This window comes from Marmota monax, unplaced genomic scaffold, assembly GCF_021218885.2.
Source record: "Marmota monax isolate L192 unplaced genomic scaffold, Marmota_monax_Labrador192_F-V1.1 WCK01_AAM20220418_F8-fsc00061, whole genome shotgun sequence".
Classification (NCBI taxonomy): domain Eukaryota; kingdom Metazoa; phylum Chordata; class Mammalia; order Rodentia; family Sciuridae; genus Marmota; species Marmota monax.
The window spans coordinates 12,353,803-12,497,981 of NW_026695230.1; the positions used below are offsets into that span (position 1 = coordinate 12,353,803).

At 36.7% G+C, this 144,179-nt stretch overlaps 1 protein-coding gene across 3 annotated transcripts; it reads right to left on the bottom strand.

Moving 5' to 3' along the window:
• Positions 1-26,319: 26,319 nt before the first annotated feature.
• On the bottom strand, positions 26,320-85,067 carry Far1 (fatty acyl-CoA reductase 1). 3 transcript variants are annotated; one of them, XM_046438143.2, is made up of 12 exons: positions 84,919-85,067; positions 56,298-56,493; positions 54,001-54,176; positions 48,176-48,355; positions 46,329-46,506; positions 45,354-45,398; positions 45,119-45,237; positions 44,294-44,361; positions 42,622-42,793; positions 34,633-34,762; positions 30,672-30,799; positions 26,320-29,164 (listed from the first exon to the last, which is right to left on the bottom strand). In XM_046438143.2, exons 2-12 carry the CDS (start codon positions 56,484-56,486, stop codon positions 29,002-29,004), a joined length of 1,548 nt encoding a protein of 515 aa, XP_046294099.1. In that variant the 5' UTR covers positions 56,487-56,493; positions 84,919-85,067; the 3' UTR covers positions 26,320-29,001. The 3 variants fall into 3 exon arrangements, with proteins under 3 accessions (XP_046294099.1, XP_046294098.2, XP_058432862.1); XM_046438142.2 differs by lacking the exons at positions 42,622-42,793; positions 84,919-85,067 and adding an exon at positions 42,150-42,321; XM_058576879.1 differs by lacking the exons at positions 48,176-48,355; positions 84,919-85,067.
• Between the last annotated feature and the right edge of the window lie 59,112 nt (positions 85,068-144,179).

Genomic DNA, 144,179 nt, shown 5'->3' on the forward strand with positions numbered 1-144,179 from the left:
CAGCAATTTTTTCTTCCACTGACCAGCACCCTATTTCTTGGTTATAAACACCCTTTGTCTGGTCTGTGTTTGGAGTTGAGCCCAGGTTCTCCCCACATCGCAGCAAACTGTTACAGTGGTCCCTGTACCTATCATGACGGTCCTGACTGAAGTCTACCTTACCACAGATCTGTGCTTCAGCTGGTATGATTGAACAATTTTTTTTTTCTTTAAAGGTGGGCATTAAACTGAAGCCTCAACCTTCTGCATATTAATAAATATAAAATTTCATAAACACCTTGCATGTATGTTTTAAATGTGTATTCTTAAAACTTTGTACACTTATATATGTATACATGCAATTAATTTGTTCATTCATTTATTCAACAGATATGTATCAAAACCCTGTGTCTGACACCATGTTGAGTCACTAACAGCAAAAAGCAGACCCAGCCCTGTCTTCGAAGAGAGGAAAAATCTCACAAATATGACAGCTGAGCTATTTCACCCCATCCCACCTCAGTGGCAATTACTAAGTACTTCCACCCAGTCCTCTGTGGACAGGGTGAGCACTCTCCTTTTTGTCCTGGCCCCCTTCAGATGCAACACACCCCCACCCTGCACACACACCACCCCTCACCCTACACTCTAGAGAGACTGAGCTGCTGGGTCACAGAAAGGGGGTGTGTCCACAAGCACACTGGGTTTTCCATCTGTCCCTGCTTTTGTTTTCTCCCCAGGGAGGAACTTGGCCTCTTTTTAACTAATGTCTTGAAGAGGAAGAAAAAAAAAAAAAGAAAAAAGAAAAACCCTCGCTCTGCAAGTTTGTACTGGAATATTCTGTCTTGTGCTTACAACAGCAACATTTTCTTCTTTGCTTGCAGTTGAATGTGTGCAGTTTTGTTCTGGTTTCACAGTGGGGGATTTCTGTTCTAGCAGTTCAGACCAGGCCAGGCAGAGGCCCTCACAGTACAGCAAAGAAGTCAGAGAGCCCTGGGTAGAGGGTTCACTGAATATTCACCCTCATGAATATTCTGAAATGTGATCAACAAACTTAAGGGAGGCCAGCATGGTGTGTGACACCCAATAATAGGGGATTTGTTTTTATGAGAAATTAAGTAAAAAAGGTCTTAGCCTGGCAGCATGGAGACCCCTGAGAGGTCACTGATGGTAGACCAAGAGAGAGATGACACTGGTAAAGACTAGGGAGGGGACAGTGGTGTCGTGGTGGGCTGATGGATCTGTGTTATATTTTGTAAGTAGCAGGACAGCACTTGCTGACGGGTGAGGGAAAGGAGGGACTGGAGACTGGTTCACAGATTCTACCCTGAGCAAGCTGAGCAGGTGGTGGTGGCGCAGTTCACAGAGATAAGAAACATAGAGATAGGGAAGAGCACATTTGGGAAGAAAAGGAGAACTGAAAAGCTGTGACTTGAAATAGCCAATTTCTGTATTTGATTTTTATCTTAAAAGGGTTAGAAGTAGCTTTGCAACAGCAGTGTGTGCTCTGGGGAGAACGGGCAAAGGCAGGAAGGCAGGCTCTATCCGCCCCCCCCCACCCCCCACAATATTTGTTTGGCCTTGGACAATGGTAGTGACCAGTTGGTATAAGAACTGCTTAATTAATTTTCAGGGTTAAATGGAACCTTGAAAGTGAACAGGATTGCTTGGCGGGATCCACAGATGTGAGTACAGTAGTGAAATTAACACTCTGCGGAATATTCATTTGCTGGAGTGAATTACCTGAGAGGATGTGAGCTTGTGGATGGGACACTAAGTCCTCTGGTGGGGAAAAAGGGAAGTAAGGACCAAGGTGGGGAGAAGAAAATGCTGGCAGATCTCTGGCCCATTTCAAAGTTCCAACTGTGAGTCATCCCAATTGTGGGAATAAGGGTGGAGTATGCCGCAAGTGGGAAAGGGAGGGATGAGAAGTAGGGAGAGGGGGGGAGAAGGCAGGAGGGGGGTGGGAGGAAGGGCAGTGTCAGAAGCTGAGGACACCCTGTCAAGGAAGGCCTGTGTCCTGCTTCAGGAGCCAGCTGACTCAGTGTGACTTGGAGTGGAAGAGGGAATGTGCATACCACAATGGGCCCCATTCCCTGCCCAGAGCACAGACAACTCACTAGACAGCAGCATAATAAAGCAAAGGCACCTTAGCAGGGACAGGGTTGTTTGTAAGAGGAGTGGAAAAGCATCGGTGGACTCATTTGAGCACAGGTAGGCAGGAATACCTGGGAACAACTTTGAGAGCACCTGGAACTTTTTTGCGAGCAGATGGGAGTCATTGCTCTTAAGATGCAAGTCAATCGCTTTTTTTACTCAGGCTGGCAAAGCTGGGGTGATACGAGGTTATATAGGTGAGGTTAAAAATGGCCAGCAAGTAGCAGGTGTAGCCTTTTATTGTAGAAGGCCCTTCTGAGGCAGATTCCACTGTGTTTCAATAAGAACCCTTGTGGGGCTGGGGTTGTGGCTCAGCAGTAGAGCACTCACCTAGCACATGTGAGGCCCTGGGTTCGATCCTCAGCACCACATAAAAAATAATAATAAAATAAAGATATTGTGTCCAACTAAAACATAATTTTTTTTAAAAAAACTTTGTAATTTCACTTTTTTTGGTATCAACTGATAAATACTTGGCTCCTCCATATCAACTATGCATAAAGCAAATATATTCTCTGATGCCTGGCAACATGACAATAAAGCTGATATATGAGGCTAAGTGAATAAAGGAGATGATATTCATTCATTCAATAAACTTTTAGTCTAATATGTCCTACGCATTGTGTTGACTCCAAAACTAATTGATATTTACTTCAAAATAAACAAACTACCACCACACATGTAGAAGATACATTTTTCCTTTTTTTTTTTTGAGAGAGAGAGAATTTTTAATATTTTTATTTTTTACTTTTCAGCAGACACAACATCTTTGTTTGTATGCAATGCTGAGGATCAAACCCCGGGCCGCACGCATGCCAGGCAAGTGCGCTACCGCTTGAGCCACATCCCCAGCCCCTACATTTTTCCTTTTATATTAATCTTTTTAACCTCTTGTATAGACTTGACTATGGGGAGAACTAGTGTTTACCACTAACATTAAAATACACATACACTGGTATAGCTCAGTGGGTGGCTCCCCAGCACTGCAACACATGGGGACACACACACACACACACACACACAGCAACTGCTGGCTAGAGCAAGCATCACACAGTACAGGTTCCTGCCTCCATATGCTATGTTCTTAAAATCAGAGCTGGACCAGCTGCCCCTCAAGTGGGCAATTACATGATCTGGGTCTAGATATATGCTATTAAAAAAAAAAGTGCAAAAAGTCTTTGCCCCAAGAGAACTGATAACGTAGCTGGAAAAATGAGAGACATCTGAAACCACTCGTTTTCCCACAAGGGGCAAGTACCTCTCAGACACTCCTTAGACTGCCTTCCCAGCCCTCTATGGGAGGATAGGCCCATGGGAAATGTTTGATGTCACTTTCAGGTCAAGTCTTTAATTGTCCATGAAAGACCCTCCAGAACAACCTCCCTTGAGCACAGAGATCAGCACCGTTTGAGTTGTATTTAGCCCCATCATTTTGCGTTCCTGTGTGTTCACCATGAGCAGACCCCTGCCAACCCCTGGTGGATGCATAGCAAGAATGATAGATAAACCTGCCTTTCTTTGAAATCATTGAGTGTTGGACATTATTTGCTACCACAGCATAATCTGGGCTATTCTGACGGAAACTCTAAAGGGAGGAAATGACCAAAGCCCCAGGATGCATTAGAGAATAGAGGATCTTGAAAAATAGAGAACAGAAAATATGGAGATCAATGGTGTGTGCGTGTGTGTGTTTAAGTTTGTTACAAGAATTACAGGCTGGCAAGTTAGATTATTACTCTCTACAAGGGTACAGAAGGAATTAGTGAAAGAGAAGAATGGTTTGTGAGCCCTTAGAGGAGCAAGCAGCAATCATATGCTCTCCAGCGACAGTCTTGGCTAACTCATTTCCAGTCATTTTGCAGACATGTTTTATGTCAGGGTCTTGTTTGGTGTACTCAAATTAGGGTGCCTTTCAAGAAGAGTTTTATAAAGAGACTATACCCAAGATGAGCAGGATGTAGGAAAGACACAAGGAGCACTACAGTATCCTGGGTGGCTAGCAATGCAATTTACTACCCTGAGTCTGACCCTGAAAACAGGAAAGCTGGAGACACAGGGACTGTATGCAGAGCCACTCCACCTTCACCTCCTGCCTGAAATGAAGTGACCCTGTAGCAAGGCAGCTGGGAGAATAAATAGCCTAACTCACCATTCTCTATCCTCCCAATCTCTGGTGCCCACTGGTTAAACTCTCCTGGAAATCCAATGGAGGGCGAAGGAGCCCTTGCTGTGGTCCATCCTGTCAGCCTCTGAGGGCACAGAGCAGGGTGGAAAGGGTGGAGAGCAGCTATGAGAGCTAATAAAAGCGACTGAGGACTCCAGAGCAACGAACGATTTCAAACATTTCTGGCCACAAGTGAGGTATCTGATAAGGGCTATTAGAAAGTTCTTGAGAAGCCTGGCGCAGTGGCACACTCTGTAATCCCAGTGGCTCAGGAGGCTGAGGCAGGAGGATTGCCAGTTCAAAGCCAGCCTCAGGAATGGAGAGTTGCTTAGCAACTCAATGAGACCCTGTCTCTAAATAAAATACAAAATAGGGCTGGGGATGTGGCTCAGGGATGAGTGCCCCTGAGTTCAATCTCCAGTACCAAAAAAAAAAAAAAAGTTCTTGAGTAAAAGGCAGAGAACACATGGTGGATAAATTTATATCTGGTAGAACAAAGTACAGGTAGTTGGTGGGATTTACATATAGAAGAGTACTTTAAAGAAAGTGAAGTACTGGGCTGTGGTTGTGGCTCAGTGGTAGAGTGCTCGCCTACCATGCATGAGGCACTGGGTTCGATCCTCAGCACCACATAAAAATAAAATAAAGATATTGTGTCCACCTACAACTAAAGAATAAATATTAGAAGAAAGTGAAGTACTGACTTAAGGATGTATTGTCATTGGTCTTATTATTGTACAATGACTAACATGATAAATGAGGAGGCAATATTGGTCACGCCCTATTCTGTGCTCCCACCTTGCACTTGTCCTCGGGGTGCACAATGGAAGGTGTAGTTTTATCTCCTCAGCATGCTCCTTCATTTCACTTCTGGCAAAAGCACTGTCATATTTTCCAAGGACTATTCCAATCTTTCTGCATTGGATGTGGTCACTTGCCATACTGTGTGTTCCCCTAGTCCTCTATGCTAAAAGGTGGGTGCCCAAACCACTCAAGCCAATTAGAGTCCTAGGAACATTTCTGCTGAAACTAACCAGAAAGATGTTATCTACCTTTGGGTTACCATGTCAGAAAGATTCAAGTCTGGAGCAATGGACAACCATGGTCCCAGCTCAGCAGAAGAGGCTATTGACAGTAGAGTTTGTGATCCTCCCATGGAGAAGCAGGGATAAAAATATCTAAAAGATAAAGAAAGACAATTCTAATAATATTGTCTGAGTTTCCAGATCAAACGGTTCCTGAAGTCAATCACTTCTAAGTTTCTTAGTTATATGAGTCCCTCCATTACTTTTACTATTGCTAGTTTGAGCTGGATTTCTTGTGTTTACAGTGAAGATGGCTGATGAATCTACCTGTATTATAGGTCTTCAAACATTAACCTCATCATGTTTTCAACATTTGTTATCATAATTTTTAATCCAAATAATAAAGACAGCTAGAGCAGCAACTACTGTTGTTGGGTGCTCAATAATGTTTATGGGATGAATGAAATGAAAGCTTGTGTCTGTGTAGGTCCCCCCACATAGTCACTGTCCTATGGGCCTCTCCAGGAATTTCAGTTCTTCTTTCCCCCAGTCCTTGGTACAATGTCTGCCACTATTAAAGAAATCACAGAAGAAAAGGAACAGGAAGTTGGTTTCTTCACTTCCTTGATTCTACTTTCTCCTCATTCAAACTGCCTTTTGGGGCCTTCTGCCCAGTCACATGAAGGGAGGAACAGGAGATTTGAGGAAAATGGGAAGGCCTTTCATAGAAAAGATCATAATCCAGCTTTAGTGGTCTTGGGGTAGCAGGTGCCGAATTATGGGCTCTTTCCTTCGTGAAATATGTTTGTGGTTTCCCCTTCCCTGGGGGGTCCCCCACTGTACCCATCTCTGTTGTGAGTGGGATAAGTTCTAGCTGACTGCTCACAAGTGCCCTGAAGGCCCTGGTTTTCTGGTATATTCATTCCTTGCAGCTTCTTTTTAACTGCATGAAGTGCTCTGCATTGGATTCTTCAGTTACTAATGTCCCATGAAGGACACGGCCTGTTATAGTTTGGATGAGAGGTTTCCCCCAATAAGCTCATGTTGGACAATGCAGGAATGTTCAGATATTAAATGATTAGATTGTGAGAGCTGTAACTTAATCAGTGGATCAAGCCATTTGATGTATTAATAATTTGAATGGATTAACTGGGTGGTAACTGTAGGCAGGTAGAGTGTAACTGGATAAAATTAGGTCACTGGGGACATGCCCTAGGGGATTATATCCTTTTCTTGCTTTGTGCTGCGAAGCCATTAGCAGCTTTCCTCCACCACAATTTTCCAACATGATATTCTACCTCTTCTTAGGCCCAGAACAATGGAGTTAGTCAACAATGGACTGAACTTCTGAAGTCATGAGCACAAAGTAAATTTTCTTCCCCTAAGTTCTGGTTAGATGGTTTGGTCACAGCAATGAAAAGCTGACCAACACATGGCCCTTGCCCTGCCCTCAGCACAATCTACCTTATCCTCTTTCTTTGTTCTGAGGTCAGGGTCACCCCATGTCTTCTTTTCCAGACATGAGTTAGAAATCAGCTTTTGTACAAAACCCTGAAACCTCCCCTTCCCTTCCTTGGCTCAAATTGGAGAAAGGGCTCTACCCTTTTAATGTCCAGGATTTGGCAAGGAAATCATAAAGACACTCTGTTCAAAGAAATTTCCACTCCCTAACTCTCTTCCTCCAGCCCCTACTATCTTATAAATGTCCTGAATGGTGGAATAAAGGCTCATAAGCTGGTGGAGCTTCCAGTTAGCAAGACCTTCCTAGATGACCAGTTTCAATTGCACCATTTAATTTGGTGGCCACAGTCACATTTAGCTATTGAGCACTTGAAGTGTGGCTGGTCCAAACTGGAATAGCACTAGAAGAGTAGCAGATTCAATAGCTTTCAAAGTCTTGGTACAAATAAAAGAATGTTAAACATTTCATTAATATTATTTATAATGGTTAGGTGTTGAAATAATACTGTTGACATATTGGGTAAATGAAATATCTCATTAATATTGATTTCATCTCTTTCTTTTATTCTTAATATGGCTGCTAGAAAATTTTAAGCCACATATGTTGTTTACATTATATTTCTATTGGGCAGTATTGCTTTAAAATGGCACATGGCTTTAGGGCCTGCCTGAACTCAAACTCCAAAAGAGGAAAAAATCTAATTTGGTGATATTTGTAAATCCCTTAGGCTGCTGCCTGGCACACATTAAACATGAAATAATTAGGATAAGGGAGGTGGAAGAGGGGATAAGATGATGTTGTCATTTTTTTGTAGTAGTAGGTGATATTGCTACTGATATTATTCATCTCTGTTTACCTGTCTGTAAAATAAGAATAATTGCTGCTCTGATGACTTGCAATATGGTTTGAGTTAAATAAAAGCTCTTTAAACTGTAAATAGCTGCAAAAATAATCATGGTACTAATAATCACGGCAGCTGCTATAATAACCTGGCATGCCACCCTGTATGTAGCTGGGCCTCATTAGACCAGCTGTTATGGCAGCTTGGCCTGGGGCCCAGCAGCTCTTTCCATTGGATCAAAATCTATGCACTGTTTCTGCCACCAGGTGGCAGTGAAAGCCACATTGTGGATGTTGAAAGGGCCCCTGAAGCTCAGTTCTCCCTGCAGAGGAAAATATGTTGGGTCCCTGGGGACACCTGAGTTAAATACCTTTGTATCTCAAGCTTGCTGCTAGGCACCATGAGGAACACAAAACAGCACAGAAGACATGGTCCAGCTCTTTAGAAGCTGTGTTAAAAAAAAAATTATGGAAGGCCATTCTTTTGGACTGAGGTCCTACCCTAGGCCCCAACAGACCAGACCAAACCAAAATGGAGTCATGCTAAATGTCCAGTAATTAAACTGAAATTTTAAGTGGGTAGATTCCCAAAACAGTTCACATTTTCCCCAAAGCAGGAGATTTCAGTCTGAGTCAGCATAAGGAAGTCCACTCTGCTTTAACCTTTCCTTAAAAGTAACCTGAAGTGCCCTGACATTAACCAATCAACTTTTTTTTTCCCTATGGTTCTGTTTCCTTGTCCCTACCTTACAAAACCCCACTGTTCTTCCATTATCCAGTGGGAACTCTTGTTCTATTTTATACAATGAAGGCTACCCCAATTCATGAAGCATGAATAAAACCCACTCATATTTATCCCAAAATTTGTTGTAATTTTGTCTTTCAACAAGTATAATAAGGACATTGACCCCCAAACAGTCCGTCCAATAGAGGAGATCCCTGCTAAGACAGAGGGAGGAGCAGCAGCTGTGGGCACCCTTGGGAGGCCCGCAGGGGAAACTGGAGGAACATCCTGTGGCTTCTGACATGGGACATTTGAGCTGGGTTTTCATGAGGAGTACCCTGGCTTGTTAAAGAAGGGTGGAGGATGTTCCAGGAAGAGGAACAAGCAAGTGCAAAGAGTGCCCAGCACACTTGGAAAGGGTGGAGGCTTTCAGAACTGAATGGTTAGGGCGTGGGTGCTGTAGGCCTTTACTGAGTGCAGGCCTGTGAAGCCACATTTCCAGAAGCAAGCAGGACAGTCCTGTGCAATGAAGAAATGTCCTGCCTGAAATGGCAATAAAAGTCCTACTGAGAAACTTAATTGTAGATGGGAAAGTGTGAGTTTTTATGTGGAAAAATAAACTAGGCCAATCTGAGAAGGATATCATGAGCAGACTATGAACTCTGGACTCTCTTGAAGGGGACATAGGGCCACTAAATTCCTTTCCATCTGTTGAGAAACCCAGCAGGCATCTGCAGGGCTCTGAAGGGAGACTTGGGCTGCAGATATACTCAGAGCCCAGCTCTACTCCATGGAGTTGCAACAAGATTCTCCGTAGTCCTATCTCTGGCCACAGAATGATGTCCACCTTCCCTTTAAACATCCAGACTATATGTGGACACAAATAAGCACTTCAACATTTGCTAAACTTTTAGTGAAAGTAAATGAACCCCTGATCCAGGTTGCTCATCTTTACATTGAGTAAAGCTGCCACCCTTGGATTGTGTGAAGCTTTGTTCTGAGCCTGCTTAAGGGTCTTCATTCCAGTAAGAGACCAAAGAACTCACTCTGGCAGATTTGCCTGTTCTCATCAAAAGAGCTGGCATTTATTAAGCAGCCACTTTGAGTTGGGTAGTGTTCAGGGTACTTTACATGCATGATCATATTTCATCTTCATGGCAACTCAGTTTACATATGAGAAAACTGAGACTCAGAGGGGTTAAATAGGTTGCCTAAGGTACCCAAGTGGCAGAGCCAGACTTTGAATGTAAGTTTGTCTTCCTTTAAGGCCTCTTCCCTTTCCTACACTGTTTGCCACTGTTTGAGTAAGTGTCCCCCAATGGACCATGTGCTAAAGACTTGGTTGTGATTGTGAGGTGGTGGAAAATTTTGGAGGTGGGGCCTGCTGGAAAGAAGTTAGATCACTGGGATGTGCCTGGCTCCTTTCTGTCTCTTTGCTTCCTGGCCACCATAAGGTGCCATCACATGCTGACACAGGCCCCAAATCAATAGAACCAACTGATCATAGATTGAAACCATGAGTCAAAATCAACCTTTCCTCCATACAAGTTGTTCATCTCAGGTATTTTGTTTCCATTACAGAAAGCTGACTAATGCATGGGGAAATGGTGGTTTCTTAAAAGAAAGAAATGGAATCCAAGCCAAGTGACTCCCAGAAAATGAAGAAATTTATTCTCCTTCACTCCCTCAGCAGGACATGATCTGCAAGGGCTGTGGTAGGTTCCCTGAAAAAAGGTACTGTAGTCTCCAGCCTACCATTCTCTGGGTCCTCAATTCAGAAAGACTGGGAGGGTCATGCTATGGAAGCAGGAAAAGGAGCAGAGATTGGACAGGGTGCCATCTTACAGGGGAACCCAAAGTGACTTTGAGTTGGCACCATGGTTACCCAAGTATATGTTGACTTAGAGGTCCTTCAATGGGAGAAGAAGAGCCTCTGATTTTGGTAGCAATGTCTCTAGAGACACTCCTTTTTCTTAGGGAACAACAAAGGACTACAATTCACAGCCATCAGAGCCACTGTATAAGCCAGATCTGCCAGTGGTTGTTTCTCTTAGCATTTTCCTGTGTGAGAGTCAAATATCGTACTATCAGAGCGCTACTATCCTGCATGAAGAAACAAGAGAGACTGGCCTATCCAGTACTGCTGTGGCCTCCCCACATCCCTTGGACTTCAGGCAAAGAATCAAGAGAATAATAGTCTTTCTATCCATCTATTCATCTATCCATCCAATTATCTGGTATGTGTAGACACTGTTCTAGGGAGCAAAATGTGAATAAGAATAGTCCCAATGTTCAGAACATGGGGTTTGGTTTTGGAAAGACTGAAAATATAAACCCAATGTCCTTAGTCCTCACCAACCTATGAATACAAATAAAGGTCCACTAATTCATGTAACTCCTTCAGAACTTTTTAACTTCCTGCAATGTGTCCTTCATGTAGTGTTAACAAGGAATGTTTGACGTATGATCATGACTTAACCCATCAGTTTTAACCCATACTTGGCCCTCACCTTTCCCTTGCCCTGGCTTTCCCTTGTCAGTGTCCTCTGTTCTCATAGCTGCACACAAGAGTCTCCACACACTCAGAAATGACAGTTCCTTTTCTAAAAGCAATGGTTATTCCAGGCTGCACGTGAACATAAAGGGCTCTATACATGTCTTCTTGCTTTGGTGGACTTGAGGCCCATTCCCATCCCCTTGTCTGGTACCCATGTGAGAGAAAAACCTGTGCAATCAAGCATGGTAAGACTGAGTTCCAAGGATTCTCCTCAAACCTCTAGGCCTCAGGCTGCCAGAGTTTTACTGGGTTCCAGCTTCTCAAATCTGCTTTGGACTTTTGTCTCTTGAGGACCCCAAAGAAGTGCTGCTTGAGCCCAGAGTCTCAAAATGTCTGTGATTCATCTCTTCAACAAAACTCATACATTTCAAGGGGCTTGGCAGAAAATATACACCTCCAATGTCCTCCTATTGCTAATCTTTCTCCTTCTCATTATTCCAATCCTACATTTACTGCTTCCCTCAAAATCATCCTCATGCAAAGAGAATCCAAGGGTGCACCCACTCCACTGGTCCTGGTCCAGCCTGGGCTCAGAACACTCTTGCCTAGATTATTACAATGTGGTTGTAACGAAAGTATCATGGTTACAAGAACAGAAAAAAGGGACATGCAAATCTGATGCACGTCTGAATTGAGCCTTAAGCAACAAATAGGGAAAATTAAAGGGAAACAAAGGATGGCATTCAGAACAGAAGGAAGTGTGAGCAAAGGTATAGAAGTGTCTGCTTGGTATTGCTGGAGCATAAATCAAGGGAGCAAGGGGGAAATTGAAGGAGCCAGATAAAGACAGTTTTATAGACCATGTTGAGACTGTACTTTACCTGAAGGCAATGGGAAGCCTTTGAGGGTTATCTAACAGAGGAGAAAGATGATCAGTTGTGTTCTTTAGGAAGACTGTTCTGGATGGGCATGGTGGCACATGCCAGCAATCCCAGTGACTCAGGAGGCTGAGGCAGGAGGATTGCAAGTTCAAGGCCAGCCTCAGCAACTTAGCAAGAACTTGTGTCAAAATATAAAATAAAAAGGACTGGGGATGGAGCTCAGTGGTATAGAGCACCCCTGGGTTCAATTCCCAGAACCTAAAACAAGACTGTTCCAGCAACAGAATGAATTTGAGGAGTGCCAGAGAAGAAGTTGTTGATTTACTAGGGGGTGCTGTTGGAGTGAGAGGTTATGAGGACTGGAGATGAACAGTGGTAGAAGGAGGGTGCAGAGGAGAAGGATTAAAGAGCTTTCATAAGTAGAGGGGAGCAAGAATGACTCTGGATTGGTCAACCAAATGAATTGAAGCCACTGACTAAGACAAATGACATAGGAGAGGGGAGAATTGAAAGGTGGGAAATTCTTTGAAGGTGTTTACGATATATTTTGGGGGGATGACAGGCAGAACTGTGGAAGAATGGATCTGAGGCCCAAGGGAAGTGTTCACGCTGAGGATATACACTGAAGACCATCAGAGAGGAACTCATGCTTGTGGGAGAAAAAGAGTGCTGTGGGCAGAACTTTGTAGGACATGTAAAGAGCTGGCACACGACAAAGGTAATGAAGGAGAGGATATATCAGGTTATGACTGCTAGGGAAAGCCAGGGGAGAGGAGAGGCTCAGGAATGGCATGGTCAACAGTGCCAAACAGGGCAGAGGTTAGATGAAATAAGGACTTGCTGAAGAGTAGCCGTTGGATGGGACTTGCCAGATCACAACGTGCTAAAGTGTGGGTGGCAAGGGAAGGAGGTGAGATAGAGAAAAGACACTATTATTTCAAGATTGAGGTTGAAAGGAGAGAAAAAGGGCTGGGGATGTGGCTCAAGTGGTAGCACGCTCGCCTGGTATGTGTGCGGCCCAGGTTCGATCCTCAGCACCACATACAAACAAAGATGTTGTGTCCGCTGAAAACTAAAAAATAAATATTAAAAAATTCATTCTCTCTTTCTCTCTCTCTTTAAAAAAAATAAATAAAAATAAAAAATTTTAAAAATTTAAAAAAAAAGAAAGGAGAGAAAAAGGCAGGCATCAGTGTGAGGAGGAAGGAGTGGAAAGAGCAGCTGTTTCTCAGTGGAGTGCCCTTGAGCAAGCTCCTAGGTTGCAAGGAAGGAAGAGGGGACAGAAAGAGATTAGAAGGAATAATTGACAGGTAGATGTTTTGGAGCAGCCAAGGGGAGAAAGGCACTGAGCATAGGTGGGGACCTGACCTTGAGGAAGGATGCAGCTTCTGAGACCCAGGAATTTATAAGTTGGGGGGCTTCATGCTTGAGGGTCTCTATTATGTAGGAGGAAGGATCTGGACTGATCTTTTTCTTTTCACTCTTCTCCAAAAGTCAATTGTCTTGGGAAACCTTTAGCCTCATACTCAGCAAGCACCAGCACTCTGACGGAAGGTCTGCAAATGCCCAGAGGCTTCTGAAAGGCCTCCTGAGGCTTTCTTCAGTTGGCCTCCTTAGGTCCCTGGAAGGCAATACCTGTGGAAGACTGTGTGGGCACCATAAATTTCAAAGCCCGCCTTTCGTGACAGCCTGTCTGGACCTGGGTGAGGTTCTGGCAAAAGCAGGTATATTCTAGAAATGGGATCTGTGTCTCTTGTAGCAGTCAGAGAAGCATTTCAAGACTGAAGAGCAGAAACCAAAAAAGTTGTTAGGCTTGCCATAAGACTCCCAAAGCACCTGGAACCTACAAAACAGTGGTAGACTGAGGCAAACCCAGGGTAGTTCTGTCCCTGCAAAGGTCAGTCTATGTTCCCCTCTAGTGGCCAGACCCCTCTGCAGAGGGTCACAGTTAGTCAAGGGAAAGCTTCACATTCTGGTACTTTTTCAGAACTAATCTTTCTCATTCACTGTGACCTTGGCTTGAAAATCCTAGTGGGCAAGTCCCCTGGTCAACACCTTAATCCTCCAAGGTCAGGGAAAGTATAAGGAATCACCAAGCCCACCTGAGGAAGAACATTTAGAAATGGCGGTCCTCCACCCCATGAGGAAGTGGACTCTCTCCACTGCCTGAATCTGTGTTCCTCCCACCTGTGACAGGCACCACTGTGTCCCCAGACTCCACTCCTGCGTCTGCCTGGCCTCTGCTTCTTTATCTCTCATTTCTGAATTCATTGCACCTTCCTCAGTCTCTCAAAGCTCAGCTGTATCATGTGCACAAAGACTGCAGTCTCTGGACCACCAGGACTCCTCTGGATCTCAAGGACTAGCTCTGCTTTGTCTACTCCTATAGCCTGAGTCCAGGCCCAAGCCTTTCCAGGTAGTAACATCTGCCTTACCCTGCTCACAAGACTCCTGTCTAGTCCTTTACCTCCTGGAAAAAGTCATTTTTTAGTCTCTCCCCTCCTTAGCTTTCCCAATGACTTCTGCTTGTTTGACACGTTTCTGAGCTCAGACACAGTGGGAACAAGTGACTGAGATCTTCTTGCTGTGGGTCCAATCACCTGTGTGAGCCACAGTGAAGGCTGCTTTGCTCGCAGTGTCATCACCCCCACCAAATGAGTACCTTGAGGATGGAGAGGGTATTGGAACCACAGTTATTTCCCTAGCACCTGACCAAGAGCCTGGCTCATGTAGAGATAGACAAATGCATGGTTATAACTGCCTGCTGGAGTCTTCCAGGTGATCCCTGCCCAACTCCATCCAGGGAGGCTCCATGATAGTCTTGTCCTCATTACCACCTGGTATTTTGAAAAGACGAGCCTAGTTGGTTCTAAAGTTTTGATACTGGCGGAATTTAGGAATGGCAATCAGGTTGAGAAAGTCAGTAGGGGGGCTGGTCTTAAAGTTGCATTTTCACAATAAGCACCTTTATTAGAATTACCAGACAACTAGACACAGAATATGCACACCTTCAAATACAACCTACAACTAGAGGGGAACACAGTAGGTAAAGAGGAAGACGTGTTACCACAGAAGAAAGTACTGCAGAACACAGAGACAGCAGTCAGCAGATAGTCTTCAGTGTCAGCTCCCTCGGGATGTGCCTCAGCTGCAGAGTTGCTATGACCAAAGTCATGCCCTAACTAGGGGAGTCCTTATCCGGTGTATCTGGTGATCAGTGGGATGGCATATCAAGTGGCCATTTCAGCTCAACACAAGACACTTTAACAGGCAATTTTGATGCCTGGGGACTGAGGTTTTCTCAGGTGTACAACAGCATGGTTTCTTCCTCTGCCCAATCTAGCTCCTACCTCCTACTTTCCACAAATATTGGCTATAAAAAGTAAAAAAAACATATATATATATATATATATATATATATATATATATTACTAGCATATTAGCATATTGCATTTGGAGAAGAAAAAATAACAAGGGTGGTGTAATGAAAAGAATAGGCAGGAGATAAATGAAAATATGTGATTGCAAGACTCCTTTATGTTAAGTGGCATAACATTAATTCAGAGTAGACTGTGCCAATGTTTGTTTACCCAATAGACCATGTAAATATTAGCAAACTGAATTTAGTAGTGTATATAAAAGACAACATACCATGACTAAGTTAGGTTTAATTCTAGAAATGTAAGGTTGTTTTAGCATCTACAAGGACATAATTCATCACGTGAATATTAATGAGTAATTCATTCACAAATTAAAGGAGGTAAAACAAATAATCATGTTTTTCTTATTCTACAACTGTCCTTTTGCATTCTGACAAGCTGTGAACTGTTTTAACACAAGGCCATGTTAGAGATGAAAAAATCTGACAAAAGATGGCAGATACATGCCACATAATGTCATGCTTCTATTTTCTGTACCCATGACAGACATCACTAAATAATCATGCCTTTCATTCTCTTCTGCTGAGCTTTAAATTTTATCTCAACACCGGTATCAACTAAGAACTAATTTGCAATACTACGGATGAAACTTGGTTGTGATATCTGGTTTAGACCAGAAGAATGAGTACGCAGAATCAAGTTTTATCAGAATTATGAAAGTAAGAGTTTAGAATAATAATCTTACTTTTACAAAGAAATAATAATTACTATTATAAATGACACTATTGTAATAGCAATGACAACACAATAATAAGGAATCAATGCTAGCAATTGCCTATTTCCAGGCTTCTTACAGAAGAAATTGTTTTTTTAACCACAACCTTTTCTTTTTTTAATATTTGCAGTTGAAAGCACTGAAACATGAAAAATGGGTGAGAGTAGACAAAACTTTCAGATAGAGGGACATCATGATCAAGGCAAGAGATAAAATAAAATTTAGGTAGAGCAAGGAGTGCTTTAGGCAAAAGGAGTAAGGACAAAGATGAGAAGCTGCTGTTCAGATCGTAATGAGCTTTAGAAATTGTATTATAGATTTGATCCTGTAGGCAGTGTACAAACAAATCTGGGATTCAGAAACCATATCCTGGCTGCTGAAGAGAGAGGGCTTTGGAGTGGAACCGGACTAGGGGCACAGAGCCCATTTAGGAAGGTAATGTCGAAACCTACGTAGAAGTAGGTCTTTCCACCAGAGTGGTAGCAGCAAAAACAGAAGGAAATTAATATATCCCAGTGTTAAGAGAATGGAAAGCACCTGGTGACTGATATATTTAGCATGAGGAGAGGGATCATTCAAGAATGATTCTCAAGTGCCTAGCTCACCTAGATGGGTGATGGGGTTTTTACAATGGTACAGAGAATTCTGAGGAAGAGAAAGAGGAGTACAGATATGAGAGAATTTCTACTTTGAGTAGCACTGAGCAGTCTTCCAGAGCTGATCTTACCTTAGGGAATGAATGGAGGACCCTGTACTGAAGCACTATGACTTTCAACCTGAGTAGAAAGACAGAAAAATTTTTGCAAACAATTTACCTTCTGCATGTTGGTGGGCTAAGCAACTGGTGGATTCAAAAAACTGCTGTCTGGTGATATATATGAAAGACTAGGAATGATTCTCATGTAATGATGGCATCCCTATATTGAGTAATGACAAGTCAAATAGTAGCCAACTTGAAAATGAGAAAAAAGCAGTGAGAAACTTTCAAGCCTAGTCAGTAGGCCTCATTCCACCACATTTTGGGATCCTGAACCCCACTAGTAGCACGTCCATGGTGTATTTGAGGAACTATTATCTCAGTACAGCTAGGAAACAGCATGGTCAGGAAAGTAATGAGCTGTACGGAAGAGACTATTCCTGGAAGCAACCAACCAAGGATGGTGAGGCACAGGGGCCAGCAATGGTGGAAAGAGCTGCAGGGCAAGGGGAGGAGGCAATTACTAGAACTCAGAAAAAATGTATAACTGCAAGAGACAGGGCACCCTACAGAAGCCCTGGCATTCAGTAGAAAAAAGGGCAACCAGTGTCACGCCAGAACACATAACTGGGAATAAACACCCCAGTTTTCTCTCTTCTATGGTCTTTCACCCAGCCAACACAACTGGAAGCCAGAGGGTAAGGGAACCCAAATGTGTCATCCTCAAACTTTAGCTTGCTTCGGCCAAGTGCAGTGCGAAAAAAGAGAGGAGGGGGAGCTGCAGGTGTAAAAGGAGAAGTCTCAGCACAGGAAGGAGGGAAACAGAGAGGGTGAGGTGGGCACCTCCAAAGTGGAGACTGAATCAGAATTAGAAACTCAATTGAAATTACTGGAACATTTTAACAAAGAAAGAAAAGGTAGAATTCATTACTAGATTCATTTTGTGAATGTATTGTAATGTAAAAAAATTTTTAAGCTTGGAAAAAAAAACCTCTGGCAACTAAGGAAACTTTTGTCCATTCTCTTGAAAATGAGATAGGGTGAGGAAAGCTGTATGGAATGCTTACAGCAACAAGACCCAAACCCAGGCAAAGAACCTAGGATTTAGCAACTTCTAAGCACATGCACTCTACAATTTCTTGTTGCAAGTGAAAGACTTCTCATGAAGATCTTTGGTTCTGAGGAAAAAACTAATTCAAATTGGAAGATTTGGGAGGGGGGGGCTAGGTTTTCAAATTGGTAGATTTTAAGTGTATATTTGCATAGGTGGAATGGTTTCCCCTTCATTTCAAATAACTGCAGGTTTCTGGAGTTTAAAGCATTTACTAATTATAGGGCACTGATTGTCCTGTGCCTTTAACGTTTTAGTATTGAGTACTATAAGACTTGGAATGTGAAATATTCTTAAGAGCCAAGTTATACAACTAGGAAAAAAACTTAGTTTTGCATTTCAAGTTTATCTCTTTTAAACATAAGAGGGAAACTCCTGCAAAGTTCTTGGAACACAAATAGGACCCAGATCACATGCAGGAAATCAAGACAAATTCGTGTTTGCTTGACAAATCTGATAACTACAAATCCTTAGAAGTGGTGAAGAGGGTGTGTTGTCTCAAGGTGAGGCTGACATAAAAAAAAAAATTCATGAGGATGAATGATTTGGCCACCTTTAAGGAATCTTTCTGCCTTTGGGTGAAATAAATGGGAATTCTGTCATTGGTGGGGAAGTTTTGAAGGATCCTCATTCTATGCTAGTGGGCAAGAGCTGCTGGTTGCAGACAGCCCCAGTGGGTCAGGGAGCTCAATTAAAGTGATACTATCACAAGGAGAAAACTACATTTTAAATATTTTTCACTCAATATATTGACAATTTGTACTTATTAAATATAAAAAGAGAAAATATCTACAGTGAATCCCATTAATTTGTACAAAAATGTGTTACAATAAAAAATAAATATCTCCACCAAAAATATTTTTTAAATGTGGCAAAAATATTTAAAAAGATAAAAACCACAGTGTACAAGTGGAGAATATAAATTAGGTTGCACTAATATAATTCCTTTCATAATTTTGAACATTTTTGGTGATTCTGAGGGAATAGTTACTGCACATTTAATTATGTTCCACACATTTTGTATTCATTGCTATTATTTAATCTTTACAACACCCCCACCCCAGTAGGTGTTGTATAGATGTGGAAACTGAAGCCCAGAGATTAAATGACTAGCTCACCAGCACATAGTTGTTAAGTGGCACTCCATTTATACGTAGTCTTGGAACAAGCTAACACTATCCCCTCCGCAGTTCTGCTTCCCTGTCCTTTTGGAAGTTTTGTTATTTTTTCAAGTTTTAGAAGTGATTGGACACTTTTGCTCTGCTATTACCATGGAATAGAATGTTAGAGATGCAGATATAGCCTATTCATTTACAAAAACAACAGGATGTGTGTAGGGAGATGGCAGTGGAATTTGCTGACAAAGGCTAAAGAATTGCAATTTTGCACATTGCTGTTATATGCTTTTGTCTTATTTGGAAAAAACTTATGAGAATTTTCCCCCAAGATTGGCAAAGACTTTTCTTGAAAAGGTTTGGGTGGTTCTTGAACTCCCCGAGTATGTCAAATCACCCACAAACCTTCTCATAAATATAGATTATCTCATCCCCATCCCACTTTTTTCCTCAAAAATACTCTTGGGCAAGGGCTCAGATGATCCTGTTGTATACCTCCAGTTTAGGGCAGGAAAAGTTGAACCTGAATCAACTGAATCACTAGAAAAGAATTTTCAGAATTCAGATCCATTGGCTTCTCTACCAAAAACTTCAGAGCCTGTGTGACAAACTCGTACATTTAACAAGTTACCCTGGTAATTTTAATCAATGGCCAGCTATGGGACTTTAATTTGGGGTTAGATGGAATAAACTCCAGATTTTTGCGACAATGGCATTTTCAGTTGGAACTTTTTTATTTTTGAATTTGTTTTAATTAGTTACATATGACAGTACAATGATCTTGACATATCATATATTTTGATCAAATGGGGTCAATTGGAACTTTTAACAACTTGCAATCGAGTCTTCAAGAACCCCCAAATTCAGTGAAGAATGGAACCTCTTAGAAACCATCCAATTTAAAAAGAATTAAATAAGAATAATGCTTGCCAAATCCTTCCTTGCTACTTTTTCCCATTGATATTCTTTCTCTGATAGCAACTCACTTGTTGAGTTACCTGGTAAATGGAAGAAAGAATCTACAGATATCAAGGGCAGATAAAAGCTTAGCAAGTTAGCAATGCTCTTTAAGAGTCTCTTTCAATACCAATCTTTACCTGTGTGGTTATTTCCCAAAGGGTACATTCTTCATATATATGACTTTACAGGACTTCGGTCTCTTGGAAGGATAAATCAGCTTAATCTACTTACTAGAAGATGAATGCCAGAAGTGCTTAGAAGGCTCACTACAGCTGGAAAGAGAGCTTTCAACAGGGAGGGAGAAGGTGAGAGCACAGGATCCATCAAGGAACATGTGACAAAAGGCAGAGTACCAATGGGATTGGGTGGGCAAACACGTAACACACAGTACTCAAAGGATGAGGTCAGGTTTCTACCATATACCTGGGGGCTTATATCTTATAACTGAAACTTTGCACCTATTTTCTCCATTAAGAAAGAAAGAAAAAAAATTTATTTCCTTTCTAATAGAAGGGGCTCCTCCTCCGGAGGGATGGTTGTTATCTTTTTGAGATTATGATAACATGTCTGCTCAGTGTCATGGTGGACGTCTGGATATTTTAGGACCCAAGTACTAACATTTCTTTAGGACTCTGCCAATTTGCTCTGTGGTGAACTATAATCTGACAGAACTTGTTAAACTAACAGAGTCATCCTACAACACAGGAGAGGTACTAGGGCACCAACAAGATGCTTTAGAACAGTCCTGGAATTACACAAACGGGTTTGGCGAATGTCAGAGAAAGGTAGGCAGTTCTTTACATGCACTTGAGTACTCTCCTGTCAGAGAAAACCTCCTACTCTGAAACTAGTCCAGGCCCAAGAGATATACTGTGTACTGGAGAAGGCAAATGATATAGGTGATCAGTGTTCCAGTAGACAATGAATGCTACAGTGCTGTGGGTTTGACATGTACAGCTCACCTCCCAACCACTTGGGCTCTGCTGAATTAGGTGGATATAGAAAGCTTACCCATAAACCAGGAATCAAGCTGCCCTTTGGTCTGAATAACTGGACTTTGGCTAAATGTATTCATAAAGAAAAACTTCATATCTTGATTATAATCTATTAAGAATTTATCACATGCACATCAGATAGAGCACTAATCTCTAGGATATATAAGTAACTCAAAAATCTTAACACCAAAATAATAATAATAACCCAATCAATAAATGGGCCAAGGAACTGAACAGACACTTCTCAGAAGATGATATACAATCAATCAACAAATATATGAAAAAATGTTCAATATCTCTAGCAATTAGAGAAATGCAAATTAAAACTACTCTAAGATTTCATTTCACTCCAGTCAGAATGCAGCTATTAAGAATAAAAACAATAAATGTTGGTGAAAATGCAGGGGGAAAGGCACACTCATACATTGCTGGTAAGACTGCAAATTGATGTAGCCAAATGGAAAGCAGTACGGAGATTCCTTGGAAAACTGGGAATGGAACCACCATGACCCAGCTAACCTACTCCCCAGTCTATACCCAAAAAACTTAAAAACAGCATATTAAAGGGACACAGACACATCAATGTTTATAGCAGCACAATTCACAACAGCTAAACTGCGGAACCAACCTAGATGCCCTCCAGTTGATGAATGGATAAAGAAACTGTGGTATATATACACAATGGAATATTACTCAGCATTAAAAGAGAATAAAATCATGGCATTTGCAGATAAAGGGAGTTAGAGAGTACAATGCTAAGTGAAGTTAGCCAGTCCCAAAAACCAAATGCTGAATGTTTTCCAATATAAGGATACTGATTCATAATGGGGGTTGCAGGGGAGTATGGGAGGATTAAACAAACTCTACATAGAGCAAAGGGGAGGGAGGGAAGGGGAGGTGGAATCGGGGTAGTAACATGTATGAAGACATGAATGGTGTGACTCTACTTTGTGTACAACTAGAGATATGAAAAATTGTGCTCTATATGTATAATGAATTGTAATGCATTCTGCTGTCATAAATAACAAATTAGAATTTAAAAAGGATTTGGAAGAGAACATTTAACATGATTTTAACTTGCGAAACAAAGTGAATTTTTAAATCTGTAAAACAAATATTTCATCAATGCTTATTAAATAAAGTTTGTCAGTTGTGAAGTTTCTAACTTGGGGCACTTGCATTATGTGTTTTATTAATATGTCTAGGTGAGAAACACATTATTGGTATTGGCTTTTATATTTATCTTGGCAAAGTCCTTTTTTTTGGTACAGGGGCTGTGGATTGATTCCAGGCATGCTTAACCCCTGAGCCACATCCCCAGCCCTTTTTAAAAATATCTTAGAGACAGAGTCTCACTGAGTTGCTTAGGGCCTGCTAAATTGCTGAAGCTGGCTTTGAACTTGCTATCCTCCTGCCTCAGCCTCTTAAACCACTGGGATTACAGGACTGCGCCACCAAACCTGGCTGGCAAAGTTGTCTTAATTTTGAAGTCTTACATGTGAGCAATAAGTTTAATAATCCAGAGACTGAAAAAAGGACAAACCCATTCCATCAGTCAGGATGAAACAAGTACCTTATAAAGTAGGGCCTGCCCTCTAGGAGAGCTCCCAAATCAAATAGAAGAGGTATTTTCAATCTAATGGGGTACATAAGAAAACCTCCTGTTTTCTAATTTTTCATCAAAAAAAAACTTTAAAAATTATTTTAAGTTCCTCAAGGAAGATTCTATTTTCCAACACTTTTCAACTGCCACACTGCAGTAGAGGTTCCCACGGCACGGTGCTCTAGAACACAGCTTTATGAACCTTCAAAAATCCTTTGTCTACACAAGGAGGTGAGCAGCCTCTGGAGAAGCCCATTCTCTCTGTAAACTCAAAGTTAACTGATCTAAAATGAGAATGCCAATGTAGCATTATCATGAGAAAACTAAGCAAGCTGGAAGTCTGTGATTAGACTGCAGATAGGCCTTACATTCCTAGTCTGCAAGGTCCTTAGAGAAAGGTTGAGTCAGAACCTGGTAAGCACTTACCAAGGCTTACCAAGAAGAACACCAAAAACATAAAGATGACTCAGACAATTTTAAGCACTATGGCAACTTAGTATTCCCTATTCTTGAGCCAAAAATTCTATCTCAAGTTAAAACTCCACAATGAGTGGGCCCTGACCTATAATTGGAGAAAAGCCACATTCTAACAAGTTGGCTATTTTTTCTAGATTCCAAGCCTTCGTCTGTAAATTAATTTAACACAAAACCTTTCCTTTATTTAAAAACAGGCCCATTGCAGAAAACATAAAGGATTAATGATCTAAAAACTAATTCCCCTCTATTTCCAACACATAGCACTAACATCTTATTTTGGAATTACTCCAGCCAGTCCAGACCTTTATGTATGCCTGTTTTGCATCATGTTGGTTTTACCTTCAAAGTCATACTTTCCTGTCTCCCCAAATCCCAGGAATGAATTCTATTTGGAACCTGCTGGTATCTCATGAGGACTGACTCTATAGACCAGCGGTTTTCCAACTTAGTGTGCATCAGAATCCCCTGGGGAACTTGTTAAAAAAGATTGCTGGGCCCTACCCCCAAGTTCTGAATCAGTAGGTGGGGTCCAAAATTTGCATTTTGGAGTTCCCATGACATGCCTATGCAGACTGCTGGTCTGAAGACAGCAATTTTAAGAAACTGAAAAACAAAGACTTATTTAAACATTGGTGTGGTTTGTACTCACAGAAAAACACTAACACTGTATGTACCAGTGCTTTTCTCATAAACTGATTTCACTTAGAAATGATTATGTAATAGAATAAGTCAGTTCATGAAACACACAAAATCTATTCATATTTAATTTGACTTGTGCTTTGGGCTAAGAAAGCATTTTAGTGTTTGAATTTTTGACTCCCCTTCCACAACAGTGAATTCTGAGAATGCAAAGACCTTCAATTGGCTCCCAAGTACCACCCCAGCCTCATCCTTCCTTAGTCACTTAAAAGCACTAAAAAGGATTCCCTGTCCCACACACTTCTCAGGCTCTGTACATATTCTTCCCTCTCTCTGGATGCTTCCATATGACAACATTCCAATGGCCAGACTCAAAACACAACTCAATTGTCCTATTGCTTATATGAGCTGTTCTCTGAAATAAACAGTAAATCATTCCTTTGTGCTATTAAGTTTATCTATCATTGTGTGTGTGTGTATAAATTATCTGTTCATATCAAATAAAAAGAAATTCTAAAGTAAAGGTAGTGTATATATATTCTCTGGCCATTGAGAAGCTTACAGTTTGGTGATAAAGATAACTGAAATATAAAACATAATGCCTAAATCATAATAGGTATTCAATATTTGTTGAAAAGACGAATGCTAAGTTTTACCAAAAAAAAAAGTACAACATGTTAAAGAACTTCTCTAAATAGTCCAGAAATATTTGTATTCCTATAGTGATTAGTTCCAGGATTCCCATGGGTTCCAAAATCTTTAGATGCTCAAGTTCCTCATATAAAATGGCATAGTATTTGTACCTAATCTTCCCACGTTGGTCATCATACTGTAAATCATCTGTAAATTATTAATAGTACCTAAGACAATGTAAGTACTATGTAAATACAGTCACAACTCACATTTCAGTCATTGACTACATGTATGGCAAATGCATAACAATGCATATCCCATAGTTATACTATATTGTTTAGGCAATAATGACAAAGAAAAGTTCTGTATCTATTCAGTACAGATGAAATTTTTTTAAAAAAAGATTTTCAAACTGGTTGGTTAATCTGTGGATGCAGGTATCAAAGACCAACTATAGCTGTACTGAATAACAGTATAGGTTGAAGCTAGACAAATAGAGTCTTGGCTCTGCTACTAGAAGGATAATGTGGACGAATGATTAAAGTCATATGCCTTAGCTATTACACTTATAAAACATGAGTAATAGAGATGCCTTCAACAGAGGGCTGTTGTAAGGTATAAATGAGTTAATACTTACAGAATTAAATACTTAGAGTACTCACTATCACAGTAAACACTAAACAAATATTAGCTAGTGTTTTAGAATGTAAAAGGTGCAAGGCTGGTGGTTCTGCCCTCAAGAAAGTGAGGACCAGGTTAAGAACCTGTGTGGAAAAAAAGCAGATTAGGCATTAAAAGTCAAACAATTAATTACTGATAAAAGAAATATACAATCTTCTTACATGACTATTTTTAAATAAAACTACGCTCAACTATGTTTCCATTCAGAAGTGTTAAAAGTAAAAAAAAAAAAAAAAAAAAAAAAAGAAGGCTATAATACTAGGTTGAGTCATATGAAATTACCCTCACAGGTCAAAGACATATTACCATTTTTATATGGTTCAACCCAGCACTTTTCTAGTTTCATGTTGCTCTACAGATTTTTGCAAGAGAAAATGAGAATTAGATTTCCCACTCAACAACAGAAAATAAAGTCGGCCTCCAAAGAATCTTTGGAAGACATCTAATTCAACTTCATGGAGCTTTAACATGAAAAGATTTAGTATTTTGAAGAGAATAAATAGGAATAATTATATAGATTAATGAATTTGAAAAAAAAATTTAAATAACTCTCTTCCCTTTGTATAAAATTACAAGTCTTAGAGATAGTCTGTGATCACTAGCTAAACACATAACAATTATAGCCTTATTCCTCTGAGTTATGGCCCACAATGAAGACATTAAACTCACACCACTTTCAGTTTTTCTAAGTAAATGCTTTTAGTCATCAACTAGCAAAAGAGCACAAACTTAATGTTACTCAAGTTTTTCTTTAATAAAAAAAAATCAAAAGAATTATTTGACAATTTTGCACAATGGTATTCAATTGACAAAAAGATGATTTGTTTAGGAATCTTAGGGGTAGCAGAGATGCTAAGACAAATTCATTCTATCACTGGAAAATTACTTCAAGACAAAAATATTAATTAAAAAATATTTCATATATCTTCTATCACATGATGTTAATTTAAACTCATTTATGGATCAAATTTCACAGCATGTGTTCCTTTCTCTTGCAAAGAGAAAGTTTTCCTCAAAGCAGAGCAAATTAATGAGAATGGTTTCAAGTCACGGTTGGGAGTCAGCCTACAAGCACATGCTTAGAAGGCCAATGTACATTCAGCTGTACCTCAGCCTGATATACTCTGCCCTTCTCACCCCCAAAAGGTTCAATCTGTATCACTAATGAGTAATTCCTTATATGGAGTCAGATAAATTACTAATGTACCCAAACTAACAGGATTCAATATGAAACAAAGTAGCTGGAGTCTAATGACACCCTGGTGGTCTCCTGGTTCTGTTTTTAGAAAAACAAGCTCATTCTAGCTAATTCACAAAAATAATACTTTAACAAAAAAGCATTCACTTGGCATATATTATTTCCCTAAAATACTGTGTGAGCAACTCAGACTTAAATAATATTGGGATATAAGAATTAATAAGGACACCTAAAGAAGACAAGGGGTGTTAAGAACTGCTTCCTGTAATCCTAACCACATTATCTCATATAATTTTCAGAACATAAAAATACAATAAAAACTATAATGGAAATAGAGGGATTCATTTATTACTTTTTGGTTTACAAACAAAGGCACCCAATAATGCTTCTATTTACTGCTTATAAAAGATTATCTGTTTACAATTAAAACAAAAAATACAAACCAAAAAATCCTGAATCAGTTCCTGCAGACAAACACAAAGAAAGGGGAGAAGTGAGTTTTCCCCCCCACTTCCAAGCTTTATTATACAAATACAAAGAATCTTCATTCTATGCCATCCTTAGGTCAAAGAACAACATATTGCCATGTTTCTCTGCACTGAGCTGTAAGACATATAGTGTTGCCAGATCAAAATTAAATAAACTCTTAATGACATCACAATTTAACACACATGTCCCAATTAAGAGTGAAAAATGGGAAATATCTAAAATGTTTTAGAATACAGTTTTATCAAATGAACTAAATGAAATGAATCTATTTTATAAACTGTCTTGTTAAATGAGTTTGTGAGAAACATACACACAGAACTAAAAACCTTGTCTATGAAACGATACAGAGAACAGATTTCCAAAATCTTTGAATCTGACTTAAATCCAAAATCTAGTTGGTGAGGATTAACAATCTATACACTCTTTATACTAACTTTAGAATTTTAAGTCCTAGGATGACATACTTAATTTACCCATTACCCTTCTTTTGACACAATTCTAAACACAAAAATTAATACAGTAGCCTCAGCACCCTCCCAATTCGTATTTAACTTAAATTATAAGAACAGTAAAACAGTTCAGAAGACAAAATACTCCCAAAGCACTTCACAGGCCTGCCCAAGTTGCACCTGATCCTCTTGTTAAGACACAAAGAAAATTCATCTGATTCTAGGTATCTCTGGCAGAATTACAAAAGTCGTACAAATGTTAGCATGTTTTCAACATGTTATGGAAATATATTTGGAGAGATGAAGTACTTAATGTAAATATATGGGCCACCTTAAATCCAAGGCATCATTATTTATTCCATTTTCACACTGTCATGGTCTCTCACACCTTATACAAGGTATGGTCCTTGACCAAAGACTTTAGTATCATTCCAAAGAATATATAGCTATTTACATACATATTTCTTTTAAAATAATGTTTAAAAGTTTTACTACAGAAAATCTGGCTTCAACATGGAAGCATTTTTCTTTTTCAAGATTATACACCTGCATGGAAGAAGGTGATTTCTTTTACATTTAGTTTTTCCACAATATCAAAATAAACTTTTTATACATTGCATTTAAATTGACAAAGGAAATTGAGAAGTTACATGTAACTTTGTACTGTGAACTGAACCCTTTAAACATATTCACGATACATTGCTGATGATTTAAATATAATACAACTTGATCAGCTTAATTAGAACAGTATAATGCTGAACAATCTGTTAAACCAAATATATGTTAAAATAGTAAACTACTATTGCAATTTAAAGGGAATTATAATGTATCATTAAAATATACATCAATTTTCTTGCTATTACTTGGTTCTATAATGCATTTCTTTCTAAAGCTAAAACCACATGCAGAAAAAATAAATGATATCTTCAAACTCATTCAACAGTTTGCTACTTTATATGGTATGTAAATAAAGTCCTTTATTTAATTTTATACACATTTTGTATTATTTTCTTTAAGGAATTCAGCTTTCAAGGTCAAAATTAATGTGTTTACTTACACACAAGGACATTTTCTTGATGTTATTAGTAGCTGCAAATACATTCTTCCATAATAATGCACTTTCAGATCTCATTTGAAAAGCAGTACAAGCCTTTTAAAAGTCCTATGATATAATGTATAAAGGAAGGAGAGCCCAAGTATGGTGAATCCTTCCCTACACCCACCTCCAATAAAGTCCTAAAAAATCCTCTTGCTTCAATATATAAACACAATCTCACAGGATTGATTTTTATTTGACTGAAATGTGGACAAGAAAAAAGTACTCCTATTCTTTTTGATATAGTTTCAATGAATTTGTTTTTGTTGTCCTTTAAAAACACACACCATATATTGATACGGATTTTCAAACCCATTTAGATCCAGCGGGTTTTTAGAATAATATATAGCCTTCTCATTATAAAGCAACTGATTACTTATAGAAAAATGATATGCACTGGACATTTAATCAGAAAAAGAAAACTGGAACACGTTTTCATGTTTGATATCACTCAATAACTTATAGGATGAAGTGAAAATAGTTTGGTTATAGTCTTAACAAGACTCAAACCCACTTCAATTGATGAAAAAAAAAATTGAACATTAAAGAATCAGACATCTACCAACTTAGCTAGTATTCCTATCCAAATAAATGCTACCCATTGCACTAAATAGTAGAAATTATGTTAAGGCATATTTTAATTAATATGTCCCAAAAATTGCACAGTTATACTGGTCAGGGTTCCTATTTCCTACTCTTGCCCTCACCCTATCCCTTTCTTTCCAGGGATCAAAACGTTTAGTTATGGTTTTGGTGGCTATTACAGATTTGAGCTGGCATACCACAGTGTGTTCACTAGGTTTTATGAGCATAAACATTAAATGTTACATAAAATGTACCATACTTTACTCCACATTCCAATCTAAGATGGTTTAATGTTTGACAAAAAGTGAGATGACTTTAAGTACATTTTACATTTTGTGCATTTTTAGACCACCATATGCATAGATGTTCTAAAGCTAAATTCTTGGTCTTCAGTATCTCATAGTACTGGATGCTCGAAAGTATGACAGAAACTTGTAACACAGGCTAACTACAAAGTACCAGATGTTTCTTGCCATTTGTGATCTTGCAATAAAAATGCGCCAGATCAGGATCACAAGGATAGTATTGAAACCATACCGTATGTTCCGTAACCTGAAAAGCAAATGGAGAGATATGCTAGACAATATTTTCTACAATAAAACAGAGCACCCCTGGGCTCAATCTGCAGTACCCATCCCACTACACACATAACACACACACACACACAGAGTAGACATCCTCAAGTTAGAAAGTGGAATTCAAACTAACTTGACTATTAATAACCTGCACAGTAATACATCAAAGTACTACCTCAATCAAATAGGAATACAGCAAAGAGTTTTCATAATAGTGTATTTAGAATATAAACTTATTCGATGAATATTACTGAGCATCCCTGTGTGCCCAGTATTGTCCTAGGCATGAATAATATATCTGTAGGTAAAACAGATACATACCTTGAAATTCTGGAGCTTCCTAACAGATCTAAAAAGGTTTGTTCATTATATACATTATAGTACAGACAAAATACAATAAGCATTTTTGACATTTTTAGTTGCTTTCAAGTTTTAAGGCAAGTAAACTTACTCCTTCATTCAAAGCTGACAATCACAGTCAATGGTCAACTGACAAGTTCTTATCCAAGAGTAAAATATGGCATTAACTCTAAAAAGGATGATCTTCCTATTCTCAAATACCAGTCATATTACCTTGCTCATGTTTCAAAACATTTCTGATGGTTTCTAATGGTGTTTGAAAGGAATACAAACCTTTAGGTATGTGTTCATGTTACATAAATTTCATTGCTTTCAGCATGTATTACAAGATAGAACTGCAATATGGGAACAACAGTGCAGAGAAAAGAGCTTTGAATAAGAAGTTAAAGATCAATATTGCAGTTTGCTTTGCTATAAAAACTTTCCTAAGTCTCAAGTTTTCTCATCCACACAACTAGCTGCTCTGCAAAAAGCCGCATAGAGTTATGAGGCATCAAAAGTACAGTAATGTCAAAGTCTTGAAAATATTACCAAGATAACAAAAAAGATACTACAAACAAAAGAAATGATCATTAAAATTATCTGCATCTCTGAATGGTGAATTACCAGTGATTTTGATTCTTCTGTTTTTTGAGTTTATTTTTAATCAGCATGTATACTTTTATAAAGAGACTAAGAAAATTATAACTATTTTACAAAGATAAAATTCTGTGCTGAATGATGTATTGCTATATCTCTTCTCTTATAGAGATTATTTGAGTAGGGTTAAAAAAAATCTTTAAATATTTAATTTCCAAATATTAATCTTTAAATATTTAATAAAAATATATTTTTATTTTCTGCTAATATCTTTACTTCTTCAATAGCAACATAAGAGAAGACAGTGGTGATTTTAAAAACTAAATTTCACCCCAACTTCATACTAAGGAATATATACATTGAGGAAGACGATAGTTTTCAATAGTTTTATGCCAAATCAACTGCCATTAGTTCCAACCCAAAGGTAAGTACTTTTCCTAAATATAAAAGATTTGTAATGTATTTTAGATATACCAATTTACCAAAACAGTTGTGTAATATTTCATAAGGTAGACAAGATGCAATCAAACCAATGTAAAACTTACTTGTTCAAATGTTTTCTAGCTGCAGGCAGGCCAGACATTTCTTCATTCAATACATATTTCTTAGTTCCCATGCAATAGTTTTCTATATATTCTGCCCAATGTAATTGCCGTACATCAATATTGAAGGTCTACATTAACAACAACAAAAAGTTAAATATTTTCCTGAGGAATTTTTCTACAACTTGTCAAAATTCACTTTTTCTAAAAGGCAATTCCAAATAACAAGGTAACAAAATATTATAACATAGTATTAATTTTTTATATTGTCTAAGTATATTTCTTTATATTCCTATTTTATTTCTAGTTCTTTTATATCTGCATCCTCTCTTTTCTTCCTATTGTTCCTTGTGTACCACACAGATTAATTTTCCTAGAGAATACTTTTGACTTTAGGAGGGAAAAAAACAAAACATGTTACAAAAGCTGGCTTAGAACTATAGATAACAGTTACTAGACCATTTGATGAAAAGGATAGATAAATCCAGAAAAATAATCTTTACAGAAATACTATTTCTTAGCAAAATAAGAGAGTTGTCTATTGCTCAGTTCTCCTAGCATTCAGTGGAATAATTTATTTGGAGTGACAAGGAGATTATTCACTTTACACCATCACTTACCTAAAAATGGGTAAGTTGGGGAGGGGCATTTGAAATGCTACTATAAATTAATTAGTAAAATATGAAAATACAGAAATATTGCACTAAGATGGGAGACTTAACAAAGGAGATGGGTATAAAGATGGGTATGGGCGTGGGTGTGAGATTGTCCCACAGGAAGAAAGAAAAAAAAAAAATGGAACAGAAATATATCTACACATCTAGGCACCAGAAAATAAATCAAAAAAGGACAGATAGATGACTACTGGATAACTTCTCACCAAAACCAATGTAAGTCAAAGACTGTGAGATGTTTTCCAAGTATAAAAGAAAGGTATTGCTAACATAAAATCCTACACCCGTGGAAATATCCTTGAAAAACAAAGGTGAAATAAAGATGTTTCCTGAAGAATAAAAACTGTAACAATATGACATGAGTGTACCCACAGTGAAGTAACTACACTAAAGAGGATTATTCAGGGCAGAAAAATTCCAGATTGAGCCTACAAAGTCTGGAGATGGAAGAAATGAAGATCAATAAAAGGATCTTCATTTCAATTATTTCATTTAATTAATTTCAATTATGCTGGTAAATCATATAAATAGTTACTGCATAGACTGTGCTACAATTTGAATATGTCCCTCTAAAAGCACATGGTAGAAATTTAATCCCCAATGCAATAGTGTTGGCAGGTGGGGCTTAGTACAAGGTGATTAAATTATGAAGGTCCTACCCTCACAAACAGATTAATACTGATGATAAAAGGACTTGAGGCAGAAAATTTGAATGCTTGCCCTCTCTTTCTCCTTCCATCATTGGTGAATTAGGTCTTCACCAGATACTAAGCCCCTTGATCTCAAGAATTCCCAGCCTTTAGAACTATAAACAAACTTCTGTTTATGATAAATTACCCTCCTCTGGTATTCTTCTAGAGCAGCACAGACAGACTTTAACAAAAATAACCTGTGAGGCTTAACATAAAATTAAGTTATGTAATAACAATAGCAGAAAGGCATTGGTTATTATCAGAGAAAATGTAAATTTTATAGTAGCTCTTGCTAAACTAAGAAAAGATATTATAATCTCTAGAGTAACCTACTAAAACAATTGAAAAAGAATGTATTCTATGAAACTTAGACCGGAAAACATGAAATAGTGGAAAAAAATATCACCTAAAAAAAGCAAATAGAAAAAAAAGAACTTAGAACGAGTAGGACACATAAAATGTACTGAAATACTTAAATAGAAAATTATCAGGAATTATGTTTTGGACTAAGTTCTCCAAAAAAGTGTCAAAAAAGAGACTGGAGGGCTGGGGTTATGGCTCAGTGGTAGAATGCTTGTCCAGCACGTGTGAGGCCCTGGGTTCAATGCTTAACATAAATAAAAAAAAATAAAGGTCCACTGACAACTAAAAAATATAGATATATAAAAATATGAGGCTGGGAAAAAAAAACCAAAAAACTCTAACTATAAGCTACTTATTAAAAAAAAAAAAACTTTTAAAAGAGGATACAAACTGGTTGAACATAAAAGAATAAAGAAAGACATGCCATACATTTCTACTAGTAATGTATGAGGATGTCCATTTGCCTAGGGCCTCTTCAGACTATGCTGTTAAAGTCTGTATTTTTTGTAAATCTGCTAAGTAATAAATAAAAACTTAGTCTAGTTTTAATTTAATTTCCTCGATTGAGTGTAACGTTATCTTTTCAAATGGTTAACACTCATCTTCTGTAATTGTTTTTCTCTAGCCCATTTTCAACATGATTATTGGCTCCCCCCGCCCACTATTTTTACATAAGCATTTTTTTATGTAGTAGAAAATGCATACTAAAATCATAGAGATACCACTATACACTAAAGTAGTATGGGATTGACAGGAGTTATACATTAGCACTTACAATGGCCTTATCTACTAAATTGAATATACAAATGCCTTATGACCCACCACATAATGACCCAGAGTATATACACACTTTACACAAATGTGTGCTTATGTTTATAACCCAAAACTGAAAATAAATGTCTATCAAAAGAAGCATGAAAAAAATACTGGATGACAGATACCATTTGTGTAAAGTCAAAAAATGGGTAAAACTAACATTTAGTATTAGGATCCAAGACAATTATTACCTTTTGGAAAAGATAGGAGGTAATAATTGAGTTACGCTAGAACCTAATCAGGTACTTCTCAGTGGCCCTGGCTTGTTAATGCTGCCAAACTAGTTAGTGCTGATAGATACTAGGCTAGTGCAAAATTTATTTGCAAAGGCAAATAATTCTCATTAGACACTGCAGGTGCAATCTATACCTTCAAAAAATTCCAAAATAAATTCTCAAGAAATATGAATTTACAGGAAAACATATAACAATAAAAAAACAAAGAAACAAGGTGCCATGAGTGAGACTCAGCTCAAACAACAGTAGCAGAATAGACACGATCCATCCTTTAGGTTTGAATTATCAGGTAGAAAATTTTTTAAAAATTATTTTTAACATGTTCCAAGAAAAAAAAAATACTATAGGCTATTTAAGAAATATCTGTAAGATTAAAAAGTACGATGAACTTGTTAAAAATGGAAATATAAGAACTGAAACCCAAAATTCAAGTAGATGGTTTAAACTCAGCTGTGATTGCCACAGAATTTAAATAAATAATTTAGATTTCAGACCAGAAAAAAAATGTGACATACACTTAAAGATCTGAAGGCAGAATGACCTAACATATAATAGGAACTATGGAAAAAGATAAGAGAATGGTGGTATTTGAATGCATATTTCAAGAAATTGCTGCTATGTGTTTTACCAACATTGCTAAAAGATACCATCTTCAGATTCAGGAAGCCCAACCAAAGCAACCAGACATTCATAGAGAAACTGCAGAACATCAAATATAAAAGGAAAAGCTGAACATGAGCCAGAAATGACAGCTCTCTTATAAAGGAAGAGCAAATTCCTGACTTTTCAATAGCAACAATATTGACAGAATATAAAGAGTAAGTTACCTTTAATGTGCACCAAGGTCATGTTATAAAACCTAATAGTGAGCTAAGAGTTCAATACTAACAATCCCCTAACTAAACTATATTCTGGTATTCTAAATATATTTCAGACAGAAAGAAAATATTTGAGAAAAACATTGATAAACATAGTTAAAGCTAAAACTAAATGAACTAAACATTTTCTAATTGTGGAGCTTACCTGGAGAACTAAAGTAATGTACAAACGTATACATGGTTTGCAGGTGCTAACCACAATAAAAGCATTTTAAGTTTGTATAATGTTGTGGAAAATATCTATTTCTCAGGTTGCTTAATAGTTTTCTGTTATGCTACTTACTTATAAAACAGAAAACACTTGCCTTTTTATCTTCTGGGTTTAGTTGATTCATTAACATATTGACATTGTCAGTATTCCACACCCAAGAATTACTTGTGAAATATTCGAGGAACACCATAGCTTTGTGAAGACGAGTTATTGTTTTCATCATCCTGTATTATAAGAAAAATTGACAGATTCATATACTGCCTAGATTAGGAAAAATCCCAGGGTACCAGTTTCCCCAATATATTAACATTAAAGTATAATTTTAATATGTAATTCAACAAGTGTATCAAACCAGCAGGGAATAAGAACATTTCTGCATCTTGGGAATACATTTTGCAAATCCAAAATGAAAAAAATTTTCTTTGGAAATAGCAACAAATAAATTTAGCATTGCTTAAATAGAATTCTGCTGATATACATAATTATTTCTTAATGGCTGTGCAGTACACCTTTAAGGTCAAATTTTCTATATAAAATATTAAAGCAAATAAATGGATCCAATCAATTTCCTCTTGCTTTTTTTTCTTAAACTACACTTTTCAGATGCATTTCCTAAGATTCCCTATGAATTTATAATATACTGTTATGATTCCAATTCTTTAGCATCACTGAGGCAAAGTATGCAGAAATATTCACACAAAAACTTCCGCTTTAATACTGACTGGGCTCCAATCTTGATCAGCTGAATGTGCTATGAAATCAATGACTCATGCTGAAACTTTCTGAAATAGATGAATATATCATCTCCCCATGACCCCACCAATGTCCCTTTGTATAAAAATAAGGGAGTATAAACCTTTTTGTTTCTTTAAAAAGGACAAAGGTCTTAATCATTGTATCTGTTATTTATTATTGCTCACTGTTAGTCATTGATATCATAACACTAATCTGAGCAGTAACAACTATAAAACAATAATTACCCAAAAGGAAGAAAGAACTTTTTGAAATAAAATAACACCAAAAAAATCCCAACTTCTGAAGACAGAAAATAAATTTATTGAGAAATAATTTATTGAAAACAACTTTGAAAGAAGTCCATTTATGTTCCCAGAATAAGGATTAGCATTATATGTAGTTTAGAAAGTTCCCAAATTAGAGCTTTAGAAACTGGGGATATGGAAGAAAACTGGAATATCAGAAATGGGGAAGAAAATCAAAACAGTATCACTATCTAAGTAATTTTGGTAACATATTCAATACATTTAGAAAGAAACCTTGAATCCAGAATACAGGAAAATGAGGCAATATGGACCATGTAAAGAAAAACTATTTTATCCAATAACGTAATTATAAAATAACACATTTGTTAAAAACCAAAAAAAATAAAACATCAAAAGCTGTATTTGGACAGAAATAGTTCACATAGATAGAAAGTATTTGGGGTGGAGACAAAAGACATATTGCCTTTAGAAGAGGTTAGGCAATTAAAAAAAAAAAAAAATATATATATATATATATATATAAAACTAAATCAATACTATCACAGCCAGTATACTATACTTGAATCTACACACACACACACACACACAGTTAACATATTTTTCCAACATATATTTTATTAAAAAGTTTTTCTCCCTTACTTCTTTTTCAGTGATAATTCTCACCTATTCTTATCTTCGGATTCATTCAAATGAATGAAGTGCCCTAAAAAAAAATCAATCCAGGATTCAACTACTCCAACAATAATTGCAGGGAAAAAAAGGTGGGGGAGATATGAAAGGTCATAATAAGTGAAAATTTATAAAATATTTATCAGGCAATAAAATTGGATTGAATACTGGATTGAATACTATGGGGGATTAAAAAAAAACTAAACAAAACCCCTTAAAACTCTACACTATTACTCTTTGATTAAACAAATAACAGAGCAAATAAAATGTTTGTGACGAGTGATGAACATTCTGAATATTTATTCTTTATTATAGCAATCTTCAAAATATAGTCAATCACGGTCCTGTAAAGTAGTGTAAAATCTTAATGATATCTAATCTAGCACTTGTCAACCTTGGCTATAATAATGAGTTAGATAATTCTCTGCTTGTGGCAGGTCACTGTTCTGTGTTCTGTAAAATGCTTGGCAGCATCCATGGCTCTACCACTAGATGCCAGCAGCACCCCCCACCCCGCCCTCATTGTGATAACTAAAAATAGCTCTAAATATTGTCAAATGTCCCCAGTTGAGAATCACACAGATGAAAAAAAATCAGATTCAGAGAAGTTATGCTACATAGAGTTAAGCTAAATAACCAAAAGCCATGAAGCCATTTGTTCTAGATGCTGTTTTTAACACTAAGGAAATGTTAAAATTTCAAGAGCTAAAATAAATAATTTATACTGCTTCTATATACAATAATGCCATGCATCTTGGTCCCCACATTATAAGAATCCATGATGCATATCTGAGTTAGACTATAATTACGTCAAGATAAATAGCAAGTCAGATTTTCATCTGGCTGACACTTAAGTTAATGCAAATGAGTAAAATGGATACCATGAATGACATGAGTTTAATGTAGAATCAGGCAAGGTGTAAAGCTCAGTACCTTGGCTAAGTAAATATATGAATAAATTAAACAATATAAATTTTAAGACTTTAGTACTTAACTTTTATAAAACTGCCTACATAAAAAAACGTTTATGTCCTTTGTTACTTTTAGACTACACATTCCCAGAAGTCAGTGATCACTCCTGCTTTGATACTTAGCCTCACATTATTATCTCCCATCCTACCTGCTCGTCTATAATATCACCCAGACTATATTCCCCTCAAGAGGGAAGGTAATTTATAACAAACAGAGTGAAGTAGAAGTGACACTGTGTGACTTCTGGGGCTAGGTCAGAAAAGGTGGTAAGATTTCTGCCTTGCTCACTGGAATACTCACCCTTGAAGCCTTCAGTCACCATGTATGCTGTCCAACTCCCCCCGAGGCTGCCATGCTGCGAGGAAGCTCAAACTAGTCCATGTGTAGAAACCACATGGAGAGACTCTCAAACTACATGAAGAGAGAAAGATGCCTGGCCACCCCAGGTGCTCTGCACCCTTCATCCCCTTTACCACATTCTCCACAGTATACCTGTGTTAGTCCTTATCTGAATGCAATCATTTGAAAGATCCTGAGCTAGAACCTGGCCAAGTCTTTAATTCCTGATCCACAGAAATTATGACTAATAACTTGTTTTAAGACACTAAGTTTGCTGTGATGCATGATACAGCACAGAAGACAGTAACTTAGTACTATTGGGAGTGCTGGGGAAGGGTACTATTCTAAAAATCTAAATCATGCAATATTGGCTTTATAATCAGGTGGTAGACAAAATTGGTAAGGCCTTTGAGAAGAGTTACTGAAATCTGAAAGGATCAGGAAAGAATATTAGCAGAAGATTTTAAAGAGCTCTGAGGAGACTCTTAGTAAGGGCGTAAAATGAGGAAAATGGGTTCAGGACTGTAGTTTGGTGATAGAGTGCTTGCTTCGCATGTACAAGGCCCTGGTTTCAATCCCTAGCACCAAAAACAAACTGGAAGCTAAAAGAACAACAACAAAAAAAAAAAAAAAAAAAAAAAAAAAAAACCCACAAAATTGTCACCTGTAATAATATGGAAGATAACAGAAACTATACCTAATAAAAATTAATCCGGTCAAGACTTCCTGAAAGAGAACAAAGATGATCTTTACAAATGAACTGTCTGAGGGCTGGGGTTGTGGCTTAGTGGTAGAGTGCTCGCCTAGCATGTGCAAGGCACTGGGTTCGATCCTTAGCACCACAAATAAATAAATAAATAAATAAAGATAAGAAAATATACTTTTTAAAAAAAACTATGAACTGTTTGAGGACTGAGGATACAGCTCAGTTGATAGAGAGCTTGCCTCGCATCACAAGGCCCTGGGTTCAATCTCCAGTGCCACCAACAAACAAACAAAAACTATTTGAATGATATTTGGAGATAATGTAAAATACCAGTCAGGAATTCTTTAAGAAATGGTTTTTGAGCATAGATCACATCCAAGCTAAGAATGTAAGATTCTTTAATACTTTCAAACAACCTAAGATAGATCAAAGAATCTTTCAGACAAAAGAACTCTAGATCTTAAAGACATGTAGTGCAGAAACTTTGCTGTTTGAAATGCAGGATGTAAGATCTAAAGGTATTGTCCCATAGCAACTTCCTAAGAGACCCAGATTGAAAAGGGTTTGTCTCAAAGTGATCTCAAAATATAGTTTTGGTCTAATGGAATGAACTGCTTTAAAACAGATACACTGAAAACCCACACAATCTTTAAAACAATCACATTAGTTTATATGTAAAAGGGACAGACAGAATACAAAATGAAGACATCTCTGTATCAAGGATCAGTAAACAAGGGCCTACACACCAAATCCTGACTACTACCTGTGTAAATAATATTCATTTATATAGGTTCATTCATTTATATACGTCTATAGCTGCTTTTATTCCTTCTATTTATTTATTTATTATTTTTGGTACCAGGGATTGAATCCAGAGGAACTTAAGCACTTGAGAAACATCCCCAGCCCTCCCCCCCCCGCCCTTTTTTTTTTTATAGGGTCTCACTAAATTACTTAAAGCCTCACTTAGTTGCTGAGGCTGGCTTTGAATTTGCACTCCTCCTGCCCCAGCTTCCCAAGCCACTGGGATTACAGGCATGTGCCACAGAGCCTGGCTGCTTTCACTCTTTAACAGTAGAGTTGAGTAGTATCAACATAAACCACATGGCCTACAAAGCCTAAAATAATTATTGCGTGGCCCTTTTTAGAAAAGTTTGATCACTTTGAGACAAGCTCTTCTCAATCTTGCATGTTGTTATGGTTTGGGTGTGAGGTGTCCCCCAAAAGTTCATGTGAGAGACGATGCAAAAGGTTCAGAGGAGAAATAATTGGGTTTTAAGAGTCTTAACCCCATCAGTGATTTAATACCCTGAGAGGGATTAAGTGAGTGTAACTAAAGTGGTAAGGTGTGCCTGGAGGAAGTGGTTCATTGGGGGTACATATTCAAATCTGGTGACTGGAGTCTCTCTCTGCTTTTTGATCACGATGTGAGCTGCTTCCCTCCACCACATTCTCCCGCCATGATGCCCTGCCTCACCTCAAGCCCTGAGGAATGAAGCTGGCCTTCTATGGACTAAGACCTCTCAAACTGTGAGTCCTTAAATAAACTTTTCCTCCTCTGTAATTGTGCTGGTCAGGTCTTTTAGCCAGAGCAAAGAAAAAAGCTGATGAAAACAGGTATCCTAGGAAGTTGCTATGTGTCTATCTAACACTTTAGATCTGAATTACTTCCTTCCTAAATCCTGCCTTTCAAACAGCAGTTTCTGTGACACATCTGTGTCACCCCTGCCCAGGATGCTTAACTTTTTAATAGGCAAGAAGAAGGGTAAGTAGGCTATTCATTTTCACACATAGATCATTTTTGTAGCAAAAGGATGACTCAAGAGGGCAGAGTCAAGAGCCTCCAGGAAGTCCCAGAGTAGAAGTGAACCCTAACTAAGAAACTATCAACAAATTCCTGACTGGAATTCAGAACTGGCTGTGTACTTCCTATTTTCTCTTTGTGAAGAATACTGCCTGAAATCACTATCCAATGCTGCTTCTTCATATGTTGGGTGTGGGTATATGAGTAGCTAGTAACTTACTTGAGTACACAGGTTTTCAGATTAACATTTGAAATATACTTGAGGAGCTATATTTACAATATCACTCCTGAAGAGCCTGATCTACAACTGTATCAGATTTAAATGACAAAATCTTGGCTTCAAGCTGATGCCACAGGGATCCTGGGGGAAAGTAGCAACTTTATTTTCCATGTGGAAGGAATAAAAATTGTTTTGGCCAAAAGGCTGACTATAGCAACCTGCCCTTTCCAAAAATGACTTCAATTTTTATCTCATTTGTTTATTTACAGCATGATCTTAACCATTCTCTATATCCCTTTACCTTAAATCTAGGAAGATCTAACTCTCTTATGTCCTGAAAGAATGAGGCAAAAGTGATAATGCATGACTTCCTTAGGTAAAACAGAAAAGGCAATGTAGCTTCCACCTTTCTAACTGAAATACCACCTCCTCAAAGCCTTTAGCTGTCATATATGAATTTAATTCCCCAAAGGCTACCATCAGGCCTTGCAAAGAGCCTACGTGGAGAGATTCTGATACCATAGGAAGGGACCCCTGGTCCCTAGGTGCTCCACTGTGCGCCATTACACTTAGCTTTTTCAGCTCCATCTGATCACAACCACATGAAAGTCCCTAAGCCAACACCAACCAGCTCATTTCCTGCCCAAATTCCCAATTCTGAGAGAAATAATAAGTTGAAAAAAAAGTAAATGTCTAAAAAGTCTCTCAATTTCAGATGATTTCTTATATAGCAACATCTACTTTGAATCATTTAGTAAACTTGAGCTATTCATTCTTCAAGTTTACTAAGCCCTATTTCTCTGTGTGAGGCACTGTGAAATTTTAACCTGTTTTACTTTTTTTTAAACTATTTGTGATTTTCCTGCCATAATCTGTAATGACTTAATTAATATAAAGAAAACATGTACTGCCATCATTAATTTTTGCCTGCTTATTTAGCCATGAAAATATGCTGTCAATGGTAAATACTCCACTTTGAAGATCATTGTATAAAAACTTGAAAATATTTTCTTTAAAGTTATTCGACACTTCTCACATATGTCCATATGTATGAACATCATGGACAAGTGAATCCACAGAAAGTCCCTACAATTAACTCAGATCCTGATACAGTTTACACTATAACTAGCAGATACCTCACTTTTATTTCTTGAGTAGCTGATGGAAGTTCTGGAATCAGCATCTTCTTTATACATAATTATTCTCTAAACAAAGGTTCCACTGTAATGCCAATGTAGTTAAAATAAGTAAATATTTTTGTGATACATTTCACTGTAATTGTGTGGTAATGACAGCAGAACTGAATGTAGGGTTTCAGTAAAAATTTTAAAAAAAAGAAAACAGGAGAGAAGAAAGGCTATTACAACTATGAGGAAAAAAAATTTTCCATTTGCTATTAACTTTTTAAAAAACTACATATCATTCCCAACCTGGAAAATTAGTCAAAAACTGTAATTACCATATTATAAGCTGAATGGACAGCTGAGATATTTCAAGTAATTAGATTTTTAGAATCATCTTACATTTTTTATATAAAACTGTACCATCCATTTAAAATAAAACATCTTACCCTTAATCTCCTGTGAAAATTCACCCCTAGGTTTTTAAGGGGGAGAGGAAAGGGCTCAATTTCAGCTTATAATAACAATGACAACCCTGATGTAGGACATTTCCTATTGTTATGGGATTCTGGAGGATCAATGGCCCAATAAAATGAGATCGATAGTTAGTGTCCCCAAATGTCTCCCATTTCTAAAAAATGTCCTAGCATCTTGATTGTGATTGTGATTAATCAGGTTAGTAATTCTAAAGGTAAAGCTCATGCTAGCGACTTTTTGTCTCTCCAGCAAGCTTCCACCACCTTACCAATACATAGTGTATTTACTGCTATTCTTCTTACCACGGTTTCTGACCTGTCAACCTGAGTGCAAGATCGAGCAATAATGCAGGTACTGTATGTCTGACACCCTTCCAATAATGAAGCAATAGGTTGTTGGAATAGAACTTAACATTGGGGTGCCTGTATACTTGGTTTAAAGGATTCATCTTGAAGGAATGGTTTAGATAATATCCTGTAGGAAAAATAAGCGTCAAAGCATTTTGAATATTATTTGTTATTCAGAAAAATACCTAAAGTTAGACTTAGAATTCAACACATAACAATAATTTATCATCCAAATAAGTTAGAGTGACTTACAACACTACCTTTGTTTTTCTGACAAAGCCTTAAATTCAAGAGTCTTCTCATTCACAAAAGGCCATTAAGCCTTATCATAAGCTTAAACAGATACAGAGTTAATATGCATTTTAGTGTAAAGCATGGGTTGTTTAACAGTCAGAGGAACAGATAAGACAGAGCTAGTCACCATTACCTTGGGCTTCTTCCAGTCATCCTGAGGTAGATATCATACAGGAATGCTGGGGCCTTATGGCTTACAGCAATCCAGTAATGATATAAAAGGTGATTGGAGGTTAGATTTACATTGGGCCGTCTGAAGGCCTGTTCGAGAGGATTCCTCTTGAAAGTGGAAATTACATGGTATTCTGAGGAAGAAAAGTTGTGTAACAGCTTTGATAATAACCATGTAATGAAGTTTTGAAAAAAAATGTTTTTACAATGCAATATTTTACCAAAGATGTCAGAGTTCGTTCATTTAAAAAACAAATTTTTCTACTCTCTATAGTAGCTAAGAGAATATGGGTATTAGACTTCCAAACTTGAGCGGTTTAAAAACTGCCACTATTTATAAATTTTAATTAGATAAATGAATTTTTGCTAAAATTCACTCTTAAGATCTTTTTAATGTTTTACCTATGTCAGTTTATAATGTCACTTTCTATATTTCACCTCTCACGATAGCTTCTTTCTTTCTGTTCCTCTTTCCAGATTCTTATTACTGTACTTACTTAAAAAAAAAAGGAAAATCATCATCCTTTGCTTATGAATAATTAAGTTGTTCAAATTAACATACATCAAATAAGTTTAAAACGACCCAAAAATAACCTCTGCTGCAATTTTTTTAGGTTACTCAATGTCAACACAATCAACTTGGTATCATCTATGTTAAAGACTTTAATGAAAATGTATATTGAGATATTCACTAAAAAAAAGAAAAGAGCCAATGTGACTTTTCACTAAATTTTATAACACAATGGAAGACTATTAAAAAATCCTTATGTAAAGTGTTTCAATATTCTCCAAAGAAGAGTACTTAAAAATCATCCTTGATTTTTTTTCTTATATTTCTTTTCTTTTTTTTTTCTTATATACACTAACAGTCAATGTTTAAACTTAAATAAAAATGGCAGAGAAAAGCCCTAGGACAAATGCCATGAAAGATATACTTTAAAAATCAAAATTGCTTTGCAGGGGTAACAAAAATTAATCAATGGTAAAATAAGACCCATTACTAAATCAATGCTGTAAGTATGTTTTACTTTAAATTTGAAACCATCAACCAACAATTTTAAAATGATTCCATTTCAATAGGCTTTATATATTATTCCTATTTTAGAACTAGTAACATATCATACACACTATTTGCTGTGGATCTGGGAATTTAAATACATTAATAAATGTTAGTAGAAAATATTCTGGCAAAATGTATCCTAATTCCTACTACATCTTTCATTTATTACTCTGGGGGCCATTTAATACACTAGTTCTTATAAGCAGGAGTGATACTGCCTATGGATCAGCAACATCAAGACTATGGGTACTCAGGAGAGTGAAAAAAAGCACTATTCCCGTACCACAGGTTATCTATAAAGGTTGCTGCAGATGGCAACAGAAGAACAGCAAGGGTCAGACAAGGGTAGGGTGGATGGGAATATACAGCAGGATATTTTTACATTTCGAAACACTATTAAGGATGGACCACAAGGCAGTACTGGTAGGTATTACTTCTAAAATGGCAATTAAAATAAGAACAAATTGGTAACTCAATGTCCTTAATGCCTCATGGGTATTCTAACAATAAAAACTCAGTGAACATTTTAAGTTAAGATATATTCTAACATTCAAAAACACAGATAAAATCATACCAACTTCACCCCAGTGGAAAGGATTAGTGCTGCCTGTCGTGCAATTATACACCATGATGTTTCTTGGCCTGCAAAGACAAAGATGAAAGTAATGAAACATAAAAAGAAGCTAAACCACCTATTTAAATCTTACATGATATTAAAATAGAAATCTATAAGGACAATAAATGAAAAATTATTCTTAAGGATTTTCTTAATGTCTGATGACCAACACTACTTTTATCTTTCCTCTCCCCCCAGAATTATAATTTTCTTTTCTTTTTACATTTTTCTTCCTTATATTAATGGGAGTATGTTTTCAAAAGCAAAAAAAACCCAAAAAAGTAACAATCTCGGCTCTTCTATCTCCTAATTTTCAGAGACTCAAGTTAGGAAAAAAAAGTTAAACTTAAGCGTTTCTTATAAATTTTGTTATCTTTTAAAAGAATGCTCACAGATTGAATAAAGTTGCTCTACTGTACCGTGTTTAATATATGTAAACCACTCTCAAATTCCAACTCTTTATACATTGCAAATTTATATCAAATTTTCATTTGGATTAAAAAAAAAAAAACAACCTTGGGAAGGACTCTTTTCTTTTTAAAATCCCTAACAAATTTATATATTCTGTAGGTACACAGAAGAATTAACATTGATTTTTCATTACTACTGATGAGTCCACTTGTTGTTGCTAGGGATATATCAACCCTTACAGTTGACTGTAACACTGCCTATATATTGCTATGGCAATATCAGGACTAAGGGATTAATTAACTTTAGTCAGTAGCTCTGTTTTCCCTTCTAAGTTACTATATATTTAATAAGCAACATTGTCACCTCATATACCTATTAACTCCGGAATACCAGGCTGCCGCAAGACTTGTGTTGACAACTACATCTACAGGAACAAGATCTGCAAGGGCATTGTTGGAGGCACGCATTGTTCGGAGAATTCCTTTCCCTGCCTTTGTTGAAATTAAAAACAAAACCTTAAGATATATAAGCTGAAGTGTATATATTTTAAAAAATACACTCACAGAAAAATACACAGAATATTAAATAAATCAAAAAGTTTACTTACCGCAATAAAAAGTCCACTTGGTCCATTAAAGTTATCAATCCATCCCTATTGCCAAAAATTAAAGGAAAAAAAAGGAAAGGAGTGCTTAGAAATATTATGAAACTAGAGATGTGTTATTTGAAATCTACAACTCCAAATGTATACAGGTCATTTTCTTTCAAAAATTAAAAAATCTATATTACAGTCCAGAATATTGATCCCAGTCCCAAATAGAAGTAGTCTTCTTCTGGATTGCAAATGATTAAATAAAAATATTTTTAAGGGGTCACATACTGTTCCATTAATTCTCTGCAAAGGAAATTTTATAAAGTAGAGTGTATACTGTCAATTATTTTTATTAAAGTAAGCCTAGTTAAGCCTGATTATATGCTATTTACTAATGCAGCATCCTGATTGAGGGAAAATGGCAAGTACTCCCCAAATTTACTGAACAAAACAGAGTAAGAGATTAACAAAGTAATAAAAGACATGCTATTACTTGCTACTAGCACAAATCTAGGTTCTTCCAAAATCAATTTACCTACTGGTTAATATTTCTGCTTTTTCTTATTCCAGAGATTTACAAATATCAAAATACCTTGTTTTTTTTAAACAGCAAGTTCTCATAGAAATTTCTTGTATCTTTCTTAACTTTGTGATCTATATAGGAAGTGAGTTCTACTACATCTTGGAAGGCCTGTCTTTTTTTAGTAATAAAAAACAAATGAAATTATGATCTCCTTTAATCAAGATAATACCATAGCTTTTGATTTAATTTTCAACTAGGATTCTTAAAATGTTGATCTACATTTCTACGTATATCTATATTCATGTTAGAAATCAAAATACCATCTCTTCCTAGGAAAAGGAAACAGTTTTGCCAAAGTAAGCCATGTTCAGTAAATAATACCTATTCTTAAAATCAAACTTCTTTTACACAAATATGACTTAAAATTCTCAATTCTAATTATTTATAAAAGATTTCTAACAACTTACTGGAAAAGGTTCTTTCCAACTGGCACCAACAATTGATGGCCTTACAATCGCCACATTTAGCTTTGCTCCTTCTTGTTGTACAACATACTCTGCCAATGCTTTTGTGTATATGTAAGTATTAGGTCTGTCTCCTATCAGTTTTGGTGTGATATCATTTACTAGTCCATCATCCATCCACCTGGTGAAAAAAAAAATGCATACAAAAATATTTCCAGGTATTTTAATTTTGAATTAAAAAAAAAATCACTTAACTCAACTTTGTACATTCAAAAGACAAAGGAAAAAGTTTTGGTTTCATTAAAATTCATGTATAGTCCACAATCCTTATATGCAATTTCTATATCCAAAAGGGTCTGAAAACCAAGAGTTCTTTCAAAAATCACATAACAGATAGCGAAAGCTAATCTGAAGTCATTTATGGTCTTTTAAAAATATTATTTAATTTAAATAGCTACATAATTCATATGTATTCAACCAGAGGTGTCTGCTACCTGACACCAAACTGAGGTAATTCCATATCACACAGCACATAAATTATACTTCTTTTCTAAAGTCCAAATAAACTCCAACTTTTCAGATTTATATATATATAAAACTAAACTAAAGGGCTGGGAATGTGGCTCAGTGAAAAAGTGCTGCTGGGTTTAATTCCTAGTTCTAAAAAAAAAAAAAAAACCTGGAAGGGATAGATGACAGATCGCAAAAAATAAAGAATTAAGTTACAAGCTCTTTCTCAGTTTCTTGATGTTTGCTCATGCCAATGCTAATAAGTGAAAAAATAATATGTTTCATTAACTTCCACATTCAGCTTCTAACTACTGACCTGTGAGGAAAATGAAGTATATATCTGGAATCAACTGAAAAGTAAGTCATAAAATAGAAGTCAGGAAATTACCTAATGGATATCATAGCAACCTCTCATAACTACTAACTTCTTTTAATGGATTATAATCTATCTGTTCCTTATAATGATTAGCAAAAAAAAAACCCTTTTTACAAAATGGACCTGTATGCTTACTTTGGAGAAAGCAGGGCATAGTAATTAATGTGTCAAAAGTCAATAGAATGTTTGGGAAGAAAGGGGACTAAGGTGAGACAGAGAACATAAGAGAAAAAAAAGCCCATAGAGACATTAAATGAAGATTGATGTACATGTGAAGATATGACAGATGCTGGAATATTTCTATTATTGTAGCCTATAAAAGAAAAAGTGATCCACTTTCCATTTTTTTTTTCTCTCTGAACCTGTTTGTTTCACTTGACAAGAAAACTGGCTGAAGGAATGAGAACTGGGCCATGGTAGATGCATACTTTATTTAATTCCCATTTATCAAATGCTCACAAATATCATTCAAGTCTAAACTGCTGATGGGATCCTAGTCCTCAGGAAGATAACCAGTGACACTTGGAATATGAATTAAAGGACTATGACTCCTCTCATTCCCTAATAATTAAAGACCTCTCTATTGATAGACTCCATTGTGGTGGGGGTTGATAATCCTTGAATAAACTAGACCCTAGCTACTGAGCAGGCAATCATTAGTCTACACAGGGACTTTTGGGTTGCCAGAATTGATTAATTGGAAAACTGAACCCCTAGTGTCCTAGTTTGTTCAGGTCTTTCTCTAATCATTTACACTTAGTAAAAAGTGAAATTCGTACACTAACTTCACAGCAACACCCAGACATAAATCTATACAATAAAAAGAGCATAGTAGACATGCAATAATTTGTTAAGAAAGAGATCAATGTATGCATGTATGTGGGGTGGGGAAAGGGAAAAATAGACAAACTCAGATATAAAGCTTTGAGATAAAAGCAATGTATACAATTTCAAACAAACATACTCTAAAGAATCAATCAGCTTCTTGGGATCTACAGGAGGTGGATAGACTACTTCATCAATATGCTTTCGATTACAGTAGGCATATGCTGTTGACACATGCATGAACACTTCCAGGTTCTTCATTTGTTGTGCAAGGAGAATAAGCTGTCGTGTAGCAATTACATTTAACTGCACAGCATCTCTGTAAAAGAAACTGACAATGAAAACCTGGAAACCTATGTTACTTATTTTACCTGTTTAAAAACATCTTTTTCTCATTAGAAAGGCAGAGAGAGACAGAAACAGGTTCCTGATTCTTTTCAATTTACCCTTCTGCTCTGATTTTGATTTTTACTTCAGTATTAAGTACATTCACTGTAGCAGCTATGTTTAAAAAGAAATTTTCTGACTATAAGATAAATAAGTAAATAAAACAAATAGGATTTAATAAATTAAAGTACAAATTTTAAAAACTGTAATTACCTAGAAATAAAATCAGATAATTTCAGTCTTTAGCTTTTATGTATACGTTTTGAAATCATTCTAGACTTCTTTTGAATTCTAATTTCTAAAAGTATAATCTTTCACATTTGGATGTTTCAAAAGGAGAAGAAATTAGGATGATTAAGTAATTATAAAATGCATTATCAGTAACTAAAACAGCCAAATAAAACTTAGAAATATTAAATTATATAATCAAATAAGAATACATTTATTTCTCTCTCTGTAGAAATAATATAAGTTTTTTAAGGCCACTTACAAAATATAAAGAGTATTAAAATAAAACTGTTAAAACAGGCATATATAAGAACCAAAATGACTTACATTTTACCTTCCTGGAATTTATTTATTTTTTCCTCTGTATATAAAGTATGTTCACACCAATTTATGTACTGTTTTTTTTTTTTGCATTACAATTCTTAATACACATATATACCACAATTTTTTATATCTGTTTATATATAAAGTATGTTGATGTGAAGCAAATAATTCCACAAAAGCAAAGTACATATGTAGAAAAGCAATAAATGAAGCATCATCTACTAATAACAAAAGCCTAGAGGGTCCAAAATAGTCATAATGAATGGAATGGTTTGACAAAGTAGGTATTTTTATCACAAAGAAAGAATAGTCATTAAAATAATTATGTAAAAGCCATAAACATGAAAAACCTGTATGAATAATACAAAATTGCATACATTGAGACATGAAGCAGGATTAAAAACAAAGCTATGAACTTGAGTTCAATTTCTGACTTGGCCTACCTATCAGCTAAGATACAAGAAGTCAGGCTCAGTTTCCTCACCTACAAATGACAATAATGAAATCTATCTATTAGACTATATAGAATGAAATCAAACACAGCTTATAAACACTTAATATTGTTCTTAACACAGTCCCAAAACAGGCAATCAATGGATATTAGCATAGTAAAATGGTAGTTAAGTTTTGTTTTCTATTCAACTTTGTTTAGTTTTTTTTAATCATTGATGAAGAGATAACATAATGATTATGTTAATAATATAATGTATGTGAAAATCGCTGAGAATAGACTTTTAAGTGTTTTCATTAAAATTAGCTCCAAAATATATACATATTTCAAAATACATTGTACACAATACATATGCACAATTTTGTCAATTAAAATAATAATAATAAAAGGAGGAAAGGTGAAATATCCAATACCAGTGAACTGGCAGGTTACCACACTGTTGGTAACATTATAAATTGATACAATTGATCTGAAAGAAATTAGGAAGAAGTGCCAGGAACTGTAGAAATGAAATATTTATTAATCTAGTTTACCTATTTTTCAGCGGAAAAACATTTTAACCTTAATTTTTCAAACAAAAAGAAATTTAAATTTTGTTTTTATATAAGGTACTACATAAACTGTCACATATCAACACAACAGAATATCATGTCATCAAATCACCATAACCATAAAGAAGATTTTAAAAAATGGAAGATTTTTCTGTATTAAAAAGTAAAATTAGAAAATCTAAATTTATAATTATATGAAATAATATATATTCAGACATAGATCAAAGGAAAACTTAAAAAAAATGAAAATAGCTTTCAGTACTTTCCAAAATGCTTGTACTGTCAGTATTTATAAAGAAAAAAGGTCAGGAGACATCATAGACTCTAATTCCATGTGACTATAAAGCAGTGATTGAATACCTATCTTGTTTGCAGAACAAGGAAGATGAGGAAGGTACTGTTTGGGGAGAGGTATACAGAACATATTTAATTACAAGTTCCTGAGGACAGGACAAGTTCTGGGTCACCAGGAACAAGGAATAGCTCATGAAGGGAAAGAACAAAAACAAAAATTCTTGTGTGTCTCATTTTCTTTTAATTTACCTGAGATCCTACCAAAAACCCTGTAAGAAAGAATTTTTTAATGAAATTGGGGTGGAGTCTTATATAATCACAGGTGTATTTTTTTTTCTTCCTCATTTCAAGTGTGTGTGGGGGGTCTGTTCAAATTGAAACCCAGCAAAAAAGACATTTCACAGAGAGGACACTATTCACAGGACTAATAGAGAATGTGCTATTTTCTTGTGCATTTGCAAAACAATGGGAGTAAGGAAAGTAATGTTTTAGGAAAATACACAAGGGATATTCTATTACAGGTTCCTAAGGACAGTGACAGAGTTTCTGGGTCACTAAAAAAAAGAAACAACTTAAGAGGCACATTACTGTGCCTTGACTCCCCCCACTCCATTTGAAGAACACAAATTTAAAGCCATTCAGGGCCCACATAAGTTAACTCTTGGTATCTCTGCCAACCTAGTTAACCTCATTGTATTTTACCTCAATCCAATTGCTATTCCCTTGAACTTCAGGCTGAGACCATGGCATGTTAGACCAGAATACATTTGGTACTAAACAAAAATATTTTTCTCATCATATTTTGGTTATACGGAACCATAAATGCATCTTGAGATAGACTTTTGGAAGAGAGGTGGAAAACGAGCAGACCTTTTTAACTATAGTCCTTCATTAATGCAGACATAAAAAATCACTTAAAAGGAAAAGGATAAAGAAAAAGTTTAAGTTGAACTGCCAACAAATTTTCTTATTCATCTGTCTTCTACAGGCATCCTGGGTTCTTCAGGCTATTTGAGAATACTTCTAAAGACCAGGGCTCTCGGTCTTGGCAGAACCTGAGTGTTTATTAAAAGACTCCTGTACCTCATACTCACACACTTTTAAGGTCTGAAATGAGGCCTCAGAAACTACATTTTAAATAAGTTGCCTAGCCTATTTTGACACTTTTTTCATCCACTCTTCTCACCTGGAGAAAATAGTGCTTATGTGAGATCTTAAAATGGCTAAAAAAGAGTAGGGAGGATAGGAAGGGCACCAGAATAGAATAGACAATATGATTGATGTATGTATTATATGTCAAAATACATTCTGCTGTCATGTATGACTAAAAAAAATAAAAATAAATATATAAAAAAATAATAAAATAAAATGGCTTAAAAAAACACTTTAATACAGACACAAATGTTTAGGAACTGAAGAATCCATCTTAGGGTAGAGGACCTAGGTATCTGTAATTTTAAAGATGTTTCAAAGTGGATTTTGAAAGCAATGATTCTAAAAGTATATAGTACAAGATCTGACAGATACTAAATTATGCCTAATGATCTTGCTAAAAATGAGGGTTCTAGGGTTGTTATTTCTTAACTAAAGAGTCAGAATTGGATAAGTGCACTCCAGAAATCTGCATTTTGAACATGTTTTTCAGTAATTTTAAAGATTCTTAATATATTCTAAAGTTTGAGAATCAATGTCCTTAGATCCAGCAGTTTTCTTGATCTTTTCTATCATCACATTTACTTCCATTTGTTTCAGAAAATCTATTTCCAGATTCACCTACAATTACTCCAGTTTTGCAATCTTGTATTATGAATTTTCTCCTAACTACATGTTGTATCCGTCCATCTCTCCTGTTAGAAGTATGTTTTGTCCTTATCCTGGTTTTCAGTTTCTTGGCACTTCTCTATTCTCCACTCTATTGGATCTCTCCCACCAAGGAATATCAGACCCTATGACCAACTACTTTAGGAATTCTATTATCCTCAATATCATTTCTTCCCTCAACTTTCGTATTTCTTTATAATTCCTAATACTGCTGTCAATTTTTCCCCATTCTTTTCAGATATGAATATTTAGGATCACATCTGAAAAGAAATAAGCTCTACCTCCTTTCAACTTTCATGGCACTTAATGTACGCTCTTATACTATCTCCTTATTTTCCATATTATGTTATGGTTATTTAAGCATATTCTCTCTCTTCTATTAGACTATATGGACTTTGTGAATAGGATCTGTGTGTACCTTTTCCTGCCTTTCTCCCCAAGATACTGATATGTTGTAATAAAACCTGGATTCCCCATCCCCCTTGGCAGTAAAAACGTTGTGTTATTTTGAACTGGTTGGTTAACTTAATGAAGTTACGAAAAGTGCTTGTTTTGTAAGTAGCTATTATAGCCCTACCTCCAATACTTTAAAAATGTCTGGCCCATATTTAATATTGTCCTGTCACATTTAGATATTAACATTCACTGAAATTGCTTCAGAGAAACAATGACTTCAATGTAATGACTAGGGCTTGATCAGTAAACATTCATGCCTTGACAAGAAACAGAAAAACAATGCATTTAACTTTATGAAGAATAGAACAAAATATTCTCAGAAATACTTTCTCAGTTTTATTGGTAAAGAAACAGAGGCTCAAGGAAGTTAATAACTTGCCCAAATTTATCAGTTAATAAACAACAAAGTCAAGATTAGAACTAAGTTATGTAATTCTAAAGCTCTTGCTCTCTTCATATAATATAATGCTTCCTCAACTTCCCCAAGTGCAAAATAGATTTGTCTCTGACATTACAAATATAAAAATTAGATGGAATAAAATAATGAATTTGAAAACTATGAAGCACTACAGCAAAAGTGTAAGTAACTATTACAGTGCCCGCAAATGGAATATAGATAAAACATGCCATAAACTTTTGGCAGTGAATGCTCATATTATGTAATGCTTATAAGGTTTATACTTCTATATTCCATAGATAATATGGGATGTAATGTCAAAATCCTTTGTAATTAAAAACTTAATTTTAAAACATTTTAAAGATAAAGACTTCAAATAGTTTTGAAACCTAAAAAGAAAGCCACACAAGTTTAACTCTATACAATTAGATTAGATTATAAAAACTACACAATTAGATTAGATTATAAAAACTGTATTTTGGTATATACCATCAAAAAAATGCTCTGAATTAAGAACCATTATTTGAAATGGATAGTCTTTTTAGATATTCTGAAGTAATGAACACTTACAATGTTTCTCTTTTCTTGAAACAGGCATCCTAAAGTCCAATGTATCTTGCCCTTAACAATGTTATCAAAGCATTGTTTTTAAAATGATAATAAGGTGTGACAAATTTGAGTATTCTATCTTATTCTGCAAAACTCAAGTATAATTTAATTTTCAGAAATAAGCTAATGAAGGAATTACAGGAAGCAGAGAGCTAATACTCTTACTCAAGGTAAACTTTTTTCTTTCTCCTACTCCATTTCTTGACTTCCCCAACTCTTATTTAAATTCATGGCAACTTCTTCTAATAAAATACAGCAGTTAGCCTATGTTTTGAAACTGATAACAAGGAGGGTGTTCTTTTGACATTCTGTAAGATGCTGAAAGCCACATTTGACATATGGCAAACAGTTTCAAATGACTTTTGAAAACAACTTGGCAAAGTAGAATTAAAATTAAATCTTTTAAATATACTTAAAATCAAATATTACACAATACCTGTACTTACCTTAAATTTTCATTAAACCTTACTGTAGCTGCACAGTGGAATATAATATTGGTAGAATCTATGATGACTTCTTTATCTTCTTCACTAAGAGCCAGTTTAGGTTGGGTGAGTTCGCTGTTGATTGCTATAATTTTCTCTCTAAAATCTGGATTTTCATCTCTCAATCTGTCAAAGAGCTATCAAAGGGGAAAAGTATTTATTTTGGGGTAGTATTTTTCCACTTTCTAAAACACATTATAAACCCTTTTCCCCACAAAGGGAACTATTTTATACAAAATTTAACTATTTTAAAAATAAATTGTGCAATTCCTAAATTTGCTATTTCTACAGAAAACACCCTATGGGCCCACACTATTATCTCCATTTTAAAGATATGAAACAAGCAGTTTGCCAAGGACACAGAGCTGATAGTTTGCGGAGTTGAATATGAACTGTTTGTGCTTTGGCTAATTATATTATATTACTCCTCAGAATAGACTTAAGCAAAATAGATATCAAGACAATGTTTTAAAATGATTAATTTTCTAAAATTTAGGCCTTAATTTATCACTTTATTTTATTTTCTTTCAGTAGAGTAAAACAATATGATTCACATTCTACCTTAAAAATCTGAGAACAAATTATTTAATAGGAAAAAGAAGTAAACATGTTAAAGGGGAAAACATTTTGGGAAGCAAATGTGTACTAGAAACTGGACAAATTTGGGAAGTTTTATACACACACACACACACACACATTACATCACACACACACATATATTTATCATCACATACATATGTGATTCAAACTGAAAATTCAATTCTTTTAGTATAACCAAAGAAATAAATTTTGCTAGATAACTTATCAGGCCAAAAGATAATCATAGTGTAAGTAAGGGCACATTCAATTATAAGTCAAGATTAATTTTTTAATCCTAGGTTTGATAGAGTGACAATGATGCTACCCTGCAGATCACTGCTCTATCATATTCTGACTTGCCATCGAATTTACAGTCAGTCAATGCTTCGGGATTAAGCAAGATTCCTAAGCTGGGAAGAAAGTCTATAATGTATGTGTTCACTTTCACCTTCCTAAACAATTTTAGATTTAACAGTCTTCCCCTTCACCACTCCCAGTTCCTCAAATATGAACGTATTCTTATAATTTAAAAAAATATATATTTATTTAGAATTTCATACAGGCCAGGCACCTTCTGTAAACCGAGAAAACAAGAAAATAAGACGACTCCCTCAAGATTTTTTAGAGTCTAACAGTGAAAACTAGACAAGTAAATGGACAATTAAAATATCATTTTATAAGTAATAAAATAGGAGTAATACATTGTTATGAAACTGAATAGGAGAAATTATTAACCCAGTTTTGAGACCACATACAACTTTCAGGGGACACTTAAGCTAAGACCAGAAGGATAAACGGAATGCCAAAATGTGTGCTGGGGAGGAGAGGTTGGAGTGAAAGAAAGGGAAGGTCCTGAGAGTATAAAGTAGAAGAGCAGTGTTCCAGAACAGGATGAACAAACTGACACGTTTTAGAGATATTTAGGCGATAACACCAACTGAATTTGGCTAATGACTAGATTTGAGGGATAAAGAAGGTAAACTCCTAGAAAGAGTCTGGTAGTCTTTTAAACCCCTCAAAGACTCCTTTCTTCAAGGAAGCAATGGATTCCCAAAAAGGTTCAGCAAAGAACTGAATAGAGCAAAAATGGCTAAGGAATACCAATGTATGCTAACTTAAATAATTTAAAAGTATAAGAATAATTTCTAGGAAGGAATCTTATATCCCAGAGTTTTAAAAAAGTAAAAAAGCAACATAATAAGAAGTACCTACTGCATAGTGTCAAAGAAATGATAATGGGATAGGACAATTAGTTTCAATCCAAGGAAATATCTCAAAAGTGTATGAGGTTCATTCAAAGTCAAAAGTCTGGTAGCTATGGAGGGGTTTACTGCAGTTTGGTGTTTTTTTGTTTCTTTCTTTTTTTAACAGACTTATAAAATTTTAGATATTCAGGTGAATATTATTCTTATTCCAAAATAAATGCATTTTAAAATAGCAACTGCATTTTGTAATGCCTATAGTCAGGTTCCTTACCAAAACTGAGCTTTGAGCTTTTCATTTCAAGCTCATCATTAATGTCAAATAAACTTCTTCACTGAGAGATTGCTATCCTATAGGAAATTAATAATTTTTTTTCTTTTCTTTTACTAATTCTTTTCAGGATACCATGGACATATACTAAGCTAGTGATACATCATATTTTTTCTCCCCTCCAAATGATCATTCTCCACACTTACCTTGCCACTAAGGACTTCTTCCACTCGCTCTTGGGGTGTCTGTCCAGCTTTCTGCCTCACCAAAACGTATACTGAATTGACCTTAGGACAAGACCTTAGCAACTTTTCCAGAAGCACCTTTCCTAGGAAACCTGTAGCTCCCGTGAGGAGGACATTCTTGCCTTCATAGTATTCTGGGATTGAAACCATTTTGACCCTAAGAAAAACATAACAAGGAAGCATTAGTTCAATAATTTATGTTCATTCTTAGTAAAAAAAAAAAAAAAAAAAAATCTCTTGGTATTCATATAAATATTTTAAAAAACAAGTGAAAATCAAAACCGAACATTTAAAAGAGAAGATTGTAACCTTTGGTTAACTGTACTAGATGATCTCAAAAAATTCTTTCCAGTAATTAGAACCCAAATCTTTATATATCCTCTGTCAAATTTTAAATACAACTGAATGGTGTTTCTCTGTTCTCCAGAGGAATGTGTAACACCAAAGGTCAGCAATAAGACTCAATTGCCCCACTTATAAAACACCACTGGGTGTCATATTTACCTATCACCAGTTCAAAGAAGAAGAGGTAACACCAAGTCTTTTCTCCTACTCATCTCTCAGTAACAGGATAGCCAAAAAAGCATTTAAATTTCCCTTCTTAAAAAAGACCTAGTAAGAAAAACATTGTCTACCTTATCCTCTCTACCCAAATTCCACCGAAACAGTAGAAAAAAGATACACTAAGATAACAAATAAACAAAAGAACCATGATGAATAAAGACAAAAACAAAGTGAAGGATTCATGCAGTATATATTAGTACACAAAGCTAAAGCATATTGAAAACAATGTTCTGTACTGTTTAGAAACACACACATATAGGATAAAATATTAACAGATGTATGAGGAATACAAAACAACCAAAGAATCAGCTTTGATTATATTTATGTCTTATTTAAACTAGAGCGTGGATATATGTGCTCTACATCCACATTTTTCATAATTAAAAAAAGAGTTCAGAGCAATTTGAAAACAAGAAATAATTCCACTAACAAGCAAAAATGGAGGGAGTAGTATTTCTAGAAAAAAACAGATGAGACTGAATTGATTGAGATGCCTAACAGAACAAACAGCAACCTAAGCCAAGAGGTTTAAGAAGGGACTAAGGAGGCAAGAATTATCTTTACCAATCCCAAATAGAGCCTAGGAGAAAATGCCAAACTCAGGATCAAGAAGCAAAGTAATTAAGGCAAACCAAGGTAATTAAAAGATGCTCAAAGAACAGAAGAATCATTCATGACAGTCTTATATCGTACATAAATTTTGGGTCCAGGCTTAGTATCCAAATGTGTCTGAGCATCTAGATGGGTGCTGGGAACAAAAGAGAAATAGAACTAAGCCTAAGGTTGCTCCAAACATCCAAAAATGGAAGTGGGGGAGGCAGGAGGTCAGGATAGAAGAAACAAAAATCATTAAAAAAAAAAAAAAGTCTATATAGGGCTTGACCTCCAGAATAAATGTTAGGGCCTTAGTCTACCTTTTGCTGCTGACCCTTAAAGCAATCTCACACAGAGTTCTCAATCAGTAAACCTATCTGGGGAAAAATTATTTTGGGAAACAGATCTTTAAAAACCCAGGAAGCTGGACTGGGGCTGTAGCTCAGAGGCAGAGCGCATGTGCGAGACACTGAGTTTGATCCTCAGCACTATATACAAATAAAATAAAGGCATTCAAAACAACAACAACAAAACAAAACAAACAAACAAAAACAAGAAGGCAATATTAGCAACCAAAACCAACTATTGCAGTCCTTCATCAAGAATACCAAAGATAACTAGATATTTTAAAAACACGTACAAAAGAACGACCAAAATGAAAATCAATAGAACCAACTAAACTACAAAGGAAACTAAAATAATGAAAAATTTAAGAGAATTTAAATTCTTATAAATATCCTCTAGCCCATTTATAAGAATATTGCAAAAATAACAATATCTATGAAAAAGGAACAAAGAATATGAAAACAATGAAAATCAGCAATTTAGACAGAGCAGAAAAATCCAATAAATAAATTATTAGAATTAAACCAGTGAATTTAACAAGGTCACCAGATACAAAGTTTGTCTGGGAAAAATGTATTTTTAGACATATACACACACACTCATATGTATACACATTTATTTATATACCCATGTACCAACAGATAAAGAAGTTTTAAAAAAAAATTCCAAACTATGCCACTTATCATCAAAAATACAACAATCTAGGAAATAATAAGTGTTGACAAAGATACAGAGAAATTAGAACCTTCGTATGTTGCTAGTAGGAACGTAAAATGGTTTAGCTGCTGTGGAGAACAGTTTGGTATTTCCTTAAAAAGTTAAAACATAAAATTTTATGACCTATCAATTCTACTCCTAAATACATACTCCGAAGAATCTAAAACAAGTATTCAAACAATTTGACACAAATTTATAGCAGTACCATCATTCCTAATAGCCAAATAGCACAAACAGCATGCACGTCAATAACAAATGAATAGTCTCTCTCTCTCTCTCTCTCTCTCTCTCTCTCTCTCTCTCTCTCTCTCTCACACACACACACACACACACACACATCCATTTTTCAGCTTTAAAAAATAATTAAGTACTAATTCATACAACATGGATGAGCCTCAAAAATGTATCAAAAGTGTAGAAGTCAGACACAAATGGTCACATATTAAATGACTTGTTTATATGAAATACTCAGAATGGATAAATCCATAGAGACAGAATGCAGATTGGTGGCAGCCAGGGGTTGGGAACAAAGAGTACAGTAAAGAATGGAGAGATGCTGCTAAGGAGTTTTATTTTACAACAATGGAAAAAAATAAGAGAGCTCATGTATAATGGCATAATTTAGTGTGAACATACTTTATATACAGAGTTACAAAAAAATTTTGCTGTAAATGGATAATTAAGAATGTAATGCACTCCACTATTGTCATGTATGTAAGAAATAAATTTTAAAAAAGGGAAAGAAAAGAAATATTTTCAAACTAATGGACTGATGGATGCATAACACTGTGACTGTATTATATGCCACTGATTTGTTCCCTTTAATGGTGTTATGGCTTTAATATGCCCCCTTCAAAATTCTTGGCAATGTCATAGCACTGACAGGTGGGCCCTTTAAGAAATGATTAGGCCATGAGAGCTCCAGAGTAACTGAAACTCAAATCACTGCTAGAAGAACCATGGACAAGTATATTATTTAGGAAGAATGGTATTAACTATTAGAGATGAATAGTCCCTTATTAAATGATCTAGTAATTCCACTTTTAATTACACACCCACACAGCTGAGTAGATAGATACACCAGTAGACTGATAAACAAATACAGTTATAGCAGCACTCTCTTTATTGACCAAAAACAAACAATAACAACAACAAAAAACCCCTAAAGCAACCCATGTTTGTCAACAGTTCAATATATAAACTGTGGTACATTCGTATGATGGAATATTTTAGAACAACAAAAATGAAGGAACAATTGTTACATACAATATGGATGGATCTCACAAAAAGAACACCAGATCAATAAGGCCAGGTATAAAGAGTGTATTACATAATGCCCTTTACATAAAGTTCAAAAATAGGTAAAACTCATCTATGGTTAAAAGTCAGAATGATGGTTATCTAGCAGGGAAGAAAAGGAAGTAACCTGAAGAAATGTGAAAGCTTCTGGGATACTGGTAATGTTCTATTTCTTGATTTGGGAGGCTCACTTTAAAATGTTCAACAAATTGTCCATTTAGGATGTATGGACTTTCTTAACGTATGTTGTATTTCAATTAAAAGTCTACTTAAAAAACTTAAAAGAGGGCCATCATGTGTCCTGGTCTGCTAAAACAAGATATATATATTATCCCAGCTTAATTTTATATAGAGCTCCCTTTTTCGAAACTGTCACTGTTTGCATAATAAATTATATGGTTATCCTAGTTGCTGCTTATAAGCTGCTTCAGGTCTGAGACTATTTCTAGATTTCAATGACTGAAAGCCTAACTGGAACTATAAAGTATAATAACCTTATGTGAGAAATATGAAGAATAATTCTGCATCAATATATCCAAACAATCTGATAGGTATTAATGATAGCTACATACTAAATAAATATTAGTGTCCTGAGAACAGAATCAGTACTATACCTTTCATCCCTTCAGAACTATTTTCAACAAATCTCCAATAACTTTTCTTACCTAAGGTCACTGAGCACATCTGTAGGACACAAACTTAAACCAGTATCTTCCAACTAAAAAGCACATTTATAGAAAGCATAAAAGTGAGATAAGTCATCACTAACTCACAAACAAGGACTGAATGCACAGTACTAGCAAAGAAGTTCAAAGAAAGTGTAGGGGCTGGAATAGATGATCCTAAAGGTTGTACCCGTTTCTAAAGTTGTAGGATTCACTACAGAAAGAAAATTAGCCTTCTTCATGAGGTCTTCTGGCTTTTACTAAATGCATATAAGAATTTGCTCCACAGACATTTTTAATATGAAATAAAGTGAATTCTAGTTGAAGATTCCTTAAAGAATGCCAATGCAGAATTAACTGGTTCAGGTGGACTCTTGAACAGCTAAAATTCGTAGGCAACTAAACTTTACCACAATTTCCCTGAGGACCATTTCCAAAGACAGATAACTAGAGTAAGAAAAGATAAAGAGGTCCACTGTCAAACTTAGAACTGGACTCACAAGAACACTCAGGTGGACTTAATTATAATTACCATCAATTTGAATAAAAAGATATCAATCTCAGGTTAAGAAATATGCACATATCAAAGATCAGTGTATTTACTTCCAATCCTAACCCACTGTACGACCTTACATCGAATGAATCATTTATTGGAAATGATGTGAGTGAACTATACCATTAACATACAATGAACATGTCTGTATCTTTCCACATGTTAGAATTTATTGAATAAATCAATTTCATCAGCTTTAATTCAGGGAGTATTCATACTTTCATTTTATTGCAAGTTCTTTTATTCTATTCCAATCTCAATTACTAACATTTATAACACTCAAGTTACACACCACACTTCACACTATGATATATATAGGTTATACAAAGGAGGAGAAAGGACCACTCCAAGAGTAAAGGAAGAAAGCAGATACAATGCAAGAGTCACTGCAGTCATCTTGAAGTAGTCCATGTGCCATCAGCAGGAGAAATAGTGCTGAGCTGAAACCCAGGAGCAGGAAGGGAATCTTTGTTGTGGTGATCTTCCTGGGCACGGCTCACAACAAGTGATTGGGTAGAGGGGTCAGTGTGCTATCGTAACACAGTTCAAGGTACCTCTGCTTTTAAAGGTCTTAAGTGAGAAGATGACATCTGGTATGATTCATAATTTAATGTGCCTGGTGTTTCTGTTGATTTGATATGCCCAAATGTCCATGTTCTTCTAATTTAATTTGATATGCCCAAGTGTCCATGTTCTTCTAATGTAATTTGATAAGTTTGCAGGTACTAATTTTTTCTTTGAATGAATAAATTATTCTTCAGTTTGTGCTTTATGGTTGTGCTGGGCAAATGTTGGTAATTTACTTGTACAAACAAGTGTAGAGTCATTTTACCTTGACACTACACTCAAAATGGAGCAATTCATGGCAAACCGCTATTTAATATAATGGAGTAACACAGGACTAGGCACAGCCTGAAAACTGCTACTCCATATAACATGGAATAACCTGGAACAGGGCAGGGACTGCTCTCCACAGGAACAATAGAAACAACCCCAGGGCAAAGGAGGTGACAAGGTAAAAGACAAGAAACTCTGTAGCCTTGCTTAAGAGTAACATTTCTACAAAAACCTGTATCAATGTAATCCCACGGGAATCACTGAATTTTGAGATATCGGGAACTAAATATCATTTCAATACTGAGTGAAAATCAGGATTTGCTTATAAATGACTCATGTTAAGTAAGGTAGGTCCTTAATTCAAGCAAAGGCTTTCTGATAACCAAGTGCCAAGCTGCAGTAAGCCCTGGGGTTCTTAGTCTAGCAAGCCAGAGTTGGAAGCCAGGCTTATCCATTTATACCTTGGGGATGAGCTTATTTACTGGTTTCATTTTAGTTTCTTCATCTCTAAAATATAGATAATAGAACCATTCACTTGCCCTCTACCTCATAGCATTTATGTGCCAATTAAGTGTAGCAAACTAAATACTACACACACAATTACATTTCCTTATTAATTTTCCCTTTATGTACATGGCAGAGATTCTCAGTATGGTCCTTCAACAATAAATCTGATCTCTAACATTTCAGAATAGTCTTAAAATTTTTAATGATCTTATTATTCTAGAAAGAATAATTTATTTATGAGTGTAAATTTTCAGTCTAGGGAAAAAAAAAAAAACTACTGAAGTATGATCAAAAGTTATTCCCTCTCTGAACCAGACACAGTAATCTCTTTGCCTTGACTATTCTTAAACTTGTAGATGATGATACAGAACAACTAGAGATATTGTAACACTACTAATACTGGAAAAGGGTGCAATCACTTTGGAAAAACCAACTATATTCACCAAGAACATATGTATACTCTGTGCAACCTTGTAATTTCTTCTCAGGAGTACACTCAACCAAATTGCAAATAAACAAGGATACTAACAGTCATGAACAATAAGGTTCAAAGAAGTAACGTCGTAAAAGTGAAAAAAAAATTCCTCAAATATCCATCAACAGAAAAATGTATAAATGATATTCCATAAGTTCTACACAGAATTCTCAAATATTAGCCAAAGAAACCAGATGCAAAAACAAATCTTGTGTGACTCCAATTATATAAAGTTCAAATAGATGCAAAACTAATCTAGGAGTCAGAAGTCAAGATAGTGGTTATCTTGAGAAGGAAAGGGGCACAAAGTGGGTTCTCTGGGCATCTAATATTTTCTATTCCTTGACCTGGATATGATTACCTGATTGAGTCTGCTTTATAGTATTCAATGATTAAGCTGTATGTGAGAACTTCTCTGCACTAGGATTCAAAGAAGTTTATTTTAAGATGCTTTTTTTTCCTACATAATAAAAAGGTATTGTGTTTTGAATGCCCTTTCCTAGGTATTCCCTCTTCATTTATATAAATACTACAAGAAGCAACTTCCAAATTTAAGAATCACAGGTGAGTCCAAGGCAGGCTATTTGATAACCACACATAGAGAAACACCAGCCCATTTTCAGAGTAAAATGTAGGAAACACATCCCAATAAAATGGAAGATTCGAAACATTCTTTGCCGCCTGCAAACATAACACCTGTTCAGTTTGGGAAACTTTCACCTGAAAGCTGGTCCCCATCCAGGAACTGTGCTAAGGAGAAAAGACCAGGCAGAGTTTTTAACAAGGCCTGATTTTATAAGCAATTTGGAATCTATCAGATAGATGAACATCTCAGGCATTCACCTGCCCAAAGACTGTAGCTTATTCTGTTATCCTAACATGAATCACCCAGAGAAATTTCTCTGTTGAGATTTGGATATGAAGTATATCCCCCATCGCAAAGATTCGTGTGTTGAAGTCCCCAACACAGCATGATTCAGATATGGGGCTTTGGGGAAGTGATTAGATCATGAGGGCTCAACCTCATCAGTGGATTAATCCTCTGAATGGACTACTGAGAAGGTGGTAGAAATTTTTGGAGGTGGGACCTAGTTGAAGGAAGTCATTAGGAGCACACCTGTGTTCTTCTTGCCCCCTACCCCTCCCTGACTGCCATAGCTGAACAGTTTTCCTCTGCTATAGCTTTTGTCATGATGGTCTGCCTCACTTCAGGCCCAAAACAATGGAGTCAGCTTTGATAGACTAAAACCTCTGAAACGATGAGCCAAAATAAATCTTTCCTGCTCTGAGTTGTTTTTCTCACATATTTGCCAGAGCAACAAGAGTAAATAAAATAGAAAACTGGTCCCAAGTGTGGATGTTGCTGTGATTACCCTGACCATGTGGTTCAGAAGCCTTTGGAACTGGTTTGTGGGTGAAGTTTGGAAATGCAGTCTATAGAATCCTTAAAATGGTTTAAGTAGAGCGTAATGGATGATTTTGGTGTGATCTTAGAAGATCACAACACTGATAGTAATATGGACAGTAAAGATTGTGTGCTCATGAGGTTTCAAATGAGATGAAGATGCTATTGGTAATTGAATTAGGGGCCACTCATTACATTATGGCAAATAATTTGTCTACATTTTGTCCATGACTGCGTGTGATGCTAAATTTAAAGATGTTGAACTGGGCTAGGGTTGTGGCTCAGTGGTAGAGTGCTTGCCTAGCACGTGTGAGGCACAGGGTTCACTCCCCAGCAACACATAAAAAAAATTAAACGAACAAAATAAAGGAATTGTGTCCATCTACAATTAAAAATATAAAAATAAAGGTGTTTAACTAATTAATCTGGTGGAGGAAATTTCAAGGTAGCATAGCATTTGGGTGATAGCATGGATATTGTTGGCAGTTTTTAGCCAGGCTTACCATGAGAATTAAAGCAAGAAGATCAAAAAATTCTGAAAAGTTTGCAGTTTATCCAGGACAGCACATGCAAAATTGGGGCCAAAGAAGTTGTGGTTGTTGAAGAGATTAGCACCACTAAAAAGAAACCAAGAACTTTGTACCAAAGCAATGGGAAAGATGCTTTGAGGGCATCTCAGGAATCAGCAAAACCACATCAATTACAGGTTCCACAATGTAAAAATGTAAACTCATTTGCTTTGAGGGTAGCCTGTTTGCACAGGACCACCCATGAAGTTGTTTACACAGCAGTTTTTTGTTTGGTTGTTTTTTTTTCCCCTCAGGTATTCAGGCACTCTAAGATTTCTGCAAACACAGTCCAAGCAAGCCTGGGTACTGCTTCTGCTGGCATGAAGGATGCCAAGAATTACAGGGTTATGTATAAAGGCTTATATCAAGATTTCAAATAAAGGTTTGTAAGGCCAGACAATGTGTGTCAGGATCAGAATCCCTGGAGGTACTCCTCGAGAGGGCAATAATAAAACTGTGAGAGTGAAGCCAAAACAGCAATGGAGAGCCCAAGAAGTTAGAAATGCCAGAAATATGAAATGTCTGCCGAGGAAAGCTGCAAGCAATGAGCAGAGCCAGTCCAAGAAAAAGGGCATGTGGGCTGCAACCAGCAAGACCACAGGGGTGAGGCTGCTCCAGTCTTTTGGAGCCCACACCTTGCTACCACATGCCCCAGATGTCAGCAGATATGGAGTTACAGAATTTAAATTTGTCCTGCTGGGTTTATGTCTTGCTATGCCCCCATTCCTCCCTTTAGGGATGGGAATGTTTGTTTATTCTATGCCATTGTATGCTGGAAGCATGTAACTTGTTTTTGATTTTTCACAGGCGCTCACAGCTAAAAGTTGCCCCAAGAGTCTCACAGGAGACTTTGGATATTGACAGAATGCATTTTGCATTATGAGATAGACATGAGTGTCTGGGGGCCAGGGGCAGAAAAAGCCTCTATTCCAGTTCTTCGAAACACAAAATCCCACACCTACAAATAATTTACCAGTCTAATTTAGTACCAAGTTCATGAGAAACACCTACCCTACATCTCCTTAGAAATGGCACTTTGTATACTCTCCTTAGGAGGTCTTTTAGACTGGGCAAGCCCCTATAATAGTAACTCCCAAGCATTAACGTGCAGACAAGTGACCTGAAGATCTAGTTTAAAAGACCCGAAGATCTTCTATTCCACAGGTCTCGGGTGGGTCTGAGATCCTCCACTTCTCAGAGCGCTAAGTGATGTTGGAAACTTGCTTAATTAAGTTTATTCACTTGCAGTGCTAGCACACCACTGAAGCCCAGTGTTCCTGAACACCAGGGCAATTTAATGATCTGTTTTACATAAAAAAAATGAAAACAGAGAAAATAAATACTATTCCCTATACTCCACATGTACACACACATCCCTTTCTATTATATACCCATGGTCTCTGACCCAAAACATGATGTTTTAAAATGCTATAATTGGCCCATAAAGTAAACAGTCATATCGAAGACAAAGGGCCAATTTTTATAACAAAGAGCATCTGTAATTTAATAAGACCAGCAATTAATTAGGCAAGCAGAAAACAAAAATAGAAAGTAAACATTAAAAAAAAACAAAGGGTTACTGAAATATTGATAATAAAAGTATACAAAGTGGAGACTTGATCTTTATGGGCAGTGGCAATTAAGCAATATCTACAAAATTTTAAATGCCCAATACCTTTGACCCTGAAATGCTTTTTTTTAATAGTACATGTTTATTTATTTATTTATATTATTTTTTAATACACAACAACAATGGAATGCATTACAATCCTTATTACACATGTAGAGCACAATTTTTCGTATCTCTGTATATAAAGTATGTTCACACCAATGTATGCCATTACACATGTACTTTTTTTTGCATTTCAATTCTTAATACACATATTTACCACAATTTTTCATCTCTGTATATAAGGTATGTTGTCACCCAATTCAAGTCTTCATACATGTACTTTGTATAATGATGACCATCACATTCCACCATCCTTGCTATCCCCTTTCCCCTCCCTTTCCCTCCCACCCCTCTTCCCTATCTAGAATTAATCTAATCCTCCCATGTTCTCCCTCCCCTTATATGAGAGAAAACATCCGGCATTGGTTTTTTGGGATTGGCTGACTTCACTTAGCATTATCTTCTCCAACGCCATCCATTTACCTGCAAATGCCATGATTTTGTTCTTTTTTTAATGCTGTGTAATATTCCATTGTGTATAAATGCCACATTTTTTTTATCCATTCATCCACTGAAGGCAGTGGCAATAAGCAACATCTACAAAATTTTAAATGCCCATTACCTTTGACCCTGAAATGCTATTTCTAAAAATTTATTTTGCAGCTATTCTTGTGTACGTAAAATGATGTATTCACTGCAGCAATGACAGCAAAAGATTAAAAACCTAAGTGTCCACCAATAGAGAAACAGGTAAACAAACTGGCATATTCTTAAAATGGTATACTCTATATTAAAAGAGTGAACTGGCATAACAAATATTGATACAAAATAGCATTCAAGATAAAATTTTATAAACCAAGATGCAATGCACTGAATGATATACTCCTTTCATGAAAAACCAGGTAACTGCAAAATAGAAATGAGAGGAATTTACTTTTCACTATATATCCTTTCATACATTATTATGTCCATGTATTATCTGTTTTTAAAAATCAGCATTTTTCTAAAATAAAAAAACAGATATCAGAAAGTACCAAAAACAATTTTTGAAAGTACAAATATCCTCCTCAAATTAGCCACTCTCCACCATCTTTGGTCTTAAAACAATTATAAATTCAGGTTTATTTTTTATTTAGAAAAAAAATTCAACAAATCTTTTTTTTTTTTTGGTTCTGGAGATTTGAACCCAGGGGTGTTTTATCACTGAGCTACACTCCCGGTCCTTTTTGTTTATTTATTTTTAAATTATTTTCATATATAAGACAGGCACAGTGGCTCACACTTAATCCCAGCGGCTTGGGAGACTGAGGAAGGGGGATCATGAGTTCAAAGCCAGCCCCAGCAATGGTGTAATGCTGAGCAACTCAGTGAGATCCTGACTCTAAATAAAATACAAAATAAGGCTGGGGATGTGGCTCAGTGATTGAATGCCCCTGAGTTCAATCCCGGGTACCAGCTCAAAATAATTTTTTTAGTTGATTTTATTTCTGAAATACATGACATCAGAATGCATTACAATTCTTATTACACATATAGAGCACAATTTTTCATATCTGTTTGTATATAAAGTATGTTAACAGCAACTCATGTCTTCATACATGTACTTTGGATAATGATGTCCATCACGTTCCATCATCCTTGCTAACCTCCTGCCCCCTCTCTTCTTTTCCACCCATCTGCCCTATCTAGAGTTTGTCTATTCCTCCCATGCTCCCCCTCCCTACCCCACTACAAGTCAGTCACCTTATATCAGAGAAAACATTCGTCACTTGTCTTTTTGGGATTGGCTAACTTCATTTAGCATTATCTTCTCCAATTCCATCCATTTACCTGCAAATGCCATAATTTTATTCTCTTTTATTGCTATGCAATATTCCATTGTGTATATATGCCACATTTTTTTTTATCTATTCATCTACTGAAGGGCATCTAGGTTGGTTCCATAGTTTACCTATTGTGAATTGTGCTGATATAAACATTGATGTGGCTGTGTCCCTGTAGTATATTGTTTTCAAGTCCTGTGGGTATAGACCGGGGAAAGGGATAGCTGGGTCAAATAAGGGTTCCATTCCTAGTTTTCCAAGGAATCTCCATACTGCTTTCCATATTGGCTGCACCAATTTGCAATCCCACCAGCAATGTATGATGTATCTTTTTAAATTTTTTATAACTATTTTTAGTTGTTGATGGACCTTTATTTTATTCATTTATTTATATGTTGTGCTGAGAATTGAACCCAGAACCTCCCACATGCTAAGCAAGTGCTCTCTACCACTGAACCACAACCCCACTCCCTTTTTTGTTTTCTATTTTGAGCTCTAAGATAGGGTCTTACTAAGTTGCTTAGGGTCTCGCTAAATTGCTGAGATTGCCCTTGAATTTGCAGTCCTCCTGTCTCAGCCTCCTGAGTCCCCAGGATTTCAGACATGTGCCCCCATACCTGGCTCAAATATTCTGTTTTTAAGTGAAAATAAGACAATTATCTTTCATCTGCCAATTATCATTACTATATTTGCTCCATTTCTTTATTAGATCAAAAAATATTTTAGATTAAAAATCAGATAACTACTTATCTATGAAACTATGGATGACTAGATTAAATTTCCTGAATGGGATGTGAAAAAAAAATCCCCCTTCAGGATAATGTTGATCTCAAAATGAGATATAACTCTCCTTTATTTCCTGAGAGATTCACCTCCTCCCCAATGTCTCCATGTTCATAAGGGAGTAAAGTACACAAAAGTACCAAAAATATTACCATAGTTGTTACCAGAGTCTTAAGTTAGAGGCCCAACTCTGGCAGTCATAGTGAAGCAGATCCAACCACTGACCCCAGGAGCCAAATGGAAAAGTAATGATGAAAAACAAGAAAGGAACTTTAATCAGTTCAGCCATATTGGGAAGACAAAGGCACCAGAGTTTCCAACCCTATCTTCAGAAGTACTCACATGAACTCCCAAATTATACAGACAAGGGGAACCAACAATATGCATATATCAAGAAGTCTTGGTTAAACTGTGGTCTGATTGATCATTACCTTGTGATTGGTTAGGCCTAGCCTTGTTGGCAATGCTAAGAAAGTTGCTTCGCCTGGGGGTATAGTTCCAACACATGACAAGATGTTTATCAATCAGACCTGTTGCTCCTGTTGAATCCAAGGTGACTGACTCAGAGTAAAGGAGACCCATGCAAAATGAAGGCAGAGACCCCTAGTTTTCTACATTTGCAGCTATAGGTGTTTTTAGCAAAATCAGCCTCTAAATCCCTGTTATATAGTAAAGTCAACACTGACTCTATAGCAACTTTATGCATTATTTATTGCACATACTCAGTAATCAACAAAATCTTTGTTTTACCTGCTAAAAATTATTTTTGGAGAACTAAACACCGAATATGAAAATCTCAAAATGAATAGATAACCATTCAATCCAACTTTCTATAAATTTCCACCATCTACAGCTATACCTGAAAGTAGCATCCATTTAGTTTTCTGTTAAAACTGAATCCTCTGTACCTTTAGCATGAACACAAGTTCAAAGTCAAAGTCTACCAGTGGAGTAAACAAATAGACAAAGAATAAAATATTTCGTTCATTCTTTATTTTTAAAAATTCCAATTAGGTGCAATTCCTGCATTTAAAAAAAGCTACATACATTGCTGTTTTGTGGTTAATTCAATTCTGTTTATCTCATTCTCCTCTTCTTCGCAGCTGGAAGACCATTTGGCAGGAATACTGCAGAAAATTCAAATGCAAATAGAAATATTAAGCTAAATTATCTTTTAATACTGCCTTAGATTGATGACATATGCAAAAGAAAAAAATCAGATATTTAAAATGTGGAAAAAAAATAAGAGAATTAACTGTAAAACATTATAAACCAGGAGTTGGCAAAAGTTTCTGTAAAGGGCCAAGTAGTACATATTTTCAGTTTTGTGGGCCATTACTCAGTAGCAACTTCTCGACTCTGCTACTATAGCACAAAAGCAGCTGCTATTGGTTTGAAAATGGTTTGTCCCCACCAAAGCTCATGCTGGAGTTTAATCCTCATTGTGAGTTATTAAGAGGGTGGAACCTAATAAAGTGATATGGATTAGAGCATCAGGGTAGAACTCCCATGACTGAATACTGGAGGCTTTGCAAGGAAAGACAGGATACAGATACGGTCACACACACACACACACACTATCTCATTGCCATGTGATGCCCTGCACTGCCTTAAGACTTGAAGAGGCCATCACCAGAAGCAGCCCCTTGAATCTCCAGATCTGTAAGCTAAATAAACTACTACATCTTCTTCTTCTTCAATAAAGTGACCCAGCCTCAGGTATGTCATTGTGGTAAATAAAAATGGACTAATATTTATTAGTTTATCATTGTAGCCACAGACAATAAATAAATGCTCATGGCCATGTTCCAATAAAATGGAAAAAAAGTTTGCCAATTCCTTTATTTTATATATATATATTTTTTAGTTGTAGACAGACACAGTACGTTTGTTTAATTTATTTATTTTTAATGTGGTGCTGAGGATTAAACCCAGTGCCTCCCATATGCCAGGCAAGTGCTCTACCATTGAGCCACAACCCCAGCCCTTGCCAATTCCTTTTTTTTTTTTTTTAAAAAAAGATGTTGATGGATCTTTATTTCATTCATTTATTTAAATGTGGTGCTGAGAATCGAGCCCAGGGCCTCACACATGCCAGGCAAGCACTCTACCACTGAGCCACAACTCCAACCCCGCCAATTCCTTTTTTAAACAGTATTTCACAAACTTTCAGAAAAAAATAAAGTATAAAGTAGAAAACATCAATGGAAAAGCAGTATGGTCTAAAAATACAATGTCTAAGATTTCACTACTTTGATCTATAAAGAGGGTCTCACATGTAAGGACACAATCAAACAAGGAGAATAGCATGTGAGAACAATGGCAAAGACTGGAGCTGCAGGGAACAAAGATGGCCAGTAAAGAATGCCAAAGAGGCAAGGAAGAATTTCCCTACTGGTTTAGTTTCCCTATAAGATTAGAGGCAGCACAGCCCTGCTGACATCTTGATTTCCTACCTATGGCCTTCAGAACCTTGAGACAATAAATTTCTGTTGTCTTAAGGAGCCAAGTTTATGAAAATGTATGGCAGCCCTAGGAAAACTAAGAGGACAAATATCACAGTAACTACAATAAAGTATAGTCCAAAAGGCCTTCAAAAAGATGGTGCATTTGCTTTCATGTCATAATACATTATGGATCCATTCCAATACACATGAAGAAAGCTGCAATTACAAAAATATACTCAATTCAACACTTATGGACAGAATGGCTTTTTCAAGATGGGTATAGGAAAGATAGAAAAGTTTCACATGCCAAAGAAAAAAGATCAAAAGAAGGTAAATGTTCAGATTGTAGAACAAATCACTGAAATCTACGGACCTGCACCCATTGTATCTTTCTGTTCCTTGTCAAATTTCGGTATATGGTAGCAGTTTCAGGAAAATTAGTATTCTAATTATTACTATATAATAAAAATCATTCTAAAACTGTCCTACAACAACACAGTCATTTAATTCTCTAACAATTTTTGCAGATCAAGGATTTGGAAAAAGGAGCTAGGGTTGTGGCTCAGTGGCAGAGCGCTTGCCTAGCATGTGTGAGGCACTGGTTTTGATTCTCAGCACCGCATATAAATAAATAGAGGTCCATTGACAACGAAAAAAAAATTAAAAAAAAAAAAAAGAATTTGGAAAGGGGTCCACTAAGCAATTCTGGCTGAACAGTTCTAACACTCCAGCCTCTTCACATCTCCCAATGAGGCAGTTTGGGTTTCCTAATAAAGAATTATAATTTCAGGCTAGTCAGACTGCATACAAAACTGCTAATGGCTTAAAGACCCTAGTGAGCTAGATAGAAACTCTCTAACCTTTTCCGGCCTAGCCCAGGAAGTCACAGTATAACTTCCATCACATGCTGTTGACTATACACATGGTGCAGAAACAGAAATGTAAATAAAGCTCATCAGGACATGCAAGCACCCTAATAGTTTTAAACACTAGAATTATACCCACAAATTGTAGTCCTGGCTGAGACTAGTTTAGTCAGGTTTTTTTGTTTGTTTGTTTGTTTTGTTTTGGTGTTTTTGCAGTTCAATGTGTAAAAAATAGAAATGTAGAGGATAGAACTCTAATACCTTTGAATTCTGGGAACCAGTATTCACACTCACTGTAGGACTGCTATCACTGTCATCTACCTTTAAAACAGCACATTTAGGGTTGGGGATGTAGCTTAGTGGTAAAGCCCTTGCCTAGTATGTATTGAGGCCCTGGGTCAGATCCCCAGTGTTGGGGGCAGGGGTGGACCGCAAGTAGGTTGGACACCACTGTAGCTTTTGCCAGTGACTCCTATGCCACAATGCAATACCCCATAGTCACCATAGTCATATGCTCTCCCACAATGCAAATTAATGCTGGCACCCCCAAAACCAAAAGATTGTGAACTCGATGCAAAAGGGACTTATAATCCTCATGGCTCCATGAAGAAGACAGGAGACTGTCAGCAGTACCTCTCCTGCATTCTTCCAGGGGTCTGGAGAATAATCAGCAGTCTCAGGGACCTTTCCGCAGTAGCCAGATATGTCAAAGGACAAAATTGCAAAAATTTAGTTTAACAATCTTTTTTTTTTAATTGTAGTTGAACACAATACCTTATTTTATTTATTTATTTTTATGTGGTACTGAGGATCGAACCCAGTGCCTCGAATGTGCTAGGTGAGCGCTCTACCACTGAGCCACAACCCCAGTCCCTAGTTTAACAATCTTAGTTGGTTTTATTTTCTATTCTACAATGAAACTTTATTCTATAAAACAGAATGAGCTAAGCAGATGTTGAACAGAAAAAAAGCTAAAGAAAGCAGAAATAAACAAAAACAGAAAATAAGATTGATCATTTTGAAGTTATTTTCCTTGTTAAGTGACAACAGGTAAACAGACTACTATTTACTGATTGGTTAACATCAGGTACTTCAGGTTACCTTTTTTTGTATTACAAATTAAGGCAGAGGGAACTTTACTATCATACCAATTGAAACTAGCCTATTTGGAAAATTTGCTGCTACTGCTCTATTTCTGATTTCTCAGAAAGTCAGACAAATAGCTTAGTTTCAGTTTGGTGATGTGAAAGTTTTACATGAGTGATTCCATTTTGATTTTTAGCCTGGTATGTTAGGGCCTAGTATAGGACTTCAGTTCAAACAATGGCTTCTTTTATTTATATGTAACAGATAATACTAGGATACAACAAAGAGTTATTCCTCAACATACATATATGTATGTGTGTGTATGTGTGTGTGTGTTTATGTATGTATGTATGTGTGTGTGTGTATATATATATATATATATATATACACACACATACATACATTTTAGTTGTAGATGGACACATACCTTTATCTGTTTTATTTTTATGTGGTGCCAGGGATGGAACCCAATGCTTCATGCATGCTAAGCAAGTGCTCTACTACTGAGCCACAACCCCGGCCCCCCCTCAACATATATTTTTAGCCAATCAAAACTTTTAAAAATATGGTTCATGGACCTCCTACTTTCAAATATTTTGTCTACCAAATAATCTCATTTATTGAATAATACTTTCACTTTCCCACTTTTGATTAACTGTGAACTTTAATCATTAGTTACCACTTGAAGGTGATATGCTTCTATCCAAAAGCAAGAAAATTCATTTTAGTTATACTATGAAGAAGCCTCTAGGTAAGTATGTACTTGAAGATTTTCTATAACTCCCATCTGAAAGCATAGTGAGAACAAATGGTCTAGATGGCCTAGTCAGTATTTTTCTACTATATCTTGGTTACTCTAGAATCTTTTTCTTTAATGACAAATAAAATTATATATATCATATACAATATGATGTTTTGAAACATATATACATTATGAATGGAATCTTTAGTGTTTTAAGACTCAACATAAATGAAAACTTCATCTGAAAATAAGTTATATATGCAACAAATAAAAATCCAAAGTATAAACTCAAAGTATATAAACTTTTATTTTAGTCAAGCTACTAAGAATAGCGAGTCCTTTTTCAAAAATTAAGGCTTATCGGGCATTTTTCCACAAACAAAAGAACAGCTCTAACATCTTTGTTAACATTTCTTTTTTCAATAAAAGATGCTAGTGTCCAACTCTGTTGTAAGCATCCATTGAAGTAAATATAATGGCTACTCTGTTTGCCTACAAAGGCCTTGATATAGCAATATTTAACTCTGTGTCCTATTTTTCCCAATGTGTAAGGTATTTTTTTTTTTTTGGAAGTAAGAAATTGCAATAGGTTTATTAGTGCTTAGGTCATTAAACAACTATTTTATATATAGATGTTGCTACTTAACCATGGCACTTTCACAAGAACTAAAAGGCTTCTAGGATTTTATTTTATGCTGAAAATTTCTAGACATTGAAGAAAATCAACACAAGAGTGATGTAAAAACCAAATACAAAGACTTCTTAAAAAGTCAAATTCTACTACCAAGAGGAAATGTCAATTCTATGGCATTAAAATTACCTGCTGACCAGAAAACTTAAAACTCGTCAGTAATATTGTTTCTTGGTTCTAAGCTCAAGGCCTGTACCATTAGGAAATTTCCCTAGTGTAAAGCCTGTTAAAAGAAAGGCTCTGTTCTTCTTTATACATAGTTTGCAATATGAAACAATAAATAGAAATACCAAAATTTTAAAAATGTAAATAGTTCTAGCAATTAGTTATTGAGACTAAGGAGGAAGTATCTCATTTCATTGTTTGGAAAAACATGTGTTTAACTGCATTCTAGGAGGAAGATAATCATTAAACAGGTATTTGCTGTAAGTCACATATGATTCTTTTTTAGTAAACTATTATCCTTTATTCACTCTTTACCTTAATAAAAATGTTTTCACAAAGACAAGTTTTTATCCTAGCATTTTCAGTCTCAAAGAAATAAAACACATGATACACTAATATTTTTAAAATAGGGCTTTTCAAATTTTGCCAACACGGAAGAAACTGAAATATTCTGTTTGGCTTAAAAATTCATAAAAGTTGTGCTGTGTCTATAGTATACCTGAGGATTAATATAAAAATATTTCAAATTACTGAGTAAAACTGACGTTACAGAAAAATGTACCATGTTTACTCTGAATGCTACATGCAGACTACAAAAAAGGTTTACCCCAAAACTGATTCTGGTAATTTACTAATTATATATCTTGTGCATCTAATTAAAATAAATCAAATACTATTTATGGATATTAATGCTTTTTAAAACAAGGTGGTAGAAATGGGTATTTTGCTGATTACAGAAGCAGTTGAGACACACACTGAGGGTCTAGGAGGGTAGTTCAGTGGTAGAGGGCTTGCCTAGCATGTGCCAAGCCCTGGGTTCAATCCCCAGCACAACAACAACAACAAAAAAGATTCAGTCGGATTATAACAAATGACTTGCAACCCTTACAAGCAGAAAAGTTGCTCTGAAGCCACTTCCTCATATGTATATTATATTTTCTTTCTATATCTCACATGCCATTTTCTTACTCTATCTTAGAATCTGTTTTCAAGGCTGAACATGAAAGAAGGTTTCAATCCTCCAAGGCAGTATCTGTGGTAAATGGGGCTAGGAAATCCTACACTTTATACCCAACCAGATTAGCAAAGTACATTAGCATATCAAAAACTACAAAATGTCCCCATGAAAGAGACCTAGGAACTCTAAACTCTGCCCTTCACAAATGTCCCAGTACAGAAGAGGAAATGATACTCATGTATTAGGATCACCATCTAGGCCTTCTAAGGTAATGACTTTCTAAAAAATGGGCCAGACCTCTCAATAGAAATTATGATATTCCTTTGATCCATAAGGCTATTTATAAATAAAATATCAAGCCAGTTATCAAGAATTGCAAAAATTAACATATTAGAATGTACCAAAGACTTCAATTTGTTCTCAACTATAAGTCTAGTTACTACAACTAAGAAAGACTAGTATGTCTACCACATATTCACACTCAAAGCTGTAATTCTATGATTTAAGAGATAATGCTATCAGTAAAGTTGTCCTTGCTTGATCATGGTTTCATATTATCATTATTCTTGCTTTTTATTGAGATTTTGTTGATTACTCTTTTTTTAACCTTTTTTTATTTTTATGTGGTGCTGAGGATTGAACCCAGTCCCTCACATGTGCTAAGCAAGTGCTTTAGCACTGAGCCACAACCCCAGACCCTATTCTTGCTTTTTTAATTAAAAATTACCATAAGTTTCATTCCATCATTACCAAGTTAGTTTTAGCTGTTTTATTAAATCTGTAAAGAATAAACTATACAATTCCATCAGTAAGTTTCTCACTGGTCTAGACTTTTTTGTGATTCAATTAGGAACTATCCATATCCCTAACTGGTGAAAATGTCTCCCCAAACTACCTGTACCTGGATAACTGCTATTATCCCACTAAAAAGTGGAAATTGCTCAACTAAAAGATGACCCAGCTAAAGGGTCGGGATTAAAAAGGCTTGAAAGTCACTGTTTTAAGGGTCCTCACTCTGGCTATGATCACTAATGAGGGGGCAAGGCCTTCTCCTTGGCCACACCAACCAAATGTGGTAGAACTGAGGAGTGTAAGAAGTGTTTGAACTTGGATGTCAATGATCTCTCCAGTCTCTAGTTTTGAGTGAGAAGGAAGTGCTACAAGGATATCTTAATAAATCCCCATTAACAAGCACTCTTTGGAAAATCTTTTCTTAGTTTAGCTTTAAAATATTGCCACTTTCATAGACATAGATTGAAACTAAATGTCAGGGATCAGCTCAGAAAAATATAAGAACCATGAGGGAAATGTGTAATGACTTTCTGGATTTTTCAGTTTTTAGCTGTGGAACTGAATTAAGATTTATCCTAATAAACCCCGTATCCATTATACTAAAGATAGGGTGAAAATATATATTGCAAAGTATAAACAGACTATAAGAATTCAGAATTCTTAAGTCAATTTATCAAACTTACAGTGCTAAAAACCCTGTGTTAAAGACATTTCTTTCTCTGGATACTGAGATCCAAAACAAAAAGATAATGAAAATAAATAAGCACAAAAGACATAGCAACAATCTGATAGAATAATGAATAACGACATGGTTAAGATTACTATAACCAAGTGACCCCGGGCAAGTCAATTCACCTCTCTGATCACTCCTTGAATACACTGAAGAGGCAGCCAGATCAATGATTGTTAAATCATCTTCTGGCCCTCACAGTCTACATTTTACTACTATGATTAGAATAAGTTATTTGCTAGTCAGGCATTAGATATTTAGGGAATAATTATTTCTTAAGATTTTTTTTTTAAAGATGGACACAAGGGCTGGGGCTATAGCTCAGTTGGTAGAGTGCTTACCTTGCATGCAGAAAGCCCTGGGTTCGATCCCCAGCACCAAAAAAAAAAAAAAAAAAAAAAAATGGACACAATTCCTTCCTTCCTCCCTCCCTTCCTCGGAGGATTGAACCCAGTAACTCACACACACACACAAAAGATGGACACAATTTCTTTCTTCCTTCCTTCCTAGTGCTGAGGATTGAACCCAGTACCTCACAAGTGCGAGGAAAGCGATCTACTGCTGAGCTATAACCTGAGCCCCATATTTAGGGAATTATTAACTCCAACAAGTCACAAAGGTTATCACTTTAAAACACTGCACCTAATATTTACCAGACTCAAACACTCATGCATTGCTCTACAATTAAATGTTCTATTACCAACTACTTCATCTGGTTCCTATCTCTTAAGGATTCTCCTCATGCTAATAAATATGATTATATTTTAAGTACAATGAAGTTTTTTAAACCATGTGTTTTCAAGAGATTTATTTAAGACCTTCTTTCAAACTAAGTGGCTGATGAATGTTTATGGTCTCAGGGCTGGATGGAGAATCAATCCTTTATAAATCAAAAACTGTGCATTACTTCTAGGAGTTATTTCAACATAGATGTGAACTTCAAAATTTTTTAACAAAACTTTCCCTCCAAATGATCTTAAATGCTTAAAGGTGAAACACTATCAGTTAAGTTGTCCTAACTTGACCATAGTTTTCAATTATCATTATTCTTGCTTTTTATTGAGCTTTTTTTAAATTACTTTTTAAAAAACATTTATTTATTTATTTTTATGTGGTGCTGAGGATTGAACCCAGTTATTTCTGGGGGCAGGGAAGGGGGGTGGTGGTGATGTATTTATTCCCCCCACATGCTGGAGATTAAATCCAGTGGTGCTCTACTACTGAAGTACATTCCCAGCCCTTTTCAACTTTATCTTGAGACAGAATCTTGATAAATTGCCCTGGTAGGCCTGGAACTTGTAAGCCTCCTACCTCAGCCTCCTGAGTAACTGGGATTACAAGTATCCATCACCACACCCAGTCATTGTTCACTTTTGTATCATGTATTCTACTTATTGTTAATTCAGGATGGATAATTGTCATGATATAAAGTACCATACACCTACTCCAAAATCTTTTGTAAAATCATTCCTACTTATTTATTAAACCAGCTTGTTCTCCTACATGAATCCAATTAAGAATTAGTCTAATTTTTAAAAATTACAATTGTATGATAAGCTTCATGATTTTATCACTCCTATTAAAAAATAATCATTTGTAAAAGGTGAGCATAACACATGATAATTTAGTTGAATTTTAACAGTATGTTCTCTACCCTTATATTAAAGAATGAATTATTAAACCAGGATCTACAGATCCCGAGGATACTTGAATGGGCTTTAGGAGTTTTAGTAAGTCCTTAAATTTACAAGAAAATTAAATGTGTACGTACATTTTTCTAAAGAGATAGGACAGGGCCTTGAGAGAATGTTCAGAGAGGATTTTAAACTTTAAGAATTGCTTAATATACTTTAATATTTTTCAGGGCATGGTGGCACATGCCTGTAATCCCAGCAGGTAGGGAAGGTGAGGCAGGAGGATCGCAAGTTCAAAGCCAACCTCAGCAACTTAGTGAGGCCCTGAGCAATACAGTGAGACTCTGTTTCCAAATAAAAAATAAAAAGGGCTGAGGATGTGGCTCAGAGGTTAAGGGCCCTTGCTTTCAATCCTCACTACCAAAAAAACAAAATTTACTCTCAATCAGAACACCTCATAATTATCATGGTATGAATTCCCTAAACACAAGGATAGCTCATGAAATTCCAACATTTCTAAGAATTCCACGGAATGTAAAAATGATCTATAGCAGATATTTCAAAATAATCTTAAAATTGTCAAATGGTTAATATGCACACAAAGAGGCATCATTTTCTCAAAGGGGCTTATATATGAATGTTGATATGCACACTCACAAACATTCTAGCCAGAGAGGATTATAGCACTTGCTCTACAACAGAGCTAAACAGCAAAAGCGGGATTGGGATTATGGCTTAGTGGTAGAGCGCTTTCCTAGCATGTGTGAGCACTGGGTTCGATTCTCAGCACCACATACAAATAAATAAATAAAATAAAAAATTTCATCAACAACTAATAGAAATATTTTAAAAAACAGTAAAAGCAGTACAGTTTTCATAAAAGGTACGATATCTAAAACATCCATGTTTTTAATTAGAAAGAGGGCACAATGCTTGTTCAACCACAGCTGGCTTAAAAGTTCCCCACCTGTCTTCCATTTAAAGGATGAGGAAACTAAAGACCAAAGAGGGGAAGTGACTTGCCTACAGTATACAGCAAGTTGCTAACCAAGACTGAAACTTAAATCTGCTGATTCACTGTCTAATATAAAATATCTACATCACAACACTTTTTCTACAGCACACTATTAAAGAGAATGAGTTATTTTGTCGTGCAATTTTACTACATACTTCAATTTTATATTATACCATATTTTAAAAGAATGTAATAATAGGGGGCTGCGGATGTGGTTCAAACAGTAGTGCGCTTGTCTGGCACGCGTGCGGCCCGGGTTCGATCCTCAGCACCACATACAAACAAAGATGTTGTGTCCGCCGAAAAACTAAAAAATATATATTAAAAAAAAATTCTCTCTCTCTCTCTTTGGAAAAAAATAAATAAATAAAAGAATGTGATAGGATAAGTAAAGGGAGACTGGGTAGAAAATGAACAAATTGGTAAGATGGTTAAGAATGAAAACTACAGACATCTACCATACTTCCTCAATTTTGAGACTTTAAGACCATTTAATAAACATTTTAATATAAAGAAAAAGTAAAATACATCTTCATTTTGAAAAAATATCAGAATGTGAAAACATACATCTCTAAAGCAAGAAAATGTAATATAATGTATCCTATAAGACACATCAATAGCACTCTCATTTGAGGCAGTACTACAAGGCACAAACACTTGGAGCAAGAAGTCCCATTTTCTCTAGGGTAACAGTTATTAAATACCTATGATTATGTGGCTCTCTGCCCCAATTATAGTTACTAACATAAATAAGTCCTTCTTGTTATTTGTCTCACGCTAGAGTTTTGGAGACAAAGCAAAGTTTGAATCCCAGATCTGCTACTTAGCTCTCCAGCCTCTGGAGAATTACCAACTTCTCTGAACTTCCTTCTCCTCATCTGTGAAATAGGACACATACATGAAAGAATTGAGAATTATGTTATTTATTTAAGGAATATAATACAGCGCCTAAATAAAATAGGAATCACATTTAGTTTTCTCCTATAATCCCCATGGGCCAAATAAAATTAAACACTAAACTGATTTATAAGACTCCTCCCTCTTCATTTAATCAATCCGTACTGATTCTAGGACAAATTCTACTAGTTGCTTGGGAATAATTCCTTGGTTAAAAAAAAAAAAAAAGCTTTTTTAAAAAATATATTTATCTTCTTCCTTCAAATTGGGAAAACAATGATGAATTTTTAACTGTTTAAGTCAATCAGTTAAATGTAAATTCAGTACTTTCATACTGCCTTATTGAACTGAAACTCTAGGCCCAAGACAAACCCACCAGGAGAGGAACTACAGAATCAATGTGTGAGACCAAGGAAGGATATGAATACCAAAAGAAACTGTTAAGATGGTTCAATTCTATGAGTGGTTTGTTTTCTTTTAACCTTAAATTCATTTATTTACCTCTAAGAAACAAATGTTTAGGAATTCAAGACCATACCTCTAGGAGTACTTTGCTAACCCGATCTCTCAAATTAAGTAAATGCCTTCTTCTAGTAGGTAGAGTTTCAATTCCCACCAGCAATAATTCAGTTATTTCCAAGATGGGAACAGCCTACCAAAGTGGCTTATATGGAGTAGGTACTGAAATAAGACCTTCTTTTCTCTCACTCCAAGTTCAGACCTACATACTACATATTCCCTATTAGCTCATTTCTATTGAATGGTTTTTATGCCCCCCCCCGCCCCATTATCATTTTTTTAAATTTGGAACTACACCAAAGTATAAGCATTTTTAAACCATTCAAGATCTTTTTAGCAAAAGATTAAAGTAATACAAGGGGACCTACCATCATCTTTCCTATGGATTTGATCAGAATTATGATCATGCCAAATATTTAAATTTGGCACTAAGCATGATTACCTGCCCATATTTTAATACCTTCATCCTGACTAAATTTACTTTTCTTTTTTTCCTTATTTAACTCAGTAGTTTCTTATCATTGCTCCTCCAAGTCTTTCAGTTAGATATTTTGTTGCTGAACACTTCCTTCTTTCTTAGGTTTCTATCAATAGCATATTCCTTGGTATCTACAAAAATATCTCCAAGTAATCTTTTAATTTCTTCACTGGATCTTTTTCTATAACAATCTCTTAAAAAAAAAATGGCTCAAGCCAAACCCTTGAATTTTCTTGTCCACTAGGAATCTTGTGCACGTAGTATAGTGCCTGGCATCAATGCTCAATTAACATTGCCATTTATTAGCTGTGTGACCTTAGGCAAGTTAAATCTCTCTGAACCTCAGGCTCCCCCACCTATAATTTTTAGATAATCCAAATATGATACTTAGAAAGCTCAAAACCAAGCACTTTTTACTATCAATATAATCTACTATAAAACTCAAAAATGTTTCTAAGTATATGTGATTGACTATCAAACTTACCTACCTCTCAATAATCCAACTTATTTTTACTACATTCGCTTATCAAAAAAAATTTTTGTGCACTTTCCTTTATTGCCAATCTTTAATCCATCAACTCTTCAAATTATCTCCTAGACACCACACAGAACCATCATTTATCAACTAAGCTACAACAAGAGGCTTGATTCCCACACCCTTAAATGTTCATTCAACATATTCAATTATCCTTAAAAAACATTTTTAATTTGTGATTCTTTTCCATAGTTGCTCATACTATGTCCAAACTGGACTGCCATTACTGGGTCTTCTATTAACTCATATCCTAACTAATACTTCAAGTGATGACTAAAAACTCACATTTTTCAGAAACCTTCCCTGATTAACTCCACACCACTAGGATTACTTCTCTGCTCCAAATGGCCTCAACACTTAAGTATTTTGTTACACTAAGGGTAAAATGTGGTCATAGTTAATAGTGTTACCAAAAAATAACTTCCACAAAAATTATTTCTGCATCCCAAAGAATGCTCCATTAGTTACAATGCTTCCCTGATCTGGTAAACAAAAAACACCCCAAACAACAACTGCTCTCTTTGGATTTTGTCCTTGACACTGTAACTCTTTCATGATCCTTTGTCCCATCCTCAAACAAAAATTATTCCTCTCATTTAAATCCACTGGATAGGGCTGGGGTTGGGGCTCAGTGGTAGAGTGCTTGCCTAGCATGTGAGAGGCACTGGGTTTGATTATCAGCACCACATATGAATAAGTAAATGAAATAAAGATCCATCAACAACTAATAAAAATATATTAAATACATAAATAAATCCATTGGATATGTATGTGGTAGTGGGCCACCTTTGTTCACACTACCTCTTCTCTGGCCCCAACCTCTGTCCACACACCACAAATAAACACCCCCAAAATTTCAAACAGAAAGGCAGTAATAGTGATATACATAAATTATGTCTTTCTTTTCTGAAAAGAATTTTGAACTTACTTAGCTATAAAACTTTTCAAGCTGAAACTTCCCAGAAAGCATAACACATCTTCAAATTTCACTACATTTTCAAAAAGGATGATCCTGTAAAAATAACCGGGCTGTACTTACACATTAATTATTGTGTTACTGTAAGAGGTCTTGCATCACTTTAATGCTGTATTACACATGCCCAAAACTACAACTGAGAAACTCCCCTCTAGGGCAGATATTCCCAGAGTATTTTCTGATGTTGCCTTTAAACTAACACATTTGACTTTTTTTTAATGTAAAGAATTAAGTATCTCCTCACAGCTGTCCACTCAAAAGCAAACAATATTTGTGCCCATTACTTTGGAGAAGATAAGTTTGTACGCTGCTGAAGTAAAACAATTAGTTGGACTGTGAGTGAGAGTGGCAAGTAGGGCGCGGAGGCAGAAAGAAGGATTAGCAACCTCAAAAGTGAGTTAACACGTCGGTATTCAGTCTCCAGTGTATAGTGAATCAATCAGTGGACCTGGCTCCTTCCGTCTTTCCAGACTGTTCTTGCTCAACTATTCATAAAAGATTCACAGCCTTCAGCTACCTCACATAATTCTACCTCTCGAACTCCCTGTGTACTTTCAAACAGGCCAAATAACGCCTCGTCAAACATCCTCCATTCACATCTCACCTAAAGCCTCCCCGCTCAGTCACCTTCCGGCTTCAAAGATGCATTGCTTACTCGAGATCCACGTGTCCCCATTTGTCCAGAGACCTCAACCTTCAAAACCCAAACCTTTCGCTCCCAGCTGATTTCCCCTAACCCCTGTCGCTGCCTTCTTCCAAGAGGCCAACCACGCTTCCCAGTCCCACGCTTTCTCCCCGGACACCCTTTCCTGAGCATCACCCGCTTCCCATCACTTTCTTCCTCTCCAGACCCCAAATCCTTCAATCACAGGCCTCCTTTTGCCGCCACGCTCTCTCGAGCACTCAAGCCCGCTCCCCCGTTAACTACCCGCCCCACCTTCGCCATCTCTACGCGGCCTCCCACCCCAGGCGGCGCCCCCGGCTCCGCGGCTGCCAACCAGACCCTTTCCTACACCCCCCGGCGGTCCCGGCCCCTGGGAGGGCGGCGGCCGGGCCACACTGCAGAGACCATCCGGGCTGACGCGGGCGCCCCGGCTCCGGGCGGACGCGGGTGGGGGCGGGGGCGGGACAGGCCAGCAGCCCCACCTCGACCCAGCTTGCTTCCCGGCTCCCACAGCCGCGGTCCCGGCCAGGCGGGGAGGAGCCAGCAGCCCGGCCCTCCCGCGGTGCCCCTGCTTCTCACCTAGACGCAGACACTCAGGCCTCGCTCTCCCCCGGGCAATCCCGCGATGGCTGCGCCGCCGCTGCCGCCGCGCTCTCCTCACTCGCGTTTCCACCGCCCCCGACCGGCTGCTGAAGAGCGGACAGACAGCGGCACGCCCATTGGCTGCGGCCCACACTCGCGTCACGAGCCCCGACCGCACCTCGGGATGTGACTGGATGGCGCGGCGCCCCTTTTCCACGTCTGCTCTCGATTGGCTCTCGCGCACACCCTTACTGCACTCCCTCCTCCCCCGGCTCAGCCCTCCACCCCTCACCAGGTTTCCATCCGGGCGGGAGGGGGCCGGGAGCAAACGCCAGTGGGACGCGAACGGCCAATCGGGGCGCTGCGAGAGGACCCGGAGGTGGGCGCCGCGGCGGCCGGCCGGCGGGGAGAAGCTCAGCCAATGGGCGCGCGCCCTACATCCCAGGCTCGGCAGCGCCTCCTGGCAGCTAGCGTCTGTGCGGGTAGCACCCAGGGCCACGCCCGGCTGCTGGTGGCGCGGGAGGGGTGCCCACGCGAAAAGCGAAGAGCACGCGGGGAAGCCAGCGCGGGAGGCTGTGGGCAGCCATTGTGGCGTGCTCCAGCTCTGCTTACACGGAGTCTGCCGTGCTTTTTGGTGGGTGCTGAGGGTGAGGGAATATCTTAACTACCATCTGGGTTTGGGTCCGTGAGAGCGAAACCTTCGCTCTGTGGACCCCTGAATCTGCATGGTGCCCAGTTAAGGAGAGCGTCGCCCAGCCCCACCGTACTGTAGGTCAAAACATTCCACCTACTACTTTCTCCAAGATCCTGCCGTACAGAATTTAGGTTTGATGAGAAAAGTTGGAATAAAGGTTATCTCTGAGGAGTAGGGACTTGTTTGGTGGAAAAGGGCAAGAAGGAATCTAGTAGGTGTTGGAAAAGTTCTTCTTTTTTTTTTAATCTGGGTAGTAGTTACTGGGGTGTGTGCATGTGTAGAGATTAATCGACCTGTACACTTAAAGGTTAGTGCACTCTACGCACTATGTTGAGATATAATTCACTTCTTAAAATAATGAAGGGATCATCAGAATTACTCCGTAGTAAACAATCCCCACTAGGAGTTAGCTGTCAATTAAAAGCCACAAACCAAAAAAAAAAAAAAAGCATTTGTGTGAAGTAAAAATGAGTTAAAGCTCCTGGCACAGTGAATAGCACACATTGGTTAAAACTTTAAGGATGGGCCAGATGTCGATTTTTTTTTAGGGCTTCAGAGCTTGTTTCAGTGCCTGGTGCTGTTAGTAACACAAAGACACTCAAAAGTACTGTACCCAGTTGAAAACTACAAAAGTTTACTAAGCTGCCTTCTCTCTGTGGCCTACCTAAACTCTAAGCCCAGGAACAAAGTTGAAAAACTCGAAACCATGGTTTCTACATCCAAAGACTCACAGTCTAACACCATTTCTGGAAGGAATCACAGAACACAAATCTAACACAGTGGCTTACCTTCAGGGAGTATGCATTCTATCTGCTATGTTAGGCAAGACCAGAGAGAGGGCCTAGAACCCACTGAGTCCAGTACCCAAATTCTGAAATAGCCAGGGTCAGGTGAAACATTTCCTAAAGTGGATCTTTCCCCAAAACAAACAAAAACTCGGGGCCATGCCAGGCAGAGTGGCATGCACCTGTATCCACAGTTACCCAGGAGACTGGCCTAAGGAGTTGGAGGCCAGCCTAGGCAACATAGCAAGACCTCATCTCAAAAAAACAAACAAAAACTAGGCTAAATTCTTGACTCTAAAAGGACAATCGGTAACTGAAGTCTATCTGCAGGAAAAAAAAAAACAAGAAACTCCATCTTCCTACTCTTTGCTCCTTCTTTTCTTTGCTCCGTTCTTTTCCCTCTCTTGTGTTTTCTTAACTTTCCTTGCCCTTTGTTTACAGTTTTCTTTCTTCCTTCCTTCCTTCCTGCTGTCTCTCTTCTAGTGACTGCTTCAACTCTTTCCTTCTCCCTCTTCTCCTCCCCTTTTATCACATCTTTTTCTACAGGATCACTAGCCCCTGAGACTTAGAGTCCATCCAGTACTTATCAAGAGCCCTCCTCCACGTGGTCACACTGGTGCACAATACTGATGTCACATTCTTTTCAGAGAAGGGATTTTGTTTCTGACTGGGGGAGAGAGAAGTGGAGAGAAGACTGGGAGTGGACTACCCCGCCCTGACCCTGGGCATGTGGTGCCCCTGCTGCAGAAACAGGGAAGGAAAAATCTGTTTCCCAGGGTCCAAAAACTTCATCCAAAATTCCATGATAAACCATGGCATGAGAAAGACTTAGAAGAAAAATAATGTTCACCCCTATTCCGGCTCATTTTTCAAATAGGGTTTGGAGGAAGTATTGCTCCATACATTGGTCACATCTTGTTTTAGTCAGTATTTTCACTGCTGTGACTAAAAGAACAGACTAGAACAATTTTTTAAAAAGTTTATTGGGAGGCTCATGGTTTCAGAGGTCTTTGTCCATAAATGGCCAGCTCTACTCCTTGGGGCTTGAGATGAGCAGGACATCATGGTAGAAAAGTGTGGAGGAGGAAATAAAAAAAAAAAAAAAAAAGGACAATCAGAATAAAATATAGATAACAGTATTTAATTCTTTAGTCATTAATTTGTTCAATTCAGATAAATGTCTTCATTTAAAGTACTCGTTTCTAAAGTAGGCATGCAAAGCTGGATATGTCAGTTTTTTTTCCACAGAGCATTGAATGTTTTGAGACAATTCCAATATAATTCAGGGTGAGAGACTACGTAGAGAATCTAACCCAGCTTAGGGAATTTTAGAAGCATATTTTTAGAAGACATGGAGTTATGTTAACCACTGCTAAGGTTTATCAACATATGCAATTAGACACTATTGCCAGAAAATACTTCATAAATTATTTGTTAATGAAAACAACTTAATCTTTAAGAACTATCTGGGGGCTGAGGATGTGGTTCAAGCAGTGACGTGCTCACCTGACATGCGTGGGGTGCTGGGTTCGATCCATAGCACCACATAAAAATAAAAAATAAAGATGTTGTGTCCACCGAAAACTAAAAAATATTTAAAAATTCTTCCTCTCTCTCTCTCTCTCAAAAAAAAGAAATATCTGTATATAAGTGCAAAAATTAATACTTAGTTCTGAGGAAAACATGGAGTTACTTAAGTAGTTGCTTAATGACTACATTTTGACTTTTAAAAATAGCTTTAGAATTGAAAATATATAGGCATCTTATTTGATTCAAGTCAGTGTGCATGTAGTAGGTACCTCCAGCAGAGACTCCACAGATAGGCAGATAGCTTTCTGGAGGAAGACAAAAGAAAGGATCACTCTCCAAGATTGTATAAACCCATGAGTAGAATATGTTATTTGGCCTGAATCCCTATAGTGAACTATTATTCTTAAATAAATTTTAAAAATTCATATAGCTACAACAAATGAGCAATTAATAGTCTTTACAAAGGCAATGAAGGATTTGGCCCCAGAGTTTTCCCTAGAAAATGTAGTAACACTGCTGTAGTGTGAATTTGGATTGTCCCACTAAAGACTTGGTCCTCATCCTAGCTGTTTTGGAAAGTGGTGTGACCTTTAAGTGGTGGGCCCTAGTGGGAGTGGTTATTGGGGACCACATGCCCTCCCTCCCAAGTGGATTGTGGAACATCAATCTCTTCCTCTCTGTTTGCTTCTCAGCCCTGGGAAGAGAGTGGCTTGCTCCACCATATTCTTCTTCCCAAGGTATGTTGTCATACTACAGGGCCAAAAGGAATGGGTTCACCTGACCATGAACTGAAACCTCCAAAACTGTGAGCCAAAGTAAATCATTTCTCCTTTTAAGGTGATTATCTCAAGTATTTGTTACAGTAAATAGAAAGCTAATTAACCCAAACACCAAAAAATGTAATCATTCATCCCATGGTTTTCCCTATCTTTCTTCAACAAGAGCTTGGAAAATTAGGCTGCTGAATATTAGATTCAACTGCATTATAATTTTATTGAAATATAGAACAGCTGTACATGCTTTTAATCCAGGTTATAGAAACTGTACTGCAAATGTTTTTCTTATGGCAAGTATCATTTTCTAACTTACGATATATTTTTCTGTCAGTGTTATATTAAACATAGTTCTGGTGAGTTCTTCATTGTATTCCCCACAAAAACCTTTTGCAAGTACTCATCTATTCATCTGCATTTTTTGGGAGAGGAAATTGAGGTTCAATGAGACAAGTCACATGACAAAGTCACACAGCTATCAGGTAACAGAAGTGGGATTGAAATGTAAGTCTATTTAATAGCAAACACCAGAATTTTTCTACTGTACTCCCATTGCCACCTCCAAAACCAAATCAAGTCATTATGTCTTGTCCTAATATATATTTGTATCCCCCTCAGTGAGTAGCACAGAATCTTATCTATGTCACTCATGAAATTCACCAAATTAACAATTATTTTCATCATGCTTTATCTTTACAGATTCCGTGACAATTTAAAAGTAACTGTTGCACATTAAAAATGGTTTTTTGTTTGTTTGTTTGTTTGTTTTAACAAAACTGAAGGGAATGCAGCTCTCTTTGTAGATTCAGGGGAGATCTCATCACACAATGTATCAGAGATGTTCATTCTGATAGCAGTTTCAGGCAACTTTGCTCTAGTGAGCTAAATTCCAGTTAAGGCAGTTATTCTCTGCAACTCATGTGGTGATTTCTACCTTGACCCGCACCCAATTATGACATTTGTAATTGGTCTGCTTTATAGGCTGGTAGAAAAACCACTAACAAAAATACCCCATCAAGTTTCTAACATTTTTATTAGCACATCAATTGCCAGTCTGAGCAAGTATGCACAGGCCCCTGTGGCTACATTTCCACATCTCTGAAGGAATAGTGAAACCCAGTATCTGTCTTGGGTGTTTCAGAGATCTGTGGAATGTGTTTGGGTTTTCATGTGGAAATAAGTGATCTGACATCCTACAGGCTTAATCTAAGTGGAACATTTCCTGACTCCTTTATAGTACTCTTTGTCTGACCATTTACTTTCTTATTCTCACCTGTTTTTTTTTTCTAGATCTTGTTTGTTGATATAGGTGTCCTGGAGTTACCTAGCTCACTGATCTTAAGAGGAAAAGAGTTACAGCATTTGTATCTTTTCTTTAGATACCATCTGTCAATTTACCAGTCGTTATTGTGAAAATCAGAAACTATCTTGCTGCCCAATTTCTTTTCACATTTCATCAGATGGTCATTGTTTTTTGTTTTGTTTTTGTTTGTTTGTTTTGTTTTGTTTTTTCCCCACTTTTTGCGGTGGCATTGTCATCATTTGGACCTCATTTGGGGATAGTGGTAATTGAATATAGAACCCTGAGACCTGAGAATTCTTTTCTTTTTATTTCTTAAGGATTTACTCCCTTTGTATATGAGTCAGAACAGAGCTGCTGCACATACCCCAAAATGAGAATCACTAGTTTGCCATGTTTATTCTGTTATAACATGTCCAAGGTGTAAGCCACAGACTCCAACGCACCTATTTCCTCTTCTTGGAGTGGTGCTTCTAGAGAACAGTGCCTGAAGTTCTAAAGTCAGCACCAGCATACCCTGGAACTTCTAGGGTGAGGCCTCCTCCCAGACATATTTGCTAACAAAGACTCGAAGCTGAGAGAACCTCAAGCAGCCAACCACACCAACCACACCTACCACACCTATGTGTTTAAAAAAAAAAAAAGTTAGTGTCTACAAAGGTATAACTCTTTGAGGAAATAAAATACATTTTATTTTATTGCTGATCTCTTATTATCCAGAATAGAGAACAATGTGCAGATTATAGTTTCTGCATAAGAAAGCCATTTAATTCCTCCACTTGTAGATTTTTTTTCTACTGAAATAGGCAATAGTTGGCTTGAGAAGAATAGAGCATAGTATTAAGGATCCCGATTCTAGAACTGAACTCCTGAGTTTAGAATCTCAGTACTACCATTAACCACTTATGTGACCTTGGGCAAATGGAAATGGCAATAATTCTACCTGCTTTATAGGGTGCTATGAAGCTGGATATTTTAAAGTACTGAGAGTAATCTCTGGCACATGTTATCTAAAGAATTGTTATATTGTGTGTGGGAGGTGTTACTGGAGATTTAACCCAGGGGTACTCTACCACTTGAGCCACATCCCCAGCCCTTTTCATTTTTTATTTTGAGATAGGGTTGCTGAGGGTCTCACTAAGTTGCCCAGGCTAGCCTTGAACTTGTGAACTTCCTGCTTCAGCCTCCTAAATAGCTGAGATTACAGGCAGGCGCCATCACACCTGGTGCATTTATTAAATCTCAAGGAAAAAAAAAAGTGAAGTGCTTTCCAGAACCAATAATGTCAGTCTTTTATTTTTGTAACACACCAGACACTTTATACATATTATTTTAAACCTCAGAATAAGGTAGGTATTAATACCTCCATTTTGCTAATGAGGACATGAAAGATAGGGGAATTTGGTTAAATTACCTAAGATCACATAATTGAGGCGTAGAGTTGGAAATTCTAACCCAATTGTCTAATTCCAAACATTTGCCTTTCTGCTGTTCCCCATTGCCTTCTAAAGTGTCTTATCTATCCATCCATTGTTCTCATGACTCTAAATGCTCTTCTACATTTATTTATAGCTACACTATTTTAGAACTGCTCTTAAGAATTTCTTTGCCCATGCCCTCTCCTTTCACAAATAAGCAGATTGACAGTATAAGAAGTTAAGCAATTCTCCCAAGGCTACCTAATTACTTAATAACTATTAAGTAGCCATTGCAGACCAGCCAACCATTTGCTGGTAAGGAAAGGAATAAACATTTATATTACTTATCATAATGTCTTTCACATCGTCCAATCAACATTAGCTCTTTTTATCACTTATTCACCTAGCTATTCATTCAACAAGTATTTATTAGGCATTTCTTACAAATCAGAAACCTGAGATTATAAAAATTAGCAACATATGATTTCCCTTGAAGCTTATACTAACTGTTCAATATGAGAGCCACTAGCCACCTGTGACTTCTGAACACTTGAAATGAGGCTGATTCAGAGTTAGGTGTACTATAAGTGTGTGTGTGTGTGTGTGTGTGTGTGTGTGTATAACAAATGATTTACTAAAAATAAATAAATAAGGTAGAAATACCTCATTAATAAAAGTCATATTACTTTCATGTTGAAATTATAGTATTTGGGAAATGTTGGTTTAAGTAAAATATGTTATCAAAGAGATTTTCATCCATTTCTTTTTTTAACCACCACCCTCAAGATGTGGTCTTGGTAAGTTGCTCAGGCTAGCCTTGGACTTGCAATCCTTCCTGCCTCAGCCTCCTGAATAGCTGGGACCACAAGCACATACTACCACATCTGACTTCTTTTTTGCTTTTTAAAATGTTGCTACTATGGCCAGGGTTGTGGCTCAGCGGTAAAGTGCTTGTCTAGCATGTGTGAGGCACTGGGTTCAATCCCTGGCACCACTTAAAAATAAAAACAAATAAAATAAAGGTATTGTGTCCATCTACAACTAAAACATATTTTTTAAAATTTTAAAATGTGGCTACTAGATAAGTTTAAATTTTATGTGGCTTTTATTATGTTTCTATTGGACAACATTGGTCAATGGTAAAAGACGAGAAATGATGAAATGTGTTACAAGTAGTCAGTAGAAAGCTCTGTGGGCGCATAGAGGAGGAGCTATATAGGGGATTCTAGGAAGGCTTCAGAAATTGTAATATTTGACTTGAATATCAATGGATGAATAAGAATGTTATCAGATGAGTATTTCCTAGGCAGAAGTTGAACATGCAGAATGTTCCATAAACATGAAGAGTAAACAACTAGTTAAAATGTAATAGATAGCTTAGTTTTTCTTCAAGAGCAAGGTAAAGACAAATGTACTTGATGAGAGTATTAACAGATGAAGTTAGAAAAAATAAATTGAAATAAGGTTATAATAAGTCATGTAAGCTATATAATATTGATATTTTTATAAGGAGAACTTGTTTTATTACCACTTTTGAAAGATAACTTTAGCAGCCATCTGAACTGAATGGAGGAAAAAGACTTGGAGTAGAAAGATGGGTAACAAGAATAGGTTTAGATGGCCATAATTTTGAGCAGTGGTAGTGACAGTGAAGAGGAACATAGAGCCACAAAAGACACCTCAGAAGTAGAACTAGTGAGAGCTGGTAAGGGAAGCAAAGTAGAGAGGGGGAATTAAGAGAGACACCAAGTGACAATTTTCTTCTATTCATTCAACAAATATTTTCTGAAGGCCTTCTTATGTACCCGGCAGTAGGGTATTAGTGCTTAATGGAGTCCTGGTAACAATGTCTTAATGTTGTGTGATTAACTATAAAACATTTACTAAGGCAATCCTAAGGAACTTAGTGAGACCCTGTCTCAAAACAAAAAATAAGAAAAAAAAAAAGGACTAAGAATGAAGGTCAGTGATAAAGTGCCCCTGGATTCAGTGCTCAGCACAAAAATAAATTTACTAGGGATCAGAAAAGAAAAACAAATGACCAAAACCATACTTAAATATCAATCATTAATGAAACCTTTCTTACTTCTATATCATATTCTTGAGGACTATGAAGGGTCAAAAGCCTTATACTATTGGGGGTGGGGGGAGATTTTCATCTAATTGATAGCCAGTTAAAGCAGGAATCTAGTCCTGAGGGGAGAAGTCAACTCATAGACCAATAGATATAAAGACTGATAATACAATAAGTTTAGGGAAGGATGTGAAGAAACAGGAACTCCTTTAAAAACTGCTTGTAAACTAGTACATTACATTTTGAAGAGCAATTTGGAAATATGTAATAATATTATGCCTTGCATAGTATTCAACTATTGAACTTTGGTATCTACAAATCTCGCAAATGAGGTCCAGCATCCCATCACGTGTGGGAAGGGAATTGTGACTGCTTCTAACTATTTAATTGCAGTTTTGAAAGTTTCAGTTCATGATTGATTGGCCTATCAATTTGGGCCTGTGGTAAAGCAATACATAATGGTGGGAAGCATGTGGCAAAGGAAGCTGCTCACTTCAAGGCAGTGGGGAATCAAAGGAGAGGGGAAGAGGAGGGCCAGAATAACATATTCCCTTTATGGACACACTCCCAATGACCTTACTTCCTTTCACTAAGCTGTAGTGGTAAAGCTTCCACCACCTCCCAATAGCACCATGGGTTAGGGACCAATCCTTTAGCACACAGGCTTTTGAGGAACGTTAAGATCCAAACTATAGCACCAGCACCTTCATTCAGTTTGTATATTAGAGATCATACGAAAGCTGACAACTCTCAAATTTAAAAATCCAGGCTTTCCTCTCTCTAGCAACATGAGGATATTGAAAATATGGAAATATAAAGAAGTTAATAGATAATTTATAATAAAATAGATGAATCAAGAGATTAACAATATTTGAATATTTTATTGAAAGTTAACAGGCTAAAATGATACATTTACATCTTGAGGTACCAGAAATATTTCTTCCTTTCCTGCCATTCCCTTGAGGTGCCATTCTGCTCCCTCGCTGACAATTGAGAGTGAGCTTCCTATAGAGCCAAGTTACTGGTATTAGTCTAAGAGAAAGCTGCATGGGAGTGGTGTTGGGCATGGAATGGTTGAGAAGAGTGGAGCAGATGGTGACTTTTACTGCTAAGGAACATCTGGCCAGAGGCTGAACCACAAGGCATGAAATTCATGAAATAAAGAAACTAAAACAAAGTTAAAGGGAACAGGGAGAGGCTTATATCAAGAAGTAGGAACCTAAACATTAGGACGGAGTGAAGGGGGTTTACCCTTTCCATTTCTTTAAAGTAAAAAGTGTATATTTACTGGAGTAATCACAAATATATATATATATATATAATATATATGTATATAAGTACATATAAGTATATATGTGTATATATAATAAGGTTTGAAGAATGAAGAGGAAACAAATGATCAGCAACCTTAGTTTTTGTTCTGGTTTACACATCAAGATGCCCTGCATGCCTTATAGTTTATTCACTAACTCATTGGAGCTGTCAGTAGAGGTTCATGTGAGCTTTGAGTGGTGAAGTTTCCAGTTACGGTAGTTATTCAAAATTATTGACATCCAGATTAGAGTTGTGTTGCCCAGAGGAACTTGAAGTTCAAAGCAAAGCTTAGAAATTTTTAAAATAAAGTGAGAAAAGAAGAACCAATACTTGAAATAAAAATGAAAAGACAAATTTTTCATCTCTGAAAGACAAAGTGGCAATTCAGGTTACACAGGCCTTCAAATATACAATGATAAGGGAAAGCACAAGAAATGTACACAGAGATTAAAGAAAATTAGTCATTCACAATGGAGAGTAGTTCTTTTCTTTTAACATGTTAAAAACCCGGTCAAGGTGGGATTCTAGAGTCATTGTTCATTATGCTTTAATTTTTCAATAATATACCACAGCTTTTACTTAATAAAAACATTAGCAGGAAGGGAATGTCATTTTTAAAAATTTATTTGCTGTACTAGGTGTTGAACCCAGAGGCTTTCTAACTCTGAGCTACCTCCCTAGCCCTTTGTTTATTTTTTAAATTTTGAGTCAGAGTCTTACTGAGTTGTCCAGACTGGCCTTGAATTTATGATTCTCCTGCCTCAGTTTCCCAAGTCACTAGGATTACAGGTATAGGCCACTACACTCAGAAGAAGTCATTTTAAAAAAAAAAATTACAGAAACTAGTATTCATATTCTTCCAGAAAGTAAAAAGAAATGCCAAGATATTAGAAATAGGCTTAATTGTATTTAACAAGTATGATGTTGCTGAGGGTGTCTGGAAGACCTGGCTGCTGGGAGGTGCAAAAGGCTAGAACAACAGGGAATAAAAATATAAGGGAGTAGGGAGGTAGGGAGGAGTTGGAAGTCCCAGCAGATTATAGGATCTCATTCTGAGTCTTGGTGGTCTAGAAAGTTGACTTTGGACCCAAGGATGAGCAGGTTCTCAACAAAAGACTCCAAGACTAAAATTGTTTTTTCTTAGTTGTAGATGGACACAATACCTTTATTTTGTTTATTTATTTTTATGTGGTGCTGAGGATCACACCCAGTGCATCACACGTGTGAGGCAAGCGCTCTATTGCTAAGCCACAACCCCAGACCCAAAGCTAAATATTTTTAGGTTGGTACAATTGTCCTGAATGCCAGTTGATTGATTTTACAATTAAGAAATGTATCTTTCCAGGAATGGGATGTTTATGTGCCCTCTTCAAAGCTTTCCTCTTCCCAGGACCGTACTCCCTTATAGACTGAATTCCGAAGGTCACTGGGTAAGCTGGGAATTTCTGCCAAAGGAGGGGGGGGCATTTTTTAGCTTATGGTGAGACCTGGGGAACTATTTCTAACCTATAGAAGAAAATTTTTCTTAATGCAGAATACTCTGTCAAAATTTATTTTTCTGAACCTACTTAACAATGTTTTTATTTATTTTGGAATCATTTTAGATTGACCAAAACGTTGCAAAGGTAGACCAAAGAGTGCCTGTGTATCCTTCACCTAACTTCCCTCATGTTTACATCTTACACAATGACTGCAGTTGACATTGGTGCAATGCAATTAACTATGGGCTTTATTTAAATTTCATTAGTTTTTCCACTGATGTCCTTTTCCTGTTTAAGGGTCCAGTTCACAATCCTACAATATATTTAGCCATCATGTTTCCTTAATCTCCTCTAATCTTTAAAAATTTCTCAGTCTTCTTGTTTTTTGTGACTTTGACAGTTTGGGGAGTATTAATCAGATATTTTGTAGAATGTTCTTCAGTTGGGATTTTTCTGCTGTTTTCCTCATGAGTATACTGGAGTTATGAATTTGGAGGGAAATTACAACAAAGGTGAAGTGCTTTTTTTCATCACTTCCTGTTGGGACACATGCTATCAGCATGACTTTTAACCTTACCCACTTGGTTAGGGTGGTGTCTGCCAGTTTTCTCTATTGTAAAGTTACTGGGTTGTTGTTGTTTTCCCCCCTCATATTCTGTTCTTTGGAAGTGAGTCCAGCCCACACTAAGGGGAGAGGAGTTAAGATCTACCTTCTAGAGCAACAATTTCCTGCAAATACTGATTTTAATTTTTCTATAAGGAAATTTTGTTCCTTTTCCTACTTGTATATATATTTATTCGGTTATTCACTCATCCATTAATCAGTATTTCATGTCATATAAATTATTTAGCTTAAAATTGAATATTGTCATTATTTATTTTGTCACTCAAGTTGCTCCAGATTTGACCATTGAGAGCTCTTTCAGGTTGACTCCTGTGTCTTTAGAAATGTATTTAGAAGCAAAGATTTGGGCGTTGGGTGTGCTCTTTGCTACTGAAATGTCATTGCTTCTAGGCTTGCTCATTGAACAGAGCTAGCAAATGTGTGTATGTGTGTATACTTGGGCGTATATTAACTCATGTACACACATACCTATTTATCTGCACATATATTGAAATAATCATGAATTCATACAGATATCACCAACTCTTTTTTTTTTTGACCATGTATTGAACCCAGGTGTGCTTAACCACTGAGCCACATCCCCAGCCCTTTTTTGTATTTTATTTAGAGATAGGGCCTTGCTGAGTTACTTAGGGCCTCCCTAAAGTTCTTTGAACCTGTAATCTTCCTGCCTCAGCTTCCTGAGCTGCTGAGGTGTGGGTCCCTGCATTCAGCTGATATCTTCAACTCTTAATATAGCACAACAGAATTAATCTCCTCGTGATGAATTTGTGACTTTTTTCTCTGATAGAAACCTAGCTCCTATTATCTACTATTTGTTCTAACTTAGTATACATGTATTTTCAGAATTGCTAATCCATACCAACTATAGTTTTTTCACATTGTTATTGTTTGTGGTAAACAGTATGAAAGGAACATTAATCAGTGTGAGTACAGTATTTTTGGATAGTTCTTTTTGTCTTTAGCTTTACATATTCAGTCAAAACATGATTTTCAAAAGTTAGATCAGCTCCTCTTTTTACCCTGCTCCCTTCAACAAGGTTATATCATACATTTGTAATACATCAAATTCATTTGTCACTATTTGCATTTCATCCTGGGAATTCCTAGGCATCCTCACTGATTTTTCTACTTATGATTTATAATTCTGAATTTTGACAAATGTCAAAGTCATATGTCCTCAGCTACAGTATCATGCAGAATATTTCTGTCATCCTAGAAATTCTCCCATGCAGTCCTTTTGTGGTCTGAACTCACTTTCAAAATACTGGTTTCCTCTATTAATTAATTCAGTTACTTAAGTTACATAGCTGACCTTGGGGCTAGCAGACATTTGCTGGCTTCTCATAGGAGCTAAGTTTATACATGGGTTCAGAGGGCAGCATTCTTTTTAATTTCTAAAATTTTAGAAAGCTTCTCATTGCTAGTCACTGAAACTGCCATGTATTACCTAATAGCTCACCTATAAAACTTTAATGACCAAAACCTTTCTTCTGAAAAACTCATTTTAGGGCTGGGGATGTGGCTCAAGTGGTAGCGCGCTCGCCTGTCATGCGTGCGGCCCGGGTTCGATCCTTAGCACCACATACAAACAAAGATGTTGTGTCTGCCAATAACTAACTAAATAAATAAATATTTGAAAAACTCATTTTAGATTAAACTGTGGTACAGTTCCATTTCTGTTGTTGAAAAATCTCAGAGTAAGATATGAAAAATCTCTTTGTAAAAAATATTTGTTAATCTGTTATTTTCAGTTGATGAGGATTTTATGATTGTGTAATGAGTAACTCCCAGAGCACACTTTAAAGGTGCTGCTTGTTAAAGCACATCAGAACCTGCCTTCAAATGTCAGAAATAGCTCTCTGCTTAGATATTTATCTGGAGTAACTCTATGACCTTTTCTTGCCTTTCACAAACCCTTCTAGACTCTTCTGAGAACCTGGTGAAAGCTATGAGCCTCTCCCCCTAAAAAAATACATAAACATACATTCATTCAATATGCTATATATACTTGGAAACATTTCATGAACCCTCTTCCCCACCTGATGGTGGGCACAATGTTGTACCTTTTAGGAGCCCATGGATTCCAAGTTAAGGGTCATGATCCAGACACAAGTTGGATGAATACATCAAAGGATTTGTTGATAATTAATGCATGATGCATGTGTTTTAATGCCATGAGTTAAATGTGCATAAGTACATTGTAATAATTTGTCAGCTTGATTAGGCTATAGTGCCAGTTTGGTCAAAACAGGAGTCTAGATGTTCTTTCTGTAAAGGTATTTCTTAAGATGTGATTAAGTCAGTAGATTCTGAGTAAAGCAGGTTACTGTCCATAATGTGTGTGGGCTTCATCCAATCAGTTGAAGACCCTACAAGCAAACAGACTGAGGTTTATTAAAGAAGTAATTCCTTTTAAGACTGCAACAAAGAAAGCGTGTGAAAGTTTCCAACTGCTGCCCTGCAGAAATCAGACTCAAAATTACACCACTCTTATGTGAATTTCCAATCTGCCTGTCGACCCTGCAGATTTCAGACTTGCCAGCCCCCACAATTATGTGAGCCAGTTTTTTAAAACAAATAAACAAAAACACACACAGAGACTCACAATGTATTGGCTCTGTTTCTTTAGAGAGCCCTAAGTAATGTATACATCAAACTATATAACACATACACTGTGAATTCCCATATAAATATCTAGTTCCCATCTCAGTATTAAATGTGGTAAAAACTCTCAGTGTTTATCTTAGTCTGCTATAAGACAGTTCCAAAAAGCTGAAAAGTCCAAGATCAAGACAGGGGCAGATTTGGTACCTGGTGAGGGTTGCTCTGTATTTCCAAGATAGCATCTTGTTGCTATGTTCTTGTATGGTAAGAGTTGGAAAAAGGAAGAAAAGTCTCTCCAGAACTTTTATAAAGCACTGATCTCATCCACATGAGGGTACAACCTTTACAACCTAATTATCTCATAAAGGACCCACTTCTTAGTACTGTTGTATTAGGGAGTAAGTTTCAACATGAATTTTGGAGAGGACATAAACATTCAAATCATAGCTAGGTATTGTCTCTGTTTCGATCCAGTTGTGATTCCTCTTGTCTTTGCATTGTCCAAGTTCAGCAGATTTTCTTTCTTTGTTTCACACTATTCTTATTCTATCATTCTATACTTAGATGTTCTATTTCTGCTGTCACAAATAACCACAAACTTAGTGACTTAAAACAATACAAATTTATTATTTTGTAGTTCTGGAGGTCAACTCTAAAATAGGAGTCAGTTTATTTGTTTCTTCTAGAGCTGCTAGGGGAGAATCCTACTAGATGCCTGTTACAACCCCTTGCCTTCTGACAAGTTGTAATGCGTAGAAATGTTTCCAGACATTTCCTGTGAGGAAGAATTGCTCTGTTGAAATTACGGTGTAGACCAATTTAACAATACAGTTCTCCTTTAACAGTGGCTTCTTAGGGAAGTGATACAGTTCTGGCAAGATGGAAGGGGAAATTTGAGGGTGGAAGGAAGATTGTTCTGAGGAAGATTTTCCTATCTGAAAAAAGTGAAAGCTTAAAAAAGACATTGTCTTTCTAGTTTCTTCCTTTCCCTTGCTGCTGGGGATGCTAATGCGTATGGATTTGATTTCTTTTCATGGTAGGGATTGCTTTATTGGTGGCAGTTAGTACAAGTCAATAATATTGACCTTCAAAGAAGAGCTCAGTTATTTATCAAATTACTGGTCCCTAGAGAGCTGAGTGAAACTGAACCAGGTGATTACTGGTATAACTGAAGTCAATCCTGCTTCTTCAGAAATGAAGCCATATTCAGCTAACATATGGCCATGCTGTTCCACCAACTATAAGGACCATGGTGGTGCTATACAGGAAGGCACAGCTATCCCACACTTTAGATGCACTGGAATTCCATTATCCTTTGAAATAGCTTGTTTCCCTGGTTTATTTTCAAAATACCTGCATTAAGCAGGGCTCAGCATCCTCTGGGCAATCTGATGAAGAGCCAGCAGATTATGCAGTATCTTGACTCAGCTACTCCAGTCCTGATTCTTAAAGCTGAGGTGTAGAACAGTAGAAAGATGAGAAGAACCTAAGACGCTGACGACAAAAGTAAAATGCTGAATCAGCCTTGGAACTGACCACCTCTAGATACTAGATATGTGAGAAAGGCTTTATTGTGTGAAACACTGTTACGGGACTCTGTTATTTGCAGTTCAAAGCACCCTAACTAACAGGAATAAAACATGGTATTAAAACATATTAAACATTTCCCCACTGTGCAACATACCACATGGTGCAAGTTTAGAGAGGAATGAGGTGTTTAAAATAAACATATGTAACTATTTAAAATACTATCCATAGTCAGCACCAAGCAACAGAAGAAAAATGTTCATGAATGCTTTACACCTAAGGATAATTTAATAATAGTAATTCAGTAAAGCAAGTATTCAAATACCAGCTAAAACAATAATAGAAAATGGAAAGGGAGATTGCCAAGTTAAGAAAACAATTCAAGGACCAAAGTAACAAATCTACTGTCACCTAGTAAATTAGTATACAGCAGCAAGAGACAAAATACACACAACTAAAATGAGATTTCCAACATAGAAAACAGCCCGGTTAATCATTACAATGGCAGAAGAAAAGAAGACCAAAGTTAAGGCAATAAGAAGTTAGTCATTGTAGGGGACAAACATTATACAACATAAGACTAATTATTGTCCCTGAAATAACAAGCCTAACAAATGGAGCAGGAAAATAAGGTATTATAAATAACTGAAGGGATACATTTGTTAGCTTATTCATTTCTGCCTGTGGATGCTGCCAAGAAAGCATCGTTAAAGTCTCTTTCACTACTGTCATGTTTAAATCAGAGTCCCCTAAAGAGGCCAAACAGCTGCAGAAGATATTCATTGGAGGCCTAAGCTTTGAAACAACTGATGAGGGTCTGAGCAATGGGGAACATTCATGGACTGTATTATAATGAGAGACCCAAACACCAAGTGCTCCAGAGGCTTTGGGTTTGTCACTTATGCCACTGTAGAGGAAGTGGATGCAGCTGTGATGCGAGACCATCCAAGGTGGATGGAAGAGTTGTGGAACCAAGAAGAGCTGTCTCGGGGGAAGATTCTCAAAGACCAGGAGCCCACTTAACTGAAAAAGATCCTTATTGGTAGCATTAAAGAAGACACTGAAGAACATCACCTAGGAGATTATTTTGAACAGTACGGGAAAAGTGGGGTTGTTGAATTCATGACTGACCAAAGCAGTGGAAAGAAGAGGACTTTGCTTTTGTAACTTTTGACAAACAAGACTCTGTGGATAAGATTGTCATTCAGAAATACCATACTATTAAGGGGCACAACTGTGAAGTGAGGAAAACCTTGTCAAAGCAAGAAATGGCTAATGCTTCATCTAGCCAAAGAGGTTGAAGTGATTCTGGAAACTTTGGTAGTGATCATGGAGGTGGTTTGGTGGAAATGACAATTTTGGTTGTGGAGAAAACTTAAGTGGTCATGGTGGCTTTGGTGGCAGCCATGGTGGTGGTAAATATGGTGGCAGCAGGGATGGCTATAATGGATTTGGTAATGATGAAAGCAATTTTGGAGGTGATGGAAGCTACATTGATTTTGGCAATTGTAATAGTCATCAAATTTTGGACCCATGAAGGGTGGAAACTTTGGAGGTAGAAGCTCTGGACCTCATGATGATGGAGACCAATACTTTGTCAAACCACAAAACCAAGGTGGCTATGGTGGTTCCAGCAGCAGCAGTAGCTATGGCAGTGGCAGAAGGTTTTAATATTGCTAGGAAACAAAGCTTAGCAGAAGAGGTGAGCCAGAGAAGTGTCAGGAAAACCACAGGTTGCAACAGATTTGTGATCTCAGTCAAGCACAGTGGTGCCAGGGCCTAGCTGCTATAGAAAAGACATGGTTTAGACAATACTCATGTGTCCGGGCGAAAAAAAAAAAAAAAAAACCTCAAGGAGTGTATTTGTGACTAATTATATGACAAGTTATTTTAGTTTCTGTTCTGTGGAAATGGTAAATAAAGCATTCCAACAAAGTGCTTTAATGTACAATTTTTTTATATCCATGCTGTTGATTGCTAAATGTAACAGTCTGATCATGACACTGAGTAAATAGATATGTCTTTTTTAAAAAAAGGAAACTGAATCTGGCAATTAAAGGGTCAATCTTGTTCCAAGAAAAAAAAAAGTGATTGAACTGAAATGAGACATGTCAAAATAAGTTGAATTTTGAGGATTAAAAAATATTTTTCAGGCATCCACACAGAACAAGATTATCTATAAAGGGGAAATTTTAATTATCCTCTAATTTCTCCTCAACAATAGCCAACACCAGCAGTCAAAATAGTAATATCTAGATGGTTAAAATGTGACTTTAAAAAAGTATAGAATACTTCATAGCCAAGTTGTTTACATAAAAAGGTGTTATATTTATATTCCTAAACATTTAAGCACTCAATAACCACAATAGACAGAAGTCCTAAAACAAAACCACTTTCAATAAAATCCATATATTCATGAGGTTTAAATGTGGACTAAATAAGGCTTAAAAGTGATGGAAAACAATGAATATATTTAAATATAGAATTAAACAACTATGGGGCTGGGGATATAGCTCAGTTGGTAGAGTACTTGCCTCATTTACACAAGGCCTTGGGTTCAATCCCCAGCACCACAAAAAAAAAAAAAAAAGAATTAAACAGCCATGATGTAGACAGCATGGTTTGAAATCGTGTTCACCAAACATTTTTCATAATTATTTGTAGGTATTAAGATTTTGAATGTTTTTCCAAGCATATACAATATTGCCATAGCTATAGGCAGGATAATTATTATAACAACAAAATTGTGATATAGCTTAAATAATTATCTATAGGGAATACATTTTATCTGGGACAAAATTTGTCTTGATATTTGTCTCCTAAATATTTAGTACTTTGTTCATAAGACTTTGTGTGTAATTCTTTGGGGTTCTTTATAGCCCAGAAGGATAGAATTACTCATTAAAACAGAGTCTGTTTTTTTTTAGACCTAAGTTACATTATTAAAGATATTTCCAAATTTTTCAAAAAGATACAAGATAAAGGACACTTTCTAATTAATTCTATGAGGCCAGAATTAGCCTGATACCAAAACCACACAAAGACATCACAAGGAAAAAGCAAAACCTACAGATCAATATTCCTCATAAACATAGTCACAAAAATTCTCAACAAAATATAACTGTATATTTTTGCCTCCTTAAACCAAATTCTGCATAATATACAAAGAATTATGCACCATGACCCAGTGGGATTTATTCTAAGAATGCAAGGTTGGTTTAACATACAAAAATCAATCAATATAATAATATTGATAGGATAAATTTAAACAAAAACTATAATCATCATAATATCTCTGAAAAAACATTCAACAAACTAGGAATGAGAGGAAACTTCCCCAATCTGATAAGGAGCATCTACAAAAAAAACATAGTTAACATCATACTTAATGTTGAAGGACTTGAACTTTTTGCCTAAGATCAGAAACAAGGCAAGGATGTTTGCTTCTGCCACTTCTATTCAACATTATCCTGGAGAGTACAGTAATTAGATAAGGAACAGATATAAAAGACATCCAGGATAAAAAGGAAGAAGTAAACTACTTCTACTTGCAAATGCCATAATCGTATGTGTACAAATCCTAAGAAATTAATTAAAAACCATTAAAACTAAGAAGTGAATTAATTTTCCAAGGTTTCAGGATATTAGATAAGTATATAAATGTCAATTGCATGGCTATTGAATAGTTGAAATTAAAATGATGAAAATAGTTCTATTTATAATAGCATCAAAAATATTTAGAAAAAAAATTATTTACAAATTTGGAGGAAATTAAAGTTAAATGTGAAGATATCTTATTTTTACAGACTGGAAGACTTAATATTATCAAGATCTGCATGTTCAACACACTCAGTACACATATCAGATTCATTAGTTTAACACTATCAGAATCACAGCTGGGTTTTGCTGTTATTTGTTTATTTTTTGAAGAAACTGGCACACTAATCCTAATATTCACATGGAATAACAAGGGACCCAAAGTAATGAAAGCAATCTTGAAAAGATCAAAGTTGGAGGGAAAACCTACCTACTTTCTTTGCTCCCTCCCTCCCTTCCTCCCTTTCTTCCTTTTTCCATTTTGTCCTTCCTTTCTTTATTTCTCTTTTTAGACAGTGTCTGTGTTGTTCAGGCTGGCTTTGAATTCTTGGGCTCAAATGATCCTACTGCCTCAGCCTCCCAAGTAACTAGGGTTGTAGGTGCCCACCACTATACCTGTCTAGAAGCACATTTCTTTATTTCAAACCTTACTGCAAAGCTCAGCAGTCAGTCTAATTTGGTACTAGCATAAGGACAGAAATATGGATTAATGAAATTGAGTTGGGAGTCCAGAAATAAATCCTTATGTTTACAGTCATTTGATTTTTGACAAGGGTGCCAAAATAATTCAATGTGAAAAAGAATGGTGCTGAGACAACTAGATATCTATAAGTGAGAGTGAATGTGGACACCCTACCTCACACTGCACACAAAAATGAACTCAAAAATGGGTCAAAGACCTAAATGGAGGAGCTAAAATTAAAACTCTCAGAATAAACGTAGGTGTGAGTTGTTGTTACCTTTGATCAGGCAATGGTTACTTAGACATGCCACAAAAAGCACAAGGAACCAAAGAACAAATAGATTGGACTTTATTAAAATTAAAAATGTTTGTGCTCAATGTCAAGAAAGTGAAACAATAAACTACAAAATGGGAGAAAATATTTGTAAATAATATAAGGTAAGAGATTTGTATTCAGAATATATGAAGGACACTTTCAAATAAACAATAAAAAGACAATCCAAGTCAAAGTCTGGGCAAAGGATTTGTATAGAATTTCTCAAGAGACATTATGCAAATGACCAATCAATGCATGAAAAGATGCTCATCGTCATTAGTCATTATAAAACACAGACATAAAGATATATGAAACACAATGAAATACAACTTCATACCTACTAGAATAATTGAAATAAAAATGACAGACAAGTGTTGCTAATGTAGAATGGAATCATCATGCATTTATTTTGGGAATGTAAACTGTGTGGCTTCCCTGGAAAACAGTTTAGCAATTTCTTGAGGTGTTAAATATAGGATTGCCATGTGACCCAGTGATTCCACTCCTAGGTATTCATCTACTATAGTTTGGATGTTGAATATCCCTCAAAGACCCATGTGTTAAAGGCAGTTCTTAAAGTATAGTGATGGTATGACAGCCTCTGAGTGGGTTGCTGAAGTCCTTTCAAGAAGTCCTCAAAATCCTCCCTTTTCCAACTGTATGCCTGAGACCTGACATTCTTCAGACATTTTAACCAAAGAAGATATCACAATCAATTGACTGTGGACGCAGATGAGAAACCAAAGACAAAGAGCTTTGTAAAAGTGATACTCTTCACTATTTTATATTGGAAAATATAGCTATTCTTTATAAGAAATGTTATTTTTTTGCTAATGTGTGATTATTGTTGCTAATTTTAAATGATTACAGGAAATTATCCTTTTATGTTTTGAAGCATCTTAGTTATCACTTCTAGTACAGAAAATATTTATACATATGACCTCCATAAACAAAAGCTTATTGGGGTCCTTAAGAGTAAAATAAGGTCCTGAAACCAAAATGTTTGAGAACTTTCTAAGAGTCTGGATGTTGAAGATCCCCCAAAGGCTCATGTATTAAAAGATTGGTCCTCAAGGTGGCACGATTGGGAGGTGGTGGAATTTTTAGGAGGACAAGCCTAGCGGGAGGTCCTTAGATCATTGGGAGTATATGTCCTTAAAGGGGATTGTGGAATCCTGGCCCCTTCCTCTTTCTCTTTTGCTTCCTGGCCTGAGTAGAGCAGTTTGCTTTACCCCATGCTCCCTGCTCTTGCCTTATGGTAACCCCATAGGGGGCCCAAGGCAATGGGTCTGCCTGACCATGGATTAAAACCATGAACCAAAACAAACCTTTTCTATTTGTTAATTAATTATCTCTCATTTTTTAATAGTGATGGAAAGCTAGCACAATTACCCAAAGAATTGGACACATGCCACACAAAAAATTTATACATGATGTTTATAACAGCATTGTTCATAACAGTCAAAAAATGGGAACATCTTAAATATTGATAAGTTGATCAATACCTTGTATCAATACCTTGGCATCAATACATTGATGCCACAGAATGTTATTTAGCTAAAAACAGAAATAAAGTACTGATGAATGCTACAACATGCTCAAAAACATGCCAAGTGGAAGCAACCCAGCACAAAAAGCAACATAATTATGATTCCATTTGAATGAAATGTCCAGAATAGGCAAATTCAGTGACAGAAAATAAATAGTTACAGGAGATGAGGTGAAGGGAAAATGGAGAGTTCTGGAAAATATTCTGGAATTATATAATGTGATAATTAAATAAGTTTATGAATATACTAACAACCACTGCATTGCTTTCCTTAAAAAGTTGAATTTTATAGCATATAAAATATAAAATATATTATATCTCAATTAAAAAAAAAGAATGAAGGGGTTGTTGAAGGCCCTGTATTGCCTCATTTGAGCTGCTGTTCCGAGCCACACCTGGCTAAAGCATTAACTGAGAAAGGAAATAGCTAAAATATGATGATCCTCTCCCATCACATGTGGAAAATGCTCCAAGAGAAAGCTGACGGAAAAGACAATCAGTAGAACCAAACACGCTCCCCAAGAAGCGTGGTCTTTTATTTATTTATTTATTTAACTTTTATTTTTTATGGTACTGGGACTGGAACCGAGGGCCTCACACATGCTAAGCAAGTGATCTACCACTGAGTTACATCTCCAGACCTTTTAAAATTTTATTTTGCAATAGGGTTTTGCTAAATTGTCGAGACTTTCTTGAACTTTCAATCCTCCTACCTCACCCTTTCAAATTGTTGGGATTAGAGGTGTGTGTGCGTGACAGCACCTGGCAATTTGGTCTTTTTTGTGTGAGAGATTTAATAATTTCTGTAAGAGTTATGCAAAGAAAAACAAAACTGTGCACTTTCTTCAGCAATCTGCATCTGCTTTTTTGTTGTTGTTGTAAGAAACAGAATTGTTCAAGTGCCAGGCACAATGGCACAGGCCTGTGATCCCAGTTTGGGAGGCTGAGATAGGAGAATCACAAGTTCAAAGCCAGCCTCAGCAAAAGTGAGTCACTAAGCAACTCAGTGAGAACCTGTCTCTAAATAAAATATAAAATAGGACTGGGGATGTGGCTCAGTGGTCAAGTGCCCCTGAGTTCAATCCCCAGTACCAATAATAATAATAATAATAATAATAATAATAATAGTTAAAGTAACAACTATGGAATAACTGGAATAAGAATACTCAGAAGGAACCAAAATAAAGGAATCTCAATCATTTGGGAAGGCCTATGGGAACTCAGGAAAGAAGAAAAACCCATGTTCCTTGGCAGTGGTCAGCTCTTGGTTTAGCTCCCCAGTATTCCTCTTTTCTTTCTTCTTAACACCCAATTCATAAAGAAATAAAAGCAGCTCTAGGGTCTATAGAAGTAGAAATTCAATAACCATTTCCCTAGAGTGAAAGTGCCAACTACTCTGCTTATCTGCCACTCTGTATGTTTGCTCACTGTCACCAACCGACTTCCTCAGTTTTTATCTTTTCTCTAGTTCAGTTTCTGTATATTCTGACTTTTGGTGGGGTGGAGGGTTGGGGGTGGTATTGGGGATTAAACTCAGGGACACTTGACTACTGAGCCACATCCCCAGCCCTATTTTGTATTTCATTTAGAGACAGGGTTGGTTAGTGCCTCACTTTTGCTGAGACTGGCTTTGAACTCATGATTCTCCTGTCTCAGCCTCCCAAACTGCTGGGATTACAGGCATATGCTGACTTTTGATTGTTCTCTTTAACATACTCATGAATCCTTAGAGAAGGAAAATCTTTCCTCTATACTCTTAGGTTCTGTGGCTGGGTCTGAGAATTAAACTGAGATAAAACAATCAATTGGAGAAATTATACACATTTATTTAATACTTTTACACATGCAGAGGAGCTTTCATAGGAAGACTCAAAGGACCAGTTAGGATCCAGAACTTATATACTTTTTTTTTTTTTTTAAGAATAAAACCTTGTGGAAAAGTGGCAAGATAAAAGAAAAAAAAAACCTATAGGGGTGGTAAATTCTGAGAAAGTGATAATGAAATGTATGAGGGAAACTAATGAAAGATAAGGGTTATTTTAGTAGAGTTTTAAAATATAGGTCCGGTTAAGTATTGATTCTCAGTCTTTGGTATTAAGAATGTTCTCTTCCTGATCCAGAGAGGGCACCTTTTTCATGGGAAATGTTATGATTTGCTTTTGAGAAAGAAGGAGATCAGAGAGCCCTTTCTACATCTGCTATTTGTCAAATATCTTCAACTCAAAAAGATCAGTTTGCTCAAGTGGCATACCTTGTGGTGGCATGTTCTAAACCCCTTCAGCCCTCAGAGCTTTACCTTTGGACTTCTGAGTCTCTGCTCAGAATGTTTCTGTTTTCTGCAATTCAGACTTGTGTGAATGAGAATCTGTTTGCCAAGCTTCTTCCCTGGTAAACTAGAATGTCACATTGGGCCAGGATTAGAGTGAAGCAAATAAGTCACCAGTGCACAAAATTTCAAAATGAGCTCAGTCAGTGGTGCCAGCTCTGTTCTCGCACAACCCTGAGGATGCACCTCCTTGGATGTTGCACCCTAGGAGCCTCGCTTGCCTCACCTCCTGCTTGCCCTCAACTGCCTCAGCAAAGGACATTACCCCATGCTGAGAGCCAGGCCCATGCTTCCTGAGGACCCTGGAGCAAATTTCTCCTTCTAAAGGCCATTCCTCAAATTCCAGTGCTCACAGAAGGAAAATTGCTTTTCTCTTTCACACACAGTCCTTGTTTTATGCTCCAGCATTGATCTTTCTGCAGAATGATTAAAGGCAGAAGCACATATTCTATTCACCTCCACCTTTGGGTTTGTCCTTCCTTACCTTGTGCTTCACCAGAAGATTCCCCTTGCAATAATAAGCTGTACATTTTTCAAAATTTGAGCAATTCAGTTTTCAATAATATCATATACAGGCTTTCAACCAGTCAGGTTCATTTTGGGCAAGTGTGATTTGCCTCCGGTTTTTTTTTTCCCCCTAATCAGGGTTTTTTTTTTTTAATTCATTTTTTGTATATACATGACAGTAAAGTGTATTTTGACATAATATACATACACGGAGTATAACTTATTCTAATTAGGATCCCATTCTTGTGATTGTACATGATGTGGAGTTTCATTGGTCGTGTAATCATATATGAACATAGGAAAGTTATGTCCAATTCGTTCTATGGTCTCTTCCAGTTCTAATATCTTACTTTTAATTATTTGGATAAAATCATATCAATTTCCTCAAAACAGTGATTTTTTAAAATATAAGATATTCTAATTTCAGATTAGAATATGATAATTTCAATATCATTTTTCAGAGATATGGTCCTGCTGAAAGATAAACCTATTTACTTTTCTAAATAGGAAATTTAACTTTTCAACATAAATCTATATTTGGGAATTTAATTGTCTTCCCCAAGAAAAGTTGATAGATATTGTACTTATATTCATATAAATAAGAAGTCATGGGGCTTGGGTTGTGGCTCAGCGGTAGAGCACTCAACTAGCGCATGCGAGGCTCTGGGTTTGATCCTCAGCACCGCATAAAAATAAATAAAAACAAAGGTATTGTGTGTAACTAAAAGAAATAAATATTTTTTTTAAAAAAAAGAAGTCATGAAAAAATGATACCTCCCAGAACAAAAGGAGTCGCATCCACCCCCATGCCCCCGCCCAAAGCAAGGGCTTTTTTCCATCCTGGATTGCAGAAAGTGCTTGCAACACACAAAATGAAAATTTTCCAGCACCTGCATGTTTTGTTAGGTTCAGTCTTAAGCAGGCAAGCATACCTCAGCTAGAACAAAGCATTTTATGCCATTGTACTGTGTACTGTATGTGGGTCAGGTTATGTATTAGTTGTTCTTCAGTGCGAACACTACCTGTCTCTAATTAGATGTGGCCAGGGAATATGGGGTGAGGTAATCACATGATACAAAACAATGTTTCTGTAGCAACATGGGCCATGGTTGGGGCTGAGAACATGGCATCTTGACAGCTTGTCCTGGCATCCACTGTCAACCCAATTAAGTCCTAATCATACCATGCAGTTTGGTAGAACAGTATTTTAAGAATTGGCTTAGGGGCTCTGCCCTTCCATAAACAAAGATCTAAGAAACAACCCAAGCTTCCGATTGGCATTTCTGCTTCTACTGAGGAGCACTATTCTATCAGTTGCTCAGGCCAAAATAAATAAATCAATAAATCCTGAATTTTTTTTTCTCACACCTCATATTCAATCCTGTTGTTTCTGCCTTTGAAATATAACTTGAGTATAACCATTTCTCATCACTTCTATTATTCTGGTCTAAGCCACTATAACTCTTACCTGGATTAGCTAGTAGTCTCCTCACTTATTTTCTTCCTTTTATTACCCTATTCTCCTGCATGGTCTATTATTATTATAGCAGCCAGAATGATTTTTTTTTTTTAAATCTCAGATTATGTTACTCTTAAAAACAACACCTCAACTGCATACTGCATTTCTAATCAGTAAGAAAAGGATACATTTTCAGTACATTTAGCATTGGATATAATTGGGAATTTCTGGCAAAAGTTTAAGAAATCAGTATAAGTTTCCTATTGCTACTGTAACAAATTATCACAAACTTAGTGGCTCAAAATTACACAAATTTATTCTCTTAACAGTTCTAGAGGTATGAAGTCTAAAATCAAGATGTCAACTGGGTTGTGTTCCTTCTGAAGTCTTCAGAGAGGAATACATCTTTTTAGCCTCTACAGGCTGCTGGCATTCTTTTACTTGTGACCTATTCCTTAGATAATTCCAACCCTTGCTTCTGTCACATCTCTTACTATTATTATTATTATTATTCATTATGATCTTTATTATGATCTTATTATTCTTTATGATCTCTTCCTTCTAATAAGGACCCTTGTAATTATATTAAATTCACTCAGATAATACAAAATAATCTCCTTATTTCAAGATCTGTAATTTAATCACATATGTAAATTTCTGTTTGTCATAGAAGGCAGCAGTTCACTTGTCCTTGGGTGGGTGAGGGCATTATTCAGGCCATCATGATCTCTTTTCTCATATTGTTTACCAAAATAAATGTTGATAGATTACAAACGCACATGTGAAAAAAATACTGTCAAAGAAAGAAAGAAAAGTTTTAGAATTATAATCTTGTCAGAGAAAAGTTCTTTTAAATGAGCTTCAGAAATAAAATTGAAGTGATGGCAGTGAAAATTGCAAAATAGGGAAATGCAAAGGTCTGTCCCTCCAGAAAAGCAGTAAATAAATGAAAAAAACTATCAAAACCATATTTCCCAGCATTCTAAAAATTAATCTAGACTAACCTAAACTAATCTGGTTTATGGTTTCTGGATCAATGCTTAATCAAGAAAAAAACTGATAGCTGAACCATGGTAAGAGAGTTTTGTGGCATTTTAATTTTAAGACAAAAATTGTTACACAAGGCAAAGAGGTACATTACATAATGATGAAAAGGACAGTCCATAAAGAACGTACAACAATTGTAAACATATATACAACAGCAGATCCCCAAAATGTATGAAACAAAAACTGGCAATTGAAGGAAGAAATAGTTAAAAAATAGTAGTTGGAGAATTCAACACCCTTTTTCAAAAATGGGTAGAATAAGTAGGTAAATAAGGAAATAGATAAATAGAAGACTTGAATTCTGTACTATAAATATTACATTATTGTGTTAGTCAACTTTTTGTCTCTGTGACAAAATACCTGCAAAAAACAACTTAAAGGATGATTTTATTTTTCGCTCATGGATTCAGAGGTTTCAGTCCATGGTTGACTGGTTCCATTGTTATAGAGGTGAAGCACCATGATAGAGTGTGGTGGAGCTGAACTGCTCACTTCATGGTGTCCAGGAGGTAGGGTGCACGGATGAGCCTGGGACAAGATAGAGTCCAAGGGTCATGCCCTCAAAGACTCCCTCTGTTCAACTAGGTCCCACCTCCTACAGTTTCCATCACATCCCTGTTGTAGGGACAAACGAGACAAGGCACCAAAGATAGTAGGAAACAGTTTTATTTGGCTACAGCCAGGTTCAGAGGGTACAGCCTTTGCTGTAATTAATCAATCCCCTGAATCCCGAGTTCAGGGAGTTTCAGAGTTTTATACCCAGCATGTAAGGGGAGGGGCTCAGAAGTTCACAGTCTGCAGAAGTTCACATAAAAGCAGCTTTTTCTTTCACTGGTCTTTCACTTCAAGGACAACACCTGAGAAGGGGGGAGCTTCTTTCTATCTTTCCCTTGCCAGCTGTTACCATGGAGCCCATTTGTAACTTATCTTAAAAATGTAGACATCTCTGTGAAGCCCCAGCTCAAAGCCAGAGGCCTTGTTTGCACATTTTTTCAAAGTACTATACTGGATACGTTTGTGAAAAACTAGTAAGGGGGTGTCCAGCACCTGGAGTGCTGGTATCTTCTTGGCTAGTGGCCAAGTAAACAGGGTGACACGAAAATAGGAAGTTTATCTACATTGGACTCTTTTTCTGATGGTCCTAAAATCAGCCATGGTGAAGAGGGCTTTTCTTTGGAGAAAGGGGGTGCCACTTCATCCCAATAGACCATTCAGCTATGAATCCATCAATGGAAAAATCCATAGGTGAATCAGAGCCCTCATGATCCAATCACTTCTCAAAAGCCCTAACTTCAGCCTGAGGGCCTTTGGGGGACATTCCAGATCCAAACTATAATAAATGTAAATAAGCCAGACCTCACAGAGCACTTCAACTCAAAACAGCATAAAAGACATTCAAGTGCACATGGAATATTCTTAAGTACAGAACATGTTAAGCCAGAAAGCAGGTCTTGATGAATTTCAATAGCTTTAAATCATACCAAATATCTGACTATCCTAGGATGAAATTGGAAGTCAATAAAAGAAAAAAATCTTGAAAGTTAACAAATATGTGGAAATTAAGCAATACACTTTTAAACAGGGAATGAATCAAAGAAGAAGCCACTAAGGAAATTAGAAATACTCTGAGATTAATAAAAACAAAAACACAGCATACCAGAATTTAAAAGTTGCAGCAAAGGCAATGCTTAGAGAGAAATATCTGTATGTAAACACCTACATTAAAAAAGAAGAAGGATCTCAAAGAAATATCCCAAACTCCCACCTTTAGGAAGTAGAAAAAAAAAAAAAGCAAACTTAGAGCAACTAGAAGGAAGGAAACAATGAAGATTTGATATAAATGAAATAGAAAATAGGAAAGGAATAAGAAAGCTTATTCCAGTAAAACCTAAAATTGGTTCTTTGAAAAGATCAACAAAATTGCTTAATCTTTAGCTAGAGTGCCCAAGAAAAAAAAGGAGAAAGATTCAAATTACTAAAATCAAAAATGACAATGAGAACATCATCACCAATCTTACATAAATACAAAGGTTTGTAAGAGAATACTGTGAACAATTGCACACCAATAAATTAGATAACTTTAATGAAGTGGATAAATTCCTAGAAGCACAGAAACTACTAAAACAGACTAAAGAAGAAATAAAAAAGATCTGAATAGGCCTATAGCAAGTTAAGAAATTGAATAGTTGTTTAAAATTTCCAAAAAGGAAAACCCATAGACCAGCTGGCTTTCCTAATTTTATCAAATACTGAAAGATTAATGCCAATACTTTTAAACTCTTCCCCAGAATGGAGGAGTATATAATGTGTCCTAACTCATTCTGTGAGGTTGGTATTCATCCTTGATGCTAAAGCCAGACAAAGGAATCATAATAAAAGTACCAATCAATATCATATATAGATGTAAAATTCCTTAACAAAATATTAGCAAATCAAGTCCAGAAGCATATTAAAAAGATTATACATAATGACTAAGTAGAATTTATTCTATAAATGTAGTGGTGGTTCAACATATAAAAATCAGTCAATGTAATACACCATATTATTAGAATGAAGGGGGGGAGAAATCACATGATCATCTTAATTGGTACATCTTAATTTGATAAGATGCACCACCCTTTCATGATTAAAAATACTCTACAAACTAAGAATGGAAGATTATTTTCTCAATTTGATGAAAGGCATCTATAAAAAGACCACAACTAATATTAAAGTATTTTCCCCTACATCAGGAAACAAGACAAGAATGTTCCCTCTCACCATTTCTGTTCAACCTTGTACTAAAAGGTATAGTCAGAGAAATTAGATGAAGAAAACATAAAGCCATTCAAGTTGGAAAGAAAGAAATAAAATTCTCTGTATTAATAGATGACATGATTTTATATGTAGAAAATCCTAAAGAATCTATGAAACAAAACTTATTAGAGTTAATAAAACTATTAGCTAATAAGCTAATAATCAGCAATGTTGCCAGACACGTGACAAGCATACTAAAATCAGTTGTATTTTTATAGCCTAGCAATAAAAAGTCTGAAAAATGCAGTTAAGAAAACCATTCTGGGGCTGGAGATATAGCTCAATTGGTAGAGCGCTTGCCTCCCATGCACAAGGCCTGGGATTCAATCCCCGCACAAAAAAGAGAGAGAGAGAGAGAGAGAGAGAGAGAGAGAGAGAGAGAGAGAGAGAGAGAGAGGAAGAAAGAAAGAAAACAATTCTGTTTAATTTAATATCATTGAACATAATAAAATACTTAGGGATAAATTTAATTCAGGATATATAAGACCCACTCAAAATTACAAACATTGCTGAAAAAAAGACTAGAATAAATGAAAAGTCACTCCATGTTCATGGATGGTGTTTTGGTCAGCTTTTCCATTGCTATTTCCTTACAGGACAAAAAGTTTACACCGGGCACATGATTTTAGAGGTCTTAGTCCATAACTGGCTGACTCCATTGCTCTGGACTCAAGATGAAGCAGCACATTATAGCAGAAGGGCCCATCAGAGAAAAAAACAACTCAGCTCATGGCAGGCTCAAGAAGCAGAGAGAGAGAGAGAGACAGAGACAGAGACAGAGAGAGGGGAAGGGACCACAGGAAGAACAACCCTTTCAGTGCACACCCTCAGTGCCCACTTCCTGTAGTCATGCCCCACCTGCTTACAGTTACCACCCAGTCAGTCCATTCAAACTAGGATGGACGGATTACATTACAGCTCTCATAATCTAATCATTTTACCTTTAATATTCTTGGATTAACAGGAACTTTTATGGATACCTCATATCTAAATCGTAACAACTTGCTATGGTTAAAATGAAAACATTCCCCAAATTGGTCTATACATTCCATGCAATCCCTATCAAAATTTCAAAATTCCATTTTGTAGAAAGGACAAACTGATACTAAAATTCAAATGGAATAGCAAGGGATCCAGAATAGCCAAACCACTATTAAAAAAAGAATAGAGTTGGAGAACTCACAATTGTAAGCTCCAAAACTTACTATTGTAAGAACCAGCAATTCCACTTATTGCATATACAAAGAGAATTGAAAATTAAATTTTCAGGGAAAAAAAACTTGAATAGGAATGCTTATAGAAACATTATTCATAATATCCAAAAAGTATGGGAAAAAATCAAATGTCCATGACTAGTGAATGAAAAAATAAAGTGTGGTGTTATTTGTTTAGTGGAGTATTATTCAGCAAAACAGCAATGAAGTGTACATACTTAATATGGATGAACCTTTAATACATTATTCTAAGTGAAAGAAACCAGATACAAAAGGCCACATATTATTTTATTTCATTTGTATGAAATGCCCAATATTGGCAAGTTCATAGAGATATATTCAGATGAAGGGTTTCCAGTGGCCAGGTTGGGGGTTGTGTAGTGAATGCTCAATGGCTGTTGTTTTTCTTATCTGGGTGATGAAAATGTTCTAGAATGAGGTACTGGTGGTGGTTGCACAACCTTGTGAATGTACTACAATTACTGAATTGAGTACTTTAAAATGATGAAATTTCTAGTCTGGTGCAACGGTGCACGTCTGTACTCTCCATGGCTCCGGAGGCTGAGACAGGAGAATTGAGAGTTCAAATCCAGCCTCAGCAAAAGCAAGCCGCTAAGCAACTCAGTGAGATCCTGTCTCTAAATAAAATACAAAATGGGGCTGGGGGTGTGGCTCAATGGTCAAGTGCCCCTGAGTTCAATCCCCAGTACCAAAAAAAAAAAAAAAAAAATTGATGGCATTTCTGTAATGTGACTTTCTTTCAATAAGAAAATCAAATGTTAAAAATTGACTTCAACATGTAAAATTTCTTTCCAAGGGTTGGGGTGGGGGAAACTACTAGTGAGAAAACAACCACTGTCTAAAAAAAAGGAGGGTAAATGGCATAAACAGACAATTCATAAAGAAATACAAATAGCACATAAAGATATGAAAAGAGATTGAACCTCACTAGTAAACAGAAACATGCTAATTATAGCAGTAGATTTGCAAAATTTAAAGAATTTGAAAATATGAAAGAAAGCTAAGGATTGGAAAAAGAGACCATCTTATACACTGCTAACAGTTTACTTAAACTGCAGTCATTTTAGAGGGCAATTTGGCAGTAAAATATTAAAATTTTAAAACACATACCCTGTGACTGAGCAGTTCTAGTCTTCATATTTAAGCAAAAGAAATAGCATACAGGTGCACAGAGAAGTAAGTACAGTTTCAGCTTTGTTTGCAAAAATAAGAAATAGGCTAAGGATTGTGGAGAAATAAATATGGTACCTCAGAAACATTTAAACCGAGTCTTCAAGATCTCTTAATAAAGTAGACAGGGATGCCATAGAAGGGCTTCTGTTGCTGAATGTGATTATTCAATACAATAGACTCCAAACTGAAGAAAGGTAAGTTTAAAAACAGAAAGGAAATTGCAAAAAAAAAAAAAAAAAAATGGAGGTAGGCCATATTTTAGAACAGCAATTGTGACATAATGCAAAGACCCCAGGATCTGGGGACAGTTATCTAGGCTAATTTTGATACTGATTAGGCAAACTACCTAACTGATTTTCTAACTTGCTTACCTCATTGGTTTGCCAGGAAAAGGCACAGAACAGTACTAGAAAGATCAAAATAATTCAAAAGAGTTTAAAAAAGAGTGAAAAAGATGAAGTCAATAATGTGAATGTTAAATCCTCAGAGTAGGAGACCAGTGAAGAGCTACCAAAAGACTTGAGACAAACTGTCCACATAAGGTCATTTTGGAGCAAAAATGACTTCATTTTTTTTCTTCTACATAGTAATGGATACCTACCTGGGATTATGATCCTATTTCCCCAAATCATTTTGGGAAATCTCTGGAATCACTAAACTAAATCGTTTCTATCAACACAGCCATGCATGTCTTACAGGTTCATTGACATAACTAAAATACATGAGTCTCTCCCAAGCTCCCAAACACATGTTTTGAGAATTATGTGTACATGTGAGGCAGTATGAGGAAGTAATTAAGATAGGGGCTCTTGGGTAAGATTGCCTTGCTTTAAAGTTAAGCTGCACATCTTTTTATTTTTTTAATTTTTTTTACTTGTAGATGGACACAACAACTTTTTATTTTATTTATCTATTTTTATATGGTGCTGAGACTCAAACCCAGTACCTCACACATGCTAGGCTGAGCCACAACCCCAGCCCCAAAGCTGCACATTTTAACAGACATGTAAGCTTGGAAAAATTACTTAACTTCTCCACGCTTCAGTAAAAGTTGATTTAGAAAAGTGTCTACTATGTAGACTTATTATGTAGTAAAATAAGAAAACAATTGTAAGTTTCTTAGAACAGTGTTTTACACATATTAAGCACTCAATAAATGTTAGCTCCTCATTAATCTGTTTGTCTTTATCTTTCTAGAAACTAAATGAGTCCTTTTCTCAATCTGGATGGGGGAAATTTATTCCTAATCTCTTGTAGATGAACACACAATCTGGGCTTTCAATTTACTTAAATAAAAGAGAAGAGAATATCCAGATGCCCCATCCCTACCCAGAGGAGGTCTGATTTTTCAATGTCTGTAAATTCACTTATTCTTCGTTCCCCTCCAAGTAAATCAAAGCCTAAATAGAATACCCAATTCACCAGCATAGCTTCAATCCCAGAGTTAGTCATAGCAAAACCAGCTGTAATTATGTTCCCATAAAATAATGATAATGACCATGATCATAGCCATCATTTATTAGATACCATTATGAGTAACATTAATCTTATTCTAGGCACAGTTCTAATTCTTTATGATTTCATATGATCATAAAAATGTTCCTATAAGGAAGCTGAGGTAGGGAGGTTAAATAATTTGTCTGAGACTACCTGCTATTAGATGATAGAAACTGAACTGCTACACCCCCACTCTCCCCAAACAATCTCGGTTTCCTTTGTAATAATGTTGAGTCTTGTATAAGTCAAATAAAAAGCAGAATTCCCAGAAAGTACCAAGTTAAATGTCCTTCGGCTTGAGCATTCTCTTGCTGGTGGGTGTGTACATTGGTATAACTATATTAGAAAACAACTTGGTCTTATCTACTAAAATTGAGTCTGATAAATACCCTATGACCCAGTATGTTAATCAGCTTTCCTTCACTATAATAAGATATCAAAGATAATTAACTTCTAAAGAGAAAAGATTTATTTTGGCTCATGATTTTAGAGTTTCCAGTCTATGATCAAGTGGGCCCATTGCTTTTAAGCCTTTGATGGAGGAGCTAGGTGGCAATAGTGGGGAGATGGGGCACAGCTAACTGCTCACCTCATGGCCAGAAAGCCAAAGAGGAAAGGGATAGGGTCCCGCAATGACCTAAGGACCTCCCCACAAGGTCCCACCTGCTAAAATTGCCACCATCTCCCAATAGTATCACCCTGGGTACCAAGTCTTTAACACATGGGACTTTAGGGGACATTCAACATCCAAACTATAGCACCCAACAGTTCCATTCCATTCCTAGGTGTGATCCTTAGAGGAGCAGTTCTCAAACATTTTGGTCTCAGGGCCCTATTTTCTGTTTAAAGATCCCAGTGAGCTTTTATTTAGGAAGGTCATATCTACCCACATTTTCTGTATTATAAACTATAACTGAGGCATCTTAATTTAATTCAATTAAAATGAACAATAATAATCACATTACGTGTTGACAATATTTTTTTTACAAAGAATGGCTCTATTTTTCAATATGAACTAGTGAAAAAAGTGTCACTTTTATAAAGCTTTTTAATATTTGATTCAATGGAGGACAGCAGATTTCTTCTCTGCTTCTCAGCTGATTACGATACGCTCATTTGGTTAAAGTGTTTGAAGAGTAAATCTCACATAGATGTATAACTGGAGAGGGAGGATTTTGAGCACTTCCTGAAAAGACCTCAGAGACTGGTGCAGATATTGTCACATCATTATTCTTTAGGAATTGCTGCTCCTGAGAAATTTACACACATGGGCACCAGGATACTGAGATAAGATCGTTGATATCAGCATAGTATGTGTTAGTCACATTTGGAAAGACCCAAATCCAAGACGAACCTTAGAATGAAACATAAATAACATAGATAAATGCTGTAAAATCCCAGCCTATGTTATAGTCTAGAAATCTAAGGGGAGCCCTTACTCTCTTTATTGTGTAAGAAGACACAGGGAATATTTGATACTTATTGAAAAATAGAGCAGGATCAAATGATATACTAACCAAATTAATTAGCTAATGTGAAAAATTGATTTAATATTTTGAGGTAAGGTAATTACTTCACTGTATCTGAATAAGCAAAACATTATGATATTTCTTTCTCTCTTTTTAAGGCCTTTTGCCTTTTCAGGTTGAAATGTTGTTACTTTTTAAACTAATACCATTAAAGAGGGTACTTACATTTTCTAATTACACAGGTGAGGTTAGGAAAAGAAAAAGTTCCACTTACTTTCACAAAGACATAATTATTTAAAAGTCATGAGCTATAATGGCATGTATTTGTTCAGTTCTCCATGAAAACATATTAACCACAGAGAAACAAGCAAATGACAATCAAATTATCCCTGAAAATATAAAACCTAAAAATCATACAATTTATCAGTAAAAATCAATGATGACCACTCATAAAAATTACTTTGGCACTCATTTGTATTTCTGAAAGGAGATCTGTTTTATAGACTCTGTGAGACAATCCAAAAGGATTTGAGTAGTCCAAACATGGACAACATTTCAGGTAACTTATCTTTACCCATTAAACACATTTCCTGTTTGTGTTCATTTGTTCTTGTGGTTTGGATATGGTTTTAGTGTGTCTCCTCCAGGGTTCATATGTTGGAAACATGGTTCTCAGTGTGACAATGTTATGTAGTGGAAACTATAAGGGGTGGAGCCTAGTGAAAAGTAATTAGGTCATTGGGATGCTGCCTTCTGAAGGGGTGTAATTTTCATAGAACCCTGAGTTAGTTCCTCCAGGAGGGTTTATTATAAAAAGAGCAAGACTGTCCCCTCCCCCATCTCTCTTGGCTCAGTCTTACCATGTGATCTCTCTCTCTGGCATTGTGCTAGTCAGTGTTCCATTATTGTAACAAAATACCTGAGATAATCAACTGAAAGAGGGCAAAGGCTTACTTTGGCTCATAGTTTCAGAGGTTCCAATTCATGATTAGTGGGTCCTGTTGCTTTGGGCCTGTAGAGAGGCAGCATATCATGGTGGGGAGCACATGATGGAGCAACCCACTTACACATGGTGCCTGGGAAGCAGAGAAAAAGAGAGATGAAAATCCCAACATCCCCTTCCAGAGTATACACCCAATGTTCTAACTTTCTCCAACTAAATAAACTGAACTTTCTCCTGAAGTTTTAACCACCTCCAAATACTGCCATGGGCTGGTGACCAACCCTTTAATACGTGGGTCTTTGGGGGTACATTTATCCAAACCATAGCAGACACCTAGCCTCATAGGGGTTTGTTTTCCTGGGATATCTCCCACGGAGTCAGTCAAGGCCAGTTTATGTGTCAGTCAGATCTTGTGTTTCCAGTTGATGTAAAAAATAGCTACAAGAAGAAAACACCAAGATAATCAAAGTTTATTAACTATTCTCTTATGATAAGAAGCAAACTTAGTTTGCCTCAAGTAATGGAGGGTATACACAGGTCTATTGATGTTTACTCTAAATATATTTCTTGCTTCATACTGTAGGAAGCATCATGTTTGAGATTCCCTTAAAAACTGGCTTTCTGATAGTTTCAACCAGTGTAGGTATCAGGAGAAAACTGGAACTCAGAGGATGAGGAGGTAAGGTTAGGTATTTTTCTTTGTCTAACTGTATCTCAGGCAGTGTCTACGGTTCCAATCCATAAGGACTGCTTCTCTTCTATGGCCTGAGCTCCCTCTAGACATTGTTTTGGGCCCTTAGAACAGCACTTCCTTCCTTTGTTAAGCAGCCCTAGACATAAGTAGTAAATGCCTACTATTGCTTATCTCTGAGTTTAGGTATATATTCTATTTGGCTTCTCAGTGCTTCCATCACTTATTTAATTAATTCTTGTATTAATTTCCAGCTGGATCATGACAGATAAATATGTTTATTCTAAGCCTCTATGTGCTTTGGGAACCCAGGAACAGTCAACCATCAAGCCATTGGAAGCATGGCATCAATCAGAATCTCAACGTAGCACCTCCAACAATAAATAGCAAGGAATAGATCTTAGATTAACAGTAAACCTGTAATCCCTCCATGACCTAGCTTCAGGAGTTTTGTTTTATTTTGTTTGTACCAGGGATTGAACTAAGGAGCATTTGACACGGAGCCACATCCCCAGCCCTACTTTGTATTTTATTTAGAGACAGAGTCTCACTGAGCTGCTTAGCACCTCGCTTTTGCTGAGGCTGGCTTTGAACTTGTGATCCTCCTTCCTCAGCATCCTGAGCCACTGGGATTACAGGCATGAGCCACCGCCCGGCACTTTAGGAATACTGATTCTTACTCTAGCACTCTGCCATTGATGAGTGAGCTGTTCTCTCCATACACCTGTTTGTTTACTGATGACTCCTTCTTTTTCCACTTTTATTGTACCCTTTATGTGCTGCGCCCCTCCCCTGACTCAGGCAATGGCAAGGCCCTACTGAGGTGGATGGCGCAAGGCATCCATCCTCTGGAGGAGCGCAGTATGTTTCTGGGAACGGGCTGGTTTGTTTTTGTATTCCTTTAATAAGTATGGTTGCAATTTCTCATATGACCATTAAGTATGAAGGAAAAAACATGACTTTCCCAATTAATGCAACTACTTCTAAAGAATAGATCTGTTTGCTCTAAATGCAATGATTCAGCTGTGGAGTGTAAATTGTTAATGTCTAATGAAAAACTCCCTGTATTCCTGTCAAGGAAGTTTTTGAGAAATTAAATTAAAATCTAGAAAAGAAAAATTACTGTTAAGAAGACAGATTAGTACTTAGTACTGGGCAACTTGTTCTTGTTCCTATACACAATGGTTTGTGCTCTTACTCTTGTTTGATTAAAATTAATAACAAGTCAACCACTTGCCGTAACCATGGCACCGGTTCCAGTCAGTAAGTCAAGAAAGAATAGTCAAGGTATAGGCCAATAGTTTGGGACATTTCTAACTATTATTAAAAGTTAACTAAGCAGAAACAGCTCAAAGCAAAATGCAAACTGAAAGTACAAATGCTTGCTTATGCATAAGCCAAGATATATTCTTCTATTCTAATTGTAGCTACGCAATATTTTGTTTCTTTGAATAATGATTCCTGTTTTGTAACCACAAAGTACTGTAAGCCTGCCAAAATGAAAAGTATATATGATCAGCTTCACAAGTAAAGATTGGGATCAACACCTTCACTTTGGTGTCTGTGTTGTTTCTCCACCCCTCTTTCACCGACTCCTCACCATCCGTTCGTCTCCTGAGACCCCCTGTTGGAGCTGGTCTCCGACATTTGTGTGCCTCATAATTTTGGCTTATTCATAGTTTTTTTTTTTAAATCTCTCTGCCTTCATTTCATACATGGCCTATTATGGCTTTGATGACTTCTCTCTGAATCAAAAACTTTTATGTCGTAGCTTCCCCTGACTATATACCTCTATCTCTCAATATTTCTTGGTTCAAACCTGTGAGAATGGAAACCTGATTATCCAAGTTTATATGCTTATGGCAGACTATGTTATAGGTTATAGTCAGTCTGTAGATTGGGTATTGCTCATGACTAGATTTAAAGAGAGCTGGGCACAGTGGTGCACACCTATAATCCCAGTGACTTGGGAGGCTGAGGCATGAGGATCACAAATTCAAGACCAGCCTCAGCAACTTAGTGGGACTGTGACTCAAAAATTAAAAGTAACTCGGGATGTGACTCAGTGGTAAAGCAACCCTGAGTACCAGAGAGAGAGGAAAAGAAGGACATTTTAATGGTTAATGGGTTCTGGAGTCACATGGCCTACACTGAAATTTGGTCCTGCCACTTACCACATGTTCATGGTTTTCTTTCTGGACTTTCATTTCTTCACTGGAAAGTGAAGATAGTAGATGTGCTTGCTTCTTAAGCTTGTTGTGAAAATTAACTGAATTAACATGTGTAAAGTACCTACGATCATGTGTGGCACATGGTAAGCACTCAATAAATTAAATTGTTTATTATCACTCCTAGTAGCAGCATAGAATATTTCTTCAACAGGACCATTGGTGGGAGAGTTTCCCTTAAAATAAAGTGTGGGGACGTATTCTGTGAATGATACTGTGACTGCATAATGATATTTAGAGGCTATTTGAAATTAGAGCTGTGGTAGATAGTTACACCCCATTCTTTAATCCTACATACTTATTAATTTGTTTACCTGCATATACTCTTACTCCCATTACAATTCCTTCTTTTTCCACACTGTAAGTCCACGAATCTGATCATGCTCCCCATTCCTCTTAAAATGGTTGAAATTCTATCTCCAGATCCTGCATGTTCTGCCTCCTTCTGTCTTTCTATTCATACATTGGTTTTCCCCATTTGCTCTTTTTTCTCCACTTCAGTTCCTTTTCTCACATTAGAATTGAGAAAACATTGTGAACTTACTGTTTACTCACAAAATAATGTGATATGGAGAGTTTGCTTGAAAATGTAGCAGTCCCCTAAAAGTACTCTTGAGAAAGATAAAAGAAAGGTTTAAAAGAGTGTTAAAGCTTATTGGATGGTGGGCACATGGGGATTCATTGTATTATTCTTTATTTCTTTGTGTATATTTGAATTTTTTTTTTACAATAATCTTGTAAAAAAGGAAACTGTTTTAGTAGAATGATAAGGAAAATACTTTATGTCAAAATCGAGCTGCTGTAAACATTATATGGCCACATCACTATAGCAGGCTGATTTGAAGTCCTTTGGGTATATACCGAAGAATGGAATAAATGGTGTTTCCACTCCAAGGTTTCTAAGGAATCTCCATACTGCTTTCCAGAGGGGTTGCACCAATTTGCAGTCCCATTATCAGTGGATGAGTGTATCTTTCCCCCTATATCTTTGCCAAAATTTATGTTACTTGTGTTCTTGATAATTGCTATTCTTTTTTAAAAAAAATTTAAATTAATTATTTTATATATTTTTAAATTTAAGTTAAAGCCAACTTATTTTTTTATTAGCTACACATGACATTACAATGATCTTGGCAATTCATACAGTTGAAACAATTGGGGTATAATTTCTCATTTTTCTGATTGTACAGATTGCAGAATCACACTGGTCATAGAGTCACCTATATACATATAGCAATCATAATGTCTATTCTATTCTGCTGCCCTTCCTATCACCCAAGCCATCTTATTTTTAAAGTTTTAATTGATTTAAAAAAAAATAAATGACAGCGGAATGCATTTCAATTCTCATTATCCATACACAGCACAATTTTTCATATCTCTGGTTGTATATAAAGTATGTTCACACCAATTCATGTCTTCATACATGTACTTTGGATAATGATGTCTATCACATCCCACCATCCTTGCTAACCCTCTGCCCCCTCCCTTACCCTCCCACCCCTCTGCCCTATCTAGAGTTCATCTATTCCTCCCCCTCCTTATCCCACTATGAATGAGCCTCCTTATATCAGAGAAAACATTCAGCATTTGTTTTTGGGGGGGATTGGCTAACTTCACTTAGCATTATCTTCTCCAAATTCATCCATTTACCTGCAAATGCCATGATTTTATTCTCTTTTATTGCTGAGTAATATTCCATTAATAAATGGGATGGATTCAAACAAAAAAGCTTCTTCTCAGCAAAAGAAACAATCTGTGAGGTGAATAGAGAGCCTACATCTTGGGAACAAATTTTTACCCCTCACATCAGATAGAGTACTAATCTCTGGGGTATATAAAGAACTCTAAAAGCTAAGCACCAAAAAACCCAAATAACCCAATCAATAAATGGGCCAAAGAACTGAACAGACACTTCTCAGAAGATGATATACAATCAATCAACAACTATATGAAAAAATGTTCATCATCTCTAGCAATTAGAGAAATGCAAATCAAAACTACTATAAGATTTCATCTCACTCCAGTCAGAATGGCAGCTATTATGCATACAAACAACAATAAGTGTTGGCGAGGATATGGGGGGAAAAGTACACTCATACGTTGCTGGTGAGACCGCAAATTGGTGCAGCCAATATGGAAAGCAGTATGCAGATACCTTGGAAATCTGGGAATGTAACCACCATTTGACCCTGCTATCCCTCTCCTCAGTCTATACTCAAAGGACTTAAAAACAGCGTACTACAGGGACCCAGCCACATCAACGTTTTATAGCAGCACAATTCACAATAGATAAACTGTGGAACCAACCTAGATGCCCTTCAGTAGATGAATGGATAATTTATTTATTTTCATTAGGTGTATATGACAGCAGAATGCATTTTGATTCATTGAACACACTTGGCAGCACAACTTTTCATTTCTCTGGTTGTACACAATGTAACATTGCAGTCATATGCATACCTAGGGTAATGAATGCCGCAGTCCGGCTGCAGCAAAATAACCGGGGGGTGACGAGCAACTTGTGTACGTTGATACAGCAGGAGTGGGAGCCTTTTATTGTAGGACAACAGAGGTATTTATACATTTTGCACAGCTTATCTTAATTAGCATAAACTAGATACATCAGTCAACCAATAAGAAATCTCCACACTTAATGGCTCGCTGGCATTACTTCACAAACCACTCCCTCTGGCATTTTGCCAGGCACCATCCAGACTTGTTTACAGACTCTAACATTTATCTGGCAAAATGCCAGGCGCCATCCTGACTTGTTTACAGACTCTAACAAATGAAGTCCATCTCATTCCACCATCTCTCCTTCCCCTATATCCCCTCCCCACCCGTCCCTCCCTTTTGCCTAATCAAAGTTCCTCCATTTTCCCCATTCTCCCCCCACACTCCTGTTATGGATCAGCATTCACTTCATCAGAGAGAACATTCAGCCTTTGGTTTGGGGGGATTGGCTTACTTCACTTAGCATGATATTCTCCATTCCATCCATTTACCTGCAGATGCCATAATTTTATTCTCTTTTAATGTTGAGTAATATTACATTGTGTATACATATACCACAGTTTCTTTATCTGTTTGTCTATTGAAGGGCATCTCAGTTGCTTCCACAGTTTAGATATCGTGAATTGAGCTGCTATAAACATTGATGTGGCTGCGTTACTACAGTATGCTGATTTTAAGTCCTTTGGGTATAGACCTTGGAGTGAGATAGCTGGGTCAAATGGTGGTTCCATTCCAAGTTTTCTAGGGAATCTCCATACTGCTTTCCAGATTGGTTGCACCAATTTGCAGTCCCACAAGCAATATATGAGTTTGCCTTTTCCCCTAACATGCTTGCCAACATTTATTGTTGTCTGTATTCTTGATAACTGCCATTCTTTTTTTTTATTAGTTACACATGACAGTACAATGATCTTGACATTTCATACATTTGAATCAAATGGGGTATAATTTCTCATTTTTCTGATTGTACAGGTTGCAGAATCACATTGGTCATACAGTCACGTGTGAGATGAAATCTTAAGAGTAGTCTTGATTTGTATTTCTCTAATTACTAGAGATGTTGAACGTTTTTTCATATATTTGTTGATCAAATGTATATCTTCTTCTGAGAAGTGTCTGTTCAGTTCCTTAGCCCATTTATTGATTAGATTGTTTTTTTTGTGTGTGTTACTTTTTTTAATATTTATTTTTTAGTTGTAGTTGGACACAACACCTTTATTTCACTTATTCATTTTTTTTATGTGGTGCTAAGGATGGAACCCAGGGTCTCACATGTGCAAGGCGAGCACTCTACCACTGAGCCACATCCCCAGCCCCATGAGCCACATCCCCAGCCCCGGTGTTCCTTTTTTTTTTTTTTTTTTTTTTTTTTTTGAGTTCTTTATATATCCTGGAGATTAATGCTCTATCTGAGGTACAGGTGGAAAAGATTTTCTCCCATTCTGTCATCTCTCTCTTCATGTTCTTGATTGTTTTCTTTGCTGTGAAGAAGCTTTTTAGTTTGACACCATCCCATTTATAGATTTTTAATTTTACTTCTTGTGTTTTAAGAATCTTGTTGAGGAAGTAAGTTCCTAAACTGACATGATGGAAAGTTGGGCCTACATTTTCTTCTAGTAAGTACAGGGTCTCCAGTCTATGTCTTTGATTCATTTTGAGTTGAGTTTTGTGCAGGGTAAAAGATAGGGGTTAAATTTTATTCTGTTTATATAGATCTCTAGTTTTCCTAGAACCATTTGTTGAAGAGGCTATCTTTTCTCCAATGTATATTATGGTTCCTTTGTCTTGTATGAGATAACTATTTTGGGGGTATGTCTCTGTGTCTTCTATTCTGTTCCATTGGTCTTCATGTTTGTTTTGGTACCAGTGCCATGCCATTTTTGTTAATATAGCTCTGTAGGATAATTTGAGGTCTGGTATTGTGATGTCTCCTGCTTCACTTTTCTCACTAAGGTTTGCTTTGGCTATTCTGGGCCTCTTATTTTTCCAAATGAATTTCAGATTGTCTTTTCTATTTCTATAAAGAACACTATTGAAATTTTAATAGGAATTGCATTAAATCTATATAGTATGGCCATTTTGACTTATTAATTCTGCCTAGCCAAGAACATCTTCTAAGGTCTTCTTTGATTTCTTTCTTTGGTGTTCTGTAATTTTTATTCTTGAGGTCTTTCACCTCTTTTGTTAGCCTGATATCCAGGTATTAAAAGATTTTAAATGGCATAATTAAAAAATTTTAAAGCCATAGAAGACTTAGAAATAAATCTAACAAGAGATGTGTATCTCCTCTCTGTTGAGAACAATGAAACATGATTGATAATGTTAATTAAGACCTAACTATGCATACATTATAAAACTGAATATTATAAAGCTATCACTTCTTTCCCAAATGATCCCTAGTACAGTTATAATTAATAAGCCAGCATATATTTGTGTACATGTGAAAACTGACAAGATGATTTTTAAATTTATATTGAAAAACAAAGAGCTACAAATAGCACCATATACTTATAAAAGAACAAACTTCTTATTCTATGGGATAGCACAATTTTTTTTTTAAAAAAGCTACAGTAATTCAGACCACATCAAATTATCCGAAAGTAGGCAAACAAATCAAAGGAACAGAATGGAAGATCCACATAAAACCAAAAAGTGTAGATATTTAATTATGACAAAGGTTTTACTGCAAATCAATAAATTGTGCTGAGATAATTAAATATCAATCTATAATACATAGATGTATCTTGATCTCTGCCATACATTGTACATAAAATAAATTCCAGATGGAATATAGATCTAACTGTGGAAAGTAAACCATAAAGTTTCTACAGTATTACAGGGAACATTATATTAATGATTTTGGAGTATGTAAAAATGTTTGATAAATTAGATTTTATTGAAATTAAATATAGTTCATGAAAAGACACCATTAAGGGAAAAGATTTTTAGAAGGAACCTACATACACTCTATTATATATATGTATAGATAGGTACATAGACATATATACATATGTGAGTGTATTAAAGCCTTACATCCAGAATATATAAAGAATGCCTATAAATAAATAATAAAGAAAAATAGGCAACCCAATAAAAAAAATGTGGGCAAGAGATTTGACCAAGCACTTCACAAAAGAGAATAACCAAATTTCCAATAAATATTTTTAAAAGTGCAAATGTATAGTTGTTAGAGAAGTGCAAATCAAAACCATACTGCCTCACTACACCTACCAAAATGGCTAAAAATTTTTAAAAAAGTGACAATGCCATTTCTGGGAAATTGTAGCAACTGAATCTCTCAAATAACACTGCTGGTGGAAATGCATATTGTTGCAACCAGTTGTGGTCCTTGATACAGGAAATGAATAAATATGCAATCAGAAGATAAGTAACAGAATTCTTGTAGAAGCATAATTCATTATAGCCCAAACTGGCTATGACCCAAAAGTTATCAATAATAGAACAGGGAAATAAATCGTAGTAAATCCAGATCAAAGCCATAATGAGACACCACACTTCATACCTACTAGGATGGCTATAACCAAAGAGCAGATGTAAGTGTTGATGAGGGTATAGAGAAATTAAAACCCTCATGCATTGCTAGTAAGAAAATAAAATGGTGCAGCTACTTTGGAAAATAGGCCAGTAATTCCTCAAAGTTTAAACATAGAGCTTCCATATGACCCAGCTAGTACACAGATGCTCAAACACATTTTTCATACTAGCCAAAGGGTGGAAACCACTCAAATGTCCATCAGTTTTTACATGGATAAACAAAATATAGTATATTCATAAAATGATATATTAGTTATCCATGAAAAAATAGGAATGTTGATAACATGCTACAACATAAATGACTCTTGAAAACATTATGCTAAGTGACAGAAATCATACTCAAAAGGCCACATTTTGTATGACTCCATTAATATTAAAGCTCAGAATATGCAAATTTATAGAAATAGAAAAGAGATAAACTATTTCCAGGGGATATGGTTGGGGTTTGGGGCGGGGATAAGAATAGCTGCTAATGGATACAGTGTTACTTTTAGGGGTTATAGAAATATTGTGAAATATGGTAGTGGTTATTGAACATAGCCTTGTGAACATACTAAAAAGCTACTAAATTGCACATTTTAAAACAGTGAGTTTTATGATATGAATGATATCTCCATAAAAATAAAATGAGAATTATATCCACCATGAGGCCTGCGCAATGGTTTCATTAATGAGGTTCTTGGCATAAAAGTTAGCTAGAAGAGATCGAAATAAAACACACAGACTCGGTTACCTTATTTCTATTGCCAGGTCCGAGACGGCTCCCCTCTCTGGCTCCAACCTCTAACCGCCCAGCAGGGCAGCAAGGATTACTCAGGGCTAGCAGGAGAGAGAAAGAGAGCACGCCAGGGAGTAGCCTTTTATTGGGGAACAAGAAATTCAGGGGATAATTCCATCCAATGAAGGTTGAGGGGGGACTGCACTCCAAGGTCAGGGTCAGTGATTGGGCCCCCAGGGTCAGTGGTCAGTCACACCCCCACATGGACGGGTTCTCTCATCAGGAAAGGGCCGGGAAAGTTCCGACACAGCCAGAACGCCTCAGACCCTTAACGGGAGCCGCCCAGTCACGTGTCAGAATGGCTTCCCACAATTATATGGCCCAAAGTGTCAATAGTACTGAGATTAAGAAATTCTGACCTAGATAGGTGCTAAATTTAGTCACATGCTCCAAAACATGCATGCATGCATGCGCATGTGGGTGCACACCACACACACACACACACACACATACACACCCTACAGGGGATTTAACCCAGGGGCACTTTACCACTGAGCTATATCACTAGTCCTTTTTATTTTTTATTTTCAGACCCTGTCTTGCTAAGTTTCCGAGACAGGCATCAAACTGGCATCAAACTTGTGATCCTCCTGTCTCAGCCTCCTGAATCTTTGTGATTACAGGTGTGTGCCACCACATACAGCTATATGGCTATATGCCTATATTGAGAACCTAAAAGCAGGATAGGAATCATAGCCTTTACCTAGGCAGTCATGTCCTTAGCTAAAAATTTACTACTGATAGAAGAAAGTTTGGAAACTAGAGCTGGGGGCCAGACTCCACCAGCATCTGGTTTTTGTTGTTGTTTAATACTTATTTTTTAGTTATAGGTGGAAACAATGTCCTTATTTTATTTTTATGTGGTGCTGAGGATTGAACCCATTGCCTCACACATGATAGGGCAGCGCTCTACCTCTGAGCCCTGTTTTTTTTTTTTAATAAGTTTTATTGCAACACAACTATGCCCACTTGCTTATGTATTATATGGTTTGCAAAGCAAAAATATGTTTACTGTCTTGCCCTTTACAGGAAAAGTTTGAGGCCTTGCTCTATAAGTGAAAGAGCTATTCTGGACAAGTAGCAATCTCTGCCATAATGTTCCACAAGTAAAACAGCCTGATTTTCGTGTGGTACATTCTTTTAGTGGTACAGCTTTTTCAGTTCACACATAAGAAGGAAGGGAGGAAGGGAGGAAGGGAGGAAGGAAGGAAGGAAGGAAAGAAGGAAGTTTTCCACATAACATTCCATAGCACCAGGGTTGGAGGGGTAGAAATGGTTTCTGTAATGAGTGTTCCCCTCTGGTTTTGGGTCTCAGTATGGAAGCTGACCTACCAATCCATTTGGCTTTTATTTCATGGGGAACTTTTAAGGGTGTTGTTCTCTTGTTCCTTATCTAGATCGTGGTCAGGAGTACGCTAGTCTATCAGGCATCTATCAAAAGAGAGGAGACCAAAGCTTTGAGTCGAGGAGAAGAGATTGATGAGTTTGTCCTTAGATGAGTACACAATGACCCCATTCAACATGATCAGAGGGACAGCAGAGTAAACAGGTACAGATGCTGCAGAGTTGGTAGATTTGTGGACCAATGCAAGATTATCACTTGAGGGTAAGAAAAGGGAAGGAAATTTTGGAGATTTGAATAGATAGGAAGGCAAAATGATTTTTGACAGTGATGACTTAGCATAAAGACACATGATATAACTAGATGCTAAAAAGTCTGTATATACTGTACAATGCTGGAGTCAGTACAAGCAATATGGAGGTTCAAAGATAGAAAGTAATGAGAACAATAACTTTCTGGGACTCAATCTTATTTCTGGGGATTGGCCCAAGGCAGTAATTGAAATGAAAGTACTAATGTTTGTCAAATGTTGATTTTAAGTTTTATTAGTGTCATTAATAAAAATTTTACTCAACATGTTGTACAACCTAAATGACAATTTATGCAATAGCCAGTGGGCAGTCACTCAAAGCATCATTTCATCAAACATAAGGAAAGGACAGAAACTGGCTTCCTAAAGCCTACAAGCTTTTTTGTATGCCTTGGCCCCATCCCTGGCCTGGCTCCTGTGTATCTCTGCAGCCTCATCTAGTACACATCACTCTTGCACATTATGCCCTGAAGACACAGGGTAGCTTGTTGTTGGCAATACACAAAGCATTTTGTTCTTTGCTAGAATGGCTCAAAGGACAGTGTTTTTGTCATGGGTACGGAACTGATGTCTTAATAAAAGATAAATTAAGATATAAAGAGTGTGGATTGTCATTCCTGCAGTATCTAAGCTCTAGGCAATTTTAAATACATGACCTTTTCTCTGTTCACCCTAAGCCAACCAATTGGAACTAGCACAATGATGCTTTTTAGGCTTCAGATATGATTTTTTAGGCCTTCCTCATTCTGAGACCTAATTTAAGGCAAGTTTTCAAACAAGAAGGGCAACACTCAAAGGAGGCTTGAGCACTTAAAAAACCCAGCTTCTTCAGCAGGCAAAATAGCGCTGTCGTAACATCACAGACTAGCTGAACGCAGACTGACAGGGTCTGCATCCTAGCTCTGCCTCTCAGAACCACTGGCAATGTCCTCCTTGTTATATATCGAATAGAGTTGTTAAGAAAATTAAATAAATGTATCTATATGAAGTATTTAGAATTATTCCCAGCTGTCTCAATTGTACTCGTGAAGTTTTATTTATGGAAGTTATTGATGATAAGAAGAGGAGAATGCCATTAAAGGAAGATTTTAATTACATTTTCCTAGAGGAGGGGCATACCACTCACAGAAGGCCACATGGGGAAGCATCAGTGTCAGTCAGGAGGCACAAAGGAGGAAGCCTGGCCTAGCACCTCTATTGTGTTTTCCATGGGGAAAGCAGGGCAGGGAGGAGAAACAGTTTAGGATTGGCTTTTGATTAATTTGGTGGTCTCTATAGAGGCACCTCTGGGTGTCTAGTTCCTAGCCCCAAGTGATTTAGAGTAGGGCAGATATTGACTAGTGTATGAAATAAAGGAGGTGATTGATTTGGGATTGGTTGGTTGGCAAATGAAAAGTATGTTTTCCAGACCAGTTGTTCATTATCCCTTGGAATCATCTAGCCTTGGGAGCCCCCCCACACACACACAATGTAGAAACATCATTAAACAACAATATGATTACTACACTAGTCCATGGAAATTCTATATGTTTTAGCTACTCTTCTGTAGGAGATAATGAGCCTGTAAAGGATTAAGTTGGGGTTTTGTTTTGTTTTGTTTTGTTTTTTTAGGAAGCTTAGAAAAATTCTTGCCCATTTTTTTTCTCTTGATTGGTGTCTCCCTAGATTCTTGAAAGCTCTCTTTCAAATCCAGTCATGGATGAGATTCTGTTGACTTAAGAAATAATGTCTTGAGTTTTGAGTTAAAAATTATATTTCTTTGAGCTTGCCTACCTTTTGGTTTTCATGGAAACCAACCTAAGGATGTGCTTGACCAAATTCTGGCTTTGACCATGGTACTAAAGCTTTTATGACACAAAATCAATAAATTTAAATGAGATAATACTAAGGTAGTACCAACAACCAGATTAATCAAAAAGTACTGACAGATAGGCATGAACAAATTGTGTTGGTATCATATGGTATCAGAGAGACAATCCTGTGGTAGGTTTAGACCAGTTCTTCCTGTTACCACCTGAATATAGCCCTCAACATTGATCAACAGCTTATTTCATATGGTCCAGCTTTTAGGATCTAGTTTGTCTTCTAGGTTTGTATATATCTCCCAGATATATACAGAGTTTATTAGGTTGCACTTTGAATTTGCAAATAAGAAACTTCATAAACAAGTGAACAAATGGAAGAACCAAAATGGAAGTGAATTGATTGATTTGGAGTTCTTTTGAAAAATATCTGCAGGACTGAATGGTAATCGATTGTATATAGGGAATGATGTGAGGACAGATACTGCAATCTCATGACCTTGGGAGATGTTGTTGCCACTAAGAACTAAAGTTAAAAGGAAGTTAATATGGAGAGTAAAGGTAGTCCACACCTGGACATACTGTATTTGAGGCAATGTGATCCCTGAGGAGGTGTGACTCTGAGTGAGAAGATGAGGTTTAGATAAGAATGGTTGTGAAACTTGTGAGCAACCACCAGGGTAGCCTAAGTCATGTCTCTGGGGTTTGATGGAAATAGAGAAGAGAGTGCTGGAGAAAACAAACCAGATGGCCAGATGTAAAAGAGCCAGGTGATCTAGTTACAGAGAAGTCATGGGGGACAGAGTTCACAACGTAGGGGGACAGGCAATTGTGTTTAATGAAGTGTTACATGAGTCAAAGGAAAACTCGACATTGAATGTGATAACACAGAGGCCTCTGCCAAGAGCAGTATGAGTAGTTAAGAAAAGAATATACCTTTCAACAACTAAAGAAATACTTTATCTGTGTCAGATAGAAGAGATTAGTACAGATCGTGAAGTTTTACTATGACGAGGAAGCTACACATACAGAATGTTTTCTACTTTGAAAATATTATATTTGATGGATTCACAGATACTCTCTCTCTTTTTTTTCTGGAAGACAATTCTGGACTAATGTGAGAGTTCTTCAATCAAAGTAAAAAATCAATGACAAAGTAATTGAGAAAAATTACAAAGTTATGTTAAAGGATATATCTTATTGAACAATTGTATGCTTCATGAGGATAATATTTTTTTAAATGTGGGCTTTCAAAAAGTTAGAATCTTCTGTTATGGCTTTCAGCTGCTGTCCTCTGAATAGCAACTCTCATAATTTCATAGACCAAATTAACAATAACTATAAATATGCATCTAAGCCTCAATATTCAGTCTAAATGTCAGGTTATGATCATTTGTGAAGTATGTTACAAATAATCTATTATTAAGAAAAGGTAAGGTACTAATCCCAGCTGACTTCACTGCAGAAATTGATAAACTGATCTAAAATTCATATGGAAACTCAAGGGACCCAGAATAGCCAAATGATCTTAAAAAAAAAATCTCAAAAAAGAAGAAGAAGTTTGAAGAACCCAATCTTGCCAAATTAAAAACTTACTACAAAACTACAATAATTAAGCAAGTGTGGCAGTGGCATAAAGACTTACAAAGCATAAATATATAAATCAATGGAATAGAATTGAGAGTACAAAAATAAACTCTCACATTTCATGGTCAGGAAGAGGCCTGAGCCTGGCTGAGAAGATTTTCAACAAGAGCATCAAGAAAATTCACTTGGAAAAGAACAGTGTTTTCAACAAAAGGTGCTGGGACAACTGGATATCTTGTATAAAGAGAATGAATTTGGATCCCTACTTCATACCATATACAGATCAACTAAAAATGAATCAAAGTCCTAACTCTATATGCTAAAAGTATAAATTTCTTAGAAGAAAACAGGTGTAAATCTTCACAATCTTGGATTAGTCTACAATTTTTAAGATATGAAACTAAAAGTACAACCCACCAAAGGAGAAAAAAATAAATTTGACTCATAAAAAATAAAAAAAAATTGTGCTTCAAAAGGACACTGTTTGCAATATTATTTGCAAATCACATATTGGACAAGATATTAGAATCCATAATATAAAATGTACAGTTTCAACTCAATCATAAAAGACAAATAGCTCAATTAAAATATAGACAAAGGATTGAATAGATATTTCTTCTTCAGAATGTGTCAGATTCCAACAAAATTCTAGAATACAATAAGTGAATAAGAACAGGTTATTGGATGAGATAGCAAAGAAATTCATAGCCTAGAATAAGCTCCTAGGAGACTGCTATATCCAGGAGGGAGAATACTGGCAAACCCAGAAGGGCTGCAGGTCTGACTGACAATAGGACGCACAAGTGCTGCTAAGAGCAGGACAATCATTGAAGGTTTAAATGCATGTGCAAAAGTGGCAGGAAATTTAATAACTAACTTGCCCTAAAATGACCTGGGGCCAAGAGCTGCGGGAAGGAAGATTCTTTTCTAAAATATTAAATATTTTCCATTCTTTTCCTGATAGAGTTTTATGTAGCTTACTTTTTTGTGTGCCCCAGGCACACCCCTCAGCCCCCTTGGGTTTTAGTAGCAACTCTGGTACAGAGTTACCATGTACAAGATCTACCCCTTCTTGCTCTCCTTGTACTTTGATGTTCAGCTTCAAAGCTTTTCCTGAAGCTAAAGAAGATCTCTTATCACCCCACAGGGTGACTTAGAAACATTCTTGGGGCAAACCTCAGTGGGAGATGGGCATCCATGGGGAAAATGCCCCAATTTCTTATCTTCGGAAAGATATTTTTAAAACATTTTTTTATTTATATATGACAACAGAATGCATTATAATTCTTTTTTTTATTGGTTGTTCAAAACATTACAAAGCTCATGACATATCATCTTTCATACATTTGACTCAAGTGGGTTATGAACTCCCATTTTTACCCCAAATACAAATTGCAAAATCACATCGGTTACACATTCACATTTTTACAAAATGGCATATTAGTGACTGTTGTATTCTGCTACCTTTCCTATCCCCTACTATCCCCCCTCCCCTCCCCTCCCATCTTCCCTCTCTACCTCATCGGCTGTTGTTTAATTCTCTCCCTTGTTTCCCCCCCGCCTTTCCTCTCACAACCTCTTATATGTAATTTTGTGTAACATTGAGGGTCTCCTACCATTTCCATACGATTTCCCTTCTCTCTCCCTTTCTCTCCCCCCACTCGTCTCTGTTTAATGTTAATCTTTTCCTCATGCTCTTCCTCCCTGTTCTGTTCTTATTTGCTCTCTTTATATCAAGGAAGACATTTGGCATTTGTTTTTTAAGGATTGGCTAGCTTCGCTTAGCATAATCTGCTCTAATGCCATCCATTTCCCTGCAAATTCCATGATTTTGTCATTTTTTAGTGCTGCGTAATACTCCATTGTGTATAAATGCCACATTTTTTTTATCCATTCATCTATTGAAAGGCATCTAGGTTGGTTCCACAGTCTAGCTATTGTGAATTGTGCTGCTATGATCATTGATGTGGCAGTATCCCTATAGTACGCTCTTTTAAGATCCTCAGGGAATAGTCCGAGAAGGGCGATAGCTGGGTCAAATAGTGGATCCATTCCCAGCTTTCCCAGGAATCTCCATACTGCTTTCCAAATTGGCTTCACCAATTTGCAGTCCCACCAGCAGTGTACAAGTGTACCCTTTTCCCCACGTCCTCGCCAGCACTTATTGTTGTTTGACTTCATAATGGCTGCCAATCTTACTGGAGTAAGATAGGTATCTTAGGGTGGTTTTGATTTGCATTTCTCTGACTGCTAGAGATGGTGAGCATTTTTTCATGTACTTGTTGATTGATTTTATGTCCTCCTCTGAGAAGTGTCTGTTCAGGTCCTTGGCCCATTTGTTGATTGGGTTATTTGTTCTCTTATTGTTTAATTTTTTGAGTTCTTTGTATACTCTGGATATTAGGGCTCTATCTGAAGTGTGGGGGGTAAAAATTTGTTCCCAGGATGTAGGCTCTCTATTTACCTCTCTTATTGTTTCTCTTGCTGAGAAAAAAACTTTTTAGTTTAAGTAAGTCCCATTTGTTTATTCTTATTATTAACTCTTGGGCTATGGGCGTCCTATTAAGGAATTTGGAGGCCGACCCCACAATATGTAGATTGGAGCCAATTTTTTCTTCTATCAGGCGCAGAGTCTCTGATTTGGTATCAAGCTCCTTGATCCATTTTGAGTTAACTTTTGTGCATGGCGAGAGAAAGGGGTTCAGCTTCATTTTGTTGCATATGGATTTCCAGTTTTCCCAGCACCATTTGTTGAAGATGCTATCCTTCCTCCATTGCATGCTTTTAGCCCCTTTATCAAATATAAGATAGTTGTAATTTTGTGGATTGGTCTCTGTGTCCTCTATTCTGTACCATTGGTCCACCCGCCTGTTTTGGTACCAGTACCATGCTGTTTTTTTACTATTGCTCTGTAGTAAAGTTTGAAATCTGGTATCGCTATACCTCCAGATTCACACTTCCTGCTTAGAATTGCTTTTGCTATTCTGGGTCTTTTGCTTTTCCATATGAATTTCATGATTGCTTTATCTATTTCTACAAGAAATGCTGTTGGGATTTTGATTGGCATCGCATTAAACCTGTAGAGAACTTTGGGTAATATCGCCATTTTGATGATGTTAGTTCTGCCTATCCATGAACAGGGTACATTTTTCCATCTTCTAAGATCTTCTTCTATCTCTCTCTTTAGGGTTCTGTAGTTTTCATTGTATAAATCTTTCACCTCTTTTGTTAGGTTGATTCCCAAGTATCTTATTTCTTTGAGGATATTGTGAATGGAGTAGTTTTCTTCATTTCCATTTCAGAAGTTTTGTTGCTGATATACAGGAATGCCTTTGATTTATGCGTGTTGATTTTATATCCTTCCACTTTGCTGAATTCATTTATTAACTCTAGCAGTTTCTTTGTAGACCCTTTTGGGTCTGTTAGATATATTATCATATCATCCGCAAATAGTGATAATTTAAGTTCTTCTTTTCCTATTTTTATGCCTTTAATTTCTTTCGTCTGTCTAATTGCTCTGGCTAGTATTTCAAGAACTAATTGAATAGAAGTGGTGAGAGAGGGCATCCCTGTCTTGTTCCAGATTTTAGAGGGAATGCCTTCAGTTTTTCTCCATTTAGGATGATGCTAGCCTGAGGTTTAGCATATATAGCTTTTACGATGTTGAGGTAAGATCCTGTTATCCCTAGTTTTTCTAGTGTTTTGAACATAAAGGGATGCTGTACTTTGTCAAATGCTTTTTCTGCATCTATCGAGATGATCATATGGTTCTTATCTTTAAGTCTATTGATGTGGTGAATAGCATTTATTGATTTCCGTATATTGAACCAACCTTGCATCCCAGGGATGAATCCTACTTGATTATGGTGCACAATTTTTTTGATATGCTTTTGTATTCGATTCGCCAGGATTTTATTGAGAATTTTTGCATCCAAGTTCATTAGAGATATTGGTCTGTAGTTTTCTTTCTTTGAAGTGTCTTTGTCTGGTTTCGGGATCAGGGTGATGTTGGCCTCATAGAATGAATTTGGAAAAGCTCCTTCTTTTTCTATTTCTTGAAATAGCTTGAAAAGTATTAGTATTAATTCTTCTTTGAAGGTTTTGTAAAACTCCGCTGTATACCCATCCAGTCCAGGGCTTTTCTTGGTTGGTAGTCTTTTGATGGCTTCTTCTATTTCTTCCTTTGTTATTGGTCTGTTTAAATTGTGTGTGTCTTCCTGACTCAATCTGGGCAGATCGTATGACTTAAGAAATTTATCAATATCTTCACTATCTTCTATTTTATTGGAATATAGGGTTTCAAAATACTTTCTAATTATCTTCTGTATTTCTGTAGTGTCTGTTGTGATATTGCCTTTTTCATCCTGTATGTTAGTAATTTGAGTTCTCTCTCTTCTTCTCTTCGTTAGCATGGCTAAGGGCCCGTCGATCTTATTTATTTTTTCAAAGAACCAACTTTTAGTTTTATCAATTTTTTCAATTTTTTTTGTTTCAATTTCGTTGATTTCTGCCCTGATTTTAATTATTTCTTGTCTTCTACTACATTTGCTGTTGTTTTGCTCTTCCTTTTCTAGGGTTTTGAGGTGTAGTGTGAGTTCATTTATTTGTTGGTTTTTTCTTTTTTTGAGGAAAGAACTCCAGGAAATGAATTTCCCTCTTAAAACTGCTTTCATTGTGTCCCATAGATTCCGGTATGTTGTGTCTGTATTGTCATTTATCTCTAAGAATTTTTTGATTTCCTCCTTTATGTCTTCTGTAACCCATTGATCATTCAGTAACATATTGTTCATTTTCCATGTGATGTAGGATTTTTCCTTCCTTCTTTTATCATTGATTTCCAGTTTCATTCCATTATGACCAGATAAAATGCATGGTATTATCTCCACCCCTTTATATTTACTGAGGGTTGCCCTATGGCATAATATATGGTCTATATTTGAGAAGGATCCATGTGCTGCTGAGAAAAAAGTATATCCACTTGATGATGGTTGATATGTTCTATATATGTGGGTTAAGTCTAGGTTATTGATTGTGATATTGAGTTCTATAGTTTCTTTATTCAGCTTTTATCTGGAGGATCTGTCCAATGGCGAGAGCAGTGTGTTGAAGTCACCCATAATTATTGTGTTGTGGTCTATTTGACTCTTGAACTTGAGGAGAGTTTGTTTTATGAACGTTGCAGCACCATTGTTTGGTGCATACAAATTGATAATTGTTATGTCTTGTTGGTGGATGGTTCCTTTTAACAGTATATAGTGTCATTCTTTATCCCTTTTGATTAACTTAGGTTTGAAGTTGATTTTATTTGATATGAGTATGGCCACTCCTGCTTGCTTCCGAGGGCCATGTGAGTGGTATGATTTTTCCCAACCTTTCACCTTCAGCCTGTGTGTGTCTTTTCCTATCATATGCGTCTCCTGAAGGCAGCATATTATTGGATTTGTTTTTTTTAATCCAGGTTACTAGCCTATGTCTCTTGATTGGTGAATTTAGGCCATTAACATTTAATGTTACAATTGAAATATGGTTTGTACTTCCAGTCATGTTTATTTATTTATTTATTTTAGTTTGGCTAGTTTTTCCTCTTTGGTTATTTTTCTCCCCCTTTACTGAGATACCTCCCACTGTTAGTTTTGGGTGCTATTTTTCAATTCCTCTTCTTGTAGTATTTTGCTCAAAATGCTTTGCAGTGCTGGTTTTCTGGCTGCGAATTCTTTTTGCTTTTGTTTATCGTGAAATATTTTAATTTCATTGTCAAATCTGAAGCTTAATTTTGCTGGATACAGTATTCTTGGTTGGAATCCATTATTTTTCAGTGTTTGAAATACATTGTTCCAGGATCTTCTCGCTTTCAAAGTCTGTGATGAAAAATCAGTCGTTAACCTAATTGGTTTACCCCTGAATGTAATCTGCCTCCTTTCTCTCGTAGCTTTTAATATTCTCTCCTTGTTCTGTATGTTGGCTATCTTCATAATTATATGTCTTGGAGTTGGTCTATTACGGTTTTGAAGGTTTGGGGTCCTGTAAGCTTCCAGGATTTGGCAATCCATTCCATCTTTCATCTCTGGAAAGTTTTCTAGAATTATTTCATTTAATAGGTTGTCCATTCCTTTGGTTTGAACCTCTATACCTTCTTCTATCCTGATGACTCTCAAGTTTGGTTTTTTTATGACATCCCATATCTCTTGAATATATTGCTCATGAGATTTAAGCATCCTTTCTGTGTTGAGTATATTCTTTTCAAGTTGATAAACTTTGTCTTCATTATCTGATGTTCTGACTTCTACTTGATCTAGTCTATTAGTAATATTCTCGTTTGAGTTTTTAATTTGGTTTATAGTTTCCTGCATTTCTAGGATTACTGTTTGATTTTTTTTAATCTCTATCTCCTGGTAAAGCGCGTTCTTTGCCATTTGAATTTGTTTGTTTAATTTGTTTTCAAAATATACTTTCATTGCTTGGACTTGCTGTCTCACGTCTTCTCTAATATTCCGTTCCATCTGAGTTAGGTATGCCTTGGGTTCTTTCCCTATCCATGTTTCTGATGCTTCTAGGTCCTCCTGTAGATTTAAGTTGTCCTGCATTGTTTGTAATCCTTTTTTCCCTTGTTTTTCCATGTTGTTCACGTTACTTTCCAGCTCTGTTTGACTGCTGTGTTTCTGCTCTCTCCTGCTAAAGTGGATTCCACTGGGAAGGAATTCCGTCGGCCGAGCTCCGGTGACGTCACCTCTCTGCTATGGCGGGCCCCAGGCTCCTTGCCGGGGTGTCCGAAGGGAGGGGTGGGACTGGTCTGTCTCTGGTTGGTTTCAGCTCCCGGTTGTCTACTCCATGAAGGCCTGGGTATAGACCTCTTCCTAGAGTCTCTGCGCCGTACCTGCTGGTCCACACCTTGGGGTCTAGCTGCCCGGTCGCCGGTGGGCAGGCGGTCTCTAGCTGCCCAGTTGCGCGGGCAGCGGGCGGGCGGTCGCCGGCGGGTGGGCAGTCTCCAGCCGCCCAGTCAAGTGGGCAGCGTGCGGGTGGTCGCCAGCAGGCGGGCGGTCTCCAGCCACCCAGTCGCTCGAGCAGTGGGCAGGCGGTCGCCGGCGGGCAGGCGGTCTCTAGCCGCCCAGTTGCGAGGGCCTGGCCTCTAGTCCCCTGGCTTCTCCTGCTAGCCCGGCCTTCCCCTGTGTGATGCCCCTCGGCAGTTCAAACTGTACTCTGGGCCTGCAGTTTGCTGGGTGTGGAGGGTGGCTATTGGGAATCGGCACCCTATTGTTTTGATTTTTTCCGCTTGCCCCTCCCCCAGAGCTGGCAAGACAGGTTTCGTTTTCGCCGCTGATGGGAGGGGGAGTTGGAGGTCAGGTGTCTCTACCTTTCCCCGCGTCTCTATGCAGGCTCATTCTGATAATCCCTCCCTCGGAAAGCCTGGGAGAGATTTTATGGGAATTCCCCCCTGAATGGGAGATGGGCTGAGTAACACACACCTGTTTTATTGTTGCAATCTGTCGGAAACTGGTGGTGGTGACGTCAGCTCTCCAAGATGGTGGCCGCTGGCTTCCTTGGTGGACTTTCCATTGTGGGGGATAGAAATGGACCGCTTCCTTCCCCGTCTCAAACCCTGAACTCAGCCCGGAGCTCAGTGAGGGCACAGCTGGCAGGACTCCACGGAATCCGTAGCACCATTTCTCTCTGCTTGCTGGTCGCTTCTCGGTTGCGCCCCGCCGTCTGTAGCCGCGGGGCGGGCC

Coding starts and splice junctions, on each gene's coding strand:
- Far1 (XM_046438143.2), bottom strand. CDS start 56,486: ATGGTTTCAATCCCAGAATACTATGAAGGCAAGAATGTCCTCCTCACG. Junction 44,362..45,118: donor TGGTATTCCGGAGTTAATAG/GTATATGAGGTG, acceptor TTGTCTTTGCAG/GCCAAGAAACATCATGGTGT. Junction 42,794..44,293: donor TTTCCACTGGGGTGAAGTTG/GTATGATTTTAT, acceptor TTTCTTCCTCAG/AATACCATGTAATTTCCACT.